The sequence below is a fragment of the Passer domesticus genome, chromosome 3 (assembly GCF_036417665.1).
Source record: "Passer domesticus isolate bPasDom1 chromosome 3, bPasDom1.hap1, whole genome shotgun sequence".
In the NCBI taxonomy this organism is placed as follows: Eukaryota; Metazoa; Chordata; class Aves; order Passeriformes; family Passeridae; genus Passer; species Passer domesticus.
The window spans coordinates 120,600,832-120,745,010 of NC_087476.1; the positions used below are offsets into that span (position 1 = coordinate 120,600,832).

The window sequence follows — 144,179 nt, forward strand, 5'->3', positions numbered from 1 at the left end:
AGGGATTGGTTTGAGTTTGAAGTTTAAAAGAGGTGAGAGGAGAAGGAGGAGGTGAAGGAAAAGGAGAAGGCCAGAATAGACCTGTGAAACCAAGAATCCATACCAGAGATTTCTGCGGTATCCTGCCATAAACTGTTTTCAGCCCTGGTGCAAATCCATCAATTTTCAGGTTTTTAGTTTCAATTGATTTTAGGCAGAGATGTTCCTCTTTCAGAAGATTTCTTTCAATCTTGTGCTTTCTACAAGTCTGAAAAGAAAAAGAAAAACAAGAATCAAGAAGGCGAGGTCATATGGGGGGCTGAAAAATCCAGATCAAACAGCAAAGAACACCCGATTAGAAGCCAACACATTTCTCTTTTCAGTATCTCTGAAATTGTTTGGCAGACTTAATTAGAAACAGGTGCAAGCTATAATATTTATTGCAACAATGCATCATTTTTGTCTGTTTCCAAGGTCATTGTTCCAGCCAATGGGAAGCCAGCAACCCACAGGGAGTATAACTTAGTCTATATGGGTAAAATGTGAATTCCTTAACCCTTTATCTAATGGAATGAAATACAACATTGCACAAAGAGCAACAGAAAATCCTGTGAGGAATCTGCCATGATAACAGGTTCCAGTGGAGTAAGTGACATCACCAGCTGAGCTAATAGGGAGCCTTAGGTAAAATGGAGTGGGTACAGATAAGGAAGGAGAAAAACACTTTTTTGTTTTCTATTCCTTTTTCCAAGGCTGGATTTATGTGGAATTGCTGCAGCAGGAGCCCATGATCGCGTTACCGAGCTCTGGGTCTCACGGGCAGGGCTCAGCTCAGCTTAGCAATGGATTCCTTTGGCTATGTCTGAATCCAGAGGGATGGGATGGGCTGGGCTGTGGATGCTCCTGCACTGAGGCAGCCACAGTGCTGCCAGGTGAGTGTTCTGGGGCTTTCCAGTGAGGGAAGCCTGGGAAAGCCTCCTGCCTGTCCTGCAGCAGGTTTAGAGAGGCAAGGTCCATGTGCTTCTCTCCATCTGAGGGAGTGGCCCAAGCAGGATTTTTCCTGGTTCCACGGTGATTCCAATGGTTAACAGCGCCCTTGGTTGTGAAAAAAGCCCCATTTTCAAAGCTTCCACTTAATTCCCTCTTGTGAGTTTTTCTCAATAATCTTTGCATGACTTCTTTGTGCTTTTGTGCTCGTTTGGGAGTCAGGATCTTCTTTTAAACTCCATTTTATTCCTTTTAAATGTGACAAATATAAACACAGAAGCAAAGCAGCACACGTTAATAGCAGAGATGTGTGAAATCGTGGTATTTTAGCCTTTTTGCAAGAGCTGCAGGAAGTTGCCAATATTTTTTGCAGACAGAAACTATTCTTTTCACCTTCACATCATCACACAGCACAAAATCTGTGAGTATTTGTGTGTCTTTGAATAGATGCTAAAGGTAGTGGGGAAATACAGAGTCTCTCTTGAGAATTTCCACACCCTGGGTCCTCATTTGTTCTTTTGACACCCACAGCTCCCTCAGAGACACCTCAAGTCACCACCAGTGCCCAAATCACCTGTCCTGTGTCTGTAATTAATTACCAGTGTTCTGTGTGATCCCGGGAACCACTCTTGAGAGAGTATCATCTGCCCATTAAATGCAGAAGTAACATAATCCAAACACATCCCATTGATGGATTTGGGATTGAATTCTGAGTGAATGTTTAGGGAGAGACCCTGCAGTCATTTTTAGAGAGCTCAGTAGAAGAAATTATCATGTTTTTGAGAGGACTCCTCCTCCCCAGCACACCCAGCAATTTCCCAGCACTAAATTCTTGGGAAGTTCAGACCTAGCTGGAAACTTTTCAGCTCAGCTTCCTTTGCTGATTTGTATCCTTTGGTGATTCTATTCTCTCACACTTTTTAGCTGAGCCTGGCTCCTGGCTTGCAAATCCTTTTAGTGGTGGGCTGGTGCTCTTGTGCATCACCCTGTGCACCACAGCTTTGCTTAGGTAATCTGATTCCTGAAGAATTTGTGAAATCCCCTCCTCTGTCTTTCCTCCTTGCCAGGAGCAGAGGGCTCCTGCAGGGCTGCTCTGAACCTGGGAATCTGTCACGTTCTACAAGCCCGGGCTCTTGGCAGTGTGTCCCAGGTGTGTGCAATGAAGAGCAGAAGGGACACAAGGACATTGTCCTTGTCCACGGCCTGCTGGGATGGCAGCTGGCATCCTGGGAGCATCCCCGGGCCAGGGAGGCTCTGCAGTGAGGGGAGGGCATTGGACAGGCGTTTCAAACAGCCTGTGTGAGCACAGCCTTGCAGGAGAGTCCAACATGGGTAAATGTGTGGGATGTGGAGGAGCAGGAAGGGCTTCTGCAACTTGTGAAAGAACCAGCACTCTTGGGACTTGTAGGAGCACACTGGGAAGATGGAATAGTGATCCTGAGAGGCTCTGGTCAGTTGGGCTGTTCTGCTTTGTATCCTGTGTGCTAAGCATGCCAGGGTTGTGTTTTACTGGGAATCAGGCAGCTCAAGTTACAGGTGAATGGCTTCAGTCTTGGGACATTTCTGCATTGTACTTAACTGAATAATTCCTTTCTTTTTTTTTTTCTTTTTTTTTTGGCTCATTGATCAAGCTGCTTTTGAGAAAAGTGATACTTTGCATATCTGGCTAAGTGCTGTTAACAGCCTCTGCCTGCGGTTTGTTAAAATTAAAAAAAAAAAAAAGAAAAAGAAAAAAAAAAAAGAAGTGTGATCTTGCTGGAGAAGTAATTTGCTTCTCTCCAACCAATGATGGCTTGCACTTTATGCAAATTGGTATCTAGGGACAACAAATCCCATTTAATACATATGCATAGTTCATAAAAAAAACGACGTGAGAGAAAGAGAAAAAAGATAAAGCAACGAGTCAGCAAAAGAACAGGTTCCGAAGAAATTTATTGTCCCAAATTGGACATTTGTAACAGATGATGTGAACAAGTGTTAACTTTGTTTTCAGCAGCTCTTCACGTACATTCACTAGACATCACACAGATTATGTTTTAAGGATCTGAACTGTAATAAAAAAAAGTGTCTGTGGGCTTTGGAGTGTTGTGTTCCATATGGTCGGGGAAGTGCGGAGTTATTGCGACAAGCATCTTGTGCAGCTCATTACGTGCGGCGGTGTGAGCTGCGATGGCTGCGCATCGCTATAGGGTACGTACATGACATCCCACAGTCAGCAGATAGCAACTGGAAATGAAAGATATGAAGGCACAGAGTACAGCTTCAGGGAACATGTTAGACAAAACATCTGCTGGTATCAGAAAGCTGCATTATCAGATCATTGTGGCCATGAATTTTTTATAAAGACTTTTTTTTTTTTTTTTTTTAAAGCTGCAACTTTGAAAGTGACATTTTGCGAGAAAGTTTTTGATTGAAGTGTGATGTCAGGAGAAAGGCCAGTCTAGTTTATTATCTGTGTAAGAGCCAGCGTTGGCAGCGTGAATCAGCTCCTTTCTCTGAGCAGTTGAGCTGGCCATTCATGCACTACAAGTGCTGCTCCCCTTCTGATCTCACGGCTGAGAAACCCTCGGCCCGGGTTACAGGTTGTAGCCTCAGTATGAGGAGTTTGCAAAGTTTTGTTGCTGTGGTGTGACTGGGGGCTGCTGAACAGCAATCACCCAAGAGGCAGAACCTTTCTGTTGATAGGAAGGAGCACAGAATGTTTCTGTGTGCAGAGAGGAGAGCTCAGCATCCTCAGCTCGTTCCCCCGGAGCAGGACAGCCGGTGCTCTGCCACCCTGCAGCGCTGAGGATCTGCCACTCCACCAGGGATGGCCACAGTTCAAAGCCAAAATCTTCCTCCCAGGCTGTTCCTTGGAGGCGTTGTCCTGCTCAGAGGGGCCTCCCACCTCCTTAACATTCCTGGTGGGGCCGAGGGCAGTGGGATGGCACGGAATGTATGTGCATAGTGTAACTATTTACGTTAACCGGACAGGCATTTTCCATCCTTTCACCTCTCCTGACCCAGCTGTGAATTTTCCTGCAGCAACAGGTACCAGTGGAAAACCTGTCTCTGGCTGACCTGCAGATGTTCTCTGTCTCTGTCCAGTCAGCTGTGTCCAAAAGTGAGCAGGCTGTTCTGTGCTGATTCACAAAGTTGTCTCAGAGAAAAAACAAAATTTAGCCTGAATTTTGGGTCTTCCTTAGTCTTTTTCCTGTTTGTGTGTAACAGAGGGTGGGAGACTGGAGGGACATGTCTAAAAGGATTCTGACTTACGAAAGAATTTAGTTGTCACCAATATTTTATTTATGCAGTGCTGTTCATTAATGTAATGGGGCTGCAGAGAAGGCCAGGGGTGGTTTGTCCCCATCACTGGTACTCGGGGAGCCTGGAAGTGAGGGATTTTTCTGGCCTGGCCTGTTGCTGAACAAGGCAATCCTCTGCTGAGGGATTGGGCTGCTGAGAGGATCGGTGTTCCCTGGGATGAAACCCACCCCAGCCATGGCTGGAACAGCATTTTCCCAACTGCTGCCTTGGAGAAGCAGCAAAACCCAGCAGGTGTTTGGGACATGCAGACCTAGGCTTGGCTGTGTCACTTACCCACACAGGAGCTACATCAGGAAGGTAATTCAGTGTTCTCACTGTGGTATAAAAATAACCTTAATGGGGTTTTGTGATTGCTTCCTTGGGAGGAGACTTTTAGAAAATGCTAAAAGAAGTATTTAATGAAAAAGAAACAGATCAAAGCCGAATAGTTTTTCCTCTTTTGTTGTTCGGTTTTTGTTTGTTTGTTTGTTTGTTTTAAAGAACCAGTTTAATTAGAGTTTGGAGGTTTATTATGAGTGGAAATTTTGATTTTAAACTTGCTCATAGATGTGGAAATAAAAATCTGAATGTGGATCTGCATGTCCCAGGGGTCAGTCTCTGCCAGACTGGCTCATATCCTCGAGTCCAGGTGAGAAGCTTCCAAAGCATGGGATGCTCTGTTTGGGGGGGGGAAGAGGAGTAGAGCTGGCTTTACCTGAATCCCAGTCATTGAGGACATTGTTATAGCAATTAAAATGTGCATCAGAGCCTTTCACGTTTTTAATGTTCTTTAGGAGTGCAGAGCTCTTTTATCTGGAACTGCTCCTGTCCTGGCTGCAGGAAGCCCAAGGAAGAGCCTCCACTAGACTTGGGCACTGCTCAGCTGGGAACTTTGCTGGGCAAGCTATCTGCCCAGACTGGAGAGGTTTCCCTCTTCCCAGCATCCTGGTATGTCACAGGACACATCCCTGTGTGTCTGGAGTGTGGCAGTGCCACACAAAATGAGACATCAACCAAATTTCTTCATAACTGTTGTCGTGTGCAGTGACCCCACACTGAGCCAGGCTGGCCCTGCAGTGGGTCCTGGCCATGCCACTGTGAGTGCAAAGCCTCAGAATTGTGGAACTGCCTGTCTGGGCAGGTACTGATTCACCTGCAAGCCAACAATTCCACACAGACTAATGAGTCTGTGCTGGGCAGAACAGTCTGTGTGGGTTTCACTGCAGGGCCTGACACGTGCACATGGAGCCCACCCCTCCCCTTTTTACACCTTCACTTTGAGTTTGGGCTCACACCACGTTTGCAAGATTTCCTTGGATACTTTTCAGCTTTTCCTTGTCTCTATGAGCTCTGCCTGGTAGCAAAAATATTTCTGAGCAGGTAAGTGATGGAATAGACATGACTCCTTACAGAGCACGTCTGTGTATGTGTGTATATATATATATATATTTACAGATGTGCATTTATGTATGTAAATTTGGCAATGCATACAATAATTCTGGCCCACTTATAGATGGCTTTAATGTGGGAGCAGGCAGAGGGGGCACTGCCATGCAGCAGGAGTGTGGAAGGATACATGGACACACAGCTAACGAGAAGGGAAGGGAAGTGGCTGGAGGCTGAAGGGATGTAATGGGTCCCCAACGTGGCAAGCACATATGCTGCCACACAGCAAACACAAAGTGCCACCACCAGTGACAAGTGGATTGCACCTAAGGAAAACAGCTGCGCCCAGTGCCCAAACCCAGTCAGCCTCCCGACCCCGCGTGTCCCTGCTCTGATGGGGATTAAAGTGGTCAGGTCTGGGAGCTGCTCCGAGCTCGCCTTGCACAGCAATAATGGCTCAGGAAATCTCTGGAATACCGCTTGCACTGCTGCCTCTTTCGCATTTGCAATCTTGCATTTGTGGGATTGTTTTATTTTGTTTTATCCTAATTTATTCTGCTGCACTCAGCATGGCAGGAGCACTTTGATTATCTGTGTAGATCAGTGCAGTTCTGTGTTACAAACCGTCCCACATAACCCTGTTATTTGTTCATAATTTTTCTATTTTGAAGAAACATCCTTTGACACCTGAGCCAGATCTGCTTTTCTTAGGCATAAATATAATTGTCCCTGGTGAAGAGCATCTCCCTGGCTGGTCCCATCCCCTCTGTATATATTTGAATATATAAAATATTAATAAATGATGCCAAATGTTTAATCATATCAGTTTGACTCTACGAGGCTCAGTATATGTAGGCTTTCCTGTTAACTGCCTCTGTGATATCTACATACTGCTGATTTGTTGTTGAGCTGGAGTTTTTAAAGCAAAATAAAACTGAGGTTTGCAGTTTGATTTGAATTAATCAGGTCTGATTAGACAGGAACACATCAGGCTGTTCTGGAAATCCCTGAATCTCTCTAATTCAATTTCATGTGTTATTCAAAAAGAAATAGTTCATAGCTTAAGCAAAAGTGCTATTTATTTAACACTGTTTTTTTCAGAGTGCTAAATCTTATGGAGGGGGGCATTGTGACGATGTTCAGGGTGTAGGAAAGAAAGCATTTTGTTTTATGAAAATACAGATATTTTAGAATGGAGTCACCTGCTGGTAGATCTCATAAATGTACATAAAAGGATGCTCCCTAATATTATTAGTTTGGGTTTTTTTCTTCTCATCACCCTGGCTGTCCATCTAGGAAGCTTTGATAGCTGGAGCCACAAAACCAGAAGACTGTATTTAGTTTAATAAGCCAATTTAAAGAGAAAGGTTGGAATTATGTATGGCAGAGGACAATTATGCAAACTAAATGATTCTTCAATTAATAATGAGACCCATGAAAGGCAAAGGAGACAGGATGCTCCTGAGAGCAGGAGAAGGCTCCTGGTCCCCACCGCGGCGTGGAGGGCCGGGAGCGGGGCAGGGCAGCTCCCAGGCAGAGCCTGGAGGGGCTGTGCTGGTGGCATCTCTCGGGGAACCTGCAGTGGCAGTTCGGACAGGTTTCCCTGGGATGCTCCATCTCCCAGAGCTGTGTCAGCAGGCGGCCAGCGGGGCTGGGTCGCGGCCCCATGAGGACGGTGCCGGGGAGGTGCAGCCCCAGCTCTCCCTTCCCTTCCTCCCGCTCCGGAGCCGCCGGCTCGGGCTCCTCCAGGAGCTCTGCTCCCTCTTTTCCGAGCCTGGCTGAGGCAGAGCCAGCCCTGAGTCAGGGATGGTGAAGAGCCAAGTTTGCAGCCTGCAGGAGCCGGGAGAAGGGCAAGGAGCGATTATCGGGAGTGATTGTTCGGGAGGGCAATAGTGGGAGGTGCTGTAAGTGACAGGGATTCACTACGGGACGCAAATCACTTAAGGCAAAGCCATTAGGATCAATTTAAAATACCAAAGAGGGAGGCTAAAGTGACAATAGCATATTTAATTGAAATCACAAATATCATTCTGGCTTAAAAGACCAGGCAGAGTTACTCTATCTGAACACAGGAAAAACTTTTCCTTTTTTAATAAAAAAAATGAGGCAAAGATCAAAATGGAACTATGGTTTTTTCCAAAAGTTCTTAAATCCCATCTATAGATATATATATATTTCAAACGTTCTCTTTTCTCTTGACTTGATGGTCATATTATAAATGTAATTAACTACATTACTAATGCTTTTAATTTGCTTTTTAATAGAGCCTAGGGCTGAAGAATGGAATCAGCACATGTCCCATAAAAAGAACAATACAGTTACAGGGACAATAAATAGCATGTCCAGATAAACACTTTTATCTGTGTGTTAGTTTTCTTTGTTGAGCTGAGTAGCCCATGTGCAGAGATTGGAGTTTTTTAAGACTTTTTTCCAAAGCTGAAGTCCACATGATGAGATTGTTACTGGTTTTGGCAGCAGCAATGTGAACTTGGTAAAAGAGCCTGGCATGGGAATCCACCGAGCCCTGACATATCCCGTTTGCCCCGAACTCTTTGATTTCTGCTCACAGAATCTGACATGTGTTGGGCATTGACCTTGCTCTTTTAAATAAGCTTATTTTAGAAGACCTCTGCAGAACGCTGTGTGTTTGGCCTCGATGTAAGCTGTTAGGGAAATGTAGTACAAACACAGAAGTTGTATGTTTTGAATGCCAGAGATGTTAAGCAGCAGAGCAGTTGGTAAAAGCTGTACTTCTGACTGCTTTCTGGGCTCTCAACACGTGTCCTGAAAGAAAAGAAAAATTATTTATCCTGCTTTCCTGTGAAGGTTGTTATTCATTTATTTTTAGCAGGAAGTTCAGGACCAGACTGCTTTTTCAGTCCTACCTATTCCAACTTGGGCTCTCACACAGTGGAGCAAAAGCAGGCTTTTTGAAAAGTGACTGCTGGGGAAGTCCTGGGTCAGGGTCCCACTGTCCTGCAGAATCACCCCTAGAAATGTCTCTGCAGAGAGGCGCAGAAGTGATTTTTCCTTCTGGAGCAGCACCCTCACCCTGCATTTCAGGAAGGGCTGGAACCTTCAGCGTCGAGATCTGGTTTCCATTCATTACAGGGGAACAGCTTGGGATCCAGCCCAAGGGCTGCAATCTTGCCAATGCCAGCAAGGAAACAAATCACTGGGCCCCAACATGGCAACACACGGGGAGAGGGATTGGAAGTGCCTTTAAGAAACAGGTACAAAAAATGTCCCTCGTTCTCTCCTCTTGAGCCACTGGAAAGCTACCAACCCCAGAAAGAGCAAAAGCAGAAGAAAACTTGGAAACATCTGGGATATTGATGTGGTGCCCACACTCCTGCAGCCTTGCCTTGGGTTTTGAGCTCTGGAGCCTGGAAATTCCATTAGCTGGACAACATGTTCCCTGAAAGGGTTGCTGAGTGCCTGAGGAAAAGGCAGTGATATTCTACAAAAAGGAAAGCAGGTATCCACTCACCAAAATAAATGTAAATTTCAATTTGTGGCCATGTTCAGCTCTTCAGGACAAAACCTGGCTCAGTGTAGAGCAAGGAAAGGCAGCTGAGCTGCGCCAGGACGTTGATAACCCTGTTCCACAGCTCTGAGCACTCAGCTCAGTTGGCTTCCCAAGCCCCCAGGATGGACATGGAGACCCACCTCTGACCTGGGGTGGAAGGCTGTGAGTGTTTCAGGGAGCATTTCCTTGGCTAAAGGACTCCGGAGTGCATTTCCCCCTCTCTCCACAAAGCCTCCTCCCCGATTCAGCAGCAGCACAGGGAAGCCCTCCTGGTCCATGAATAATTCATCTCCAGCGTGTGCAGGGGTTCAGAGCCTGACCCAGGCAGTTTTTTAGGGAAATAAGTGAGCATCCTGCCATCGGTGCCAGTGCTGTGGCTGCTCCATGGAGGATGGGCTGGAGCTGTGCCATCAGCCAGCGGGAGGGATGGCAGAGCTGCTGCCCCTCCTGCAAGGGGGCTGCCCGAGCCTCCCTGAACCATCACTCACGGGCTCATTTTGCCAGGGAAGTGGCTTTTATTTGTTGTGAGTTCTTCACACAGAACAAAACCTAAATAATGTAACATATTCTGGGCTCTGGGCAGATAAAAATTGAAAGGGCCGGGGTGTTTGTGCAAGTGGAATGATAGTGACAAGCACCACATGGGGTCCCCAAGGAGGGTGTCGGGGGACTCGATCCCCATAAAATGATGAAAGACTCTGATGCAATGGTGTTCTGTGAAACAATTTGAACATAAATGCTACTTTCTGTCCCATTAGCAAACGACTGCCATTGTACCAGAATTTTTTTATTGTTTTGATATGTGTTTTGAGCACACTGAGACCAAAAACTTGCATTGTGATAGTGCTGCAGGAAGATTTAAAGGTTGTGGTGGACTAAAAATTGAAATGCAAATCACACTTTCCCACAACCTCCTGCTGAGGCCCAAATTTTTATAGATCAGGTCATGCAGTCCTGATGAAGAATCAGTGATCTGCCTTTCCTGGGATTCACAAATTAGTTGCAGTCCAAGGTATCATTACCTACAAAAGAACTGTAACTTAGAAGTGAAAGTTTGTCACTGAAGACAGTCTCCTGATCCTACATTAATTTTTCCAGCTGCAGTGCCACTAAGGATCCTTTCCCAGACAATGCAAACACACACATCACAGCTCCCCACACTGCAACATGCTCTCACTGAATATAAACACACTGTATGTATTGATCCTCTCCCTCTTGCTTTTTTTCTTCCCCAGCGTGCAGGTGGTAAAACACTGACTGCCATGAACTTCATCAGGGAAAAAAAAATAAATAAAGAGGAAAAAGCTGTGGTTTGGAAGCAGCTGGATGGCAAACTGCAGGCTGGGAATGTGGCTGCCAAAACCACCACAAGGAGAGTGGGGCACAGAGGCATTTGTGGAGCATTCCGTTTGCTAATTGCTCATGGAATTTCAGGTAAGGAACATCCAATGTGATTTGTTATAATAAGGAGTGGCCTGGGTTTTCCTTTCCAGGGCGGCTTTTTCCAATCATTATTGTTTTTATTGCTATCATTACAAATGCCCAGCTCTCTCTGGCTGGCAGCACAGTTCACAGAGGGGCTGTGGGGCAGCACAGGGCATTTTTAGCCATACACATGGCAGGCAGTACCAGCACATATCCCCAGGCCCTGCTGTATCCCAGGGCAGGATCTGCTCCTGGCTATGAGAGGATAGATCCCTGCCAATGCCTCACCTCTCCAAACACAGGAATCTGCTGGGGGTTCCAAAGTGCAGCTTGTGGCCTCAGTTTGTAACAGTTTGGAGCTGGATCTCTGTGCCCTGAACCGCTGAGGATTCCCAGGAACCATTCTGGCCACTCCTTTCCCTTCCAGCTATTTAGAGGCTCCTTCTACACAAAAATGTGCTGGAAATTACCACCAGCAGCGCATCTCTGGTTTGCATCTGGTTGCCATCCTGCAACTTTAACCAGTCCTACAACTTTCTGCTAATTAGCTCCCAGCTAATGGTGATCCCAGCCAGTGCTGCAGCGTTCAGTGGGCATTAACGAGAATTAGCATTTGTTGAGGGCCATGGTGGGAGCTGCCTGTCTGAAGCATTTCAGGGGTCCCTGTTGCTGGAATGTTTGATTGCCTCCTCCAGTAATTAGCACTGACACTGAGCAAGTTTTTCAGAGGTCTCACTTGGCTGTGCAGAGACCAAAGACACACAGGGCTCTGTCTGTGGTGAGCAGAGGCCAATAATAACGTATTCCCTAATAATGATGTATTCCCCAATAATAATGTATTCCCCAAAAATGATGTATTCCCCAATAATAATTTATTTCCCTGCTTTTCTCCACTCCCCTGGCACAGGTAACAGAGTGCCAAGGATGGAGTCAGTGGCTGTCCTGCTGCACTTTTCCCTGCTTTGTTGTCCTGCATGAAATGCTTTTTCACTACTTTTTTAATGCATAGAGAACAATTTAAACATTTTAATTTAAAGTCAATTGCCTCCTTGGTTTGGGAATATGATGGTAGTTAAAATGCTTCAGGAATTTGACACACCAGCAGTGAGTAACTCTGGTGAGTCCTTCCATGCCTGTTCAAAAGAGGGTGCATAATCAGAATTAAAGCCCAGGGAACACAGAGAAACACAGGCCCCTTGTAGCCCTTGAGGGGTACATGAGCACATGGCTGGTGCTTCTTTAGGAACACCACCAGCCTGTTTGGAAAAAGAGGCGCTGGGAATGTCGCGGTGTCCCTGGTCGGTTTCCCAAACGCGCTCGGCGGGGAGAGGCGCGCGCTGCACATCCCGCCCGCGGCTCCATCCCGGCCCGGCGCTGCTAAAGGAGCTTTTTCCATGTGCTACTGTGCAGAGGAAGCTGCTCTCACCCTCACCCTGAGGAAGATGAGCTATAGGAATATACAAGGGGCTTTTTTTATAGCTCGGGGCCCAGGAGGGGAAGCAGTGGTCATGAGCAGAGGCTGGAACTTGGCTTGTTAAGTAAATCTCAGACTGTAGCTGGTTTTAATTTATTTTTTGTTTTATGTGCAGGAGACTGGGCCTTGCAGGCCTGGCTAATATCAAAGCCTGGGGTTTTGTAGATTTTTAATCAAGGTCCACTTTGGGGGGTTCTGCTTTCGGGGCTTGCGGACGTGTAGGATTTTTTTTGTCATGTTTTTCATTTTTTCTTGCTGCAGTGTCTGGATTTCTTTAGTTCAACTTTTCCATTCTTCGGACTTGAGCCAAGTGAGCGATTTCAAATTACCCAGCACTTTCCAGAGATGGGGTTTTTTTGGTTGTTTTTTGGGGTTTTTTTGGTTTGGGATATTTCTTTTCTTTTTCTGAAGCAGACTTGCAGTCCAGTTTCTCTGAAAATCACAGATGGCATTGCAATCCTACCCCATTGCCTCTCAATAATTTGGCATTCTTTGCACTGTCTGAATAGTTTATTGTTCATCAAATCTGTATGAAAGGAATTTTATATAATTTTTTTGTTTGTTTCGTCCCTCTGCTGGCAGGAAAAGTAAATCCCAAAGTATTTCAGCAGGTGCTATTAATATGCAAATAATGGAGAGTACACTGGGTCTAATAGACCTCCCAACTACATGGGAGGTGTCGCTGTTGGAGCAAATTAGCTTTCTGTAATTTGCATGCTTTTCACAGCCTCCTGGGATTATATTTTAGATCAGAGACAATAAAAGCATATGCTGTTAGTTTTAAATGTAACTAATTTTAGACTTTGAAACCATTTTAACCTAACTTCTTAGTGTTAAACTGTTATTTGCACAGAAACTTTCCACAGAGCTTCTAATTTGCACAGCCTTTCTGTTCACCCATCAACCTCTCCATCTCTCTTTCCAGGTTGAAAGAGAAGAAGGGAATCTATCAGGTGGCTGCATCTTGAAAAACAGGTATTTCTCACCAAATCCAGATTGTCCTACCCTGGTTCTGAGCCTGCATTCAGGTCCTGATGGGGTCTAATTGAGCTTTTTATGTCAAACTTCTTCCCTCCCATTTGGCATCTCTGTATGGTGTAAATCCATCCCAGAAGGATGCTGTGGCTCCTGCTGGCTGCTCACGGAGGGAAGAGGCTGCTCCTACCATCAGAAAATCTTCTTTGCTCACCCAGCAAAGCAGAGTCCCTGAGCTGCTGTGGCACTAACGCCCAGTGTGGCTGTGCCTGGTGAGAGTCTGTTGGGAAGCTCTGTTTGGAACAAATGGGAAGAAAAGCAGGGATTTCACAGCAGGCTCAGGGAGTCACACATTACTGACGTGTACTGGCACATTATCCATGGCACATCCCAATTGGTATTGAGAGCAGAAATTCCACTGTTGATGCCTGTGCTTTGGGACAGTGGGAATGATGGGGCCTATGGAGATGTGTTCCAGGTGCTGCCATGGCTGCTTTGTGTTGGAATGGCCAGGGGTGACACAGGGCAGCCACTGCAGCCCTGCCCCTTGTCCCCACCCTGCCCATGTGGAGCTGGTAGAACCCAATTTCTGCTGCATGGAAGGAGGAGCTGCAGACAGAGCTGTCTCTGGGGAAGGAGCAGAGGCAGCCCCTGTGTTTTGCCCCAGTGCCCAAGGGTGAGATTTAGAGTTCCCTGTGGCACAGCTGCTCCATTGCTCATAGACCTCTGTGCAGGGTGTCCAGATCACTGGGGCTTGTGGGGTGGTGGCCATGCTTTACTTCAGAGTTCAGGGGTGGGATCAGATGTGTGGAGGAGATGGCAGCCAGCTGGAGATCAAATTAATGTTATCAAATTTATTTCTGCCACGGGAAAGGTGAGTGTGGCATGCGAGAGTGATTCTTAGAAGGGTCCTTTGAGACAAGAAACTCTTGGGATGCAGCTTTGGCCCTGCAGCAATGTGTGGTGAGACTCATCTGAATTTTTGGGACCACAGCTTTGCCATGGATGTTTTATAGGTGTGTTTCACACAAACAATGTATAGAAGCGGTCTGTTTCCTAGGGAGTGCTCTTAAAGCTGGAAAATGCTGGGTGCTAATTTTTTTCTCTCATCTCACCCTAAATGTTTTCTAGCATTAGTACCAGTGACCTCCCACTTCTGCTGCTTTTTATTAATGGGATATTTTTATTAATGGCTTGCCTGTTATAAGCCTGGGCACTGGAGTTGGAAGCACTTGCTTTATTTAAAAAATGAAAACAAAAAGAAAGAAAAAAGGGCTCTGATTACTCAGGTGTCGACAGAAAAAAACTGCGATGTTGTGCCAGATGGCTGCATTTGTGAAGCAGAGTGTAGTCAGAAGGAAAGTGGAAGGAGACAAGGCAAGTGTACATCAGGAGTGTGAAAACATGACCAAAATACCTTCAGCCTTGTTTCACCAACACTGGATTAGGAGGCAACTGTGGTGAGATGCAAGCAAAGAAAAGCAGAAGGGGACACTGTTTGGAAAACAAAAATATCTTTCACAAAAGCTTTGAATGAACAGAAATCAGGAGGTTTTGCATTAAATGGGCCGGTGCCTCAGAGCGCTGTGCCAAGTGCCACACGTGACAGTGATGGCAGCAGGTTGTGTCAGGCCCAGGGTGCTCCAGGGTGCACGGGAGCAGGAGGTGCTGCTGGCAGGCACTGCCGAGTGCCCGCTGTGCCCGGGGCTCCAAGGCTGCCCAGCGCCTGCCAGGGCTCCATGGAAGGGTTTCCCGGGATGTGGGAGCTGTGCTGGCTCCTCCCTCTGCCCGTGCCCAGGTGGCACCCGGGAGCCCTCGTGGTGGGGGTCTGGGTTATGTGCACCCCAAAGTGACACCAGCACTGGCTGGTTTGTGCCTCAGGCTCTTTGGACTCGTTCCCCACCTCCTGCAGAAGCTTCACTCAACTTCTGCTGCCAGGCCAAAGTCCGTGCCAAGCTTGTAAAAGCCGAGCCCTTGGCAGGCCCGTGGGCAGGGGCCTTGTTACCCTTTTATATCCTCAAACAGAGCCTGGGCACTTTCAACTTTGCTTCCATCCTGACACTTCTGGCTGTCACACAGGGAAAAGTTTAGAATAGTTTGATCTCAGCTCACAAATCCAAATTTTATTTTTTTTCCGTGCTTAAGCATGGCTGGCTCTGCCCAGACTGCTTTGGGGTTCTACCCTCTCTCCTCCTCTGTGGTGTCTCAGGGGAAGAGAAACCTTTGACATGGGCACAGAGGGGCCACTCTGAAGGTGTGACCTCTTGTCTCTTAGCCTCAGTTGTCTCTTGGTTTGGTGGTGCTTGGGTTTTGTCACCAGAGTCTGAAATCCTGGTGTCCTTAGGCTGCATTTGATTAGAACACAGCCAGGAAAATCTGTGGTAATTTTCACCCAAACCATTTCCACACATCTGTCTCACCTCCCCAACCCCAAAACTACTTCCCCCTGTTCACAGGTACTTTCTAGCAATGAACTTCATCCAAAGATACTGAAGGTAGGTTATGTTTCCAGCAGCAGGTACAAAGAAAGTGGCAGGAACATGGATCTTCCTCTGATCCCTGCTCTGGTACAGCTAAAGCTTGAATGTGAGTTTCATTCTTTTATTTTTATAAAATCTGAATTTCTACACTAACTTTGGATCAAAAGTTTATTCTTCACACCAGGAAGATGTTTTGGGTTGTTTTTTATTTGCTACAAACTCCATTGTCTTATTTGGGAAGTATGTTCACAATTGAGAAAGAATTGCCTTTATTAACAAATCAAAAGCCTGTGCTGTCAAAACTGAAATCCTTCTACCTTTTTATGTGCAAATTAGAGCTTCTGTCAAACCTTCAGCCATGGTGCATTTAATTTGTGGAAATATAAAAATATCTGGCTTAATATTCAAATATTCTGCATGAGGAAGGAAATATTTGAAGTGATGCATTGCAGTCAAGATTCTAGAAAAATCAGATTTGAAAGAAATAAAGTAGTGCATTAACAAAATTTATTTTCCCTACTTTTGCCAGAGTTCAGAGCAGTCCTTGGAAAAGTGTTGAAGTTATACAGGTGTCTGAATATCTGGCTGGATCATGGCCTTTGGGAGTGAACCAAGCTAAATCTAAGTGTGTCCAGGGCAGGGGAGCTACATCCGCTAGGTTTTTCCTTAGGAGAGGGTCACAAGATTTTTATTGTTTTAATTAATGGCAAAGGCACCGAGAAACTTTTCAGTCAATTCATTGAAGTTGGGATTAAACAAAAAAAACCCAACTATTGGTTCCAGCATGGTAACTTGTGTTTTGGAAGGTGTTTGTAGAGAGGGTAAAATTCTGATTATCTGAAGCTGGGCCCTGGTTCTATATTTAGGTTTCCAAACGAAGAGCAAGGTGAGGCACTGATGGATTGAACCTGAGCTCCTTCCAGCACAAACAGTTTGGGTTTGAGCCTGAGGCAGCCCACACTCACCCTGAGCCTGGAGCTGCTGCTTTCCTTCTGCTCTTTGAAGCAGCTTCTCCTGCTGGGCCTGGTTCTGTTGGGAGGACAAGGAAAACCCTGCAGAAACCCTTTTCAGTGTGCTCAGTGTCTTTAGCTGCATTTTGGCTGATTGGGGTTTTTCCTAGCATCCCAGCAGGCTGCTTCCTGTGGAATTCCCAGCTCTCCTGTGACCCAGGAGCCTTTCCCATGGCTCTTCCACAGGAGGGGTCTGTCCAGGCAGGCTGTGTTTGCCCATCATATTTTCCAATCACATATGAGAATACCTCGTCCTGTTTTGGGGAGCTTTTAATGGGATGGGAAATAATTTAATCATTATTTCCAAGGCCTGAACCAGGAACTTTTGCTCTTCTGCAGAGCTGAGAGGAGAGGAAAGGAAGTGGCTGTTCCTTGAGGAACAGCTTCAGTTCCTGAAGTGCCAGAACAGGCCCCTGGAGCAGTGCTTTAGTGATTCCTGTGGCCAGGCTGGGATGTGCCCATGGAAGCCCAGTGCAGGTTTTGTTTCCAGCCACCTGGCTCCAGCAGAAGAGCCCTTCCCACCACACCAGTTGGGTCACAACCACCCACTTGTGTGCAGAAGGTGCAGAAAATAGCCCATCAATTGCTGTCAACTCTCAGAAGCTCCTTTTGGAGATGAATTATTGTCTGCAGGCATCCAGAACGCTTGGTCCCCTACAACTTTATTGCTAATGTTGTCAGCAATGCAGAATTCCAGCATCCAGGGTTTTACATGCAGTTCTTCTGCCTCACCTCTCCAAGGGGGCTCCTACAGGCTGAACGTGCAGTGCATTGCATGTGAAGGTGTTTATTAGCCCATTACCCATAATTAATGGCAAGGCAGCTACTGAGGCTGTGGGCTGTCCCAGGCAAAGCCTGCACGTTCTCTTTTCATACCCATGCCCCAGCATGAATTATATCATGTTCATATTCAGCCTCTCACCATCAGAGACCAACAAAGCGGTTTGGGTTGGGATCTCCTCTTTCAGGCCATAAACATATGATCCAGCCACCCCATAAAGTACATTCCTCCAGCTTTCCATGCACTCTCAGGCATAGCTGTGGCACACAGTGGGGTTTGAGTCTGGTCCCTGCAGCTGGAGAAATCCTGCCCAGCACAGCTCTAAGGCACAGTGTGAAACAGGCACTGGAGCTTCACTGGTGAGTTTTGCCTCTGCTGCAGTCACAACTTCTGTGATTTTGCTAAAATAGTGGATACTGTGCTGTTCCCCTGCTTCCATGCAGGGATTCAGGGACAAAGCTCTCTGAATGGCACAGTTTGCTGTGGTGGGAGTGCAGGATGGAGGTGAGGGCACTGCTGGGCCAGGCACCTCCCTGGCAACTCCTCCCCTGCCAGGAGTGCTGCAGCCCCGTGCACTTGATCCTTTAATTGGCCCATGTGCAGGCTGGACAGCTCTCTCTTTATTATTGTTATTATTATGCAATCAGACACTACTTACCTTCAGAATGTGCTGGAGATGCACTATTTATACAGAAACCATGTACACTGAGGCCTATTTTCTCCATGGTGATTGCAGATAATGTGGAAAGCTCTGCTTAGATTCATTAGTAGAGCAAAAGACATAGTCAGGTTTATTTGGTATAATTCACAGCACTTCAAAATGCATATATTTTCATAATACTCTAACTCTACCACTTGGGCTGGGAACTCAAGCTTTGCTGTGGTGCTGTCATCTTAAAATTAGGGTGGTGCCATTTTTTCACTGGAACAGGCCAACCTGGAGGCTCATTAAGTGTGGGATTTGTGGTGAGTGACCATTGTGCAGTGTTTGTAGAACGGCTCAGAGCTCAGGAGGATCCCTGGCACCTCCAGAGCCCTCAGAGTGAAGGGCTTGGAGAACAAACAAACTGAAACTTGTTTTCATACAATCAGACAATTTTGACACTTGTCCAGTTCCAGCCCCAAAAAAATGCACAACTCAGGGAAAAAAAAATATATAAGGAATTTTGTTTCTTGGGTCGAGAAATAGAACTACTGAGTTAATTTTAATGAGTTCATTTTGTTTAGGAGAAAAGTATCCTTTAGTATTTCTTTTGGATAGAAGTTTGTGCTGCATATACTCAGTGTTGTTTTCTGACAAGGTCAGTAAGCAAAACTCCTCAGATTAGCATTTCTTATTTCACATCCTTTCCTTTCTTGCCTTATCAGGACCATCCCTGGGCTGCACTGACCAGGGCATGACTTTACCAAGCCAGTGCTGGATGAGCCTCCAGATTCTTGCCAACTACATTCACACAAACATCCAGCTCTATCCTGTGAACATCTCTGAGTTTAAGCCCAGCTTGAAAGACAGAGTTTCAAAAACTCTTTCTAACCAATGGTAACCTTTGGCAAATCCTCACCATTTCCAAATGTGGGTACAGATTTTTTTCCTGAAAATGCAGATGGTAATTTCTGACAGCCATTTACAATTTTTTCACCCAACCATCATGTGCACATAGACCTCACCACTCTCACTGCAAGGCTTGTCCACTGGAGACAGGATTTAAAATATCACTGCTTAAGTGATTAAACACACCTGAGACCACCATGTGGACATTTATCCTTTTCTCCTTTCACCACTCATCTCTCTGGGACTTTGCTGGGCACTGTGGGGCATTTGCCCACCTCTAGAAATCAACTGTATAATTTACATGTCTGAATTCAGTTGCTTGGTGACCAGGGCTTTTCTTTTAGTACCATGGATTAAAATGTTCCAACTGTCACCTGAAAATCTTCCTCAGCCCATTCTGGGAAAAGGGAATGTGGTCAGACAAGCTTTTTCCTCAGTTCCTAGCTTTTTCCACCTTGAAACCTGAGGTCACCCATGTACCTCATTTCCCAACTCAATCCCTCTAATCAGTTACATATTTTTTAAATAACTGTCTGAAAAAATGGACAGAAATTGTGAGGATCATTACCAGTGAGAACCTGCCTTCACTGCTGCCATTCCCCCATCTATGTATTTGCTTCTCTGTCTTAACACCTGAAATGTTTGGGAAAAAATTTAAACATGGCCAATGACCGCATTTAATGCAGGAGCCTTCACACCTCTGGGCTCTGTATTTATAGCTTGTCATGTTTCTTTCTCGTACTGACCTGGAGAACAGGATTTTTTTCCTTATCTGATGAAAAGGTTGTCTGTCATGATGTGGTTATTGCAGCACAAAATATTGCCTAAAACTTGACCCTGAACAAATTTTGTACAAGGACAGTTTACCCCAGAATTCCAAAGGAGGTGAAATCCTCCTCGTGCTCTCCAAAGAGGGAAGCTGCTTGGGGTAAATAAAACTGGGGTGAGTCTCAAAATCTGTCATGGAGCCTCAGTTTTAAATGCAGTGTCTGATCCTGGCTGAAGCCAGTCTGCTCCTGGTGTTAGTCCACTGTACTTGGAGTTTAATGTGAATTTTCATTGATGGGTGAGTCAGACATTTAAAAATTACATGTAATAATCATTGTGTGTAGCTTGAAAAACATTCAGGGTACTTTTAGCCTTATCAAATGAGTGTTGCCAACCAAAAAGTGTTTGAAAAAAGTGGAATAATTTCTAACAAATTAGGACTTTAACAGATTTCCCATCCCTTTCCATTCACCTTGTCCATTTTTTGGACATCTTGTGATTTTTTTTTTTCTTCTTTTTTTCTTTTTTTTTTTTTTTCTTTTTTTTTTTTTTTTCCATTAGACATAATTATTCCCAAAGTCTTTTGTGGAGGGAGGATAACTTTTCCTGCCTCTGAGACATGGTACTTGTGAAGCAGACAAGAGGGGTTCTGCTTACAGGCTGCTTACAGGGGCTGGTTCTTTTCCCTGGTTGAATGGATGTGACTTAGGGAAGTTTCTCCATTTAAGTTGTGTTATTTGTTCAGAATTTCTCTCTGCAAACATTTTAAGTGTTCTGGTTAATTCACTGTTAGAATGGCTGGAGGTAGCAAATGCAACCCCTGAAATGCACAGGAAATATTTCATATAGCAGTGCAGGACTTTATTCTTCCAAAATGCAGAATCCTTAGTTAAGGGCTCAACTATAAAATATTTACTCAGTCTGCCGAGTCCTTCATCTGCCACTGCTCGTGGGCTCTTTATAAGCAGTTACGTGAGCTCCTTGCCACAACTGTAAACAGGAACCTTCACTCTGGTAACTTTTTAAGAGCGGTAGTAAAAAAAAAATGAACGTAATGAACTGCTGTCCACGTCCTTTTAAAGTCGAGTGCGTGAGGCAGCCCCAGTCCCCTGGCCAAAGGGAGGGCTGGGTGGTTGGTTTTCCAGTGAGACACAAAGCCAAGAGGGCTCTGTTTTCACATGGTAATGAAGCCCAAGGTGACAGGAATTTGGCAGAGCCTGATCCCAGCAGCTGCGGGCCAGGATGGGACTGGCCAGGGCATTACACTGAACACAAACCTACAGCCTGCTCCTAGAACTTCATCAGAAATGAGTCCAGTGCCAAATGCCCTCGCCATAGCCCAGGTTTTTGGCAAAGTGTTTTCCAGATTAAGTGATAAATATTTTGGTAATTTAAGAGCCCAGTGTCCAGACCCTGGATCATTTGCTTTCTTTCCAGAAATACTCTGGAGGTGCTCAGTGCCCAGCGAGCTTCCCGGGTGAATTGTCAGTAAAGGGTACACTCACCCACAGGAGATGCATTTCAGGGCACTCGTGCTGTGCATCATTGGGGAGCATCGTCAAACCTTACCAGTGCTTCAGAAAAGAAAAATAAGAAAAATGGTCAGAGCAAATTATAAACTTTTAAAGCAAATTTTTGAAGTACAGCTCTTGTGTGACAGCTTCATCCCCCTGAGGCACAAACACAATTGCCCCACATCCAAGTCAGTGGGGCTGCTCTGAATCCCAGTTTGGGGATGCTCTGACCATTCAGGTGCCACAGGAGCAATGGCTCTGTCCCAGGAGTGCCACTCGCTGCACTGGGCACAGGAAGATGTGCCCACAAGCAGCTCCTGCAAAGTAAAACCAGACAGAAAGACCAACCTCTGCCAGACCAGGTGATTTATTTACCTTCAGGTGATGCACTGCTGTTCTTTGCCACTTCTTTCTGGACAGGAATTCAGCTCTGCATTTTAACAGAAAACATTGGAAATAAAACATTTTCAGGTGAGAGGAGAAATTTCAAGTTCTTTAAAATTACAGTGAAATCGATAAGTAAACAAACAGAGGGCGTGCTATGCAGTCACCTCCCTTTCCTTTTTTCCCCCCAGAAAGCCATTTCCAGCTGGATTTTCCCCAAGATGTTAATATTGTGCTGGGTTTAATGCTGACTGAAGCAAGGTAGCAAGTGGTTATTGCAGGCCTGACATGCCTGTTCTGCCAGGGAACAGCGTGAGCTTTCAGCTCAGAAAACAAGGTGAACTTTGTTGGGTCATCAATCTGCTTTTGCCTGCCTTGGCCAGGTATGTGCTCACAACGAGGATGACTTTAATTCAGGATCAGTTTATTTGTACTTTCCTTAGTCAAGGCCTGAGTGGTAAGGGTGGAAAATGTTCAACCCCAAGGTTTTGGTTTTTTTTCCTGGAAAAAATCTTCTTTTGAAGAACTGGTGTGAAGCTGGTAGTGGTAGCTTTGTAGACAGTTTTCTCACAGAGCTGATGTTCCTGATTATGAAACAAGAAGCTGAAACACTTTAAACAGAGCCAGGCAAAGGCAATTTTCCATTTTCTGCTTCCTAGAGTGCGCTTGCGAAGGAGAATCACTCTTTAGTTGTTCCTCTTCAGCATGAGTTCCTGTTCCATCTCCTTCATTCCTCAGATCTAGTCCATCAGATCAGAGGCAGGAATACAGCTCCATGTCTCTGTAATTGACACAGAACCAGAACTGAAAATGGGCTTTAAATGGTGCTACTATGTTGATTTATGAGAAATAATATGCAAATTAAAGCATTAGTCACAAAGGTGTGCACCATACTTTAATGCTCAGGGTCCAAACATTCCTGTTTTCTGTTTCAAATACTTAATCAGCCCCATCTCCCCTTGGTTTTCTTTCTTTAAGCCTGATGCTGCTCCTAGGATGTGTGTGCTTGTATTTGTGTGCGTGTGTAGGCCTGTGATTGTTTCCACTGCTAAAGCTGGCAACGTAGCTACTGTTTTCCAAGCTCAGTTACTATTTTGGCAAAGCATGGGTATTTGGGGATATGAAAACTGCTCAGCCGCCTTAAGGAAAAAAATTCCATAGGTTTTTGTTTCCATACTTTCCAGTTTTCCACTCAGCATTTGCAGGCTTGTGTTGAAAAATGTCTTTCAGTGTCAGAACTTGTGAAGAGCAAAGCCCAGCAGTGGGGAGCAAGTTCACCCTCTCTGAGCAGGACTGGCTGCTCTAAGGGAATAAATAACAAATAACACAAGCAGATGAATATTAATTAATACCAAAGCACACCTACCCCTCTGAATTGCTTTCTCTGTTCACATTCTTGCCATTTGAGCAGCAGGGCAGCACCAGCTCTCCTCACATATTGCAACCTGAGAAAACAGCTCCAAAGGGCCAAAAGAAGCAAATAAAATGTATTTGTTATTACGGCTGACCTTAGGCAGGCAGTATGTGGAGCTGCGGGAATCATTCACGGAATCTCTGATTATAAGTATGGTGATAACTGGTAAGACTGTGCTGAACTACTGTGAAACAATTCAGGTAGTCAGCAAACAGGGCTAATTGCTAGTTTGGGGGAGATTATGGGTAATTTACTGCCCACTGAGGGCTTCTACCTAAAAATAAGCTTTTTTTTTTCCTCTCCCTTTGGACAGCACTTGCATGTTAATGTAGAATTCCTGATGCAATTACATGTGAAGAGGACATTCAGACGCACTTCCATAAATGCCCTTCTGCTTCTCAATTACATTAACTGTCTTTGTAGATCCTTTGATAGAAACCATATTCTTCACTTTTTTTAAATAGCGAACAGGCGCTGAGCTAGACTTTGCTGTTATCCAAGATGTCCCGATCAAAGGGCTGAGGGTAACACAATAAACACACGGAAAGAAACTCCTGGTGGTTTCCAACACAAACCAACGGGGAAGTGTCAAGCGAGCAGCTACTGACAATTCCAGTCCCAAAACCAAATGTTCGTGTGTGAAACTCCACCTTTGAGAAGGAAGAACAAACACCCACAGAGTGTTTTGGCTATAATTACTTCATTTAGGGGAAAAAGAAAAAAGTGCTGGATTTGGTTTGTTAAAGTCAAGACATTAATATTTTTGGCATGTAAAGATGTAAACCAAATGTTTAAATGAAATGTCATCCCCTGGGTTCACATTTGCCCACTGAACTATGGTGCACACCCTCCACAGACCTTTATACAATACACATTTTTCACTTCATTGAAGAAGGCCCCTGCTGCTTCTCAAGGAAAACTAACTTGCAGAAGCAAAATAAATACTGGCGTGGCACTGCAGCAGCGGAGCCTCGGAGCACAGATGTGCAGCACTGCCGGCTTTTCCATCAGATAAGGAGCATCCAGACATAATCACTCCAGTGTCTGGGACGCGGCGCGCGCTGCGGCGCTGCCCAAGTATGGCCTGACAGACACATGCAGGGCTGGGAGGCAAGGAGCTGACAGCGCTGCAGAACAGGCCTGTTATGTCTATAGCCAAATGTTTGTGTAATTTAGCCCGGGCTTTGAAATAGCCTCAGAAATCGGGGCACAAATGGAGCTTTGTGAGGGATGTACCTGCTGCATGGGGACCCTGGCAGGAGGAGGGGCAGCCTGGGGCTGTCACACTGGGAAGCTTCCATCGTCCCCATCCAAGCAGTGAGGCTACTACAGGGCTGCTCCTGGGGGAAAACTTAATACATACACACGTGAAGGCCAGCAAGATGGTTAGAGCACCCCTGTGAAGAAAGGCTGAGAGAATTGGGGTTGTACAGCCTGGAAAAGAGAAGGCTCTGGAGTCACCTAATTGCGGCCTTCCAGTACCTGCAACAGAACATGGAGAGAGACCATTTCCAAGGGCCTGGAGTGACAGGACAAGGGGGAATGGCTTCAAATGGAGAGGAGGTTTAAATTGGCTATTAGGAAAAAAATCTTCTCTGTGAGGGTGGTGAGGCCTGGCAGAGGTTGCCCAGAGGAGCTGTGGCTGCCCCATCCCTGGAAGTGTCCAAGGCCAGGCTGGGCAGGGCTTGGAGCAACCTGGGACAGTGGAAGCTTGAGATGAGCTTTAAAGTCCCTTCTGACCCAAACCATTCTGTGATTCTGTGATATAAATGTGTATTTATATCTACATATACACACACACAGAGAAATTCATACAGATACACACACACACACACACACACACACATATATTTGGCCTCATGTTTAATTGTGGGCCCTGGCCCTAACTGCACTGTGGCATGCAAAGGGTTACTGCTGGCTGCTTTTAGACACTACACCTCTAAAAAAGAAAAGAAAGAAAAAAAAAGTAAATGTAACCCTACAGAAATACAGCTCCCTGGGCCTGTGGTAGTTCCTATTAAGATATACAAAGTATCTCAGCAAGGGAAAATTTAACTTACATACAACACATGATTTTAAGTAAAGAAATATTGATGGAGCGGGGTGGGGGGGGGGGGACGGACAAGTATTTTTTTAGCTCTAATTTATGGCTGAGCAGCTTCATTTTAGGTACTTCATGGGAATATTTTAAACCAAGCCTGCATAATATTAAAATAAGTTAAAATGTATGTAAAATTTATGAGAGCATGTCAGGTGCAATGCTTGATAAAGTAAGTTTAATGCTTCAGAATTTTTTTCTTCAGGCAGAGAAAGCTGAATCCTGCAATTCTAGGTTACAGTATAATTTTAGAAACTCTTTTCCATTATACCATTCTTTTATTAATGAGATCCAACCCAATTTAACAAAAAGAGGTAAATTCCTAAAGAGTTTGTGGAAAGTCCTCAGCAGGTTGGAAGCTGGGAGTGTGTGATAAAAGGGGGTATTCTCCTGTTCATAGGATCTATTCCATTTTACAAAAACACAGAGGAAATCAATTCCCAGCAAACTTTCCAAGGGTGCCTCTCCAGTGTGGTTTTCCTCCTGGAAATGCCGCCTGGCTCCGTGAGCAAACAAAAGCTTTGGCAGCTGACAGGGGCCGTACATCACTTTGAAAACTCTTCATTTACTGGGGGTGTGTCATATTGCTTCATTGTGTGACACTCCCAATTATCGTGACAGAGCTAAGTGACAAAGTCCTGTCACCCACTGCAGATCCAGAGCAGCTTCTTCCCATTTCCCTGCCTGGTCATGGGAACGTCGCTGAGCCGGTACAAAGGAGTGGTGGGAGCTGCAAGCAGGGGCTGCAATGGCTGCAAACTGCTCTGCTCTATTAAAAATTCAGCTCCTCGGCAATATTAAATCTGAATTTACTTCCATCAAACAGAAACTTAGCATATCTCATTCTTCCATTATAAAATATTGACATCAGGAAGAGTGAATCCTGAAATGAAGATTATAGATGAAAACTATGTGCTTGGTAATTATCATTTTTTTTTCTTTGTTATTATTCCTTTCCTCTGAGGATTGCACAGGCTGTTGCAAACAGTAATGAAGTTAGCATGCAATGCCAATGCAAAGTGTGCTGCAAAGTTATTCCTTCCCTCATTATGGATGAGGGAGGCGAGACAGTGGGAGGAGGGAGATTTCCCCAGCCAAACCCGCGCACGGCGGGACAGCCCCCACCTCACGTCTTAATCAGCATCCCTGGTGAGGAGCCCCTCAGTGCCATCTTGTTTCTGTCTCCTTTTGTTCTGCCATTTCCCTGGGTTTTTTTAGGTCTGTGCTGGAGCTCAGAGCTATTAATATCAATGACACTTTTTTTTGTCACAAACCAAGCAGCCGGTTCACAAATCCTTTCACTGCCCTCTGTCTTGTAACGCTCTCAAATAACCAGAGCACTGGAAAACACAGTTCCACGTGTGGAAATGCCCAGCCCCTCATCCCAACAGCCCTTCTTGAGGCCTGACACCACAGTGTGAAGAGATCAACATGTTGGCCAAACTGCATTGGCATAACCCTTTGGTTCCTGCCTGTGGAGACAGCCCATGGGATGGCTTGGGATGGCTTCCACCACAAGAGCCACGGCAGCACCCCCTGAAATTCCCACCTGGCTGATGAACTTCGTCCTGGCTGGTGCCTCTCTCCGAGGTGACCACGCAGAGAGGTCCCCCTTGGTGGGATGGGGTTCTTTGAGGGCCTCCTCACATCCTCTGCTGGAGGAGCCCTGCTGGTGGCCTGCAGATGTTCTTGAGGAGTGTGATGTATCCCAGGTGCGACATCGCATACCGAGTCTGTCTCATGTGCTTCCTACCCAAATCAATCCCAGTCAATAGAGTGCCCACCCTCCTCCCACTGTGCTTGCAGAGGTTCAAAGCAGGACCAATTGCTCTTAAGGTGGACTTGTCAGGTGTCACATGAGAACAGAGAAGTTGAAGCATTATGTATAGAAACAGATTTATTTAGAGGACTTGAAGAATTTGTTTTGCTATCAACAGGTCTATAAGAAGTGCTTTTATAGTACAGTCCAGTACAAACTGATACCTTGCAAAATGATAGGGGGATGTTGTTTGGGGTTTTTTTTTTCCCTTTTCTTTCTATACCAATCAAACACAGAGCTGCCCTCCAAAGCACATAAACTCTCACCCAAACTCAAGGCAGCCATGGCAGCAAAGCTCCATGGCATCTTGAAGGGCATTTGGTCACATCCCTTCTTGCCAAACACATCCCCTTTCTGGTTCCCTTTCTCCAGGTTTCATTTATATATAATATATAAATATCTTTGCCATGCACTCAGTTTTTTGTGTTTGGTTCCAAAACTGAGAACTCTGCCAGTCTCCAAGTCTAAAGCTTCATGTGAACCTCTCTGTCCCTGCCAAGCCCACAGCATACAAATATCACAGCACATTATAATCACACAAGATGTTCCCAAGTTTAACAGTTCTCATCCCAGAACACCAAACCCCTCTCCTAGCATTCCCAACAAATCAATATGCATTATTATTACATGCTCAGATACTACATCAGATTTCTGCTCATGCCAAAATTTCAGCTAGCTGTTCCCTGGAGTATTTATGCTTGTGTACTGTATTTAACAACAGCCCATTCAAAATGCTCACAGCTCCTAGGAATGAAATGCACATAATTTAGGAATAGCTGTCTGGCTATTCAGGCATCATGCTGTGTCAAGGGAAAATTAAATCTCTGACTCTCCCCCTCTTCTAAAACAAACCTGTACTTTGCATCATATTTTGGGGAGCTGCACAGAAGTTTCATAAAGACCAAGTGGCCTTGACTCTTTTTTTCCTGTTTAATGGCAGTGCCTCCCCATTAATGCTCCAAAATGATACAGTAGTTTGAAAAAAAAAAGCTCTCAGCATGCAGGCATTGTATCACATTAAGAAATCAGGATTTTCTAGGCACTGCACAGCATTAATTACACTGAGCATGCTGCAAATTTAAATTAAATGATATGCCATGTTCTGTTGTAAATATCAAAATGGATTGCAAGATAGAACCCCATATTGGCATTTGTGCACTGAACAGGATCAGAAAACCTCTATGATATGTAATTTCTTTTTATTTTTAGCATATGTGATGCAAATGTGTTTTTTATTTTCAGGAGTACCTAAGAGCACACACATGTACAGGTTAGAACTTGTCTGTACTGAAAAAAACCCCTAAACAAGCCCTCTCTTAATAATAACAACAACTATAAAAGAACAAAAAAAAAGCCCTCTTTGCCTTCATTTCCTTTCCAACATAAAAAACCAAATTATGCTTCTCTTCCCCTCCAACAAGTATTTACAATGTAGGGAGTGGAGGGCACTGAGAGGAAAATGGGGAATACGAGGGGCTGGAGCAGGTCAGCAGGAGGATCTGATTTGTCATGTGGGTTGGAGTACCAGGATCCCATGGAAGCAAATGCTGAGGGGTTCAACTCACTCAAGCAGGGAAGGGCTGCTCTTCCAGCTGGAATTTCAGACAGGAGCAGAGTGAGAGGTGAGCTGGAGCTGTCTCAACTCTGTGGTGATGAGGGAATCCTGATTTGGTGATGCCATGGGAAGAAGTGTCTGAAGAGAATACAAACAATGAACGAAAGCTCTGTCAGTATTTGTACTTTTCTTGGCATTGGTATTTTACAGTTTTATCCTATCAGGGTGAATGGTCACAATCTCAGCAGCCTCTGCCCTTAACAACTGGATGAGAAGTATTTCTAGTGTAATTTCACATATGTCTATGTGACTAAATACTAGACAGATATTTTATAACTTTGCACATCAGGGAAAGGATGGCATTTAGTTAACTCTATAGAAAAGGCCTTAAAAATTCTGTATTTTTGGGGGCTTATTTAAGGCCTTGATGAAGTGATGAGCACTGACCTGAGACCCACAGGTGAGTGCCAGTCTAAACTGGCATGCAGGAGACACAGCAAAAGTGTGGGCAGGGACATGCAGAGTCACTCCTTTTCTTCAAACCCAGCATCACCACTTTCTTTCTAAATTATCTTCTCTGTGTCTTTTGCTCCTAGGCCCTGTCTTCCTGTCCCATTTTGCAGCAGTCCTGTGTGTGGGAGAATTACAACTGTGGGACGCCTGACAAAAAGAGGTGGTTGAACAACTGCCCTTCAGCTCTGTCACCTTTTTTCAGTGCTTGCAAAAAACAACAACAACAACAAAACCACAAAAAACCAACCACACACACAAAAAAGGACCAAAAAATCCGAGCCAAAGATAGTTTATGTACAGCTCAGGAAGCTCTCAGCAACGAGTGTGTCTGTGATTTAATAACACATCTCCCCAGAATGATACTTCTTCTACTACTCACTGAGAAAAAGAAGGCAGAGCAGCACACAAGGCACTGCTATTGCAGCAACAAGCAGCCAAACTACCAGGTATTTATTTTTCAATGTACACAATTACTGGGGAGAATAAAAATTATTCTTTGACGCTCTGACAGAACCGTAAAAAACCTGTTCTTCCCCTACTCCCACAGTCCTGACAAGAAACACCTCACAAATTCTAATAAATAGAGAATAGAAATAAATACTTTAACTACACAGCATCAGGTTTCAAATGGCTTCCTGAATCAGAAAGTGCTGCTAGTCCATCTTCCTTATTTCCACACTCTGTAATGGTGGCTCTCCAAAAGTCAAAGTGAGATGGATACTGCAAGAATCACAGACACTACACTGGGAAACCAAGTATCAGTGGGTACATCCAGATTTATGGTAGGTGATGGCAGTAAAGTGAAAGTAAAACTGTTTGCACAGTCTGTATTGTTGGCCATTACTGTGTATTTGCCCTTTTTTCTTGCTTAGCTGCAGCTGGAAGAACGGAAAATTGTACCTTCTATCCAGTATTAGAAGACACTTTCTGATCGTAAGGTCAATCAGACTGGTTTAGCTGCTTGAGGTATTTATGGCACCATCACTCAGTGTCTTTAAGGAAAGGTTAGATACATTTATGGGAAAGGTATTTTGCAGAAGCTTTCCTGCTTCATAGAGGTCTTGGACAAAATGACCCAGGAGGCCCCTTCCAAGTCTATCAAATGTGGTTCCCTGATTGATGCTGTTTCCCCCCAAAGTCTTTTCAAAACACAAAGCACCGTTATAAAATTTAATATGATACACTATATAACTTTAACACAATGCCATTTTCTTATAGGAAATGGTTAGCTGGTAGCACAGGAGCCTCGTGCAAGAGGAAAAAAGGTAGAAAAAAAGAAATTGCAGTGCAGTTTCTCTGCTGAGGGATATTGACTATAACATTTACTCCGTGTCTGAGCACGGACTCTCAGCTGTGCAGGGGGACACCAAGCCAGGGAAAGTATAAGGAACCCAGGCTTATTTATTTCTCCAGAAAAGCCTGACGAGGCCTGAGGTAATTTTCTACGCCATGCAATAATCATTCCCTCAATGCTGGGAAGCAAATGGACACCCAGCTCTCCTTGTAAATCACTGCCTGGTGCTGGATCAGCTGGGCCCGAGGCAGAGCTGCCTGGGCAGTCCCAGCCCCCTGCACAGGCACAGGGCTGGAGCTCAGGTGTGTCCTGCACCACTGAGGACAGCCCAAAGGCGAAGAGCCTGTTCTGTAACCATCACTCTGTGGCCTGGCCTGCTGCCATCCCAGCTGCACCGTGGAGCAGGAGTGAATCCCTGAAAACCGCGAGCGCCAAAAACCACACGTCTAAAAAAGGGCAGCAGCACCCTGGTAACGTGTTTGTCTGCTGACTAAAGACTCAGCAAGAGATCCTGGGCACACTTCCCCTGCCTGAATACGAGATTGTTTGTCAGGCAGAATGCTCTCCAGGTCTTCTCTGTTTCCACCAAACCATTCAGTAAAATTACAACATCCTTCTCCCTACTATACTTTTTTTTTTCTTTTTGTTTTAATTTGATGAATGTTTCTTAAATTTACTCTTTTTTTCCCTTTGAAACCAATAACTTATTATAAAATTAAAGTCATGTAATGATTAAAAAAAAAAAAACACCAAACAAGAAAAACCCAAGCAGATCCTCTGGGCCATCTGGTTGAAATGCTCTGGTCGGCCTCCACTGCTGTGTAGTAAGTTTTAATTTTAGATTTTCACAGGGGAAAAAAAAAGAAAAAAAATACACAGAATTTTATTGAATTGGAGTTTACTCTCAAAATAATTTTATACTAACCTTTTTATTTCCACTCCAACTGATTTAGTTAAAGGCCAAACTCTTCTTCCAAAAAATCAGCTCCCAGCCCCCACCTTCTTGGGATAGCCCTGACAGGAAATAACAACATCCATACACAGACACTCTGAAGCCTTTTGAAGTCTCACAAATGTGAGCTGTTCCCTTTTGCAGAGCAGGCTGGGATTAACTCTTTTATTAACCTCGTAACCTCATCCATGAGAAGGAAAAATAGCCAATCCCTTTTATTTTATTTCTTTTAAAATCTGGATGCGTGCTGCCTTCTCTACCCAAACATTTGTGGGCTCACCCTACAGACACGAGCAAAAAAGCCCATGGAAAAACCCCCTCTCCCTGAGGAGCTCCCCAAAGCCCCTCTTGGGCCCTCCCGTTATGTTGCACTCAGTGTCAAAGTTTGTGTTTTCACTGGAAAATATTTTTGCTTTACAGGAGGGTTGTGTCTCTCTGTATTGGTGGGAGCAAATAACAACCTTTTGGTCCTTTTCAACACATTGCATCAATGTATTTTCCTGATTCCCATGTCAAAAAAGCATCTTTTAGCAGAATGAAAAATCTGACCTGGGTGTAATCCTGACAGCGCTCCAATTGCTCATCCTTAGCTTCATCCTGCACTGCAGTGCAGAGAGAAAGAGGCTCACACTGGAATAGCTCTTCTCACCAGTGTCAAAATAGTAAAAATTTGCTCAGAGAGTGACATGAGCAGGAATTTCAAAGGCAGGAAAATTTATCTCCTGCTCTTTGTCTTACACTATGGTGCACTGTGGTGGCTGGAAGATTTAACTTCCAAGCATCCCATCTATATAAATCCTAGTGGAAAACAACTCCCCAGCTTCTTTTTTTTTCAGGGTGTTGAGCTCAGCAGCTGGAATCTGCCAGGGAATGACAGTCAAGATAAGGATGGAGAAAAGCTTCCCTGTAGCCTTCAGGTGTTGGTCAAGGGTCAGGATTAGGGAACAGCCAAAGCCAAACAGAGCTCTGAGTGTTACACAAGGTCACGGCTCTTTGGTGTAAGGACAGGATTTTGGGCCAGTCCTGCCTCTGCCCTGCTCAGCTCAGCCCATTCACTGCTCTGGTGATACAGCCCCTATTGGGCTTTCTGCTTTTCAAAGATTTACACTCGGTTTAAATCTCAATCAAAAGCTCCACTTTAGCTTTTAGGAGGCCAAGACACTTAAAAATCTCCAATGGGAAGGACGAGTGAGGAAGGCAGAATATCTCTCCCCTGCAAAAGCATTCAGATACCACTTGGATGAGGAGTTCCCAGCTGCTTTGCTGGATAAACAGACACATCACAGTTCTAATGTGCACGGGTGCCCTTCACACCAACAGGCAGAGAAAAGAGGCAATGGGAAGAGTAAGAGGCACCAGAATAAAAAAAGGCAGGATCCAACTGAAATTCTACCTTCTTTGATTTTTGAAAATGGGAAAACCCATTCGGGATCAGAGATCTCCAGACTGGGCTGTATGCACCATTAATTGTTCCATGAAGCAGAGCTGGTCTGCTATTGTTGCATCCTCCAAAAACAGCTGTTACTATGAGCTCTGTGGGACTCAGGAACTCCATTTCCCAGTTTTCCCTTAGTACTTCAGTGATCATATATAAATAGTAGTAATGATAATCATAACAATACCTGGCTTGCCATTATGTTGTACTCAGTCTTTGTGATGCTCTCTCACGATAAAATCTGTGTATTGAACACTTTAACTGAAACTCTTAATAAAACAGAGATATTTTTACTTGTGCTGTTACATTCACAGAATGATCATAAAGCACTTTACAGAATCAAATGGAAGTAGCCAGTCTGATCCTTCTACAGAGGATTTTGTGCATCTCAGCAGTGTGTAACAAAGCTGCTGTATAGACAAGTAACTGTCGAACATACCATGCTTTGGGGTTTGTCCTGGCCGAGCAGCATCCAAAGGCTTGGGGTTTGTCTTTTAGATTGGCTTCAAAGTCCGTAAAGCCACCACAAATTACACGACAAGAGGGACTGGACGGTCTCATTGACCAGACAAGAACAGGCTGTGATGTCTCATTATCAAGGTCCCTGGGTCAGGGAAAAAAAAAAAAAGAAAAAAGGTTATAATTTTCTTGGTTTAGGAAAAAAAGCCATGGAAGTCTTGGAGCTGAGCACTGAGCAGCCTCCATGGGGTCACTGCAAGGGGACAAGGCAAGTCCTGGCCCTGCAAACACTCATGGTAAATGGTGCCTTCTGAGGTCTGAGAGGGTCTCCAGCTTTGGGCCCTGTACCAGGTACTTCTGGAGCTGTGAGACAGTGAAGGCCTTTGTTCCCTCCTGTATAATTGATAAATTACCATTGTTAGTCCTAAACAATACAACTGAGCACAGAATGGAAACACGCTAATGCTTTATCCAGCTCCAGCAATTCTGCTCCTGTGCTCACACTGTTCTTAAATGTGCTAGGTATTTGTTTGATGAAACAATAAGTTTTAGAAAAGAGAAAAATAAGAACTTCAAAGATAATAAAAACCTTGACTACGTACTTTACCACAGGCAGCTGTGAATAAGCTTCAGTACTCTTTATTTTTAACATTCCAGATATGTAATTTAATGCAGGTCTAATGACAGTCTCGAACATACTGCTTTAATCGAAATTGTTCAAGCTCTGTTCTGTGACAAGGGCTCACAAGATACCAGCAGGGTTGTCCATTTTCCCCACTTCTGTAGGGAAAAGAAAAGGGAGGGGAGGGGGACACTCTTGAACTTATGTTGCTATTGATGTGTAATATACAATAAAAAAACAGTTAAATTTCAATTACCCACAGGTAATTATAATTTTATTGTTTGACTGTACTATGGGGAATTTTGTAATTCCCAAGACTAATAATTTTCTATAATTTTACAGGTTGTCAAATAAACTATTAAAGATTATCTTTGAAAAGGATTCTGCAATTGTAAGGACATATCATACTGTTCCTGTACATTATTAGTAATTAGAGATCCCTGGATAGTGAAATATCCACACTATATGCTAGCTGCTGGATACCATATTTTCTCACAGCCTCCTGTAATCTTGAACCAGAGCTTTCAAACTTCTCAGCCATTGTAGCCTGAGTCACGTCCAAACTTTTATTAATATTCACTGAGCACTCATTAAGCAATTCTGGTGCGTTCGATCCGTTAAACCTGTGCTTCCTGACAGGGAAAAGCAAAGGCTCCCAGCTCCATCCTAGAGCTGTGGAAACAAACACAAAAGGGCTCATCCTGAACTCTGTCCCCTGAAGAGGAGACAGGGAAGAAGCAACGTTTATACCAGCACAGAAGAGGTGAATCTGCCCCGACAATGCCTTTTGACAATGACGTGGCTGGCACAACAAGATGGAGTTGTGCTTCCTAAAAATATGTTATCCTAAAAATATGCATAGATGCAGATATGCTGAGGATCAGCATTGCATGTCCACAAGGAGGGGAATGGCAGGGGCAAGGTCTCCAGCCCACAAGAAGCAAATTAATTGGGACTATTTCTTCATGCTCATCAGCAAGTCCCCCAGATTTACTGGGGTATTGGTGAGGAACTCCCCAGCCCAGCAGATACCAACGTCTGCACAGCTGAGCAGGCAGCAGCAACTTCTCCCAGGTAATCTGGGTGAAGCCAGGGGCCACTAAAGCAGCATGTGCTGGGTGATAGCATCCCTTACAGGGCGTGGTGAGATCCTCCCAGCCTTGCAGTGCTGAGGAGGAGCAAGGAGGGATGAGCTGAGAGGAAGAGCAGCCCCTGAAGCGTTGCAGGAGCAGCTGGCACAGCCTGTGAGGGCAGCGAGCTGGGGTTCAGCAGCTGAGAGATGGCTGAGCTCTCACTTGCAGAGCCATCAGAGGCACCATTCTTAGCTGGCAGCATTGCTTATTGCAGCTGCCCCAGGAGATCATCATTATTTGTTTTATCAGCCTCTTGGATGGCTGTGTGGTGAGGGCTCTCAGGACATGGGGACTTACAGGCCTCCAGCCCTGGGGTTTGCACAGCCCCAGCCTGCGGGGACACCCAGCAGGAGCAGCATCTCAGGGCTCCAGACCCATCTGCAGGAGGGGTGTGCCCTGCTCCCTGTGCCAGGAAGGCTCTGTGGCAGCTGCAGCTCTCAGCAAGGGGCCTGGAGAGGGATTTCCCTCGCACCAGGGAGCCGAGGGTGGGATGTGTTGGTTTTACGGCGGTGTGGAGCTGGTGGAGCAGTATAAAGATACGGGAGCACAGGGAAGGATTAAGGCCAATGGACTGCAGCTCCCTGCCTTCCTCCAGAGACAACTTGGAGCCCATCAAAGGTATTAAATCTGAGGAGTCAGTGTAGACATACACATGCTGAGCTCTCTTTTCCGAGGCCTGCTTGCCTCGCTGTCCAGAGCTCATCCGGCACCTACGGGAAGGTGTGGGAAGAGGGAAGAGTTGATAATTTGGAAAGCTCGTCAATCAGTGGCATTCCCTGCTCCTGACCGGCCTCTCTGCCTGCTAACCCAGCTCAGTGAGACTGAACCCATTACTCCAGATGATGGGCATTTACAACAAATAGAGGGAAAATCCAAAGCCCACAGAGAAGGCTCAATGTGCTTCTGGATAACAGACAGCACCATATACAAACACAGAGCCCTCCTTCCCCTCAATTCTGGTCTGTGCTTTTCCTGCTTAACACATTCCTTGTTGAAAGGAGAACACGTTCTGACAACTGAAGAGTGAAAGCAATTAGAAACAGAATTAATTGATAAAATTAAAGCCCTGCTTTCCTTATGTTTGTCATATGACTACAAATATTGTCACTCCCATTAATATTAATTAATATAATTATCAATGTTTCTAATCCCTACACATTTTGTTGAAAAGTTACTCTTAGCTCAAGAATATAATTGTTAAGTCGTGGAAATGTTAAGTAGCAGCTAAGCAAGTCCAAAGAATTAATAGCAAACTGTAGTTTATCCAGGGATTAGACTTTTAGCAATACATAATCACCTCTTCATGTGTTCATCCACATAAAATACCTTCCATCCCTCACTACACTTCTGCCTACTTGTCCTTGCAGTGCACAGTTTTCAAGAATTAAAAAAAGACACTAAGTAAATATTCTGTGCAGTTGCATGCTGTTCTTCAAGGTAAGTCAGTGCACCAAGAGTTCTGTGCCCACAGCTGAGAGCAGTGTCAAGGTCAATTATCTCAGGCTGAAAGCCCTAATGCAGGATGCTTCTGTGACCAGAATCATCTGTGTAACTCTGCACAGCCTTTGTTTTGGAGTCGAGCAAAGCAATCCCTCTCTCACCCAGCTTCCCCACGCGTTGTGTCTCAGCTGGAATGTCACAGATTACTGGAATAATCCAAAGGGCTGCCCTGCCATGCTGCTGCCAGCTGGGCAGCCTCTCCTGGTGGTACCAGCAGCCAGGGCACGGGCGCTGGAGCAGAGCCTGCCCGCTCCCTCCACGGACACTCAGCAGCTCCTGCCTGGCACAGCAGGCAGCAGGGCTAGGTGCAGGATTAATCAGCTCTTTTGGAAAACAGCCAAAGTGCTTTAAAGGCCTTTGTTGTAGGGTAGAGGGGTGTTTCTGCTAGAAGAGAATAATGTAATCATTTTGCTATTAATTTTTAATTGTATGTTGCTCTGCATTATTGCCAGTCTATACTGATTTTCCTGAGAGAAATGGGGATGCTGTGCAAGTGGTTTCTGTTAGGAATGCTGTTGGGCCACGCTGGAAAAGAAGTGACAGAAAAAAGCTGTTCTTCAAAGTTGCTGCAGTCACCTGCTGCTGTCTGTTCCTACAAGGTATCACATTAAATACTTATAAAATGTATGAGCTTAAGAAGACTCATGGAGAACTGCCACAGTTTTCCCTGTCGTCAGGTGTTTTTCTTTGCTTGTTTTTGTGGGGGTCTGTTTCTTTTCTTTCCTTTTAATGACCACCCTTTGAAAGGAAAAGTTACTTCTGAGAAATATTTTGCAGGCAAATTAAACTCACTGACGTGGATGAAATCAGTAGCAAGAGTAAGAAATACATTAATTCTTCTCAGAAGACAATCTTTATCAAAAATGCTAAGATGCAGCCCACTGATACAGTTAAACTTTCTGGTAGAAACATGATTGTATCACTCACTTGTGCCCACTCACAAATCCTTCATTTCATCTAAGAGAAAACTGGCCATGAGGGGACAGGAAATCTTTAATCTGTTTTTCTCCATTTGTTCAAATATCTGGTTCTTATCAACCCGCATCAAACACGAGCGACACAAAACCCTCATGTCCTCCACTTCATAAAACAAATGCAAACAAAGCACAGACACGTCTCCAGCGTGAGATGGATTGAGCACAACAAAGTATTGCACGGCAGCAAGGCTGCAGAGCACTCCTGGAAAGGCAGCACTGGCTGCACTTTCAGGAAGAAATCAATTAGACCAAGAAACAACTTATGTAGAAAAATCTACATTTTGGCACTGACCTAAGTATCAGGAGGAGAGTAAAATCATCTGTCCCCCCAATACTTGAATATTATCATTTGTAAAGAAAAATTGTAGCTTTTTTTCCCCTTGAATCCCTAATAGCAATTATGTTTTTCAATATAATAATTCTTGTATTATACCATATCCTATAATATATAATCCCTATCATAAACCACATTATGGTAAATATTTGTATAACTATATATTATTGTATTAATAAAATAAACATATAAATATATAGTTATTTCGTTTAAATAGCCAATACTACTATGTGTTTAAAATAATTTTATTTTTGGTTCATTGGTTTATTTTTATTCAAGGTTAACCATAATTTTTTTGACAGCTGGGAAATTATGGTATGAATTTGCAAAGTTTGCACCTTATTCAGTTGAATTAGCTTCAAAATAGAAAAATAGATTTTTTTGATAAAGAGGAATTAGACACATTAAATTTTCAGTTAAAAATAAAATATCCAGAAATTTTCTATCTGGCCAGTTCTAGACTGCAGTTTTAGTCCTGGCATAAGCCCATGATCATCAGTGAAAAATGTGCTTTTGTCTTCTCCATATCCAGGGGTGATTCAGGAAAGCTCTGAAACATTCACAGTAAGTCCAGTAAGCACTTTCCCAAATAGTGATTTTTTCCTGAGCTGGGGCCAAAATAGGTCAAGTAAAGGAAAAACCAAAAACGCAGACTAAGAAGCAACCTGCCCATAATTCCCCATCAAATCAGAGATTAAACCTCTTGTACAGTAGCCTCTTCTAGGGGGACTGCATTCATCATTCCAGGAATTAGTTTAATCAAGGCTTATTACTGCAAAACTTAATATACTATATTATTAATTTGGATTATGCTGTTGCTTCACAGCTTTGAAAAAACAAAACAAAAACTACTGAATTTGCAGTCACCTTTGGCAGCGAGGCTCTGTTCCTCTGCCTCTTTGAGATATTTCTTTCCATCTCCTGCACCATCATGTTTCAGTTCCTGAGAGCTGCAGATATTTATTCAGTGCCCTTCTATCTCGGCCATCACAAATAGCTCTCTGATAACAAATCACACTCTCTGAGCATCATTTGCTACCAGAAAGGATCCTCAAGAAGCACACGCTCCGTGACACAGGATATTCCTTCCCTGCTTTGCTGTGAATGCCATAAAGAGTTTCACAAAATCAGCTTCCTTGCATTGAGAGGGTAAGAATGCATCATCTTAGTAGTTTTCCCACTTCTTATTGCCTGTTTAGGCTTCATGCTTAGTCCCTGCTCCCTGGCTCTTCAAATGAATGCTGCTACTTAAACACAGAGAACGATATGTGCTTAGTGAGAGATTCAAGGATTTCAGCCATCAATAGAGGTTTAATTATGTGCTGGTGGATGCTCAGGTACTACAAGGATGGCTGTTGTAGAAATTGCACAAAGCCAGCACAGAAGAGACCACTCACAGCTCATCGTACACTCTGCTCCTGCAATTTAGACAAAATAAAATGTAATGCACGGTATTAACTTGCATCTTCTTCTTGCCTGTGTCATAACCCATCATGTAATGTGATGTTATTCCATGTCGTGTCGTGGGTAACATGATGCAACACAATGTCACACTTCAGGAAATATTACTAAGCAAGGGCTGATTCTTGTTAGCAGTTCAGAATGCAAGCCCCTGATCCAAACATATTGTGGCTGTGGCTGATGGGAAGGCATCAAACTGAGAGCTACGTTGGGCAAATGTTTTTCTTCTCTGGCTTGGCCAGCAGATGTCCATTTGTCAGGTTTGGGTTCAATTGAGATTTCTTTGTCACGAGCACTTTCTCTTGTAAAAGAAATAGCAATTTTATGGCAAGCCAAATACTGAAAAGAAAAGCCCTTAGAAATACATAATAAATGTATATTAGCGAGACAGAAAATTGGAAAATGGCCACCTGCCAGCAGCCACATAAATTTTGGAGGCAATGCATTTTTCTGCCATTATGCATTATCACAGGAATTGCAAATATTTATTAAAAGTATTAAAATGGTGAGAATGTTAAATGTTTCCTTCAGTAGTGGAAATTCGCAGTGCCACATAGAAGATAGGGTATTCTGATACAATGTTTATTAAAATGACTTCATTTTATTAGGCTGTCGTACACAATAAATGTGCAGGTACAGTTAACAAAAGATCTATTGTGGATACGGGAGATTTGTGAGTAACACTTCAAAAAAATAATCTCTTCTGAACTCTATTCATATAAAAAGCATGCTACAAACTTTCATTAACTTCCTTAGAACCAATTATTTTCTGAGCTTATTTTCTTTTTCTGCCAACCCCCTGTATTTTGTTAGTCAATTTGTTTACTCACATTTTAACAGGATTAAATGCAGTTTATCTTTAATTTATATACAAGAAAGCTGAGTGTATATGTGGAGCAGGCAACAAAATATGACGATTATTTTGGGGTTCATTTACAGGTCTAAACATGAATGACTGTAATATATTGGGACCTCAGTATCTTTTCATCCATAAGCAAAACAATATTAAAAGATCAGTGGGAGCTCCATAATATTGATTGAGAAGAAAATCACATCCTGGTTTTGCCCACATTTTCTGCTGGGATTAATCACAGTGATTTTGTTTCTAAGGTTTCGTTGCAGCAAGGCACAGACTCAGGCACACCCTGATGGGTTCACTTTGCTGGGTGGCTTTGCTGGGCTTTGAGCCCCTTCCAGCAGCCCCTGAGCACGGATGGGGACAGTGACATAATCCCTGCATAAACAGGAATCTGCAGGGAAAGGAAGGAGGGTGGCTCTTGCCTTCACAACTGAAAGTGCCTCAGAATAGCTTCTAAAAGTATTTTTTTTTTAATTTAAGAAATGAGCAGAGAAATAAAGAACCAGTACTGAGGTTTTTTTTCTTACACAAGTGTTCCTCAATTCCTTACAGTCCATTAAGGAAGAGGTGGGATTGGAGTCTATGTTGTAGGCAGGGGGTGAACAGATCAAAGTTACAAGACCTCAGATTTATGGAGAGTCTTATGCAAGGAAAAACCTGTCTCTGGAAGATAAAATTTCAGAAATAAAGGATTTTTCTCTCTGCTCTTCTATGGTGAAGTTTTATTCCTTTCTGACAAGCACGGAGTGGTGGTGGGGGGAGTAACTTGCATGAAAAAACAATTTTTTTGACTTGATCCAGACAGTTTGTATGGATTTGTGGAATACCAGAAGAGGTGCATGGGATTTCGCACAAAAGGTGTATGTTGGAGAGAGACCTTAGCCAGCCCACAGGCAGAGGCAGAGCCTGTGCTGCCTTTAGAGGGGCAGGTGTGACATCCTGTCACTGCTGCAGCCAGAAAGCAGGGCTGGGACTGGCTCTGTCCAAAGAATTTGTGGGATTCAGTCAGTGTAAAACGAGGAGTCAGCACTTCAAGCAATGCAAACCCATTTGCTTGGCCAACCTTATTTAATATGAAGCATGTTTTATCTTGATTTAGGTGGTTGTTGTTCTTTAATTAAAGAAATTATGGGAGGTCATTCTCATTAGTTTAGAAGAGTCCTCACAGAAGGGGTTTGCACTGATTTAACCTCAGGGTAAACTGGCACAACTTTTGCATGTAAATAGGATTTAACACTGGACACTTTGTGTGTAATCCAGCTCTTCACTCATGACATTCAAGGAATACTTGGAATACTGACTGAAATAAAAAGATAATGAAGATAAGCTGGGGTCTTACCGTGAAATTTGTCAAATGATCTGCAGTGGCAGCCCGGAGCCTCTGCAGCGGTGGGGAGGGGACACCACAGGCTCTCTGCCTGTCCCTGCACGGTGACACCGAGAGAGACTGGACTCAAATCCCACTGCTCACGTCTGGCCAGATGGAGCACGAGCTGAGGGGCAGAGAAACCGGGCAGCAAGAGGGGAGGGCAAGGTGCTTCCCTTCCCCTCTGGCCGAGGAAGCCGTGCCCTGGGGCTGGAGCATGGCACAGGTGCGTGGCGGCAGCGGGGCCACCACTGCCATGGAAAAGATTTGCCATGAAAGGAAAAAAGGAAAAAAGGGAAAAAAGCAGCGGCATGAGAAGTGCCAACTGAATGGCGCTGTCTTTAATTGGTACCACCAAGGGCTTTGTGCGGTCAGCACGCCTTTCATGTTTATAATAGAATCCCCAAATTCGACTGATCTGAAGGGCATCTGACTGTTTTACATTAATCACAAGCTATACAGCAGAGGCTGAGAGCAAGTGGGCAGATACCCTGGTGGAGTAGCACTAAGGAGCTCTCATTATAATCATCCTGCCAAATCAAAAGAAAAACCCTAAGGCTCCTAATAAAGGAGACCACTGGACTAAACAAATTGAACAAGTAACTAGACATGCATGAGCTTAAAACTACTGGTGTCAATCAGATTTTCCTGAGCCGCTCGTTCTGCTCGCTTCTGCAGAGCACACGCGGAGGGGACGCGGGGACAAGGTGACACGTGGCTGCCAGCACAGCCCCAGGGCTGGGCACGCAGGAACAGGGGCACTCTGTAAAGCCACCTGCAAGGAGTCACTACGGAACACTCCTCCAACTGAGCCAGCACTAAGGAAGGGGGTGGTGGGAATGGGGACCTCATCCACACGGGATATCTGAGCAGGCTTCCAGTCTCGCTACTTCCATCGGTTCCAGGTCAGGGGAGATCAAAGAAAGGTCTTGGAACTCACAGTTTTGTGTGTCTCTAGGACAGGAAGAAGGTTCAGCACCCTGGAAGCTCTGCCCATTTCTCACCTTCCTGCACCTGCTGAATTGAAGTCATTATATTAGTTATATTGCCTACTGGAAAGCAAAAAAAAAAATAGTGAAAAGGTGAGTCACTGCTTTCTGAAAAAATGCAGTTGGTACTAGTGAAAAATCCACAGAAATGGGAGAATAAGAAAATTCTAAATTTAGAAGAATTGGGTTTTGTTTGGTGTTTTTTAAGACAAAAGATGGGTAAGTTCCATTAGCTACCACCCCTTCTCAAAAGCCATCAGGCAGGAGAACAAGATTTTGAGGTACTCCCTCAAAACTCAAAGAAAAAATAAATCTATGCACGAGAGTGAATACCCAGGGAAGAAGAAGAAACAAAAAATAAGAAGAAACAAAAAATATTAGGGTCAGTATTTAATACAGCAACCCCAGGGAGATGGAAAAACGGGAAGTTTCAATAGGAACAGATGGACGAGGGATGATGTACCTGAGGAATCAAGTGAAGGTATCAAAGGAGAGGTTTTATGGAGAGAAAGTCACTTTGAAGAACTGATGGCTAAAACACTGTCAGCTTTTGAAGTATTTGGAAATTTTCCCTATCTGCACCATGACTATTGTCACTGGCTCTGTCCCGTCACCATCTGAGTGGTGGCAGCTTTGCATGGACCCTGCAGTCATCAGGGAGCAGGCAGAACTGGGGCTCCTCTTGCTGGTAGTGTTTTAAGAAATTATTATTATTTATAAATGTATTTTTTTTAGTTCATTTCTCCTTTTCCTGTTTTTTTTTTTTCCTATTTCTTCTCCCTTTTTTTTTTTTTTCCCAACTCCACACTGTAATAAATCAACATATAAATGTACTGGTTTATTTCCACCTGGAATGTTGGAAGACAAATAGTACAAAAGATCAGTTTGGTCATTTACCATATTGGTTTAGCATGGTAATACTGTTGGGTTTTTTTCATTTCTCATTTTAAGACTGTAAACAAATGCTGCAGGAACAGATCAAATACTCCCTACCTAAGACAGTGCCTCGTGCAATGGAAACATCAAACCAGGTTTTTGAAGGCCAAACTGTGCCTCCTTTACTTTTTCATGGGGAAAACTCAGAATTTTGGATTAGCCTGAAATTTGAAACTACGTTTTTGCCAAGCAGCAAAAGCAGATGCACCCTTAGCCACGCTAAATCACAAACACATACACACATGGAGATGAGAAAAATGCACATTAAATATGAAAAAGTATTCCTTTCAGGCAGAAGATAAACAACCCTACTACAAATTAGCTCTCGGCCCCGTCAGGTGTGAATCTCTCTTGTCAATACGTACCAAATTCCCTGAGATAGAACCACATGGTCATGAATTTTATTTCTCTCCTGCTTAATTCCTAGTACCACTCTCCCTTGTGGATTTACTCAGGGATGATTTACAGTGGGAAAGGTGACATTAAACACGTCATTGAGCATGCAAAGATGCTGCACTCAAAGCAGCATATGCTTGACTTTGTTAAAAGATGAATGCTGTCAACTCCACAGTGCCCACCAAGATCTGGCCTCCTTTTTCTTCCCAACAAACTTTGAGGAAGATGCAGACATGAGTCTTGACACTGAGAGAAATAAAAGTTAATGTATTCATGACATGATTTCACTTGCAGCCTGATTTAGCAATGTCTTGTCTAGTTTGGATCTGCTGTTGCTTTTCCTAATTTACTCATTGCACAAAGAAAATAAATAAATAAGTGCACTATAGTCTTATTTATCCTTCTTTGGACATTTCTTTACCAGGCAGATGGTCAATTAAGAGCACTAAACAATGACACTGTTTTCTCTGTAAACATTTTTTTTCTAATAGCCTAACAAATGAGAATCTGTGCTGCCATACTGCTGAATACCATCTTGACTTTCTAATTACAAAGAACTGTGTCTTGATAGTAACAATTACAGCTGTAACAATGATGCTGGTACTTGAACAATATAGTTGGAGGCAAAGTGCTTATCGGAATATTCACAAATAAAGGCTTACATTTATGCCAGAGCTGGAGATGGGAGGTTAAACAGTTGGGGGTGGGGAGGTGCAGAAGAAAGGTTGAAAACATTGGTTTAGTAGCTACAGATGTGAATTTGAATCCAATTACATGAAAAGCAAGGGGGGGCTGAAGCATGAAAAGATGCTGTTTCCTTCTGTTTGGCTAATCAATAGGTTAAAGGGTTAGTAAAATTAACATGTTAATAACATTCATTTTGCTATTTATGTACCGGTCATAGTATCTGCAGAGAACTATGTCTTGTGAGTAATCCACGTGTTTTTACGCCTGCTTTTTTTCCCTTTTTCATCTGAAATGCTGAAATGGTCAGTGTATTTTTTGCCCCCGGTGTGATAGAAATCAGCTTCTCAAGTCTCTAATTTTCCCTACCTTTCTTATTTAACTTCTTAAATCCAACCCATCCAAGGTTTGGGTGGTTTTTTTTTTCCTTTTTTGAACGCAAAGCTCCCCTACCCCAAAGAAAAGGGGCAATGCAGCCCCTGAGCTCACCACAGATCCACAGCACCGACATCCCAGGGGAGCACGTTGGCACCAGGGTGTCACAGCAGCATCTCAGAGGGAATGGGCTCCTTGGAATGAGCTCATCCTCCTGCTGCTTCCTCATCCCCCTGGTGCCCCAGGACCCCCTGGCACTGCTCTGTGCCCACGGGCAGGGTGGCTTTGCCTCCTGCGCTCCCTCCCTCGCCCGCGTTCCCACTGCGCTCCGCCCGCTCTCCGAGCCGTAATTTAGCCCACACTTATTAATCAGTGCACATAATTTGTCTCTAATGCTGTCAATTTAAGATGGCAACCTGACTTTTTTTTGGAGGGGGCAGGGTCAACAATTTAATGAATCTCGTCTGCATTTTAATTCAGACCTAATAATCTGCCTCTGGCAGTTTTCTTAGAAAAGCACAAGGTTTTCCAGGATTTTCTTTCATCAAATCCAGCACAATGGGATGTTTACCTTCCTGCCTTGGATATTCTCAGCCCAGGGTAAGTCACACACAGACCTACCTTAATCAAACTGGGACATGGCCTAAATCTCCTGATTTGGCCTTTGAAGGGTTTTCCTGGGGAGGAAGGAGAAATCTGGGGCTTTGCAGTCCCCTTTCTGCACAAATTGGTGCACAGTTGTAGGCACAAAACCTCAGACTTCCATGATTCACTGCCCCTCATGGAATAACTTCACAAATGGTCAGAGCATCCAAGGCACAGCTCCAGAAGAGCTTTCTTTAGCTATCCCCATGCTTTTCTTTTTGTCCTTCCTACAGTAAAGTCCCAAAGGAGGGGGAAAAAAAGATGCAGAAAGGAAAGAGGGTGCAGAAAATTCCATCCTCCTGATGAACCAGCATGGATGGGTCTGTCTAATTGCAATGCCAGGAGGCTTGCACCCAACAGAGCAGCTCGGCAGCCTTCCCTGGGTCAAAATAAATAAAATTCCCCAAAGCAGAGGCTCTGGATGCCCATGTCAGATGTAACCAGAATAGACTTGGTTATTAGGAGCGCCGTGACTCTGCCCAGTGCTGACAGGAGCTCCTGCCTGGCTTTCAGTCACCGCTGTCACTCGCCCTGACAACGCGGGCACTTAATGTATGCACGGCACTGCTGCACACGCAGCTGCAACTCCCAGCACGCTGTGCTGTTTACCCCGGCTCTTTTGTAACAGGGCCCGCAGTAATTTGCCTCCCAGTACCACAAAATTCCTCAACTTAAAAAATTTTGCCCTCGTTTTGTTTGCCCTTAATAAACAACCCTTTTGCAGTCCTGTCACCAGCACAGCCACTGCACTCTGCAGCGTCACAGGCACAAAAATGTCACATTTCACATTTCCATCAGAAGGGTCTCCTATATATTTTTATGCATATCCTTCATCTCCCTCTGCCACACGTTATTTCTTCTCCTTTAACAGTTGCTTAGCATATTTTATGCCTTCTGAGCAGTGCTGGAAGGGGCATTCCTGCAATGTACCTAAGTACAGACAGTAACAGCAGAGGTTTTTATGTCCCAAATTACCTCCTAGTGCTGGTACCTCAGACTGCCAGCACAAGGTGCTCCTGAGCACCTACTGCTTCACAGACCTCCAGCAGCTCCACTCCAGTGGCTCTTTGTGTCTCCCATGAGGAATTATCTGTCATTTGACTGATTTACCACTCATATTCATTATTGTCCCCTACTGCAAAACTCTGCCAGACTCAGGTGCCTGCCCTCACCACCCATTACAAAGCAGCCCCATCTGCCACTAAGTCTACTCCATTTTCAAACCTAAACTCCAAGCTGGTAATCAAATGAGACAGAAACCCAAATTCCCATATCCTGAGCTACCCCAGGTAAAACATATAATTTTCTGATACATAAGCATCTTTCTCTAGGAACTTAAAAAACCCCAAAGATAAAATATTTCTCTTAGTTCAGGCATCTCCCAAACACAGGGGTAAGGTCAGTAGAAAGATGCAATGGGAAATTCAGTGAAATTCTCTCATCTCAGTTGCAGGTCTACATTCAATAGGCTCGTGTTAATGCCCTTTGCTTTAGCTGCTGCAGTGTCAGAGTGATATAATCCAAGCAGAGTCACCTGAAGTAGTCCATAACACGCTACTTAGTTTAAATTCCTTTGTCTGGCCACAAATGTCCAGTTCTAGCTAAAAGCTTGAAAGTGAGACAAATGGTAAAATAGACACTTCAAGAGAATAAAATTGTGAAGTGCTCAGGTAGCACTGTGGAGAAGGGAGTTTCAATTCAGAGAGCTTTCCAGATGAAACAGACAATTAAACCCTTATTGAAAAGAGATTCTGCCATCCCCCCTTCTTTTCTTTTTTTTTTTTTTCCCTTTAAAGCAAGGGGAAAATAATACTGGGAATTTAGAAACATGAATTTTTAAAACCTAATAAGCTACACTAACAATCTACACAATTCCCTTTTATTAAAATATTTATTTGGAAATACAGGATTTGTGATGAGAGCAGGCTGGGTAAGGGGTGAATGCTGCTTGTGCAGGGGGCTCAGTGGGGCCCCCAAGGCCAGGGCTGTCCTCTGCCATCCTTGGCTCAGCCCTGGAAAGGTTCCCCTCCTTGTCCCTGCACACGTTGGAAAGGAACAGACCATGAATGGCACCTTTATGGCATTTATGAGGCAGAGGCTGTAAAGCACCTTTTATATCCATGGGGACAGAGACAGAGAAGGAGCAGCGTGAGCAGTCTGCAGGAATGGAGACCTGGGAGGCTCCAAGCCTGAAGCACTTTTCCTGGCCTTGCCAAACCCCCCAGAAGTGCTCCTGAGACCAGCTTGCATCTGACAAAACATTTAGGTGCTGATAAAGGGATATATTCCATGGGTTTGTTTTCCTGGGCACCTCCAGCCACACCTATGTTGCTCACTGTAGGACCACGATGTCTGCTTTACTGTTAGTACAAAAAGACACTTAGAAACTCCTGAGGGAAAGAAGCCCAGCATTCACACAATCTCAAAGGGAAGAAAAAACACATTTCAGTAATGGTTACGCTTTTCAGTAGTAGATACAGAAGTAGTTGTAGGCTCAATTTCCTTTCCCTTCCCTTCTCACCTTGCTCTTGTCCCAGTAACAAATACCTTCAAACTGAACAAACACTTTCCTACCAGCCTGCTTCATGCCTCATGCTTTTGGCTCATCTTTTATTGGAATTTTCTGCAATCTTTTTGACCTAGCCCAGTTTTCTTCTCCCTCTGTCTCCCTTCCCTTATATTTTCGTTCTGTGTGACTAAACTCCAGCCTTCTCCCTCTTGCTCTCACACACAATGCTATTAAAATTAAATCCTTTTGTGCAACTCCCTACTTTATTATAGGTCTTCAAGCCATTCCTGAAATCCCAAGCCAGGCTTTGTAAAGTCTTAGTTCACCTGAAGGAAAACTTCAGCTCATGGTTTGCTTCAGATAAGGCTCCTTCTCCCCACCAGTATGGAGTTCACCTCAAAAGATTGCCACGTTTTGCTGCACACAAAATGACCACACAGAAGAAATGTGCGTGTTCCTTTCTTGCAACACAAAAACATGCACAATATAAAATATAAAATAACATAAAGGAACTGCTCTGATTGAGGAGAATCAGCCCTGAAGGAACCCAGTGAAGAAATCAGTGCTGCACTGCCTCCCTGCACCAGAAATCCCGCCTTGCATTTTCAGGGATGAAAAATGCCTGAAAACATCAGTAGGCTCCCAGGTAACAACTTGATGATGCCTTCCACTTTTGAGGGAGAGGGAATTTAAACCACCAGATCCTCCACCACGTGCTCCCCTACCTGGGAAATGTGTCCCAGCTCCCTGCATGCAGCAGAGAGGATGGACTTCACCTCATACTGAGCAAACCTTCTAACCATGAGCAGGAGTGCAAGCAGGCATTTCTCACCAGTCTCCCAAACCATCTCCAAGCCCCATCTATTTTCAGCACCCAGACAATACTGTGATCTGTAAGTCCTCAGCAGGCTGAAAAGTGGTGACAGAAGTCTCAGTTGATATGTACATGACTAACACACTCAAGGATGTTCCTTAGGGACAACAAAGATAACAGCGCCCAGAGCAAAACTGTCAAGAGAAAGAGAGAAAGAGCTTAAAGGGAAAAAAAAGACCTTAATATTGAACTCACCAGTCATCAAGTACTCATGCAAGAATTGCTTTTCTTTCTTTTTTTCTGAAAAATAAACTTGTCTTGGAACAACTGAAGGTGACATCATCACCACTGGACTCACCACTGTCAATTACCAGCACATACAGAATGGGAGGAGGTTGTCTGGGGAGAAGACAAAGATGAGGCCATTGAGTCAGGAGAGGAAAAGCAGACCAGAACCTTGGGACTTGGACACTTCCCCCTTCCTCCTTGCAGTGCCCAGGCATCAGATGAGCAGTAGGATGTGAGGATAACAGCTGTGATTAAACAGCTTAGCTGCTATGAGCTCCAGCAGTGCTGCCCTTTGCCTGTCTCTCCACAAAGACCCTCCCAGGAAAAGGACCAGAAAAAGGGGTTTGAAGGTAATGACTCCAATTCAGAAATAACCAGCACGGAGCTACAGACCCTGGTGCAGAAAGGACCACTGACACAGCTCCTGGGGTGGAGCTGAATTTAGGGAGCTGCCTCCAAAAAGCCTGCCATGGGAATGCAGCCAATGTCCTGGTGAAACAGCAGCACAGCTGCAGGCACAGCAGGAGGGAAACCCAGGAGCAAGCAGAGAGAAGGAGGCTCCTCAGAAAAGTGACGGCCAAATGCCAACCCCAGAGCTGGGTGTGAGCAGCCCCTTCTCAATCAAGCTCTGTTTGATGATGTGGGGAAGGGGGAAGACTCAAAAGACTCATGTTGCAACAGAAAGTTGTGACTGGAAATACCAATTTTGATACTGAAGCCCAGAAGAAGGAGTGACCAAACGCAAGGGTGTCTTTCCTACACTGTGGATTTGCCAGGTTGCCTCGTCTTCCCTCTCCTTGGGCGCTGCAATGCAGAGAAAGCCAGGTGCTTTGTAAAATGAAAATGCTGCAGAAGCTCTAGGTGCAAATGCAGCATGTGCAAAAGCCCTTTTATTCAAACTGTGCTACTTAACGAAGTGGTTTGTGAAACCACTTTCGAGCCTTCAGCAATTTTCCCTGCTTGAAGAAATCATTTTAGCATCTTCTTCATGGGTTGTTCACAGACTTCAAGCCTCCAAGTTCACCCCATGGTGTCACCTGCAAGGGCACTGCAGGCTGGGGACCACAAGTACAGCAGAACTGGAAAGTTCATTTCACATATTGTTTCAGCCCCAGCACTTAATTCTGGGAGGAGGTGATTTTGCATCAGAATGAGACATGCTGGGCACAAACCACAGATTACTTTTCAGAGGAGTTAATCTTCCTATCCATTATCTGGAGTAATTCAAAAAGCACAAAAAAATGGAACTGTTCTTGAAGAAAGAATTCATGTTCAGGTAATTACAAATAACAGACACATCTGGTTATCTTAATTGTTTGGGAATGTCTCAATTATCTAAGAATGTTTTCATAAGGACTCAGAGACAGTAAAACTTTCTCACGGCAGATTGCATTCACTGATGAGAGGAAATTCAGTGGAGCTAAAACACTGGAGCGTGCTTAGACCCAGAGAGCACTTTCAGTCCCGTTGCCAATGGGTTTTATTTGCCTCTGAAGTACCACAGACTATGAAGTGAGAAATGGGGAAGTCCCACACAGGCAGCAGCAGCCCCTTTCCCTGCTAGCTGCAGCTTTTTCAGCACTCCTGTGAAAATGAAGGTGTTTTTGTGTACTGATGGTTCAGCCAGGAAAATGACAGCAGTGATTTTTCAGACATCTGCCCCGAAGAGAGGAGAGTCAAGTAAAGGCACTTGTCCTGCCTGAGGGCAGTGCAGGCATTGGAGGCTGGTGAGTGGCACCCCTTCCCTCACAGATATTTGGGGTGTCTCCTGCCCAAGGGGAGATCATTGCAGAGAAGCTCCTGCAAAGATGAATTCACCTGAAGAGAGCAGAGGCTGCTCATTGGAGCCCAGAGCCAAACCCCAGAGAGGGGGACTTTTCCAACACCTCAGGCAGAGCCTGGTCCCAGTGGAGCACAAGGTTTCATCATGCAGCCTGCAAGAATCAGCAGTCAGCCATTGGGAATTACCTCCCACAGCTCTGAGCTCCCTGTGTGCAGAGGGGTGCAGGCAAGGCAGAGAGGGGAGCTCTGTGCTTTCACCGGGGTGGCTGTGCCCCACTGATGGAGCTGGGAGGGTTTCTTACACATCTGTCCCTGGTTCATTCCACTCTTCCACCTGGGCCACGGCCACCTGGCTCTGATCTTCCCTGACAAGGGCTGGAGAAGCTCTCAGCTCCCGCCTGCCCGTGCCTAACCAGCACCTTTGTGAGGCAGACATGACTGGGGTGAAATCCTGTAACTGGAGTGACTGTCCCCCCGTGGCTCGTCGCACCAGCCAGGAGGGTGTGCGAGGCTCCCACAAACCCCAATCAATATTATTTATCTGGCTGATCGTGCGAGCCGGCCGCTTCCCCTCCACCTAATGCCCACTCCCATCCCCTCCACCCTGTGGGTATCAGCAGGAGGGAACCTGATGTATGCTGGTAATTATCTGCTGCTGAAAAGAAGTGCTATTTCTCTTATTTTTGTAATGCAGATCAATGCACATGTCACTACTGAAAAGCTGTGTCATTTAGGATGGAGCATTAACTGCTAGGAATGGATTTTGAAGCTCCCCACTTGTGGGTGGAATATTTTCTGGAGGAGTTGAGCCTTTCGAATGCTGAATTTCATTTATCCCACTGCCTCTTTAAGAGTAGTCGGTGGAGGAGAGGGTGTTTGAGAAAGTGACAGTTTGTCATCTCCTTCCCCAGCGAGCAGGAGCTGGGGACAGAGTGGTGGCAGGGAAAGAAGCAAACTGGCTCGGGAAGGTGAGTGGGGACATGGCCGGCTTTGCAGCAGCCCTGCAGTGGGATGCAAGAATGGAGAATCCAGAGGATAAAGGGCAACTCGTGGGGGAGAGAAGGAAGGTGCTCCTGTGAGCAAAAGCATGGTAAGGCACCCAGGGAAAGAGCAGAAGGAAGGCTTGGAAAAGGGCAAAAGCTGGATGCTATACTTGAGAGAGGTGCAAATCTGGAAATCAGAACACACACACACGGGCACCCACACACCCTCCTCCTGCCAAAATTGCTACCCAAGAGCTGTGCTAGCACGGACTATCCAAAAAGGGTCCATTTGATTTGCAGTGAGAGGGAAGAGTTTTCCAAGTTTCCTTCTATTTTTCACAGGAATGAAACAGAAACTTCTCTGGAATCTTGCTCAGAAAGAGAAAACAAACTCTCCTTGTGTCCATCAAGGAGAAATAAAGAGAAGCACATAATGGTCACAAGCTGGGGTTCACTGTGTTCCTCACAGTGAAAACCTCAAAATCTGTCATATGGGAGCTATCAGTTGACAGCCATCTAAATTATGAACTCCAGTTCTAATTGGGAATTTTTACTAACCCTCCTTTATACCTTAAGGATAACCTGGTCACCATCAAACTGCAAAGCCATGCACCTAAAATGCGAATTTTGGCAAAGCAATTACTCAAGTGTTGCTATTCTGCAGCCAAAATCACAAATTAATGTGCACCTCCCCACTCACACTGCACCCTTCCTCAGCCCCACAGGTGAGGGTGTTGACAAACCTGAGACACACTGAGCATTAATAAAATGTGACCCATCCCTTTCCCCACTTGCTATTTGCCATTGTTAAAACAGGCATTTGCCTTACTTTACAGCTATGATTTTTAGAGCATATGTTCACTATGTACGGCTCCTTTTTGAAAGTTCTGTTACTCTTTGGAATTGCTCAAAAATGTCAATATTCTTTTGAGTACTTGATATTTACAGTTTGATATTTAAAGTGTGCAATTTGTTATCTAAATTGCATAGCACACATTCAGCTTCCCGACTGAATGACCTAGCTTTTATAAACCTTCCCAGCTTTCACAGGAAAAGGTTTTGTTTAGACACGAAACACCTTTCCATGATTAGACAAATATCAGCTACCTCGGAAAAGCATTGCAAAAAAGGGTTATGAACAAAGAGAAATAGAAATTATATTTAGAACTCCACAGAGATGCAAATAGTTATTCCCTCCTTCACCTACAGCCCATACGTAGTGCCCAGATTGTTTTTCTTTTTTACTGATGTTGATTTTCTTTTCATACTCAGAAAAGAAGACACATGGCTAGTTTGAAAGCTGATCAGATCCCTCGTTCATTTGAAAAGCTTATTTCTAAATAGTACTTGCAAATATGTGATGAGCATAAATTTGGAAACTGCTGAAAAACTAGTTCTGTGTGTCATAACACAGGGTGTTGGGTTTTTTGCTGCGGGACTGGAGGATGAGGAAAAGCCAAAGTCCTGCCCAAAACCCACCCCGTGGTGACCAACCAACGGAGGATCGGGAAGCGGCATTTTCCTGGACACATTCCATGTCCCTTTTCACTCGAGCAGACAAGTACATATGACCTCTTTGCAATGATTCAGGGTTTCAAAGCTGTCTCCTTAAGCCTCTTGATCACCACTTGTCCCTCCCCATTGACAAGCTAAGCACTTACAAGTTTTGAAGCCTCCTTGGCTCACTTTTAAATTTTCCTTTCCACATCTTATGCCAGCAGTTACCCAGAGGGAGAAAAAAAACCTCACCATATCCATCCTTCAAAAAGTCTAACTTTCACTCTGCTAGTCCTAATCCATTATCTAGGCCCACTAATGTGTACTACATCATCAGAGAAGCAATGCTCTGATGATGTAGTACAGCCCATGTACATGTACATCATCAGAGTTATATCCTTCTGATCTGCCTGTGGGTTTAATAAGCATTCCAGATGGCTTGCTATGCCTGAAGCAAGAATGGATAATCACACAGCTCTACCCTCAAAACAATAATAAAATAAGGACACAGTAGCACAGGGGCTCGTGCCTGCCAAAAACATTCAATAGACTGTATAATACAATAGTCCAATGTGATTGGTGAGGCACATTTATACCTTCGCTGCTCACAGGTGAAAGGGAGCAGGTTTTAAATAAAACAGAGGTTACAGATCTGTGGTGTTGTTGTGGGTATTTACTGGGGAACAGGCATGGGGCCCACAGCTGTACCCCCACATCACACTGCACCCCGACAGGAGCGCGGCCAGAGCCTCTCCAGAGCCGTGCAGGACGTGCACAGCTAACCTGTTATCTCCTGGATTTGCAGGGTATCCATCAGCCCAGCTTCCAGCCATCAAGCACAGCAGCAATAAGTGTCACCAAGCCTTTCCTACCCAGGTAAAATTGTTCCTTGGTGGGGGTTGCTTGCAGCGAGTGGCGCGAGCGGCGCACGGCTGCCTGCTGGCGCTGCGACAGCGCTGCTGCCACGGCAGAACTGCTCCAGAAATGGCATTTTCCAGCCAGGCACTACTGCCCCTCTCCTGCCACGCTGCTGTGCCACAGCCAGGCAGAGCATGGAGCGCTGCCCGTTAGTCCCAACGTTATTTAAATGCCTGTAACTCAAAGTGTTTGGGGAGGAAGGAGGGTGTTTGTGTTTTGGGTTTTTTGAAAGGAAAAAAAAGGGTGCACGGTACAAAAAGAAAGAAGTTAAGAGATGGCGGCTCTGTCCTCTCCCTCTCTTGAAGGAGTGAGGACAGGAGGAACAAGGAGAAGCAAAGCAGCCCTTTGATTCAGTCCCCAGGAGTGCCCTCTCCAGGAATCAGACCTGTGGGACGAGACACAGGCACGGTGGCACTCATCCCATCCCCAGGACTGGAGCAAACCCTCAGAGCTGCTGGAAGACGAGTTCAGGGATGCCTTGCAATCAAGAGAATTTTTGACATGAACCCCGGCAGGGATGGGATTTCCATCTAGGGCTGCAGAGAAAGACCAGACACCCAGACAGGCACAAGCACATCCGTCCTTGTAGGAGGAAAAGGTACCTCATCCCAACTCCCAGCAGATTTAACTCGGAGGAGAGCAGCTCGTTGACGTCAGCCATTTAGCGCTGATGGGTATTTTTTTCCCTGGCCAAACAAGTGGGTTCTACTTTAGCTTTAGCATTAAACGCTATTAAATGAAATGAATACAGCATGTTTCCATCGTACGTGTTGCTGGAGCTGCTGTGACAGCTGAGAAGCTGCTAGGCATGATGTGTCAAGAAAATGTACCAGGAGAAAAGTACATGGAGCTACTGTCAAAAATACAAGCGGGTTTGAGAATGGCATCTCGGCTTCAGATGCTGCTGAAATTATTTTTTAATTGCATCTGTAAACCCGGGCAGATCTTTTAAGGGTTAACTGCACACAATGTAATGAATTCAATAATGATGAGTTAAAAAAGGTCTAATTAGCAACTAACCACTTTATTATGAAAGGAAATGGTAATGAATTTAATAGCTCAAAATCATTAACAATATTTAGTTTGCTGGTACTTGTTCTCTATTATCCTCATTAATATGAACATTTAATATGTTTTAAAATGGATTTGTAATACTTTCTGTACCATGAGGTTACACTGACAAAAAGAGTGTAATTATTCTGTTAATTGTAATCTCTGTCTGTTTGTGCCCCAAATAGTAGCATATTTAGGTGTTAATAAAAAATTTAAAAAAGGAGTAATTAAAGGAGGGAAGTTTAAAAATGTAATTAAACAAACTCTAAAATTGCAGGCTAAATCACTCTGAGGAAAAAGTTTTGGAGGTGAGATCTCTGAAAAACAAGTTTTGTCTGCTAAGATCTTTTCTCATTAAAAAAAGAACAGAGAAAGGAAATAGAAGCATTACCGCTCTTTATCCAAAATGAATATTGAAGTGGTCCCTTCCCAAGCTGGAAAGGGCTCAAGACTGGATATTCTGGGACATGTGCTTGTGAGCAGAGTGTCTGGCAAGTGAAGGTGCTCTCTGACACTGCCCCATGAGTGTGAAATCACGAGTGTGATCTCCCCGTGTGAGATCCTGTGGGCATCCAGTCACCTGGCTGCTCCTAAGACACTCCAACCCCATAATTCATCTCACAGAATATCACATCAACCATCCAACCCTCCCCAGATCTCCTGAACCTCTGCTTCCAAATGGAAATATCTTCATTTATTGCCCCAAGCTTGCTCTTGCTGATGGTATTTTGCTCCTACTCCTCTTTTTTTTTCCTCCACCTCTTCCTACTGCATCAGATTTTAGTGGCTGATTGTTCCCAGTCAGGCCCCTCTTCAAGACCTCTCCCACTAAAACAAATTCAGTGCTCAACCTTCCTTAACGCCAGAAGGAATCGGAGCAGTTTGCTGTGCTTCCAGCCCCATCTCCTTACTGGAAACAGCTGGAACTGGGAAGGATGGGCGGGCAGCATCCCTCCCTCATGCCTAGGGACACTCCATAGGCATGGCTGCTGCACAGGTAGGGATGCTCCATGGCTGGGAGATCCAGCACCTCCCAGGGCACAGGGGGGCTCCTCACACAGCACTTCCCATCCCTGGAAAGCCGCGTACAAGGCTCACCCAAGGATAATGCCCACAATCACAGGAGGTATCAGCGTGCTTCCTCAGAAACATTCCTTGTCAAATCTCTTTTTAGTCTTTGTGGTGGAGGGTGGAGGTGGACACAAGGGCCACAGACCCCCAGGAACATTTACAATGGATCAGCCAGCTAAGGACACGGCTGTCCCCGTGTCCATGTCACTGCTCATGCTCCAGGACAGGTGTCCTGGCCAAGAACCCCCATCCCATCCACATGAGCAGTCAGCTCAAAACACACCATTCTGTGTCTAATTTTTATCATCTGAGAAAAGGCACTAAAATAAAAATGGTGAAATTAAAGTGAAGTATCTCATTTGCCCACAAATGACATATTTCAACTTTCCATTTTATAGAAAAAAAAGTTGTGAAGGATTCTTTTTTTTAAAACTTATTACAATTTCCAATTTTTTTTTTTTGAATTGCCAGTGAAGAGAAAAATATGTGATTTGCAGAGCTCTAAAAATAACAAGTTAAAATAGTTTCTGCCTCTCAAAGGAGGCCTCTTAGTCCTATAATTTCTCCAGATTTTGCCTTTCAGGATGGGTATTTTAAAGAATGATATAATGTCATTTCTATAAGTATCGTCTCATAATCTGCTGCCACTGTTGGAAATATAAGTTTAGAGACAGCTTGAGCAAAAGAAATACCAGCTTACCCAGCTATACTAAAAAAAATAAAATAAAATATTTTAAGAAGAGGAACAGGACGTATATTCCAAAGGTGAGCAAACAGTGACAAACATTTTTGAGAATCTTTCTTTTGATTTTGATCTCTGTCTGCATTTACAGCCCTTTTGTGTTTGTCTACTGCAAACAGTTCAGCAATGACTGTTATGGGGGCGTTCATTCCTAGAAAGAAAATTTTAAAAAGAACACTCCTATTTCGGCTGGAAGGGCGTGTACAGTATTTCATTCCAAAAATAAAGAGTACCAAGTGTCCAATCAGAATAAAGCAATATTGCTAAAATTGCAGATATTTACCTTTAACCAGTTAAGATGAAACAAAACAAAAAAAAAAAACCCACCAACTAAAATTCTTACAATTATTAAAAATTCAAGTTGCTATTAAAAATTCAAGTTACTCAAGAAAAAAGAAAAATCAATCCATCTTCTGTCTAATCCATCTGATCCATCCCATTTTTCATTTGTAACTGGACCTGACGATCTTTGCTCAGCAGGGACCCCTGTGGCTGCCAGGACTCCCCCTGGGGATGCACCCAGAAAGGAGAAGGTGGGGACTGGGGCCTCGCTGCCAGAGGGGACCTCGCCACAGAGCTCTGAGGAAAACCACTGCTTCCCTCATCTCCAAGATTAGCCCCTGCTTATCCAACAGAAGCATTTGTGGGCTGCAGGGAAAGAGGAAGGAGGCAAGTGCCAGATGGAGGGGAAAAGGAGGTAAAAAGTGCTGTTGTGCTGGGAAATGGAAGCAAACGGGGTGAAAAGGAACACTGTATTTCAGGAACCATTTGCAGCGTGTCAGACAGAGCTGGGCTGTGCACCCTGACTGTTCCCATGAGCCAAGGCTGAATCCGTGCAAGACAGCAGTGGGATTGCAAACTCTGGTTTGCAAGCTCTTAGCAGAGAGACTTTCAGGGTTCAGAAGAAGGCAGCACAGAACAGAGCGGGCATCTAGAGCCATGCGTGTTTGTAATTCAACCTGCCAATAAACCTTGACCCAAATTTGTGAGAATTTCAAAAAAGAGCCTCAAGATTTTGCTTTGGAGAGCTGGACTGCCCTTCCTAGTTTCCTTCTCATGCTCATCATGACAAGACATGGTCATGTGAGAAAGATTCAGAAATTATTGGAGGAAACTGAGCTGGTCCTTGGACCTTAAGTTCAGTTTGAAATAATAAGTTTGGTAATAGTGAAAACAGATGCACCTAGAGCCACAATGTCTCCCTCTTTCCACAGAGGCAAAAGGATGAAAGTGAAAGCCAAAAAATAATAATAATAATAAAAAAAAAGAAAATAAAAAGGTGTCTCTTGGTGCCAGGAAGCCTCTGTTCTCTTCTGTAAAACAAACAAGAAAGGACATAATATTTCTTGTCTGCATTGAGGTTTTATTGACTGAAATGTAGGTTTGTGTCATGTCCACCTGTGCCTTGCAAGTGCACAGTGAAATATGTGGTTTGCAGGAGAACAGAACTTCTCCCTGGTGGGCAGGGCTGGTTCCCAGAGAGGGCTGCCAGCTCCAGCAGAGCTGCTACTCCTTCATCCTGGCAATCGCTTTTCTGCTCCTGCCCAAAAGGAGGACTGCATGGAGGGATGAACTTTCCCCACAGAGACATCAGACTATCTCCTCATGAAATGGTAAGAGAAGTTCTGTTGCAGAATGAGTGACCCTAACAGAATAAATCTCTCTGCTCTGGGAACAGCAGTGGAGAATTTGTCATTTACAGTTATTTTCCTAATGGAGGGCTTGTTCTTGTAGTTCTATTTCTTAGACAAGAGCTAATTGGAAAACAAACATCTCCCTAGCTTGGGATGCCACCTCTCAAGCATGCAGACCCTGAGAGCTCTCCAGAAGATGTGGTGCCCCAAATGGCTGCTCGTCAGGGATACCTGAACATGTTCACATCTTAAAAAGGGACTCCCACAATTCCCAGCCTGGACGGTCTCAGCATTCCAATGGCACAAGGCAGGGGTTTTTAACAGCAGAGTGTCTCTGTGCACATTTCCAAGGAAACAGCTGTTGTTGTAGATAGGGACAGGAGAGCCTTCATCTCCACATCATCAGGAGATTTATTGTCACCACCTACCTAAGGTCTAAACAGCCTGCTCATTTTATGGCTCACAAACTTGGGTTAGCCATTGATCTCTTGTCGTGTGTAGAAAATCCTAAAATTTTCTGGCTCCCGCTCCAGCCTTCACTAACACAGATTTCCCACTATAAATTCAAGTGATCCATCATCTGAGCTCTTACATAAACCCTTTTACTTCCTCCTCACCCTCTGAGTCCTAACTACCTAAGCTACAAGTAAATGACAAAGGTTTTGGTAGATCCTGAAAGATTCCTCTCCCCATCTATAATTTCTTGTAAACAAAAAACACTCAATCAAGACTTGCTTAAGGCTCAGAGGTACATTTAACACCCAACAGCACGAAGCAAAGGAACAATACAACTGTGCATTTGGCAGTGCACCACTGCAATAATTTCCAGGGTAAATGATCTGGCAATTTTAGCCACATGGATAATATCCAGACCAAGGTGGCTAAATTCAGCCTGGCCTGCATCTGACTGAAGAAATCTGTCACACGTCCACAGACACAAAGATGCACAATACCCCTGACTCCACCCATGGCATATGCCAGCCTCCATCTTTTGGGTTATCAAGGCTAATTGCGAGCCACCAAAAATACTCTGACATATTTGCATAGTGCTATCTCATGAGCTGTGATTTATTTTACTAAAAAAAAAAAAAAAAAAAAAAAAACCACACCAAAAGACTTTAGGAAAGAAAACAAAGCCATAAAGTTGTCTAAGGCAATCAATCCAGTTCTATTCATGTCTAGTCCTTCTTTGCACCCCGGCCATTTTTAACCTTGTCCCTTTCTGGGCACCCAGCAGGGTTTTGTCAGCCTTGCTGCCATTTATGTATGAGCCAGGAGAAGGTGGGAACACACAAAGAACATTATCCTCTTGGAAAGGTTGTGAGTTGAGTGATGTTCTCACTGTTACAGCTCCACCCATGGCAGAGCAGACCTTGCCTTCCAGATGTATCCCTGGACAACCCCACTGCCAAAGGAATCTCCATATCCCTGCCCTTTTTTGGGCTGACCCAAGAACTCTTGCCTCAAGCAGTTTTTTTGGTCCTTGCACATGGAATTAATGTGAGCAAGGGGTGTCCTCCCTGAGATAACACGAGGATGGTGGGACCCCAGACTCACTGGAAATGAGGTTTAAGTTTGTCTCATGTATTAAAAACATGGAAAATGCCCCCCAAAGGAACACAATGTGCACATCCTGCTGCTCACTAGTGCCATGGTCCCACCACCCAGCACCAAAGCACGTCCTATTGAATTTAATAGGCCATTACCAGCTTCCTGCTGCCTCCTTCAGTTCCCAGGGAAACCCACCAGTGACTCACAGGGCATTTCCAGAAAGTCTGTGGAAATCCTTTCTCACTGTATTTCTAATACCACAGGCTTTTAAAAGAATTTCTTCAAAGCCCTAAGGCATTCCTTTACCTCCCAGAGCTTTGATAGTGTAGGTCTTCTCCACAAAGCCCAGCAGGCAAGGGTTGTGCTCCTGGCTCCTGAACCAGCAACCTTGGCTGCATTCCTCAATCCAAGTTTAAAACTTTTTTAATACACTTGTTATTTGCAGGATATGACATGGGAATGGACCTGGCTGGTGGCAAAAGCTTGCATTTTTTCTTTGAAAAGGTCTATATTAACAGATCAAAATACTATTTTTTTAAATAGCTTAAAATATATATTTTTATAGTAAATACAGGGCAGTGGTCCAAGACTTCCATAGTCAATGAAATGAGACACTTTTGAAAGATGAATTTGGTGCCATGACCTTGACTCACTCTCTGTAGCCAGAGGAAAAATTGTGAATGTGTCACATAATGCCTTTTAACAACTTTTATGCCTCATATTAGCCCTGCATGGTATTGCCATATACATCTCTACAAACATAATGCTATACTATACATGAAATTCACAAAGGCATCCCAAACACTCTTGGGTCATTTCCACATTCCTATAAGCAGGACAGGAATTTCAGCACTCTCTTGGTGCAATCCACAACAGCCTATCCCATAACCTGTTTTGTGTTGGTGGCCTCCTAAAAATATCAGTCTGCATTTATGAAATCAGCTGCAGCCTTGCTGCTTATGCCTTGGAGGGGAAGGAAAAGCTCGACTTGCCCCAAGCACTACTTCACCTGGAGTTTGGGTGGTCTCAAGCCAAGACCATACAGAAAAGGCTACAGAAAAACACTCTGTTTAATGACATAAGCAGTGTTTTTCTTGAATCACAGGCAGTGGAAATTTCATCTCTGACTACCAGCAGTCTAGGCTGAACACACATCAAAAAAGACTGAAAAAATGTTTTTTGGGGGGAGACTGCAACTTGTCCACTCACATTCTGACTTTTTAGGACACTCCTGACGATGTCTGGCTGTTTGCTTTTCCACCAGGAAGCATGGGAAAGCAGAGAGCTCACACGATTTGAACACCTCCTGTGCTTCAGTTTTCTCCTTTTTCTTTGCTCTCCTCATCGCTTGAGGTTTTGATCCACAGAGATCTTTAGGAAGGTTTATTTTTTCTACCTACAGAAGCTTTACCCATTAAAATGAAAGACTCATCTAGTGAGTTGACATCATCATGTTTTCATAACCTACTATTCCCTGAATCACCCTGGTCCTCAGCAGGGAATTTTTTTTTGGTTTGATAAAGCTAGTACTGAGATGAACATGCTACCTGTGACAGTAAATTAGTTCCTATTTAAGGGTTCTGATTAAGTTTGAATAAGCAACAGAAGAGGGTTTTTAACTGTTTCAAATGCAGGGTGAGAATCACTTCCAAAGAGGTGGAAGCACAAAAAGGCACTGTGTTCCTCACCTGTGCATCCACAGCATCCCTCTAGGGGAAATGTCTACAGACACCTCCACTTGGATGGCTGCAGACAGTCCCTACCAGGGCATATTTTAGGAACCTTGCAGGGCATATCTGTTCTAATGAAGAGCAGCCAGACTTTTTGACTTCCTTGAAAGATGCACTGTTTTATATGGTTTCAACACATTGGGTCTTCTCTGTGCAGACACACACAGTGCTGGCAAACCCGGCCAAGAAACACTCTTGTTTCCAAGAAATGGGAGTTTACAGCTACCAGCGCAGAGCCATGCAAGAAAAAAGAAAAAAAACCTGAAGACAAACCCAAAAAACAACAAGAGCACACCTCCTCAGTGCTCTGCTACTTTCAGGCTCCAGCAATTCTGTTAAAAAGCAAAGTGCAAACACACCCATCTCAATCCTCTCATTTTAAAAGTAGTCAGATTAGCACACTGCCACTATCCAAAGGTGCAGACCTTGCTGCTCTAAACCTCCTAGAGCTGTATGGCTCTGGGAAAGGACAGGAACCATAAAAAGCCTTAGCTGGGAGGCAGCTTTAATGCTCATGTTCAGGCCTCTAGTAAGTTGTCCCACAAAATGTAATGAGACCTCCTGCTTAGCCAGGGCTCTGATTTCCACAGTTTGTGCCTGCAGCACTCTTATATTTTATAAGCCATATTAACTCACCTCTTGCACTGGGAGGTTGGGGCAGTGGCACACTGTCTAATAATGGAACATATTTGTTAATACTAATAGACATTTGTAAAACTACCACATGCCCTCACAGCCTTCAAGTCAGAGCACAGGATGCTTGCTAGGCTTGTGAAATGTATGATGTAAAACTTGGGATGTTTTGGTTACAACATATCTCATTTATTTTTACTGTCATCACCCTCCCTGGTATATAATACCTGCTGCATGCAGAGTGAAATATTGCAGATGTTTTCAAAATAATTCTGGGCTGGTGGAGAAACCAAAGGTCTCTTGTGCGTAAGGTCTGGTTATTTTCAATTCCAAACAAGTAGGTAACAAAGTTTCTGTGTGCTGGTATTTTAAAAGGCCTGGATTCCTCTGTGCTGACTCATACTTGCACTGCCCACCCAAAAACTCACCTCTGAGAACTTTGAGAGAGACTTCAGCCATTTTGATACCCTCAGGATTCAGGAATGAAGAGTAAAAAGATAAAACTAGTTTTAACTATTCATTAGTTTTTGGTACTTCAGATAATTTGTGCAATGGCTTCAGGGGTTTAATTGAATCACTTTTCCCACCTTGTCTTAATTTTAATTATGCAGCAATCATTTTTACCAACCTGTGCAAAGGAGCCATATGAAAATGTGACATATGACAATACACATTTACCTAAGCTCTAGGACTACTGTGACCTACAGGCAATTAGCTACTGCCTCCAGCACTCAAACGACCAATTAAAGAGTTAACAAAATGCCCTCCAAATCACCTACATGTTCAGGTTTTTGGACTGCCATGAACATTATACTTCAACTGATATAATTTTTGACTGACTGATTTACTAAGTCTGCATTGGCTAAAATTCTTACAGCCATGCCTGTAAAACCGAAGAATCAGGTTTTATGAGGTGCTTTCATTGTCATTAAAGACTATCCCACCTTAGCCCTTTCCCTAACAAGACAATCTTGCAGCAGTCATTACAAAATGTGATCCCAGCTTGTCATCAGGGAAAAAATGGCTTGCTAGGTCAATGAGGACTGCACTAAGTTCATCTCAAGGATGTAAGACATCCGTCCGCATGGCTAGCAGCCAAGAACAAAAAAATTGAAGAGCCACAAAGGATTGGGGGTTTTTTGAGACTTGGCTCCCAAAGTTTTACAGGTAGCCCATTCCATAAATCCACAGAGATTGAATCAGTAGTAACAAATGGATGCCTTTGCATCTCTTCATGATTTACAGTGTACCAGTGAGCATTTCACTGCAGACAACAGATCATCAACACAACACAAATGACCCCAAGACAGACAATTTCAAAGAAAAATGCATTCTGATGTGTGCTTGCATGGGAATAAGAGAGATCCAGGACACTGCTAATTATACCAGCTGAGGGAGAAGTGAAGGGTGGTAATCTGCCCAGGAAATGCCGAGTTCCAGTCCCGTCTCCAGCAATAACTCAAGCTGTGGTTTTGTTTCTCCTTTCCTCCCTCCCTCAGCTGGCAGTGGGGTTTAACAACAGTCCCTGACACACATCACATGTGGTGCCACAAGGACTGAAATTCTGGGAGTGCTCTGAAAACAACAAATGGTCTGGGTGCCCACCAGTATCTCACATGTTGGGCAGCTTGGCATAACACAGAAAGGTTCTGCCTTCTATAAGCAATGTGGTCTCATGATGGTATGTCACAGGCAGAGGCTGAGCTGCAAATCATGGTTCCATGCAAGGAAAAAGTGACTCTGCAGAGAAAATACTGATCTAAGACACTGGTACAGACCTGACACTTGCTTGCAGGTCCTCAGCTCAGCTGGTGCTGTTTCTCTGAAGCTGACTGACATCAGACTTCACACCTGGAGGAATATTTTCTGAACTGGAACAGAAAGAGAAGAGTGTTACTGATTTCCTTCTCTGGCCACAAAGACCCCAATTCTGCCCAGATTTACAGGTGAGGCCCCACTGGCTTTGCAGAGCCTAGCAGGTGCCACTCTCCTGAACCTGAAGGCATGCTGAAAAGTCAGCCCAAGAGCCACCCCAACCCTTGAGATGCCACCAGAAATTGAAGGTAGAGCTAAACGATCCAGAATGGAATTTCTTTTCCACCCCCTGCACTTTGATTACTCAGACAAGGCACATGGGGCATGTTGGCCACACAGCTTCAGGACACAGACAGGCAGGGAGGTGAGGGGAACAGCACTGTGGAGAGAGATGAACCAGCCCAGTGACTTGGGGCTACTTGTCTCCTTTCCACCACGTGGGAAACCAGTGTCTGGCAGCAGCAACCTGAGTGCTCCTGTTTTCCAAGCCAGTGGCTTCAGGGAGCATCGTGGAGGTGACATTCTGGGCCTTCCAGGGGTTGGGGAAATCAATACTGGCAATGTGAAAGACACTTGATGACAGTCATAAAAATGGTGTTTTATCAGTGGAGGAGACAAGAGGGAAAAGAGGCAGTTATAAATGGCCAGGTATAAAATCCAAAATAAAAATATAAAAAAATACCAAAAAATTCAACCAACCACCACCAAAATCAAAAACAGAGACAAAAACACCCAAAAAACCCAATAATGGCAAAACAAACCAAAAAAAATGAAAACAAACCAAAAAACCCAGCCAACCCTCAAAACTCGCAGTGCATTATTTGTTTGGCTGCATCTTCCACAAAGCCCAGTGAACAAGAGTGAAGAAAGCAACTGTTTGACACCCAGAGCTGCTTTGCTTTGAAAAATATGGAGACAAACTTGACAATGAAGAGTCGGGATTCCATAGGGTTGTTTATGTATGGAATACAGGCAAATGCATACCATTATGTAGAAGTGTGTCTGTGTGTAATGCAGCATTAACACCAATTCTTACAGCCTTATGAAATGATATATTAAAAAGAAAGAGAGGAAGAAAGGAAAAGCAAGCTAGATTTTTCCCCCCTCTTTTTACAAATATGATGCAGTTTACAGAAGCATGGTCCTTTTTTAGGAAGAATTCTAAATGCATCATTCAAATATTGTTTGAGCTGAATACATGATATACATATCATGAATACATATAATCACAGCACGGTCTTTTGTGGAAGCTCTGAAAATAGCAGTGGAAAAAGCTGACCATGAGTTTCCATCTAAGGATTTGCATTTGGTTAACATGTGTGAACCGACTCCATTCATCCCATCCTCAATGGGAACTCTCCTGCTGCTCCAAATGGCCAAGCTGAAGAGTTTGGCCTGGACAGCAGGAATCATTTTGTGGGGCTCATGTCAAGGACAGCACCTACCAGGTGAAATTATGGGAAGAAATTGGGCAACTCCATTCTGCTGAAAAATGCTTATGAGTTATATACCATAGCAGCTACTGCATTGCAAAGTGCTGGCAGAGAATGTGGCAAGTTAAGTTGTAAGTTACCTCATGATTTTCCTAACCCTTTTCCACCAGTTCCCCCGTGGCAGAAAAGCTTAAGTTCACTGAGAAGGCTCAAACTTCCTCCTCTCCATCTCCAGTCTTGCAGGATGTAGCTTAGTTTCTCTCACTTCTCCCACTGCAGAGTGCTGGGGAAAAACAAAAAAAGAGATAAAGCAGAGCAACAAGGGCAATTAGGTGGGTGAGCTTCAGGATCTCCAGGATCTCTCTGCTCAGCTGGGAAGAGGGAAGGTGTGTGCTGAGGGTGTCCAGAGGTCAGAGGGGACGTCCCTGCCCCCTGCAAAACCTGTGGGAGCAAGGGAAGCTGGAGGATGTGGGAAGGGTGGCAGGGAGGGCTGAGTGCTCTAAGTAGCATGTTTCCTAGGAAACCTTCGACAGCAAATATCACATTAGTCCTGCCTTGTGGCCCAGCTCATGTGATGTCAAGAACAATTTCTCACAACTCAGCTCAGAAGGTTAGCAAGACTTGGTGAAATGTTCAGTGACTCTGGCCTGGCTTCCCAGCTGGGAACAAAACAAGAGACTGAGAGTGTTTGCCTTGTTTTGGAGCTTTGTGACAAATTCCTAACCAAACATTTTATTATTTTTATTCAAACCTTATGGTGTGTTTCCCTCACAGGTTTGCAGTCTCACCCAGTTGCTGTGTTTATTCCCAAGGAACTTCATTTAGCAAAAGAAAGAAAAGAAAATGGAAAAACCAGCAATCTGATGGAAAGCCTTGGAACACTTAGACCAACGTTCAGCTTGTGCGCTGATTATAAAAGCTCCGTCATAGACTTCTGGCATTACAAAACTTCATTTACAACTATCCTTTCTAATTTCTGTCAGCTGCAGCCCGAAAATATCCAAAGTCTAGCAGATTTAACAAAAAAAGATGTAAGATCTGGCAGCTAAACTCAGATATGAGATGTATTCCAGCCTCCAAGGGGGCTCCCAGCAGCGCCTTGGGCTGGGACCCAACACCTTGGGCTGGGTCTGAGGGCAGAGACGCAGAGTTTTGGCTCTCAAGGCTGCACAACACTCTGGGGCTGAGTATCTGGGGGCTGTGTGGTGCCACAGACATCCCCACAACATACCTGTTATGCACAGTCCACATCTCTCTTCCCTGATTTCCCACAAACCAGCCCAACTGGAAGGCGACTGCGGTGTACTGTAGAGGGAAAGTCCCACATTGCTGCCATTCCCGCTCTATCCACATTTGTGGCTTCAGTGTTATCAGACTTCTACGTTTTGAAGAGAAAAGGTGCTAAAACTGAAAAAAAATCTTCCTCTGGTGACACACTTCATCTCATACTTAGTGAAATATAAAGACCTCTTTAATAGAAAGTAATATATTTAAACAAATTAAAAATAGCCCCACTAATTTCTTTTTAATCATAAGCTAACTTAGGTGTTTGACCTCTTTATTTCCTTTTGCTGCTTCTCATCTTCAGTGATTTGAGCCCTCACATCTAGAGGGTTTTTTTCCTTTTTTTTTTTTTTTCCTTTCCAGGGAAATAAGCGATGAATACAAAAAGAACAAGGCTGCTTGAGGTACCTGAGAAACACCAGCACTGAAATAGGCCCATCACTCCCTTTCATCCCATTTTAGGTACAGGAGGCTTGATGGATCAGCTATTCCTCCAGGAAAGCCAGGATTAAGGGGGTCAGGTCAGCAGTGTGAGAACGCCTTTAACAGTAGTGTGGGAACACAGGGCTCCCTTATTAACACGTTAATGTACTGAACCTGAAGCTCATTTTAACGAGATGGAGACAGTGGAGTCCTCCCCCGTCAGCCCAGACCTGTGCCCTCAGAGCTGCCTGATCCACCAAGTGACAAATCTCCTGGAAATCTCATAAACCAGGGCGAGCACAACATCAGGATTTACTGACCACAGCAAAGGTTTCTCTGAAGACCCAAAAGAAGAGCTTTAAGCAAGACAGCAAAGGCTGACGTTACAGCAGGTGAAAACTGGAGGCCCCTCGTCCCACAAGCTGCCCTGCCCACAGACAGCCCTCACGCTGGGATATGGCACCTGCCTGTCCCAAAACCCCTCATCCCACAGCTCCAAACGCCATCTGGCCCCAGTTTATTTGTGCTTTCCTCGTGTTTTGGCCATTCTCCCCTGGCCTGAGGGCTGCCACCCTCGCCTCAAGATGGCGGCACCTCCGTGAGGGCAGGCGTCGCCCCGGGGAAAGGGGGCCGAGAAACAGCCATTTACTAACTTATACAAAATATCTACTCAATAATAACCCTGTGAACAGCATAATTGAACTTTTAAAAGCTGTTTCCCCTCACTATCAAACCTGGTGCTCTGATCTTTCCCAGCTGACAAAACCACACTGCATTTTTTTCTCCCCACACGGTCTCCTGCCCTTGCACACACCTGTCATGTCACCTGAACGTGTAAATGTTTGCGGGTTTTTTTAAGTTAATTCTATCCCAGAGCAGTAACAGATCTTTTAACACTCTCAGCAATGCTTCTTGTACATTAAGGACCTGAACAAAGCAAGATTTAAACCCTGGTCATGCATAAATAACCATATCGCCATCACCTGAGACACCTGGAAAAACATTCCCGCTTTCTTCCCAGCTCCCAGCCATGAAAAGCAACACCTCACCCATGGGAGATGCAGACAGAACCTTTGGGGTCCCTACCATGCTGTCACCTGCTAAAAACCAGGGTGGGAATGCAAAGAGCCAAATTAATACCAAAGCAGACCAAAATAATATCTCAGTATCTTATAGATAAATGATTCAGAAAGAAATATGTTCTTATCTCGAGGAAAGATCTATAACTCACTCTTAGCCCTTCATCACCAGGAGGAAATATACTGCGACTTGCACCAATCCATTATGTGTTCTTATTTTCCTCCGTACAGGTATTTATCTCTCTGGCTCACTCTTTATCAACCCAGCCACCCGTGATCGCCCAAGACGCCCTCCCACTCGGGTGGGAGACTCTGCTCTTCCCTGACCAGCCAGAATAAGGGGACACCTTGTTTTCACATCCTCCACGACATCTTGCCCTGCCTGCAGCTGAAATCCTGTCCTCACATGATGTCATTTGGATGTGATGGGACACAGGGAGATTAAAATCCACACGGCATCAGTCTTGGCACTGTAAATCTCAACACGAGGGGCTGGAGCTGAGCTTTCCCCCAAGCCTGTGCATGTCCCAGCCCAAGGTTTTAGGTCAGGCATATTTTGAATTCCAGCTTGTTAGAGTTACTGGCTCGTGCACCCGTCTCCCCTTCACCTCCCAGGGAGGATCTAGGGCTGTTTCCAGCCCTTGCCTCAATTTGGCAGTCTAATATTGGGATTAAGATTTGCAGGTACGTTTCTCCACAAGGGCAGTAACCCATTCACTCTGCATTTGTTTCCCAGAAGTGCTGAGATCCCTCCATGTATACATACATGTGCCTGGTGAAATGCAAATCTCTAGGATTTTGAGGTAAGATCAAATGTCAGCATTGATAGTCACTCATTCATTCATGGAAAAGGGACTTTATCCTCCACGAGTTTGAAAGCTAATTTTTTTTCCAAGGCACATTACATGCTGCAGCCAGCAACTGGCTGCCCAGCTTGGGACATTTGTGTCCTTTGCAGAAGATTCCCCTATTACATCAGCCTAAAAGAAAGCTTCCAAGTAGGAAGATGTCTGATTTTTAGTTTGGCACTGGGATAGTACTACTACTAATAAAAAGAAAACGCCTTTTCTGCTATAGTCTGGAAAGAGTTTGCCAAAATTCAGGGGTTTGAATAAAAATAGCTGCATTGTCCACATTGTTTAGTTTCTCTTGGAAACTTTTTAAAAAGTAAAATATTTTTTGATAGCTTTACCCTGCACTGCCCAGCCACATTAAGCCACAGTAAACTACATTCTTATGCTTGTCATAACACTTTGCCCTGTGTTGCTTGTGACACGAATAATCTATTAAGATACACAAGGTGCGAAGTGCTGCCTTCCTCTCTCCCAGTTCCTGCAACCTCCTGTAACAACCCCGTGCAATTCCTGCTGGAGTGGTGCAGGAAGAACTCCCTGCCAGTGCCAGAGCCCACCAGAGGGTCCAGGATAGCAGCTCTGGATGGGCTTGGCCCCAACTGTGGGGGCTGTGGGGATCAGCCTTCCTCCCGCTGCGCTCCCCCTCCTCCTCCCATCCCAGCCTGTCATCAATCTCACTAAAATGACAGCAGACAAATGTTAGCCTTTGCAAAGATCAGATGAAATCTATGGCTTTAGGGCTGCTCACCAAGGAGCGGGGCAGGCTGCACCAGACACGGGCACCAGCAGTCACCTCCTCTGCATCAACCCGCTCAAATCACTTTGGCAGCCATCACAGGCATCTTCCACGGGCAATCCGAGTGCTGAGATAGATTTTGACAAACTTTAATGCTTCAGCCTTTCCATAGAGTTGGGGTTTTGGTATTTTTTTATAGCAAGAATGCTCATTCAAAACTTTTTTTGGGGGGGAGGCTTTTGAGGTGTGTTTGGGGTAATGCTGGAAGCCACTCCACCAGCGGCTCAGGAGTGCACAGAATTGGGGTTTATTTTGGGTTAGTACACTTGTCCCTCACATGCTCTGTAACCTGAATTCTGCTAGCCAAGGGGAAGGGAGGGGAAAAAAAAAAAAAAAAAGATTACTCCATGGCATAAATATGCTGTATGTGCCCTTGTCTCCTGCAATTTCTTTACATCGATGTGCAGGAATATTTATCCCCAGTAGAAATGTTTAACTAATCTGGTAAATGTCAAGCCATATGGTGTACATTGTAAGGATTTCATCAGGCCTTTTTAACTCTTTGTGAAAGTCTCTCCCTCTCTTTCCCTCTGCTTACGTCCTCCCTCCTTTTTTTCCTTTTTTTTTTCCCATCTTTTTTTTTTTTTTTTCTTTGTTGCTGCCCTGCCTAGGAGGAAGGAGATAGATCAGGGAGTGTTATTACCCACAGTTAGATCAGGGATGTGATGTTCATGGTCTACAATAACAAGCAGTATTAACCAGAAGTGCAGCTCATGAGGCACCTTTTCACTGGGCACAGAATGTAATTTTTATCAGCAGTGACCTGCAGAAGAAGATCACTAATACTTTTTTTTAAAACAAACTGTCCACCCCAACAATGCACAAAATTCCCAGGGGCTACCTCATCTCTTATCGCTTCCGTTGAATAATCAAGTCTTTACAACAAATAAACTGCAGTTTTGCAGCACTTTCAAGTAAGGAAGCGTTTCTGCACTGTAACTATCTGGTGTATCTCCCACAAAGATAGAGTGCAATTTACAATAAGCAATATCAAAAAAGAATAAACCGTTATGTTCGTGCCAATCCTTATTCATGGTTTTATAACAAGACATATCTGTTTTCTTCCTATAAATCTTGACTCTATTTTTAGAGTTTGCAAATAATGACTCCAGTCTTTGGCTGCCTGCCACTTCTGTGAAAAACTAGAATAGCCACAGTGCAAGACTATAATATTAAAGAAAGAAAAAAAAAGGAAAAAAAAAAAGGAAAAAGGAAAAGGAAAAATAGAGGGATTCTTGCTGAACTCTGTGTATTTCCTACCAGGACGGACCTGTTCAAGATGCAATGTAAGTGATGCAAATATGCAGAATGTGTCAGGAAAAAGCAGGAGCAGCATGGAAATTTGGTTGAACTTCAACACCTATTTCTGAATTCTTTTGCCTCAATCACGTTGCTTGTACCTGCAGGGGCCCTTTGCTGCATCACAGGCAGATGCTCACACCCAGCAAGGCACGAGCCAGCCGGGCTGCTCTGCTGGGCACCACTGCTGCCTTCCCCTCGTAGCAGCCACCAAACCTGCTTTTAGCATCTCTGATGGACACAGCCTCTGAGGGCAGGGGATTACAGAGCACTTCTCGCTATGGTTCAGCTCAGGAATGAAAAAAAAAAACCCAAAAAGCCCACCAGGAGAAGCTGCCACCTTCAGCCGAGGCCTCCGGACATTTTAGAGCTGTGGCAGGCTAGGGAGGGGGAGCTGCAGGTCAAGGAAAGGATAAGATCTGGGTGGCTGGGAATGGGGAAGGAGAAAGAGGAATGTAATGAAGGAGGTAGAGAGGGAAAAGCAGGGAAATGACAGCATTCAGATAAATTTAGCTCTGAATCCAAACTTCAGGGGGAGGGGAGGCGTTTCCTGCCCCAAACCTCTGAACTCTCTGAGATTCTCCCATACCACGAGTGATTTACCTGTAAAAAGAGCTGCAAAGAGGGGGGGAAAAAAGAGGAGAAAATTGAAATAAACAGTTCTCTGCTCTTTAAACAATCTTTCCATCCTACGCCTCCAGGGTCAAATGTTCAGGCACAAGGACGCAAACAAAAAAAAAAAAAAGGAAAGAAATAAAGGAAAATCACTTTTATAAAGAGGATCTTTACACAAGTGCATTAGCCCCAGTTTTCAGCAGTGTAACAACAGTATATCAGCTGTTAACACAAAGTGCCCTCCCCACATACCTGCCAGTTCCCTAACTCCAAAATATTTATTGGTACATTATTGGAAACATAACATTTCATCATTATTAAGGACATTATTAAGGCGAGTAATAGTACAACAGATACCAGCATAGTTATCTGACCTCTGCTGTGTGTGTTTTTTTGGGGGAAAAAACCAATAAAAATAAAAGAGAGGCAAGGCTAAGTTGTAAACACACCAAAAAAAAAGAAGCAAAACAACAAATAATTAATTATTAATTAATCAGAAGCACCAGCCCAAGACTTTTGCTGTGAAAGCCATCAGATGAATGTAGCTATTAGCCAAGTATGTATTTTTTTTTTTTAATTTCTCACACTAACGTGTTTCTAATAGCAGCACTATCTGGCTGGGCAGACAGCTCATGCCTGAGCAGCCTCTCAGCATTCAGGAAGTTGTTGACAAAGACTCCTGCAATAGCCTGTCTGATTTTGTGTTATTTCCTTTAATTGAACCAATAAGACCTGCACTCCTGACCTTTGCCCAGAAGGCTAATTTGAGATTAGGGTAATCTGCAACAAAGAAATGGAGACTGAATTTTTAAAGCACAGAAACATTCCTGTAAGTAATAGAAGATAAGGATCAATTTTAGCCCCAAACCACTCTGCTCTTAAAGAGATCTGTGGAAGGACTTTGGTGAGACAATACAGGCTCTTAATTTCAGAAAAGTTAGAATCACTCAGCTTTGTCTTTGTACTGAGCGTTTTAGGGCGTGTAATAAAGATGATGCCCATGACTTTGAGTCCTTGGTGTCTTTACAGTCACCCAGTAGGACATTCAGAAGTCCCCTAGGAAAACTTACACAAGAGCATAAAATATGTCATGCCAGATAAATGATTCTTTGTGGTTCTTATATTATTCTGGTCTGGTACTGAAGGCTGTGATACTTAAGCCCTGTGCAGTGCCAGGGAATGAATGAGACAGGCTCCTCAGCTTTAAGTCACCAAAAAAAAGAAAAAAAAAAGGAAAAAAAAAAAGAACAAGATGACAAACATTAATAATCAATCCAAAGAACCAGCCCAAGACTTTTACTGTGAAATCCATCAGCTGTCCTGAATCCATACTCCTTAACAGGGGAAAAGAAGAAGCTGAAGACCAGTTAAGTTAACTGCACTGGCCTTCTGCAGTGCCGAATGCAGAAAATTCCTGTTCCAAGCCACACTAACATATTTCCCTCAGCTGCAATGCTGGAATGGGGCTGCTCGTGCTGTCCTACACAAGGACACCCACCAAGCCAGGGGGAACACTTCAAGCAGGAGGTAAAAGACCCAACAGTTGCTGCTGCAACCTAGATTTAAAGGCTGTTCCCTCTATTTACACATGTAGATATTGTAGTGCTGCTATGCAAACAGTCCTCTGTGGACTTTTGCTAGTGGATTTTATAATAACACATTCCTGACTATGAATGGCACCTTTCCTCTGCAATATCTGCTGCCGTGCCCTTTGTGTTTTACCTTCTGACTTCTCTTCTGGTTTTGTTACTTTTCTTGCTGGCAGCGTTTAAAAAGTAGGAAATGAACTTTCCCTTCCCCTCTCTGTGCGATGCTCGCGGCACGAGAGCCGCGGTCGCATTGTGTTCCCTGAACTTTGCAGCCACTGGGAACGCGAGCTCTGTGTCAACTTGTTCCTGCCTTTGCGAGAGAATTCAAGGTCAAGCTGACCAGTGAACTCTCATATTCAAGCAGGGGAGTGAGGGCTGGTGTGCAGCGCTGGCAGCGGCTCCAGCAGGGATGGTAACCCCGCGCTGGGCCTCCAGGCAGCCGCGCCGGGCTCTCGGAGCGCTCAGCCGCTGCCCATGGCAGCCGGACACGCTGCACATGGCTCAGGGCTGCACAAGTGTCCCTCACCGCACTCGGGAGGCCCCCAAGGGGTTAATACATGCCATTCCCGAGTTCAGTGAAGGGACAGGCAGAGCCGAACAGCGGGAATTTCAGGATGTTAATAGCCTCTTCTCTTCCGATTGGCCCAGAACGAATGCAGGGTACAGTAAATTGTCCTTGTCAGCTTAGCTCACATGATGATATGCTTTATTTCTAGACATGCCTTGAATCTGTCCCTTGAATTTATGTTCAGAAAATAAACACTTCCAGACGGCAATAAAGCATTCAGTTGTGGCTGGCTGTTGCTCAGTCTCAAGCCAACCAAAGCCATTTACTTTGGAGTTTCTAGAGCTTGCAAAGCTTTGGGTCCCTCAGTTCCTGCTCATGTTAGCAAGTGTCCCAAGCCCCCACTTCAACCTTTGGATTTCAGAGGATAACCAAGTGAAGCTCCAGAGAGTTTCACTTGGTTTTCATGAACCATCCTGAAAGATGACATCAGGCCACCTCATTCACACACAGAGACCCTCCTATCTTTCTCCTATCCATCTTTTATGGCAGGCAACACTGGGAGGAAAGAAAATAAAATAGTCAATGGCAGCAAGTTGCAAAATAAAGATATCGATGATTCAGGATATGAATTTCCTACCATGAGAAAAAAAAAAAAAGTAAATTAAACAGCTGTTTCATTTGTGCCTGATGTGTCTAAGGAAACAATTGGTGGCTGGCTGATTTACTGATTAGGAAGGTTGCATGCAGTAATCTCCAGGTGTTTCTGAGAAATGCCCAAACAGAGCCGCAGTGTTTGTTTGCAACCAGTAATTTCATGGCTATCCCTTCCCTCCTCAGTTCCCCTCAATAACACCAGTTTATAACTGCATAGTTACAGTATAGGGGAGTTTGGCAAAAATCAATGGTAAATGCACATAGGAGACAACAAAAGAGCAATACAAATAGAGAAAGCCTCGTTACAGCTTTAGTTTATTAGAGGTGTGTGGATATTAAAATGCTTTCTTCAACCCAAAGGCAATAGAAGAAAAAATACTGGGTTATATCCACCACTTTTAGGGTTGGGCAGACAGCACTCAAATATTATACCTGGAAGAAGCTGGGAGAGCCCCATGCATAGGTGGGATTCATTTTTCTCCCGTTTGACATGACACAGAATTTCTGCTCGAGTCTGTTCCTTCTGAAAAAAGCCCCCACAGAGGAGCCCGTGTGGGGCCAGAAGCAGCTCCTCGGTCATCTGAATGTGCCTGATAGCAAAATCATTTGATAAGAAGCCTGGAGACCTGCAGGGGCACTGCTCTGTTCTAGATTATAAACTCATTAGGAGATAAGGATGCAAAAATAGGAATACTCCAGGTATCAGGTGGAGCTGGAGTAAATTCCCACGGATGGCTGGCTGGCAGAAACAGCTGCCTGCTACAGGGCCAGGCTGGCCAAGAAAGAGGGTGAGCACGGGGGGTGGGTGGCTCTCTCTGCCACCCTCAGGTGGGGCAGGGGAGGATGGCCAAGGGACCTAACACGGAGACCAGCACAGAGGCTGGTGGGAGGGTGTTCATTGGGCCATTTTCCAGCAAGACACACACTGGAAATTATCTGAGCAGAGGAGGAAAACTCCCGCTGCACCACTTCTTCCCTTTTTACCCCCACCCAGCACCAGGCCAGATGCCTCCCATGCAGCAGGGGTGCAGAAAAATCCCTGGGGCTGGTTCATCCCTGGGTGTTCAAAAAGTTTTGCAGTTTCCTTTGGCAGGGAAGCCAAAGGGCAGTTACACATAACACCCACCCCCTTTCCTTTTCTCTGGCTATCTTGCTTTCTGCCCCTTATTGGCTCTTATTCCCATCCTTCCTTTCCTCTTCTCTTCCCCTGATCCCATTCAGGGACTCCAGAGGACTAATTCAGCACAGCATGGGCAGAGATAAGTTAAAACAATGAGGAGATTTGCAATTAGGGAGAGTTTGAAGGATTGGGAAGTTTGCATGTTTTACAGTCATCTCTTGGTGATGGGGACTTTATCTTCAGGAGATAGAGCTCCTTCCTTGGCTGCCACAGCCCCACCAAGTGAAATTCCACATTTTAACTAAGGTGCTGCTGTATTTCAAATATTATCCCATTTGGGGGGAAAAAAAAAGTTAAAACTGTACGGTGTACTTTGACTGATTATCAATGGCATACATGCCTTTAAAATCCTTTGTTAATGAGGTATCCTTATTACCATAATCAAACACACTTAGAAACTTGTCACAGATAAGCAAAATTCCTTACATTCTTTGCTCTGCACTTTCCTTTGGCATCTCTTCCCCACCCCCCTCTGAAGCTTCTGAAGGTTAAGGACCGGCAGTGCTGGAAATTGAAGTCCTGTGTTTACCCCCACAAGCAAAGGAACAGTCAAAGCCTCCTTGCTCTGCTGCAGCAATGACCCCGACGGTGACCTGAGGAGACCACCCTCCTGAGAGAGGAGAGGTCACCCAGCCTCCACACAGGACCTGCTCGGGGCATCCTCTGCAGACACAGCCAGGGACAGGCTGCAAATCATCCCAACTCTGCCAAATTATGTGTGAAGGTTTTGTAATGCAGACTACTGTCCACCAGGGATTAAATTAAGAACATCAAACCCAACACAGAAAGAATTTCATTTTATCCTTAAATTCGACTTGCAGTGTTTTATTTAATGCTTCTTATCAGGCCTCACGTCCCAAAACATCTCGCCACCAGAAAATACTTAAATAAATTGGGCAATTTGTGCAGAGGGCCATACAAATTTAGCATGAAAGACTCCTGCTTTTAATTTGTTCATACAGAACATGGACTCCGACAGCCACTCAGGCAGCCTTTCCTATTCATTCCAGAAACCATCTCTTCTGCCTGTGTTTACAGAGTACCTGTCTAAATAGCACAAAAACTTGATTTAAATGTGAGTGGTCTGACATGAATCAAGTGATTGATAATTAGAGCAAAGTTAGAAATATACTCAGCTCAGACAGGAGAGTGTGCACATCACTACATGTCAGCATCCAACGATTCCTATTCCGAGACTGGACCATTTCATGTGGAATTGCAATTCACAGCAGCATTTTTCATAAATCTGACTTCTTGTTACATAAATATACATCTTATTACTTGGGCTTATTGGGGTTTTTTTTTAACCTACAAAAAAAGTTTCTGCTTTACTGTAACCTTCAACATACAGATGTGCTTATTTTTGGATTTGAGAAAGTTGTTGAGCACTAAAAACCTGAAATAAGTCAAGTTATGAATCCTGAGGAGCGCTCCAGCTCCTTTACTGAAAAACCACACTGATTTCCTTGCAGTTGCTTCCTCTGAGTAAAAAAACAAATCTCCAAAAGCCCACAAGAAAAGAAAAAAAATTAAAAAAAAAAACCCGAAAGCAAAATTTAGGGCTGGTAGATAGGAAAATTCAAGCTTTTGAATATGAAAATTTGATTCCTAGACTTAACAGAATATTTGCAATCAGAGCCTAAATATGTCAAGTAAGTAGAACAGATTAAGAAAAGAGAATATTGATCCTGTATATATAAATAAATGTAGATATAGATACTTTATATTAAGCAGTAACATTCCAGTTTTCCAACTAGTAGGACTCTGTTAAACTCATTCACCAGGATGAGCACTTTCACTTTGGAGGCCAAATATCTGTGTGCAGAAAATCCACTGAAAACACACGTGTGTTCCTTTGCAAAGTGAAACAACAAATCCTACCACATGCTATTATGCCATTAAAACTCTTGATACTCGCATCATCTTCTGTATTGATCAATTATGGCCACTCATGACCTAGCAAGGCAGTAAAAATCCTATAATTTTGGATGGCATGGGGGGCCCAATCCTGCTGTGGAGCTCTCATCCCGAGCGTGGCTTGAGACAGAGCAGCCAAAACTCTCATGAAAGGCTGCATGGATTGGGGCTTACAATCCAACAAAGGACTTGGCTGCAACGCTGCCTGTTAAAAAGTCAGTGCATGCCAAGAGTTACCACACAATTATGGGATGGCTGCAGCATCTCCAGAATTACAGGGATGACTGTAGCATCTCTGACAAGGCAGTGTGGGAACTGCAGGTTAATGGTATCTCTTAATGGCGATGGCTGTAATGTAGGTTAATGGGATCATAATTTCTTTTCCCTGGGAGAATTTGCGAATTCTTCCATTCATTGCCATTATTTTTAGCAGCAAATGAAGGATGTGATTCTGACCTGGAGATGTTTGCACCAGGAGGTTTGTTTTTAGTGAAGAGCCTGTTCAACTAACTGAAACCAAACCCAGGACGATAGTTTCAGGGATGGTGAGGAAGGCTCAGGCTGGAACTGTTTTGCCTTGGTGTGTTTGGTGCTGCCCACTTTTCAGAGAGCCCCTCTTTTGGGCTCATCCCACAGCATGCCCTGACTGTGGTCATGGTGGAGGACTCTAACACTCCCCAAACCCTTTATGCTCTGAAACCCTCCATGTGGGGCATCGTGAGGGTTACAAAACTCTTTTTGGCTTATGGATGAAGTTTATCAGTGATCTGGAGGCAGATCTTCCCAGCCACATCCCTGTCCCTGCTTGTCCCTGTGCTGCCCACTCCAGCCTGCCCTTCAAGCCTTGCTGCTGAGGATGCTGCAGGGCACGGGCTGTTTGTCCCTAGGAAAACCAAACTTTGCTGACTTATCAGAACAAGGCACGCCTGGCTGTCAGCTTATCAGAGAAGGGGGAGGAAAGAGAGGAAAAGCCTTTCTTATGCAGCACCCAGGCCCCAGCTGGGCAGCTGGAAAGGGCTGGAAAGGGCAGGGGGCTGTAAAGAAGCATTGCCCCCTCACAGTGCAGCTTCCCAGGCAGGTTTGATGGGCCCTGGCGAGCAGGGCAGCACCACAAACACTCCTCAGAGGGACTCCTGCCCACCCTTTCATCCTTTCCCTTGCTCTTTCCTCGTGTCCCCGTGGTCTGTGCCCCTGGCAGGCAGTGGGGCTCTGCTGGGGTGTCCATGTTCTGTCTCTGATGCTGCCGTGACCCCCGTGAGCGGGCGGGCGAGCGCCGGGTCGGGGCTCGCCGGGGCCAAGTTCAAGGGCACAGGCTGGTACAGACATATAAACAAGGGAATGGTATGTAAGCAATAAAGACATAAAGGTTAGGATCAGGGCTAGCAGTACAATAAACAGCTGTGATAACCCGGTTTGTTTATAGATAAAGAATTTACTGTAAAATCTGCAACGTGCAGGATACGTTTGTTAACGCTTTAAGGGACGTGTGCTTTTAGATCCTCTTTCATTTCTTGTTCTGTGCACTGAGTAAATGTCACCAAACATCCCTTTTTACTTCTGCTTTCTTTTAAATCAAGCCCAGGAAACACACACGTATCACATTAGGTGGAAATCTTTCCCTTCAAAAACCCCTCCAAAGCAGCCAACACGTTCCACAGGAGTTTAAAACTGCTGCCACAAAAAAATGCAGATAGCCCAGCCCTTAAGATTTCCCTAATAAAACATCCGTATTTCAGGCAAGGAATATCCCTTTACACACCATTTTTCCTAATTTACTATTAACACACATAAATACAGTAAGCACAATTCCACCAGGGTTCTTGTAATTTTGCACAGTGTCTGTTTTGCCAACTTTTACTTTTAAGATATATTTCAGAGTGTAGCCAAGCGTTTTGCAAAATTACCACGGTGCTTCTCAGGTGTCCTGTGAGGCTCCCATCAGAAGTACCATATATTGTACTGCAGCTATTGATCCAAATGGCTACATTTCTAAAGCAGAAAATGATTGTGTGGTGAAAGCAGTGCAGAGGTGCAGTAAAATGCCCTCAAGTATATAAAGACATAAAGATTAAAGTCACCCTGCAGGTTCCCTTTAACTCCTCCAAATCCACTGTGTAATGTGTTCTTTTAGGATAAATCAAAAACTTTGTACAAATTAACATGACAGGTGCCAGTGTTCATAAATAAGATGGCTCCTCACCATCAGGAGGCTCCAGGAAAGTTTACTTTGCTTTAAATATATGCAAAAGCTGTTAATTAAATTCCCAGATGTCCAAAGAACATCTGAATAACTAGAAGGCAAAATAACACCCCAAAATTTGTCAACCAGAACACGTATTCAGGATAAGAAATTGAGTCTTCAGTACACAGGATGCCCTAGAGTGTTAATACCAACAATTTTCAGTTCTGTGGTTAGTCTTCAATAAAGTTTAGATGATCTTAAAAAGAAAACACATAGGTGGAGTGTGTCATGGATGCTTTCTCCTCCACAGTACCAAAGTGCCTTTTCTAAACTGTGGAATACACTTTTCACCAGCTTTTAACAACACATTTGTTACGTAGGACTTGTAAAAGCATTTGACTGCGGGACAAATGCATTTGCCCTTGCATTGCTTTCCCATTCATCCTTGTGATACTTTTTGGTGCCAGCCAGCTTCAGGACCTTTAACCTTCCCCTAGTGACATCCAGAAGTGTGTTGCAGGTGACAGAGAGGGCTCCCAACACCCCTGAACTCCACAATCAAGCTCAGACCACGAGCAGGGCTCTTCAGCTCCTCTTTAGCCTAATTAATAAATAACAGCAGCTTACCAATAAGCTGTATAATTTAATGCCTGCCCTGAGCCAGGTTCTTCTTTGTCCTGCTTCTGCTTCCACCATGCTCAGCAGATAAACACTCCAGGTGAAATATTTCTCCCAGTCAAGCTGATGGTTGAATTGTCCAGGATCATAAGGGAACTGGTAGATCCTAAACAGATTAATCTTCGAAGAAAGAAACCTTTCAGTCCCTGGCTCCTAGCTGCTCCTGTACACAAATAAGGTATTTTCAGGAGCTTGTACTTCAGGAGCTCTGTCACTGAAATAATCAGTTGATCAAAACATCCTTATAAGTAAAATTCTGGCCCTCTCTAGCTCTGGTCAAAAGACAGATGGATGAAAAGGCATTGCTAATGCAAACCCCTATCACGTCTGGGGCCTTTCCCCTGCACAATTATCCCGCCTGGATTATTCCTCCAGGACTGTGACTGATTTACACACTACAGGAGTGCATCTCATCTGGGAAACGAGTGCAGCTTTTTAATTATTCTCCGCACCACGGTATCACCCGCTGGGTTTTGGTCAGGGCTGCTGTGCTTGGGGCTGCACGTTGCAGGGGGACAGGATGGGGCCCACCCAAATTGCTTCCCCCCACCTTGGAAGTTGGGCAGAGAGGCTGCAGTGAGATGGCTGCAGTTCAAACAATGAGCAGTTGTAGCACCCCGCCTTGCCTGCTCTCTTCAAGGGCTCAGAGGAGCCCCAAGGGAGTTTGAAGGAGGAAGATTGGTGTGAGTGTTGTGCACAGTCAAAGCCTGATGGTGCTGGCCAAAATTATTGCTTGAAAGCATAAATAAAAGGATGGCGTTTCAGGAAAGGCTCTGACAAGGACAGCAAGGGTTTAATGTGGGGTGTGACAGCACAGAGGCAGCGGGTTCAGGTGACAGGAGATGGCACAGAGGCTGTGGCAGATTCAGTTGCTCTGGATCCAGATCCAGGCTGGGGAGGCAGGGATTCCACTGCCTGCCGGGGTGGAAGGGAACAGGGCAGTGTGGAAGCACAATGTGGGCCATCCACCTCCCAACACCCTTCCACAGCAAAACCACCCATCACAGGAACAGCAAGCAGTGGTGACGAGGAATTAGGATCTGCAACAGGGTCAGTTCCTACAACTGCACAGAATCACAGGATGGTTTGCATTGGAAGGGACCTTAAGGCTCATCCAATTCCACCCTCTGCTGTGGGCAGGGACACCTTCTACTAGACCAGGTTGCTCAGAGCCCCATCTGACCTGACCTTGAACACTTCCAGGGATGGGGCATCCACAGCTTTTCTGGGCAACCTGTGCCAGGGCCTCACCACCCTCCCGATAAAGAAGTTTCTCCTAATATTCAGTCTAAGCCTACTCTCTTCCAGTTTAAAAACATTCCCCCTTGTCCTGTCACTACATGCTCTTGTAGAAATTCTTTCTCCTTGTCTTTTCCCTTCAGGTACTGGAAGGCAGCAATTAGGTCACCTCTAAGCCTAAGCCTCTTCAGTAACATCAAGGAACAAACAACAACAACAACAAAGCCCTGCGAGGTTAACCCTAATTCATTTCCCAAGGCCCCCGTCACTACTGATGCAGCTGCCTTGTGGAGGAAGCTGTTTGAAGCGGGGCAGCATATCCGTGTCCTTCCCACCTGGCCACCCACACCCCAGCATCCCTGGACTGTGTGAGAACAAGCACAGAGGACTCAGGCTGGACAAGATGCCTCCAGGTCCAAGCTCCGGCAGCTGCTTTCATCCTGTGCATCTCTCTGAGAAAGACACTGCTGGAGGGGACCCTCCTGGCCACAGGAGGCATCATTAGAGCCGTGAGCTGGCCTTCAAACCACCGGGCTTGTGCTCAGAAGAAATGAAGAAGTGTAAGAAGGAAGAACAATAAAAGAAACACCCAGCTCTGCCCTGCTCAGACAGGTAATGTGGGGAGGGGTCACACACGTGCTGGGGGCTGCTCTGCTTTTCCCTTTTGAAACTGGTGGGCCCAGCTACTACATGACAATTATCCATGTATCCAGATTTACGAGATTCCTCAGCCAGCCAATAAAACCGGGAGGGAAATATAGAGATGTCCATAAATGACATATTTTCATGCTTTGTGCATCCCGTCCCTGCGAAGCGCTTTTGAGCAGCTAAGCAATTTACATCTAATAGCAAAGTGTTTTTTAATCAGTCAGATCAATTTGTGAAGAATTGGTACATTAGGTATAGCCATATAGCAGAGATCCTTATAGCAAAGGTTTGGAAGTAATTGCTCCCTGACCCACTGAACACTGTATTACTATAGAAGTTTGTATTCTATTAAGAGTTAATAAGTGACCAAAATCTAGACTAATACACTGTCAGGGTTCATTATCATTACAGGTTCTTGCTATTTTTCCAGTGCCTTTTGCTCTGCCGTTCTTGCTACGTATGGAAAACCTATATCAAGATGGTTGTCATGGCAATGGAAAGATTTGCATGTGTCTTATCTATCTATTTAAATACCTTCTTATGGTTTATAACTGCCATAATACATCCCTCCAGCCCTGCTCATTGCTAATTTAGAGCCAGCCCAGTGTGTCTGAGGTCAGCGATACCATCGGAAGCATGTTGTCTAGACAACTCCAGAGCCACTGTCCACGGGATAATTGTTTTATGCAAATAAAATACAATGGTGACACTGTCATCCATGACTTGCACAATCTGCCTGTGTGGGGGCTGGACCAAGTCCACCATCACCTGCCCAGAAAGGGCATTTTCTGCCACATCATCACTGGTTTGTTGGTTTTTTTTGGATACCAGTTTCCTTTGGTCAGGCCTGGAGCTGCTTTGAGATGAGGCCGGTGCTGTGAGATGAGGCACTGCAAAAATCTGCTCTGAGTGCCTGTGTGCCACTTAAGAGAATTGAAGAAAACCTGACAAATCCAACCCCCTCATCAAAATTATTCATTTGTAGGAGGGTGGATGAAAGCTCCCTTTGCACCCAATAAGCATTTTGAGTTGGTACCAAGGGTTTTTTGGGAGGGTATTACATTTTAAAAACAACTCAACAAAGATTCCAGTGGGTTGGACTGAAATGATCTAAAACTTTCTACCTGCCACAAATCTAAGTTCTTCCTTTCTCTGTGTCTTTGTACCTCAATTATTTCCATCAAAACACACTGGGCTGAGAGTGCTCCTTAGGAAGATCATGTGGGAGATGTGGGAATGTTTTGCAGACAGAGCAGAAACTGCTGGCCATCAACAGAGAGAGCAGTACCTGCATCACTCTGCTCCCCTCTTTTATCTTTTTCTCCTTCAGGAGTTCATACTTCGCTGCTACATCCAAGTGGCTGCACAGGTAAGTGTGGCTATTACTGCATAAATCCCTAATGCACACAAGGCAGTATGAAAACACTGAGCGTGGCAACAACAACCACCACCATGAAAGGCTATCTCTGAAATCCAAAACCCCAGACTCCCCATTCCTCTTTGATCTCCCTGACTCAGGGGTTGTGGTTTCTCAGGATGTCCACAGATTAAAACCTCTTTTTCAAGTACTCCAAGATCTACTAACGATTTATTTCCTGGCAAATTGTACACTGCTGCTACCAGAGATAATTAATAATAATATTGAAAATGTTTAATAATTTGATAATTGACTGATTTGTTGCCACTATTTGCATCGCTTGACCACGCTTACGGATTAGCAATGTATTTCTCCTCGAGATAATTGATATTTGTATTCACAGTGTGAGGAAATGCCACCTATTCCTGCAGCAGCAAATCAGGAACCATTTACCCTGCCAATACAGTTAGACAATGTTTACGTGCAGGGCTACATTCATTGTTTGACTAATCCGCGAGGGGTAGATTTTCTATTGCATTTCAATAGCTCATCTACTTCAGGCTGTTGTGAACTTTCTAAAGATGTGTTTTCACTGATAATAGCAGATCTTGGAGTGCAGTAATCTGGAATTGAAGTTTCAGTGACAGATTTACTCAACGAGCGTTTTGCATGAGGCATTACTGCAAACATTATTTTATACCTGCGCGTGTATAAATATTTTACACGTATGCGCGGAGCCGACAAAAGCTTCGGGAGATGATTTCTGCAATTCAGCCAACGAAGGATTTCAAGTCAAGCACCGGTGTCCGAGCGTTTTTCATAATGGATTTCACAGCAGATGACCTGACAGCTAATCTCATGATCTGAGCTGCACATATCCAAACAAACGCCCGCCAGGCCCCCAAAGGGTCCCCTGCTTTCACATGCCACGGCGGCGATGTCCAGAGGTCCAGACTGACCTCCTCACCCCCCGTCTGGGAAACATTCCTGCTCCCGGCGGCTCATTCTTGCCGACAAACAGAGCAGGACCAGTGGGCACTTGCTGAAAAGGGACAAGAGAGGGGCCGTGAATGGAGCGTGTCTGGTACAACAATGCCAGACAATGTCTGTGAATGGGGTTGCAAACCGTGCTCCTGTTAGAGGGGCTGCCAGCAGCTTCCCTGCCCCCTCTCCTCCTCCTCTGCTCTCCTTTCAGACACACATCAGACCCAAAGACACACCAAAGGGGTGGACAAAGTCACTGGGTGCTGTGTTGCAGAGGGGGAGTCTGATGGCTACATAATTCTCCATGTGCCACCTGCCCCTGGTGCCACTAAAACTGGTGGCAAGGACAAAACCAAAACTTTTGAGTGCAAGCCCACTCTGGGATGGGCCACTGGCCTCCAGTTCTGGATTTTTTAGAAGCACCACAAGGCACCACTAATGAGGGGTGGGGTTCAGACCTGGTTTGATTTTTCTTTAAGTTGGGGGTTTTGGAGAAAAACAAAGCAAACAAGAAACTGTTTACCCATATTGTGACATTTGTCTCCCATCTAGTTTGTAGCAAAAATGGCTTCACAGAGAACATGAGATAAAAGAAGAACACGTTAAAGGTTTTATAGGATACACTGAAACTTGTCTCACTTCTGTTTATCCAAATCCTGAGTAACTTTTCCAAAACCAAGAGAGAGTCCAAATTTTACTGGTGAAGGCCAGTATGCAGCCCAAAGCACAGAAGGAGTTTGGAAAGTACTTGGGCCTAAATATTGACACTTTTACCCTGAGAAGATATAAAGTTCCATTGAAAAATACTTAAAATTACTCCAATTACATCGGAAATTTTGAATTAAAATTAAATATATTTTCTACTTCCAGTACTTATTACCAGTGCTGATCACAAGTTACCATTATATCTACAGGATCTACAAGTTACCGTAATGTCTACAGACATTATGTCTCTGGTACTGCCTTACTCTACAGTCCACAGCCTTGCAAAAAGGAAATAAAAGGAAATTATGAAACAGCAAGTGCCATATGAAAACCTCTTCCCAAGAGGCTCTGTGAGCCTCAGAAAGGCTATTCTGGGTGTTGAATCAAAAGCTGGGGAGCTCCAGTTGGGAAACCCACAGTGTACTCCCAGAGAAATTTGGGATTTCTCCTCTTGGGAGCCCACCAGTAACTCTAGCTCTACATCTGCAAATGCCCTTTGGGACAGGAGCAGTTGGGTCAAGGCTGAGACTGCAAATCTTAGTAACACACAAAAAAAAATCCTTCAAAGACTGGGAGCTTTCAGGATCAAAGACGCCCCATCTGACTGATGTGTCCATCTATGTTTCTCTGTCTGCAGAGCTCTGCATGGGTCTATCTGCAAAATAAAACTTCCTGCCCGTATTTTAGATCATTTCCCAAAAGCATATTTGGGATGTGAATGTCCAGGCTGACCTGCCCAGACCTGTATCAGCAACTAATTTAAGCCAGCTAAAAAAACCGTGGGTGGTCACAGCAGGGTGAGGGGCACCAGCACCGTCTGCAAGAGCAGCCTCAAGAGCAAGTCTGTTCTACTTGGGCCGAGCTGTAAGAAGGGACTAAATTCTGTCCCTACTAAATTCTGTCCTAGTGTAAGCAGGGCTCCCAGAGCCATCGCAAAAGCCACAGTTTGCTGCGAAGGCAGCCTGACAGCTTAGGGGAAAAAAACAATTCAGCAGCAGCCCCAGCTGCTTCACGCAAAGCAAACAGACAGGAAAACCCCACAGAACTGGCCATGGGGCGAGCCCTGGCCACAGGGTCCCCGTGGGGCTGGTGCCACCGCGGCCGGCTGAGCCCCTGTGCCACAGCGTCCCCCGGGAGGGTGGGCAGCTGGGGGTGAGATAAAACAGATCCAGGCTGTTTTATCTTATGCAGGGGGCCGGCCCCAGGAGCAGGAAAGCGTAAAGGTGGTTTAAAAAAACACAGCTTTTTTTGTTGTTGTTGGGTTGTGGAGGTTGTCCCCCCCGGCCCTTTTGGAACATCTGGGCCTCTCCTGGAGCGTGTGCTGTGGGCAGAGCAGAGCCTCTGCCCAGAGCCTGCAATGCCCAGAGGAGAGCCAGGGCTTATGTGACAGATAAAAGCAACGGAGCAGGGGGAAGCGGGAGGTTAAAACAATAAGGAGAAAATTTTATTTAAAAATGCACGCTCCTATCTGTTCGGTATAAATATTTTAGTTGTATGGAGGGATTTTAAACACCCACGGGAGCTTGGTTTGCAGTTAAATTCAGAGAGATTTAGGTGCATCAGTCTGGGTCTGTGGCGGTCTGGACAGAACTAACCCTTCCTATGGGTTTGGAGCCACAAAATCAGTGGTGACCTCCAAAGCTTAGCGTCCCAGGGACAAAGTGACCTCCCTTCTACCCAGCAAACTCGGCCCTGGCCGGCTGCTCCCCCCTGCCCTGGAGGCAAGGCAGGGCAGGAGGGAGGGGAAGAGACTTCCCCTTCTCCCCGGGCTCATAACTAGCTAAGTTTTTGTCTCGTTATGCTTTTTAACGCAAGTAAATCCAAATAACTGGGCAGTAATGAATTATAAATGGAACAAAAATGAATATACTATTAATACTACTCCCAGAAGGGGATAAAAGGGATCAGCAGCTTTATCCCATGGTGCAGCTGAGAACTGACAGGCAGGCTGGGCTGACATTCAGAGGCCACTCTCTTTTCATGAGGGAAAATAAAATCCCTGGTGAAGGCGAGGCGATATTTCCCCACTCCTGCGGCCCTGTGCTCCAGAGCCCCGGCTGCATTCCTGCCCAATCCCAAACACTGGGGCTCCTTCCCCTAAAGCAACAGCTCCTGAGAGGCACAACACTGACATGGATGCACAGGGAATGCTCACGTGGTGACCAACCAGGCCCTGCTTCTCCTCCTCCAGTGAAACACAATTGTATAAAAGAGGGAAGGAATAAAATCCAGAGTTTAACAATCTCCAGGGCTCTGGGTGCTCCAGCAGCCAGACCCTGAGGAGGAGGGAAAGCCAAGGCCTGTCCTGGCCAGGTGCCACGGGGCACCCACGCCTCTGGTGAGGCCCTGGCATGGCCAGCACTGCTGCTCCACGGGAATGATGGGAGATAAGGGCAGTGATGGTTTCTGAATTATTTTCTGCAAGCAGTTTTGAGAGAAGGGGAAGGGGTGCAGCTGCACGGCAAGGCCGTCCCTGGACGGGGACGGGGACGGCAAGGCGTCCTCGCTCTCCCTGGAGTGGTTTGGGGTATTGGTAAGGATCACCCCTGGTTTCTATTTTTAACTCCACCCAGAAAGTTGCTAAGCGCCTCTCTAATCCTCAAGCAAGGCAATGGAACACATACTTAAACTCTTTTATATGTTCTAAAGTGCAGATAAACTTCAGCAAGTGCTGAAATCTGGGTGGCTTTGATCCGAGGGAACGTGGGCATTTCCAGTTTTTCACACGCTCAGCTCCAGGCCCTCTGTGGCCACAGTGCCCATGAGGGGCAGCAGCTCCAGGGCTCATTCCTGCAGCCTGTGCAGCCCAGAGGTCACAGGGGCTCTGCATCCAACACAAGGGTTCATCTCAACTGCACCAACAGGAAAAAGAAACTTTGGAGATGGTCTACAGTGGAGTTTCTTTGGTCATCAATCTCTTTGCTAATTTTGGCAAATTTCTACTTTTTTTACTATACAATTCTCCCCCTCTTGCTCTAGAAAAAGCCTGCAGAGACTGCCAGGTGAAAACTGCACAAAGCAAGGGATTTGGGCAAACCAGGAGAAATGTTTTCCTTTTCTCTCCCCTTCTGCAGTGCCAGTACCACCTGGTGCCACTCACAGGGCAGCAGGTACATGGGGACCCAGCAAAGGGCTTGTGCCCAGAGGCTGTGGCAGGGCTTAGTCCTGCTGTGCTCACCAGGGCAAAGCTTTACCTTGACAGGGTGGGACCAGGATGCACCAGCATGTGCAGAAGAAGTTTGGCAAGCAGTTTTGAAAGTTGTTTTCAACAGTGACTTGGCTAATTTGGGCAGAAAAGGAGGAGCTTCGTTTTTACACGTGTTTAACTGGAAGTGCTTTAAAGTGGATGTATTTCCTTCACAACAGGAACATTTGGGCCTAACTCAGCTCCTCCAATCCATTTCCCTCATCTTCTTTGTCTTTCAATTGGCACAATCATTTTTACACAAATGAATCACTCCCAGGTTAATCCTCCCCATTGCCTTCCCCCTGCTCCATGGCAGAGCAGGCATGCCCTGCTCTGTGTCTCCCAGGAGACAGAGATAAATAATTGGATCATTGATAGTGTTTCTAGAAGAGTTAAAAAGAAGAACAAGCCTCCAGCCACATCACATGAAGAGGATGCAACCCTTCCCAGAGCCCTTGGTGATACTAACACTGTTTGCTATTGTGCTTTTGAAATAATAAATTGCCATTCCTTCACCAATACTTTGGAAACAACACCAGTGTGTGCCTTCACTCACAGCCCACAGTATCTCTGAGAACTGGTAGATTATTTAACAGCTACCATCAGGTCTGGGGATGCAGGCAGCACTCAACCAAACTAATGGAGGGATAAAAGCAGCCAGCATAGCTCCTTTCACTGCCCACTGATCAAGAAATACAAAGTTCACCTTCAGCGTCTAATGTACAGATTTTTTTAAAAAACCCTTCAGCAGGTGCATAGATTATTTTCATGTCTGACCTTACCCACTTGAGCCTTCCTTGACACAGAAAGCCATCCCTGCCCACCAGGATTTGCTCACTTAAGCATGTTCTGCTCAGCCTCAGAGCACCTGAGGCGGGTGGCGGCGAGCAGCCGCTCTCCTCGCAGGGCTGTGCAGCGGGGCTCGTGGGTCTGCTGCAGGTGCACATCGTGTGAGCCCAGCCAAAATAAAGCACCTGGCTGTGACCCTTGTGGGGGGCCCTGCTCCTGAGCTTCCCTGCTCTCCCGGGGACAGGGACACCTGCACGGAGGTGGGACGCTGCTCCCGCCGCCGCACACAGGGGACACAGCAGGAGATCTTTGGAGCCTGGTGATTAATGGGGCTGGGGTCTGGTCCCTGTTCCCACAGGGAAGTGCAGGCCTCAGAGAGTGCCAGGAGGAGAGCTCTGTGCCCTGAGGCTGGCAGCAGTGACAAACTGTCCTCCAGATGCTGACTGTGACCTGATGTCCCCAGCCTGCCAGTCCTGCTGCTCCCCAGGCCACTTTATCCTGGGACGGACAGGTACCCCAGGCGCCAGCATCAGCTCCCCATCCCACAGCCAGGGTACCACTGTATCCATGGAGACTGGCCCTGCTGTGGTCACCATGGAAACACCCAACCACGTTCAGGTGATGCTCAAGCACTGGGGAAGTGACAAGGGGACTGTCCCATGCTGACCCCACAGAGGTGAGAGCACAACCCTGACTGTGGGAAAACCAACAAACCCCAAAGAAGCATGGCAGCAGAGATGCAGAAACACCACACTTCTCTTCACCCCTCCTCCTGGGCAACTGGGTCTTCCAGCAAGACTGGTAACATTTCCCAAAGAAAGCCCAAGAAGAGAAAAGAAAAAGAATATGGCTTTTCATGACACAGGGATGGTGCCATGAAAGTTTGTCCCAGCTGCCCTGGCTGGCTCCAGCTCACAACCAGCACAGGCCTTGCAAGACGAACACAGCCCTGAGGTCTGAGTAATTAAAAAGCTTAAAAACTGACTTTCTCCAAAGGAGATGGGATTTTCATTTTTGTCACTGCTGCTCTCACCCACAATGTTTTGCACAGAAAAAGAATGACCATGCCAGAATGACCCAGAATTCAGGTTAGGATATGGACATGCCTGTGGACTGATGGATTTATTTACTGTTTTATGGGATGTGCACCCAGCCTCAGTCATCAGCTCGGTGTCCACTTGGGTCATGGAAGAGCAAGTCAAAAATCACCAGAAAGAAAATAATTTCTGAATTCTAGTTCCACTGCAGCCCCAGGAAGCCGTCTGTACACCGGGCTGTGTCAGCAGCACAGTACAGCATTGCTTCTCCACTGCCCTGACCATGGGGAGCAGGGGAATATTCCAGCAATTACAGCAAATCCCCAGGTGAACCATCTAGAATAACCAATTTTAATAGCGTGTCACTGCTGTGTCTCATAAAGTAGCAGTGAATGGGCTGTAAGAGGTGCAGTGGGGGCACCTGCCCGTACCAGGGCCTGCCCCGTGAGGGGTTTAATCATCAGCATCCACACTCCCACCCCTTGGTGTCCACCACCACTGTCCCAATCCTTCCCTTGCTGCCTGAGTTTGCTGCTTCAGCTCAGCTGCCTCCCCTTCCCCAACCTGCCGTGCTTTCAAGGAAAGCAGCGTTTCCCCACAACAGAGGATAAAATGCTGAATTTGAGGCACTAAAACTTTGCTTTCTATTTTAACGGTTCAAAGGTCGCCTCTGCCTGAAAAATAACATCTCACGCTTCCTGCCCTGAGCCCCCCAGGCCTACAAAAGGCTTGGAAGAGAGAAGGAAGTTCAGTTTTCTTCCCTTTCTCCACCCAAATGTCTTCTACTGACTGTAAAACCTGTAGGGACATCCTTGTGAAATCCAAATTCCCAGAACGAACTTCAAAGCGTTGGGAGCTAATATTAGCATTTTTCATAATGTTGCAATGCTTGTGTTGTGTTATAAAAAAACTTACGAATTATTTTAAAGGGCTTTTTTGGCCTTAATATTAGAGACTAGGCAGATAATTTGTGTGATTTCAAGGCTGCAGCTACAAGTGCTGACTGGCTGAGCCATGATGCTAGGATGCCATTGGGATCATTGCTGTGACAAGCAGTCCACAGCCATGCACATTCCTGAAAAAACATCACCTTGCAGGGATCCAGATGCGGGTGAAACAAAAAAAAAAAAATCAAAACCAAAACAAACAAACAAAAAACAACAAACACAAAAAAACCCAAAATAAAACAAAAAACAAAACAAAAACAAAGAAAAATAAAACCCAAAAAAACCCTCAAAGAACCCCACCAAAACAAAACAAACCAAAATAAACTACATTGTGTTTACAGTGATGTAAAAAAATCACCTTCCACAGATTTACTAAACAACTGCTCTAAAAGTCAGCCTAGAAGCAAATTAGACCCAGAATCCAGGAATTCATGGTACAGACAACAGTTCCTAAATTGGGTTAGAGTTCAATCTTGATGAGAGCACACATTGGATTTCTGCAGACAAAAATAATACATACTCCCAAAAAAAACCCCTTAAACCCCAATATTAATGTTTTTAAAGTGTGGAAATACTGGGTTTTTTAATGTCTTTATGGTGCAGTGCAATATTTCCTCAATTATGTGACTAATGAAAAATAGTTTAGCTTAAAAAAAGGATCTGGTACAGGCTCTGCACTCAGAACTTTTACTACCTACAGAGAGGGTTTAATTACAAAGGTCTTGTCCACAAGGTCAGGAAGAAGAAAACTAAAGGGAGTCTGATCCTGATTTACTGTGACTCCCTATCCCCACTCCCATACTGTTAGAGGTGCTTTTCCATTGTACCATAATTTATATTCACTTTGAAGATACTTCATGGGGCACGGGGAGACGTGGGCTCTGCTGAGGATGACACGAGCCCATTCTAACTGCGAGGATTTAGCTGGGATAAAGGAGCTGTGTTATCGGCTGAGATCAGATCTGGAATGCTGCCCTGTACCTTGCTGGCTTTTTCAGGGACAGGTTGAAACACCAGAGCACAGCTTTGGTCAAGGGAGAGGCTCCAACACCTCCTGGGTGGCCCTTGGCCAAAGCAATGCTCCTACAGACACGCTTTCACACGCCTTGTTTTGGAAAAGCGACTACAAGGCAGGTGTTGCATTTTTCTGTAGGACTGGGGAGCCAGGAAGGAGAAATTCTCTGAAGCAATATAGAGAGAAAAAAGAGAGAGAGAGAAAAAAAAAGCCTTAAGAGGAAGCAGGCTGTAGCTACAGGAAAGCATATTTCTTTAAAAACACCTCAGGAAGTTATGTTACTTTAAATTTTTCAGCTGCCGCCCTCTGAAGAAGCACACGTTCCACTTTATCATGCAAAGGAAAGAGAAAACGGAGCACCATAAATCGGAGTTGTGCTTACAGAGAAGGTGCTGTTTATCTGTCTGATATTTAGACTGACCTTTGCTGGGTTGTGGAGTTTGTCTGTCTGCAAATCCTCAAATCTCAAACAGAGAACACTGCCGAGAACCAACTGACCCGCGGGGGGATGAAATATTATCTCCTCCTCTGTATACAACTTCTTCCCCAGGAGCCTCACCAGCGCCAGGGCTTTATCTCCAGCCTCTCCTGGGGCTGGGGGGCTGCAGGGCACCCCTTGTGCCAGCACCACGCTCTGGTTTGTGCCTGGGCTCCTCACTCTCGTCTGTCTGATCAGCAGACACAAAACCTGGCAGAGCCTCACTCCAGCCCCGGTTTGTCCCCGGTCCCATCCGCTCCTGCCACTCACACACAGGGGCAAAACCTGGGCAAAGCCCCACGGGGGAAATCTTAGAAGCAAAACGCACCCATGTCACATCCCAGCTGCACTCTGTTTTCCCAGGGTTGCTTCATTCCCTCCTTAGAACGCTGGAGTGGTTTCTTTTAAATCATCCCTTGGAAGATGATCACGCAACAGAGATGGCACCGGCGCTACTTTTGTTATCCCGAGGAAAATGTATTGCTGTGTTTTTGCCAGCCATCTCCGTTGCCAGTGCTTAAGATTCAGCGCTGGAGCTCGTGCCTTCCCCTTGCTTAGCCTTCCAAAGCCTTTTGCAAACATTTAAATAAACAGCCCTAGGAAGTAAGTATTAATAAATACATTTTACAGAGGCTGATTTAGTCCAGCCAGTAGGAGTTATGCACACACGAATTAGCAGCAGACTCAGAAGTCCCTGTGCCTCGAGTCCAAATGCTGCCAGACAAAAGCTGGCTGCAGTCACTTCCTGAGCATCCCAGAAAAAGAGACTCTCGCTCCACCAGCCAGTCCCCTTGCAAACTTCTTTCAAGAGCCTGAGATCCCATAAGTAGTGAGGTTCACCAAAGTGGGCTGAAACCAGTTCTACCCTAATTTCCATCCACCCCTCCAGGAAGCCCTTTCCAGTGCAGCACCTCCAGTCCTTCCCTCCAGCCACAGGAGGGATCCCTTATGAGTTAAACTAGCAACAGGCAAGATTTGTGAATGAACAGGCCAGAGGATGTCAGGCCAATCTTCTCACAATGATGGCTTATTCACAAAAACTGGGCTTTGAACAACCTAATTAGGACTAGGAATACATCATCTGGACAGTATTGAGAAAAGTGAAATTGCCAACACTCTATTGTTTCCAGTATCAGCTGAGCAGCCAAGGAAACCTCCTTCCTTGAGCAGGAAAAGGGCACAGCAGGCTCCAGATGCCTCTGCTTGTGCAATCTGAGGACACTCCAGTGAAAACCCCAGGCTGAGGAGCAGCAGCTGGGCCCTTTTCCCTTCTCCTTGGTGTTCCAAACCAGCCCAGGGGTGATATCCCCATGCACCAAGACCCGAGCCAGCTCTGGTGATGGCCACAGTGGCCACTCCACTGCCCAGAGTTAAAGCCCAGGACTGAAACTCAGCCTTAAACTCCCTCTAAAGGTGCATTTGGGGGCACAGCACCTGCAGGCAGCAGTGATCCAACCATCCTTCCTCCTTGCTGGCATCCCTCTGGCTGATGCTCTGTACTGAGGGGGCCTCTTGTGGGGTTGGAGGGAGTGATTTCATCCATCTCCACACAAATGAGGAAGATGAGTGCCTGTCCTTTCCCACAGGGGCTTTCCCTATCCACATCTCCACTGGTGGCCTCCCTGCCACCAGCCAAAAGGTGACATGGCCAAGCCCAGGCATGAGCTGGAAGAGTTAATCCTCCAGTATTTAAGCAAGGATGGAGCCAGGGAAGGCTTTCCTTCTTTAAAAGTGCAACTGTTGTTCTGTTTTTCTCAGGTACAGATTCATTAGCTCTTGACTGGCTCTCCTGGCTTGCTGACTACTTGTGCAAAAAGCCATTTACCCCGGTGAATGTCAAGGTTAGTTCAAACCGTCCTTGTCATCAGTCTCTCTGGCAGAAGGTCAGGGAGAAGCTTTCCTCAAATGGGCAGCATCAAACAAAGCAGAGGCTGACTTAACTCATGGAAGGAAAGGAGACCTTCCCTGCTAGGCAATAAGGACAGGAGATTAACCCCTCTCTTTCCCCCAGCCACCTCCATGCCCATGGGGCCGATCACAGCTCATCTCCCCTTGCTGGCAAGAACCACCCAAGCACACCAAACCTTCCAGGGACGACTCATCCTCCAAAGATGTTATCCCAGCAACAGCTCATGTCCCTTTTCTTTAATTATTACTATTTGTTTAGGCTTCCAGTTTAATTCTTACAAGCCCAGCACCAAGCCTCCTCACTAGGTCAAATGGAAGCATCACAGCACATCACTAAACAATAATGACCCATTTAGTAATACCTGTTAGCTGGGGCTCCTACTGAACATCACGGGATGGCTTCAAGGTGGTGGGAAGCCCCTCTGTATTTGCAGAGAGAGGCACATGTGGTACTTAATGAAAAAGAAAAAAAAAAGGAAAAAAAACCAATCCTGCCAAGCCTCTGTACCCTTTTGTGTGCTGCAAGTGAGCCAGCTCAAAGGATAATTAACATTAAAAGGAAATATTTTTGGAGGTAACGCTTTTGATAATACCATGGGTAAATTACAGGAAAAGCTCTCTGGCACCTGGAATGGGTTTCATCCACAGGGCTTTAGCATAAGAAAATGAATGGAAGAACAAGAGAGGAAACTTTCGGTGCTCCTTTCAGGCTCTCCATTCACATGGCAAGATTTAGAGGAATTTTTCAGCGGGAGAGAATGGTGGTGAATTATAAATGGCCTCATCACAGAAAAATACTGAGGATTTGAACACTCAATCTTGCAGCATTACCAGCTTGCTCCTAGGTCTTCACTCTCTACCCTCTCCTAGGCCAGAAGGCGTGGGCCAGCTCTGAGGGTCCCATCCAGAGAGCCACCTCTGCCACCCTGAGGGTCCCATCCAGAGAGCCACCTCTGCCACCCTGATGCCCATCTGAGGGTGATGGAACCAAAGGGAAGCAGAAAGGATGGACATGTCCTCATTGCAAAAGGCAGAGCACACCCGTGGCAAACAGACGCTGTGAGGAAGAATAAAGATTAAGGAAATAAAGTGTTTGCTGTCCTACAGCATTTCTCAGCTGGGAGACCCAGGGCCTTCCGCAAAAAGCTCATTAGGAATCTTAACACAACACAGAAGGAAAAAGTGCTGCATTTATGAAGATTCAATTCAAAATCTTCTTGGAGATCGTAGTAGCTTTTCAATTCTCTCATTCACCTATAAGGCACAAGAGAAGCTAGGTCTGAGAGTTCTGGTGCAGAAGAGCTCTCCTGTAAAGCAATACTCACCTACAGTCAATTAGACATTAGCCGGTGCTTTGAAGTTTAGAGACTCTGAGATTCTTCAAAGAAGGTCTATTTTGAACCAGTATTTCAGCCGAGGTCAAACACGGCACCCAGACCTCGCTTCAGACTTCTCTGCCCTCAACAACAAACATGGTTTGTGGTATTTCTAATTTGTGGAGGTTTCTGAGAGATGAGCAGATCAAAAATGTAAATGGCTTCAGCCCTCGGGTCAAGCAGGCAATCTGTGCCAGCGTGTGAAGGAAATGAGTATGACAGTTCACAAAACGTTGCTTCCAGGAATAAGAGCTCTCAGTTTCCTAATAAGCTAATGGTGGGCTTAAAGAGGACGCTCTGAATCCCAGTCTCCCTCTGAATCTCCTCTGGGTTGCAGCTGGAGAGCAGACCTGGGCCTGTCAGAAGACGGATCTGTCTACTTGGAGGGCCCAGGCTTGCACCTAACTTTTGGTTCCCTCATGTTTCAGCATCTGCCTGACTGGCTGGGTTGGGATTCAAAGGCGCCTGTGCTTTTTACCCCTGTGCAAATGAGTCCTGCAAAAAACCCTTTTCTGCTTTTATTGTCTGCAAGACTGCTTTCCACACTAATTCTGCACTTGTAAAACACTCCTGCAAAATGAAGCCAGAGATGTACAAGGCCTGTCCTGTCTGCTTCCATTAGGGATGGGGAGCATTCCTATCAGTTTGAAAGTAGGTCGAGGCCTTTTCATGTTCATTCAGTTTTCAGGTTTCATTTTTACACACACGCACATATTATAGGTGGGGCTGATGGCACTGTCTATTACTAAGGTTGTATGACACTTCCCATTATAAGGGACTGTTTCATTTGCTTATAACTTTGCCAAACTCAAACCAGACTTTTTCTGTAATTGCAGCTTCCAGCTGCTGGAAGAGAGGCCTTGGAGGGAACAACGGGAATCATTTTTCCCTGGGTATCTCCAGGTCTTGGAGACACAGAAAAGGAAACAACTTCATTTAATGGGGGGAGAAAAGCACACGTGAGGAAGACTGGGAGGGTGGAAAGAAATCCATGGGATAACAGGTCAAGCAAAACTGAAATATGGGATGGGAAAGATGGGTTACAGCTGGCCTTGCTTGGGTGGACACAAACTCTGCAGAGAGGAGTCAGTGCTAAATGATGAAGGGAAAAGTAAGGCTGTTTGGGCTCAATAATGAGATAAAAACACTTGTAGGAATAAAAATAATAATAAGTTTTTAAAATAGAACCCTGGGCAAGCAATGAGACTGGGAGTCAGCTGATGGCAGCAAAACAGTGGAGCTGGACAAGGACAGGATGGTGGGGCAGGCTGGGTGAGGAAGCAGGAACAGAATCCAACTGAAGGGTCGGTGCAGAAGGTCACTGAATCACACCAGTTGGTCTGTGTCAATGGGAAAATGTCAGGGATGTCCCACAGTAAAGGAAGAACTTTGAATGAACTTCCCAACCTATCCTGGAAAAATGAAAGCAGCACAAAGCTGAGTTCAACAGACACGGAGTCTCCTTTGCTTAGAAACAGGCACTACTTGTGCTCAGCAGCAAAGGGAAGGAGAGGTCTCTCAAGCCCCTTATCCCAAAACAGCATCAACTTCTGCCACTGCTTCCAGCATAAACACTGGGTATGAGGGAAAAAAATCACAAAATTATCACTAAGATTAAAAAAACCCCACACTGACAAAGATTACCTGAGTGGTGAGAGGAAAGAGCTACAGAGGGAAGCCAGCCAAGCATTCATGGGCAAGTGCTCCCCTTGAGTCTCCCTGTGACCCTGAAAAGATGAGAACTGAGGTGCCCCAAACCCCTAGTGAGTTCTGTAAATACAAGTTATATCTTCCCTATTGCTATATTTCCTGACATAATTCTTAGGAACTATTTGCATATCCAGGGATTCACAAAAAAAAAAAAAAAAAAAATAGGTGAGATCATGAGGTAAAATTAGACTGGGTGCAGATGGGAGAAGGTTAAAACTCCTCTTTTGCCTCCGTGCTTGGAGCTGGGAGGCGCGAGAGCATCTCGCAGTAGGAACGCGGCACTGCGGAGATAATTTGTGTCAAATTGAAGCTCTGCATTGACAGATAGCTAAGTACAATAACAATTATAATAATAAAAGCCAGGCCCCAGCACATGCTGCGTGCACGGACATCTCTTGCCCTTGAAAATAGCAAGGGAATGGCGGAGCTCTGTGTAACTATCACTTAAGTAAGGTAAAAAACGTGTGAGCTAAAAGCGCGTGTGTTTCCAGATTAATTGAAGAGTTTGCTTATACAAAGTCTTAAATACAGGTGTGAAATGGCAAATTCACTGCTGTAATGCCTTGGAAGGTGCCACAGTGGTTTTGTAAAGGGAACAAAATGGAAGGTGTTATTTGGAAGGATCTCTGCATTGTCGAGAACTGGACATCACCCTGAAGTTTCCCTTAACCAAGTGTACTAATAATGTTGCAGGTCTGAGGCTCTGCTTCTCCTGCTGCTGCTGACAATTGCTCTGGACCACACTTGTCCCCAGAGCTTGAGGGAGACCTCAGGAGCACTGAGTCACCACATTCCTCTGTCACACTGGGTCGTGGAAATGGTGAAAGGCTGGAATCTAAATCCAAAACCACCACCAGAAAAAAAAAAAAAAAAAAAAAAAGCAGGGTTTGGAAAGGAAATAAAAGTTATTCCTGAGGGTTTAAAACCACCTCTAACTACAAATGGCTTGGGTGAATTCTTCCTGTGGACAGACTGTTCTACATCTCCACACTTATTCTTGCACCCTTCTTTGGTGCATCTGGTGTAGACTAAATTCAGTGCCCATCTGACGCAGCGTGGCAAACCGTACACAATAACAAACCCAAAAGTCACATTGCTCCTTCAGCTGTCGCTCCCCAAAGGGCAGCAGATGAAAGTTGCACCCTCTGTCCCAGTGGTAGGCGTTTGGGAATCTGGGAGTCTACAGTTCCTGTGCTGAAACTTGGATTGTGGCTAGAGGTGAGCATGGCTACAACATACCAATACGCCATAAATTTCCTAGGAGAAAAAAAACTAAGACTGCATGCAAAAGGAGAAATAATTAAAGAAAGTCAATTTAAATCAAGTTTTTAAAACTTAGGAAATGCCAAACTGAAAGTTGCCTGGTCAACTTTAATTTAGGCTCCTTCCTGGTACAATGGAATTTTGATTCAGTCTTTAATTACACGATCACTTAATGTTTGTTTCACAAGATCATTTCCTCATTCAGTGCAAAGCAGTTGCCCAGGCAACCTTCATCTTTGCATTTTCAAATTTTGAGTGCTCAATTCAACAGTCTTTAGGAGGAAAAAAATAAAAAAAGGGAACATTTGTACAGAGTAACTGTGGACCTGGTCTAGGTGGTTTCCTTGGGGACGTGTGGTGCTTCTCCAAGAGGAATGAAGTTCTCTGAGAGAGTGAACACTTTTCCACAATAATTGCTCTGGCAGCAATCACACCTTCCCTTCCCCAGCCAAAACAAGGCTGTGGGTGACAAGTGCTGCTCTCTGCCGAGGTCCAGCACGACAGGGAGCAATGCTGAGCTCCCAAAAGATGCTCAAGCCCTCTCCAAAGGCACGGAGCCAGCCTCAGCCACCAGGTGAAGTTGTGGTTTAGGCTCTGGGGTGATTCCCAGCTGCCAGCACTCACATCCAGCACGGGCAGGATGGCAGAAAGTGAGATATGCTTTTGGCTATCACGGCACTCTGTTAGTTACTGTTCCACCCTGGCCCCCAATTAACTCCCTGCTCCAGCCTCAAATCAATTAGGTTTATGCCCCTGCCCAGTTCTCAGTGTGCTCCAGTCTCACATCAATTCTGCCTGCAGTGATTTAACAGTGATTTAGCCCCTGTCTCAAACGTACCACTTACCCCCCATGACATTGCAATCGTTCTACATTTATTTTCTCCTCTTTTCTATGCTTCTCCCCGCCCCTCCTCAATATGGGAAATTTGTCAAAGCACACCCTTTGCCTGGAGTTGTTTTGCTTTCACAAATTAGCACTTTCTAGTAGCAAAATGGTTTGCCTAAAAAAAAAAAAAGAAAAAAAAAGGAAAAAAAAGTATCTCCACACAGCCTCTGGTGAGAGCTCTGTGGCCTCAGCTGATGGCTTCCTTCTCTGACAACCTTTTGCTTCTACACTTCTCTTTAGCTCTCCTGGCTTTCTTCTGGGAATTTCAATACCAGAGAAGCCAGCAGCCACTGTGTTTTCTTATGATACCCATTCCATATTTTTAATTTGGGGAATGCCTTTGGAAGGCTTCATTCTTCCAGGTTTGCTCCTCTTGTGCGCACCAAGTGGACTTTCTCTGGACAGGAATTAAAATCTGAATGACTACAGCCATAAAAGTCTCATTTTCATTCCACTAGGACAAGGTGAAATGAGGATCCAGCCTTGTTGGAAGGAACAGCACCAGGACTCTGCCCCGAGGAGCACTCTGGTGTGTTGGGAAGGTGGAGTCATTAGTGATGGCATTTGGGATGGGTCTTACAGTTTAAAATGGGAGCTCATCCCCATTCCTCGCACACACACAAACAAAATCCAGCAAACAAAACAAACCCCCAAAAAAGGCAAAACCAAACTTTTCTATTCTAAGCCTTGTTTCAGCACAAATTAGTATCTCCACCTCCCCCTGCCAGGTAGAGAAGGCAGACAGGGATTATTCCTTTTCCCCATTACTCAGCCAAACCATCCCAGCTCCTCTCAGCCCTCGGGGAGTTCCAGCTTTGGCCTGCAGAGAGCTGCCCCTCAGCAATGTGGGACACCCAGAAATGAGGGCTGGGGGCGAGGTGGCAGCTCGAGGTGCTGCCTGGCTGGAGGTGACACAGGCAGTGTCACCTGCTGCCTGGCGAGGGACAGGTGCCAGCCTGGCACTGCCGGCTCCGCTCCTTCGCAGTTGCACAGATTTAGCCTCAGCTCAGCTCCTCTGGTCCTCCCAGCCCGCCTGCTTCCGGAAACTGGAGATATTACATTTCAGGGTGCTAAAGCGTTTGTATATCCCTGCCTTATAAAACATGCAAAAATGCCATCTGCAGTTAGCATGACTAACTCCAAGCACGCAGTCCTACTACAGATCCCCTCGCAGCTTTCTTCCTTTCATTGCTAAACACTTTTCAAGAAAGAAAGAAAAATCCATTTTTAGTGCTAATGCCACCTGCAGGTTGAAGAAAAACAGTTGCAAGATCCCTGAAAACTGAACAAACATGCCTTTTTGTCCCCCCCCCTTCCCTATCTAACCACAAGGAATGTTCCTGTGCAACTGCACCTTTTTTTCTGAACGGAAATGGCTTTGTCCGTTGGAAAAGTGACCTTTTCTCACTCTCAGATAACACAGCTTGTCTTATCTGCTGGTGGAAACTTCCACCTGGCTGGTCGCTAGTGGTTTGTGGGGAGCCTAAAATTAAATCAGCAATTTTCTCTCATGTTGCTTCTGTAACTGCTTCTGGCTCCCCTGCCCCAATGGGATGTGGGGATCTCAGTTGCCAATGACCCATCCCCAAGAAGTCTAATTCACATGGGCACTCAAATGTGTATTTATCCACCTGCCAAAAACTGTCTGGAGATGCTTCGTGCTGTATTTGAGCACTAAATGCAAACAGTGCTGTTGGATGCACAGCCCCCATCCCTGGCTGACATGGCTGGATGCTCCAACACTAACCTGGGAGCTGCAAACTCCTTATTTTGGCACAGAATCCCTTCAACCATGGTGCTTTTGAGCCTCATCTCAGTTCTTTAAAGTGGGATTAGTGACCCCAGACGGATTTCCATGAGGAAGAACCACTTTGTTGTGAAGAAGAAACTTACCCTAACCACACCTGGCCAGGCTCTGTCATTTAGCTCCGCCTTAGTGCCACCAGCAGGAGTGCCCATGACTGCTACCTGCCAAGACCAGTCATGCCACACATTTTTCCCTCCACAGGGACCCATCTACGTGTTCTTCGCCCAGGCAGCACAGCTCTCACACCAGCTTTTCCCCTCCAAATGCTGCTGCTGGGAACGTCACCACCACCACTGGTTCATCATTCTCCTTGGTGGTACCCTTTCAGTCACGTCACAGACCCTGCTCTCAGTCTCACACTGATTTTTCCTGCTGTGTGAATTCTGTCTGGGAAGCACTGAGCAGAGCTGGAACAGTCAAGTGTGTTTGACTCTGCCCTCGCCCCGAAAAGGGCATCTTGGACCTACATTTTGTAACCATTGGACTTAAGTACAGGAGACTGTGCAACCTCTGACACGAAGTAACGCGGAATACGATGACATAATGTTATAAGAACAGACAGAAATAATGTGGAAAAGCCCTTTCTGGCTCTAATAGGCAGCTGGTGACACAGGTGAAACACCTACTGTACCACTTAATAAAATTATTTTAATTTAGAATGGGAATGAAGAAATGGAGCCAATTACCTTAGTGGATCTGACAGGCAACCCTAAATGGATCCTTGGTTTGGGCCATTTTTATCCCTATGAATAATGATAAAATGACTCAGAAGAGATGCCTGAGGAAACACTGCACGCTCCCAGCCCAGATAATATTAATAAGGCAGGCTCCCAGCTGCAGAGAAAGAAACCCGAACAAATCATCGTGTTTTCACTTGTGCCCCCTTTTCTTTGACCGAATTAGAGGAGAGGAGGGTGGGGAGAGAAGGGGAAGGGGAGAGGCTGGGGGGAGTGCCTGCCCTCCCACACCTGAGTGGATGACAACGTCCCTGTCACCTCCAGGCACGCTCCAGAAGGAGTTTGCAGCGTTTCCGTGGGCAGAAATAATATTCGTGGCTGCACTTAGCTGGGTTAAAAAAAAAAAAAGTTTCAGGGCAAAGAAATGCTGTTGCCGTAGGGTGTGGAGGGACTGACAGTCAGGAGCAAGGAGGAACACTGTCCCCCCCCCGCTGAGAAATAATGAGTATTTGTGGAGGGTGCAAGTACAGGAGGGATTTGCTACCCCCATGGATGGGTCCAGACACTGGCCTGGGTGGACAAATGGTCTGTTCCAGTATGGCAACTCCTATTTTCCTGTGAAAATACAGATTTCATGGTGCAAGATCAGTTCTGTCAGATTAAATCAAAATGCAATAATCACTGAGCAATTGCCATCTGATATCTAAATACCCCCACCAGCCTTATCCTACTATTAATTTTAAAACAGACACCTCAGAGAAGGAGGATTTTTTTTTTTTCCCAGGGAGAGGAATAAAAATCCTCTGAAGTGATAAAAATTAATCTCAATTCATGTTAGTTTCAGTGACAGCGATTGTACCAGGCACACAGGCTGTCCAGTGGTATTTCTGGGATGAATTCTGCATCTTAAAATAAGACAGAGGAGCCTGAGAGATGTTGTTTTGTAGGAAGAATTCCACCCCCCTTCTCCAAAAAAATCATCTTCCACCGCAACTTCTGGGCAGAGAGGCCACGGGAACCGCTGTGCCTTTAAGACCAGATGTAACCTGCAAATCAAAAGGCCACAGCATTCACCCATGTCATTGTCCCCTGAAAGATCAAAACCTCATTATATACTTGGTGGAATATCTGTTCTTTTAAAGGAGTTTACGTATTTCTCCTCTTTTTTTAAAATTTATTTTTCTGAGAGCCCCCACCACTTCTTCTTTTCTCCATCTATTCTTATCACTTTCGAAATACAGAGATCTATTTTCAGATGAACGCACTGAACAAAACCTTCATCTGGGTATTTTTTTTTCCCTCTCCTCTTTTTTTTTCCCCCTCTTTTTTCTTTTTTTTTTTTTTTTTTTTATTTCCCAACATGGCGGTACGTGCTTATGCCCGCTATCTGCATAAGTCTTTTGTGTATTGCTAATGGAGTGCTGGAATTGTGGCAGCTCTGAGCAGGGAATACATGTGAGCAACAATATGCTGACAGACCCCTCAGTGGAATCTAATCTGTTCCAGCTCATGCACTCCTCAGAAACTATTTAACTTTCATTAAACTGTGTTTGATATCAGCTAAATAGAATGCATACGGCACCAATATAGCTCATATGGTCTCATTCATTCGATCACAGCAGTGCTTTTTTCTTATATTTTCCCCCCACTTGTGTCAGTACCCGGTATAGCTGGGTAAATAGGAGACCTTTGAAGATATAGTTAGTACTCAGATTTCTTTATTCTTTTGTGCTGGTTTCTTAGTGTTGAAACAGTGATTCATGTATGTCTCAGACAGCCTCCATTAATTTCATGTAATGTAGCTTTTATCTCGTAGCTGGGACAACTATCTCCAGCGCTGTCTCCCTATAGCATCTCTCGCGCAGCAGCCCCTCCGCCTGCCCACCTCCCCCCCAGCGCCCCTTTTTCTCTCACCAGCAGCTCATTTCTGGAGAATTTACTTTTGTTTTCTTACGTTGGGTGGGTGGGGGGGGAATAAATAAAAGAGGGCTAAGATTGCAGAGGAGAAGTAAGGTAAAGATCTCCCCGTCCGCGTGGATGTCTTTATGTCTCGCGGAGGGAGGAAAAAAAGGCAGGGGGAGCGGGGAGGGGAGGGCTTTGGGGGGAGTGGGCTAAAATATCTTTCGTGGCAGCGGCTGGATAACAGTTTTTTTAACCTATTCACAGCGCACTAATTTGATTATGAATGCGGCACAGTAGGAGCATGCAGTTTCTGGGGAGCGGGAGGAGGGGGCGACGGGCACTGGATTTACAAGCCGGGGCTGTTCAAAAGTTTGAACGGTCAAATGCGCCTTAAAAATATTTTTTTTTTTAAATTATCAAGACTCAAATCTCCCTCCAACAGTCATGAACCCCCCAAAAATATTTTTAAAAATCCCCAATGCCAAAGCAGCCAGCCCTTCAAACCACAGAGAGCTGCAGTGAGTGTGTTACCACCACAAATAAACATTGCGAGTCCATTTGTAAATAAAAAGAGAAAAAAGCTGGTTTGCTTCTTTCCCCCCCCTCCTTTTTTCTTTTTTGCCTCTTGACTGATACAAATGCATTAAAGACTTCTTCACCTTACAAGGAGGATGGAAGAGGGAAAGCAGCATCAACTTGATTGGGAAAAGTGAAAGCGATTACCTTACACTTTCTTTCAAGATTTTTTCCAATTACGTTTTATTAAGTCCAAAGGAATAATCACAATTTTTTTTATATATTGCTTAAGAGAAACAACATGGGGTCCTTTGGTAGAGGGAACCCAATTATTTGGGATATTATTTCGCGAAACCTTTTCATTTTATTAGTATACCAGAGGGTTTTCACATTCGCCAGGCTAAGTCCTAACTATTATTACTTTTTGGGAAGAAGTGTCTCACCGGGGCAATTAATTCTGTGCATTAACACCGGCCGCTGCTGTGTCGCACGTTTTAAACCGGAGGAGGAACGCGAGCTCCCCGCGCGATTTATCATCCAGTTCAGAACGGGGTCACCGACGCCAGCCCAGGTAATACAAAATGAGCTTTTTTTTTAGAGGAGATTGTGCTGTGCAGCAACTTTGCAAAGTCCCGAGCTGCACCGAGTTTGTTGGCACTCCGAGCACAAGCCCTGGGTCTCCAGGCAGCGGCTGCCAAAGGGAGAACACAAACGTGCCCTATCTGCTCCCTGGAAATCAAATCCTACTGCAGCAACTTCGCTCCCGAGCCCGCAGAGGCTGCGCAGGCAGGGAAGGGCTTGCTGCTAGCCAGCCAAAAGGCTGATCCAAAAATTATGGAGATAAGATTATTGACACTTTTACTGTACGTTATTAATCTTATTAATAGCGTTAACAAAGGCTAATTGAAAATGCATCATCTGTAATCACGTCAGTCTTCGGTTTAGGGCATTTTTGTCAAAGTAAACTGTAAAGGAGTCATTCACACTCTGCTGCTGTTTTGGGGAGGCAGGAAGGAGGACAGGCTGACTTCACTCAGCTCCACACAGCCCCGAGTCAGAGGCAGTGAAATTAACGGCTGTGGTTTCCGGCACTGTGAGCCCAGAGATAAAACCAGCTTTAGGTTTAGCCCTGCAGGATGAGCGTGCACGGGGCCAGGGGTGGCAGAGGCAATGCTTGACCCCCTTCTGTTGCAGCCAACACAAGATCCTGGTCCTGGCACCTCTGCTACAGGTACCAGCAACAGGCGTTGCCTGTCCTGATGCTTTTCCATTCCAGAAACAGGCCATGACAAAAAATACTCTTGTAGGACATGGGATGAGCAGGCACATGGGAAAGGCACTTGGGGAGCAAAGATGTTTTCCTCCAGCAAGTGAAAGGAAAACCCAAATGCAGCTTTTGCACCTCCTGACATGGTACAACAAGCACTGTGAAGCCTCTCCCAAAGGGACGGTGCCAGCACAATCCCACAGCCACACACAGCCCAAATGGCCACTGAAAGGCTCCACTGCAGTGATCCAGCTCACCAGGAGGAAAAGAGCCACCACTGTCACTGCAGCATCTCCCCACTTGCCCTGTTGCAAGCCACCTCAAAATTATGTTGCCCCATTTCCTTGCAAATTAGAGGCAGCACAGCCCTAACCTGTGCTATGGCCACCCGGGGCATCCCCACAGCACAGGGAAGGGTGCTGGGTATGGATTGTCCCCTGGCACAGGGGAGGGTGCTGGGTATGGATTGTCCCCTGGCACAGGGAAGGGTGCTGGGTATGGAATGTCCCCAGCTCTGCTTGCCCAGGAGCTTGCACTGTTACTCCTCCTCTGGATGTTCCACATTATTTTATCTCTGCTTTGGGACAGTTGGGGAATCACCACTGATCCCCCTGGCACAAAGTGACAGTTTTCACAACATGGAAATCCGAGATCTTTGCAAAACCCGCAAGCTGCTCACACATCCCCCCCAGACCCCTCCCTGGGACGGGGGCAATGACAGCGCTGGCCACAACCACGCTTCACAGCCCAGAAGAGCTCACCTCTCAAAGCCAAAACAGGGCATGCAGCAATGCACAAGCCCCCTCACACCCATTTTTTACAAAATTATTTCAAGTTTTCTGCAACATCCACGCTCCTGTGCACCGCTGCCAACAGCAAACAGAAGGATGGGGGAAGAGCTGAGGCTGGATCAGCGGGGAATCGCTGGAACACCGGCGAGCAGCCGCCCGAGCGCTGTGCAGCCAGGTAGAGCTGGGAGAGGCGTCTCTGATTCATAATTTCTGCTCAGCACTTCTCCTGTGCTCTAATGAAAACCGTGGCATATTGGTCGCTCTCGCTGCCAAGTGATGTGGCCATGCCCTCTCCACAGTATCCAGCTACAAACACGCTTGATGGGCACTCTCCGGGGGGACTGCCTGCGCTGGTTTTACATTGCTAACATATGTAGGTACACCTGAAAGCTGCAGCCTGCCACTTCTCGTGGACCTCGCTGGGGTACCTTTGCTCTTTTGCCACCAAGGGTTAATTTTCTAATGGCTGCTTTGCTGCTGAAGCTGGCCAAGTTTTTCATCGCCTGCAGAGCACCACAAGCTGTGATTTGGAGCCAGAAAACACCATTAATTTTCTAAATAGGAAGGATCACATATGTAAACTGTCTGGGTCTATAACCAGTTGGGCAGGTAGAAGGCAAAGAGAAGGAAAGAGGATTTTTTTTTTTTTTAAACACCAAAGCAAAATAAACCCAAGGCTCCTGGCTGCACTGAAGTTTCTTGGCAAAGCTGGGCTCCCCCTTGCCTTCCCCCATGCCCCCACCACACACACACACACCCTCGGTATCACCCATGGCAGTGCTCATTTTTAGTGGAAAAGGTCAGCTGGATGATTTATTGAACAGTTATTGAAGCTTTTTTACATGAGGCTGTATGGAAGATTTACTGGAAAACTGAAGGAACTGGCTCGTGGTTTGTATCAGAACCAGGCCCACAACCTTCCCGGGGCAGTGTGGCCTAATCCTGCCCCAGGAGAGTCACTGCGAGCTCCCCTTTGTGCCCTTGGAGCTGGCAGGTGGCCTTGGAATTCTGCTGGAGCAGAGGGCTGACATGGTGGGGTCTGGTGTTCGCTCCCCACACCATCCTCCTCCCAAACACCCACGGCAGCCGATGCCACAGGGATGCCTGGTTTCTTTCAGCCAGGCTCACACACAAGAGCAACTTTCTGGTGGTGCAGAAGGAACATATGATGCTCCAGGGGCTCTCCTGCCCTGGGTGCAGCTGCCCACATCCCCTCCTGCCACTGGCCGTGCCTCAATTTCTCTTAAGTACAAGCTGGTGTGCAGATACTGACCACAGAGGGGTGCTCTGGGTCTTAATTAATTAATTAACACCTTCTGCAAGGCACTTGAAAGGTCTTTGGTGGAGGGGACTACCAAAGTTCATATTATCAAGTGACTTAGGAGGCCAAAAATTTTTTTTAATCTGCTTTTTTTGCAAGTCTTTAATGCAACATTTGGCACAATTCAGCTTTCCAGCTTTTTGTGCCCCTCCACAAATACTTTGGAACTGCCTTCTCCTCCCTTTATGAGCTGAGAAGGGCAGGACCAAGGGCTCCCTCGACTGGCAGCCACCACGCCGAGACCCAGCGCCACCCAAACCACAGGGGACACCCCAGCTCCCCAGGGCAGAACAAACCCTCTAGCTGCAGACCAGGGCAGAAAAATTACATTTTTTCCAAGTTACCCAATACAGCAAACACAAGGAAACACAAGGCTTTTTCTCTTTCAGGGGCTGTGTAAATACCAAGGCAATCATGGGCTGCTTGCAGCTGTGATTGCACCGTGACCTCCCAAGGCCTGATCCTGCACTTATTCCCCACTGCAGCAGCCATCCCAAGCAGATGCAAGAACCACGGCAGGATCAGGTCCTTAATTAGTTCAATATTCTCCCCCCACCCTCTGCCTTCCACCACTTTCCCTCTCAAGGAAGAGTATTATTCATTAAGGGCTGAGCAGAGCCCACTGGAGCTCGTTTTAGCTGAGCTCTCCCTATGATCTTCCCAAGCCTTTAGCAGGGAGCGAGCCTTGGACTCTTTCATGGGCTGCATTGTGACCTGGCTTCAAAGTGTGCAAAGAGGTTCCACGGCTCCCTTTGTGCAGCACAGTCTCTTAATTGCACTTTTAAACACAGTGTAATTTTTGTAATTAACATTATGGTTTCAGAGGGCAGAGAAGCCTGCACTATGCTAATTACAAACTGGAGTAGTCAGAGCAGAAATCCAAGGCTCTGGTTGCTGGGGCCGAATGCAGTTTTTATGAAGGATTTCAAAGCTCCTCCGTGGGCTCTGTGTTCTGAGTTATCATTAGCATTTGATAACATAAAGAATTTTTATAACATGTGACAGATTTCGATGTGAAGATCTCACCTGATAGCTGGAAAATTTACATAAAGATCTTCATTAGCTCTCCGCTCACATTACCGCGAGCGGAAGAACTACAGCGCACTGTCTCCCTGCAAGATGGGGCTGGGGAGCCCAAGAATTCGTGCTTTATAATAAAATTTATGGTACCTTGTGAGGGGAGGTTATAATAATCCTTGGTGATGTTGGGAATCAGAGCAATTCAGAGTAGAAGGGAGCGTGAGAGGTGACGGGAAGGGATATTTCAGGATTGCCACACAGCAGAGACCGCCAGCTGCGGCAAAAACCATAAAACATCCCCAAGCAGCAGCTCAAACCCCCTCCAGATGCCCCAGCACAGGCCAGGACCCATCCAGGATCCATCCCACACCCATCACAACAGTCTGAGGTGGCCTTTTGGATGGGGCAAATGTGAGTTTACATCATTCCTGGTGCCTCTCCTCTTGCTGCCGGGCAGAGGGCGGCTGCATCTCTGTGGGATGCATTGCCCTCCACAAGGAATACTTCCTTTGCTGTTATGGATACAGAGCCTCACATCACCACAAAATTCACATCATCCAGAAACCATTAGTAAAAGTTGATCAGTGTCCCTCTCTTTTACAATTCTTGGGCTCCCCATGGCTTCTCCTAGGACAAAACACAGTATTTCCCAGGCACCTGCACTGCCCCAAAACCTTTCTACTGCCTGGTGGAAGCAGCCTGGCTGCAACCTGGGGACAGTTAATTTTCTAAATGCTTCATATTTAATAGAACCTTCAGTAAATAACTGAAATTGCTCACCAGCACAGTGTCACAACTTAAGAGCTGATGCCCACAGAGCTGCTCCATGGCACACTCCTGCCACACTGAACCAGCCAGGGATACCTCAGACAGGGATCTGAGCAATGGCCAGACCTTAAACTCTTCACACCAACCTCAGCCTACCAGGCTTCCTCAGAGTCTTTTGACACCATCAGTACCCATTTCCTGAATTTCAAGCTAAAAAGGCTCCCCAGCACATTCAACTTCAGGTAGAATAAACTCTCTTGCTCTTCCCACAGGAGAACCAAGCACCCTCACCAGCTGGTGCACCAGCTTCACTGCAAGTCTCTAGTGGGACTGTTAAAACCACTGGGTGTCTCAGACAAGCCTCCTTACTCCTGTTGCATGTGCAAGATCCACACTGGGACTTCCAGAGCTGCCTCTGCAATGGAATCTCCCTTTCCTCCCCTTTTGCAAGCCCAGTGGTTGGAGAAACCAAAAAGCAACCTTAGATCAATGATCAAACTTTCATAGTAGATGGCTTTTATTTTTACAAAATATTTGCTTCCAGCAGAGTATATCTTAATTTACGAAAGCAGAAATCTGTCATTAAGCTTTGACCCAGCTTCATGGCATTGTCAAATGCAATAACGTATCTTTTAATAGTTTTATATCAAGTAAGGACATAACATATCATTAGTTTAAATGTATTTGCAAGCAATTACCCCCACCAGGATATTTGTGAATGCTCATGCAAAATTGATGAAATTCTGACATGCTTAAACATTGTTCATTTAGCTCTATTCCTTATGTATAGAAAAAATAGAATAAATAATTCTGCTGCCACTTGCAAACTACTGCTCGGCATTTTCATTCTGTTCGTGGCTTCTGTCCTGCCTTTAAACTATAGCCCTTGGTGATCATTTGGAAAAACAGTTTCATATATGTTTAATTTTAAATAGATGTACTAGATTATTCATTCCTCTTATTATTGTTCAATGCAGTAATTTAAACATGGACTAGATTTAGTGCGTGTCAGCTGCCTTTCTTTTACAAAATGGGATAAATTATTAAATGAGTAGAGGTTGTTTGACAACGGGTTTTCCACTACTTCACAAAAGAAAGACCTTTGACATTCAGCTGTCTTTTGCAAAGAATAAAGAGCAAATCAATTAAGCCTCTATCCTGTGGTTCAAAACGCACTGTTATGGCACATTCTTGCTTACCTCTAGGTTGATTTGGGAAGACTCAACCCATCTCAGTCATACCACGAGGTAAATTATTGATGCCATCGTCAGGTTGCCTTGCAAGCTGCACTCTCTGGCTCAAGCACCTTCAATACAATTCCTACAACTCCTCTACTCACTCCCAGACCTACAGAAAATTCCTATCAACCTCTGACAACATTTGCCACCCACTTGGAAGATGTGTTTATTTTTGGCTGCTTCTTTCGTGGGCTCTGGCTTGCTAAGAAATGTCTTCATTGACAATGGTCAGGAACTTTTGTGTTTACAACTCCTATGAGAGAAGATGTCCAAGGAGGTGGAGGGGACATCAGGTGTGAGGTGATCAAAGCTAATTTTATAAAGTTTTTTGGCTCTGTAGAAACCAAAAGTGAAGGGTTTTTTTCTTCTGCCAGAATTAAGATTTTTGTAGTTTCACTAAGTGCAGTTGATCACCCCTCACATTTTTTCCATCGTGTTTTTCCACTTCCAAACGACACAAACATTTTACAAGCTAAAGGCTGATCCAGAATAGAAATGTAAATCACTGAAAGTACACTTGGAAAAAAAACTACCCAACCTGGGAGTCTCCCAAGCCCCTTCCTCACCTGTGAAGGATGCTTCCCTGCTATCTTTAGGCTGGAACCTCATTCACTCCAGTTTCTACCATCCCAAGTGGCCGGATTTGCATCTGCTCCCCTGGGGCACTGCTCCTGCCAGGCAGCTCTCTGTAGTGCTCAGCTCCAGCTTTCTATTTCTCCCTTTTCCCTGCAGGACTGGAGCTTTTGAGCAGTGTGACAGCTCACAGGAGGTCTTTGGGCCTGAGGACTGCCCCAAGGCCACCTGCACAGAGAGATACTGGGGCTGCAAGTGCCACCATTCAAGAGGGAGAGACGCATATTTCTAAGCCAATCATTCATTTGGAAATTAAAAAAATAAAAAAAAATCCCAAGTTATGTCTTCCCATAAATCTTTTCTAGGCTGCAATATTTTTTCTCACAGCAGAACGATGAAGACAACAGATGTGGGGTTTGTACCTGCATTTTCTCTTGGGGTGAGCCTGTACACACCCTGCCCGGGAAGCCCCCGCAGAATTTTGCAAACTCCTGCAATCCCACTTTAGAGCATTGCTTCCTGAGAAAAGGTTAAACGAGGTTTAAGTGCAACGTAATAAACCTTCACTGTTCATAAAGTCGTGTGATAAATGCACGTGTGGTTACTCTGGATAAAAGCACCGAGGTCAGCAGGCAGAGCTGGGAAGCAGCAGCCCCACGGAGCCAGATCCCAGCACAGGGCTGCCCATCCATCAGCGGGGTGGGATGTCCCAGCACATTCCCAAGCAGCTCACCCCAAGCTGGGATAACTCCTCACCCACCACAGACACACCACCTGCACAAAATAAGGAACTTTTGGCACTTCCAAAAGGAGTACAGCACTGATTGTGGTGCAGGTGAGCAGAATAAAATAATAATAATTGAAATGCCAAAGTAAAATTCTGATTGCTAGGGGCATCCCAATTTTATCGAGCTCATTTTATTTTCCCTACATATATTTGAATAATATGTCCTTTGCTAGCAATAAAAAATTGTCATATATCCCCTCACCACGAGTAGCAGTTTATATAAACATAGCATTGTCCTGATGAGCTCAGATATGCACCTCTTTCTTTATAGAATTCCTCCACAATCTTCAATATTTATGATTTAGAAAAGGAACCAAGGGGGAAATGGCCTGCAAGGAGCTATTGTGCCTGCAGACTTGATTCACCAGGTAGGGATGTGGTCACAGAATAATGATCTTGTTGAAAATAATAATAATAAAAAAGTAGTAGTAAAACAGTATGAACTTTCAGCATATTCCTCTCACTCTGGGAGACTCAGTAGCGTGGCAATTTTAGCCCTGAGGGGCTAAAACTCAACACCAAGGTGGCCAGAACCCCTCTTTGCCAGAATTACCAGAGTGTTGAGCTGCTCCTGTGTGTGAGTGCAGCCACCAAGGGCCTGGAGAGAGCAGGACAAGGACAGGCACCCTTGGTGACACGTGGGACAAGAGTCTGATGAGCAGCACAGCAGGCCAGGCTCCTCCTGTGCAGCACAGGGACACTGGAGAGATGGCGTTGGTCTGAAGAAGCAGTAAAGTCTCACAAAAAATGGGAGAAAGATTTCCATCCTCAATTATGCCAAGCCCAGACAATCCAGCTGGAGAGAGGGAAGAGGGATGTTCCCCATGGGACACCTAACAATAAGGACTTTACGTCGGCGGCGCATCACGAGACAAAATCACACCAAGGAAAAAGAAAAACAGAACGAGAGCTGCTTTCGAGAGGCTTCTTCAGGGGTCATATCCTCCAACCACCACGTGGCCACAGTGCACCAAAGTGAAATGCCACAGAGTGGAAGATCAGCCACGTTTAAGAGGGCACTTCCTTCCCCCCACCACGCTGGTTTTGGGCAGAAAATCCCCAAAGCCAACCCTTTACACAACAACACTCAGTTGGAATCAGAGGTGCTCCACCAGCCAGGCACTTCTTATCATGAGGGCCCAGCCATAAATTGTGTTTTTTACAACAATTTCCTCCAAATTGGATTTTCATCATGATCAGAGAGCCATTTACTGGAAGCAATTGCTAATTACACACGTGTCTCCTGTAGGGAAGATGTACAGCAAAATGAGCATTTTGGTGGGAATTTCTCACACGTCGTACCTCCCACAATTTCACCCATGGACATTTTCCAACAGCACAGGCTCAAAAGTTCTTCATCTGACTTCAGCAAGAGTTTTGGCTCAGCACAGTCCTGTGAGAGTCTGTTGTATATGTTTTGGCCAATTAGGAAACAAAACATGAAAACAAGTACTCTTGAATCACTCTGAAAATCCCACAGGGCACCTTGTCCATCCTGCTGACAACTACAATATTTTTCTTTCGTCTATTCCCACTGTGGTTTTCACTGGCCAGCATGGCATGGCTTTCCTAGATCTCTCAGGAGACCAGTCCACAGACCACTAGCCTGTATTATTTTTTCCATGGCTTGAAGTTTTCCTTAGCTCAGTTTCATGCCATTACTCTTTCCACTTAAAACATCCCAGATAATTCCCCCTATGCATAGACCAGCAGCTTTCCTGTCTACCCAAACTCCTTACAGGAGACATCTTGAATTTTTTTGCTCCTAAAGAAGCCAGGCAGCCACATCTGCTGAGGATGGATTTTACCACTTTGGCAAGGAGCTGTCTGAAGATATTTACTTCCAATGTCAGATCCTACATTTATGGCTGTGTGAGCCTCTCACATTGCAGAGGAGCTTTAGTGTAAGCCCAGCTTCGGGTGGAAACTCATCCTGAACCCAGGAGGTTCTGGTTCCTCTCCCCAACACCTTTGTGTCTGCATCCAGCACCAACATTTCTGGGTTAGAAACCAATAAAATTATAACTATTTATTTCCTCCTTCACATATGACAAACTAAAACAAATCAGCCCGATAATTCCAGCATCTCACCTCAGGACCTGCAGGAGCTGCCTGCAAGAACCATAAATCCTTTTATGGATTTATGGCCACACAGTTACCTTGTGATATCCAAATAAACCCACCTGGATGAAAACTGGGGAGTCAGATTTATTCCTGGAGCAACTCTGCTGAAGGCCCTGGAGTTCTGGACTTCAGAGCACGGGATTTTCCCTTTTCAGCTGCACGGGGTTCTTTCAATAAAGGTATAATAGGGAGAGTAATGAATAACCTTGTTTAGAGTTTTGGGGACCTAGGCAAGAGCTGGTCAAAGCAGCTGGGATAAAACATTCTCCATCAGGAAACACCATTTTGTTGGATAGGAACTTTTTGCACAAGCCAGCATGTTCTGATAGAATTTCCTTTAGAACAGAAATTGAACCATAGTGTTTTGGTGAGAATAAACCCTAAAATTAAATTTCATTGGAACAGAGCAAGTCAATTATTCATTGCCAAAGAAAAAGCTGTTCTGAACTGTTACTTTGCATTATATCCCTAATTATAAAAGAAATACTGAATTGGAATGAAACCTTTTGATTTATTGAACCAGAACATTTTGACTAATTCAAAAGAGCATGTCCCAGAAATGTGTTTTTTACAGGCAATTTCAAACTTTGTGCCAGTTGCTCTGATTCAGAACAGATCTGTGTTTTGAAACCACAGATTTCCCAGTTAAATGGAAAGAGGATGCATGAGAAAACCCAGCAGTTTGCACAAAACTGGTGGCAATATAACATGTAATACTGCTCCTCACACTCCCAGAGCTCACTGCCCACCCCTGCAATCACCTGCAGTGGGGAGGAAAAGCAGTCACCAGGCTATTGAGTGGTTAGCTACACAACTGGTACCTAATGGTCCTCATTTGCATGATTTTAATAATAATGAGCAAACCAAACAGTTAACTTGCACTTTCTACCTCAGCAAAACCGAGCTGTAATTGTGTAGAGAATAATTTTATGGGTGAAGTGTGCCCTATATTATAAGAGATTAGAATAAAGTGCTCTAATATTCAATGTCTTAGCAGGTGCAGGCACTTACCTGGGCAATTAAAATCTTTTTAATATACAAATCACAGCCAATGAGACTACCAGCATGACAAACTGGATCTTTGAGGACATACTGTGTTTGTCTAAAATAGATTTTTGTTTGCTAGCAATAATTTCTCTAACTTTTGTTTAAAAGAGCAAATGATGAACGCAGACAAATTGGCAGGAGATTCTTTTAAAAAAAAATTATTTATGTGAAAGCATTCATTGTGTCTCTACCTTTGTGTAATACAGACATTGATACCTTTTACCCAATACCTCTTTTACAAAAAATCCGTATGCAACAATTGATATTATATTTTAAAATTGTATCTGCTAGGGGATTCTGGGCTGAATAGAGTTTGGCCTTGAAATAAGAATCTGATCATGGAAAGCGCATGAATTTTCTTTAATTGATGGATTCATTAAGTTCATTAAATGCCCTCCTTTGTGCTCAGAGCATCCTGTGAATGTGAACAGGTAAGATAGGTGTAATGTTTCCTGTCAGAAAAAGCATTTCCCAGTTACTCCTGAGCAATTTCACAACTAAGAAAAAAAAAAAAATAACTTGGCCACCACTGAGCTCTGCACATAAAACCACACTGGGTTAGTGTTAACTTGTGAATCTCTGGTACCTTCTAAAAAGCAGGATTTTGCACACAAATATCAACCAAAACAGTGAAGGACTATCAGTAATTTTAAGGAGTGAAGGCAGAGAGGTGAGGTTTGCCACCCAGGCACTTCTCCCACCTTCAGTCCAGCCCAGGGATGCAGTCCCATCCTGCAGGAGCAGGAAGGTGCTGGGTCACCCAAACCCACTTCCCAGAAAAACAATTTGGGCAAGAACAGCAAACTGGTGTTGGCAAAAATGAATGTCCCTTTCTCCTTGTTGCCCGGTGGAAAACAATCCTGGTGGTTTCCCAAGCAGGAAGCAAAGCCTGGCAGAGCTGCCTCACTCAATTCACACCTCTGCCTGCGCAGGGAGGTGCAAATTGCCCCTCCCAGAGCTGCCTCTCCAGGAGGGGTTATCCCAAGGGAGGGCAAGCTTTGCTGCACAGCCACCCCTTGAGCAAATCCTCTCCTGGAAGGCAGCTTCCATCCAGGGACACTCCTCAGCCTCCGCTCCACAGCAGGGACCCCTGGGTCTGAAGGAATTGCCACAGCTCCAGTATTTGCAGTTCTGGGGATGTGCCAAGCCTGTTCTGGCTGCACCAAGAGGGATCACAGCCTTTCCCATCTGGGACAGGGAGGTGCTGAGTGCCTGGAAGATGCTGGAATAATTCAATACTGAAGGCAGACTGAGAAATTAGTTGTGTGAAGACCAGCAGGGAGATACTAAACCAACCACAGACGGAGCCAAACCATGGACATGGTGTGGGATCACCCCGTTGGGAAGTGGCCTAAAGTCCCACAGGGCACAGAATGACATCAGTTTACACACAAAGTGTGCTCAGCAACTGAATGAGTATTTGGCTGGAAATTGGGGCCACTTCAAACACTATGCAGATAACCACAGGAGTCCCAAGAGAGAGCTGCTCCTCCTTGGAAGAAGCTGTCGGTTTCCAGAGTTTTAGTTTTGTGAATAAATGGAAAATACTCCTAGCATGGCCAGTTAAGATCACTTCACAATATATGAGTAAATACAGGCTTTTCCACCTCGAGAGAGGTTTCAAGACTTGCTAAACCACACATCTTGAAAAAAGTTATGTTTCCAAAGTAGGTTTCCCATTCTGGCCTCGCAGAGAGAGACAGGCAGATACTTGGCATGACCACCCCTGCCACAAACACCTTCTCCATGCCCTTGGTCTGTGACAGATCTTCCTCTGCAACTGGAAACAAGCAGCTTGGGCCCTTCCTCTCCTTCTGGGTGACTAAGTTTTTATCCCAGCAATGCCCAGATGGGGCATTGGTCTCTTGGAGACCCTTCCTGTGCTGAGCAGCTTGCCAGAAGCTCATGGAGAGCAAGCTAGAGAAGGCAGCAGCCCACCCTCTTTGCTGAGGAGGTCATTTGGCTGGCCCAAAATCCCCAAAGAGGTTTGCAAGTCCGGATCTCCATCATCCTTCTATTTTAATGCTTATGTCATTAACCACAGCACACTTGGCTCCCTTCTTGTTAAACCATAAACATGGGAAAATCCCTGAAGTTACCAGCGCCTTAAAAAAAAAAATAAATAATGCAAGCTCTGAGCCTCTCTGCTTCTGCTGCGGAAACAATTTAAACCCGAGCTTTGGTTTGCACCCAAGCTACTTCTTAAATGAGCTTAAAGCACTTTAATGTTCAGACATTCTTGCACGCCCAGTATCAACATTTTGCCTCGCGGTCTCTTCCAAGTTCGCTGGGAAATGCACATCTGCAACTGCTTTACATACTTTTTGCATTCTCATTTCCTAGGCCAAAAGTCTTCCACTATCAAGCCACAAATTAATCTAATTATTTGGATATTTAGGCCTTTTAGGCTCGAGTCAGCAGAGAGTTAGGCATGTGTCTAATATTGCCTCCGCAACGTGACTGCTGGGGGACTATTTAAAGATAAGCACATGGCTAAACACTGCTCTGAATTAAGCCTCAGCATCTTCAGAAGCTGGCTTGAAACAAACTGGGGTTTAGGCACGTAAAGAATTGCCTTGGAATAGAAAACCAGAGGATGGGAAGTTATTTAGCAGGTGTGCACAAACACCCTATGAAAGGATGTTTCCCCTAGATCGTTTTGGACAAAAATACTCAACACGTGGCTGAGATATCTGCAATGGAGATAGAGGAGAAGGAAACAATTTTTTAAAAAATAATTATTTTTGTAACTCATTGTATGGCAGCTTTGAGGAGACTTATTTCACCTTTAGCACTGTCGTTTAAGACTGGTCAATGATAAATTTGAAGCTTTCTTCCACAGCACAAACATGAAGGTGTCAGGTTCTGCAAGGGGCCAGCCTTGCTTTGACCCTCTGGTCTGTGTGGCCTAAAGAAAAACAATTCCCAAGAAGGACTTGCCACCAAAAATCAAATGTGCAATATTGTAAGTAGTTAAATGAAAGGAAGTAAGAGTGAAAGCAAACTGCAGGAATCTCTGTCATGTTTCCAACCACAATTTGGGCATTTATATGCAATACTTACAAACATTTAAAGAAGCTAAATTATCCAAGGCCCATTATCCTGATGTTCAAATTCCACACATGACTCTGCTCTGGGGGAATGGCAGAAATGTGACATCCCTTCGGGGACCACCCCGGGACACCCAGATTTGGAATGCCAGGGAAGGAGTTTTTGTTTGTCCTGGGGAAGAACCATCCCTCAAAGGCAAACTGCGAGGCCCTTGGGCAACAAACCTCCCAAAACACCAGCAGGGTGCCCGAAAGCACCCTAGCAACACCTGGGGAGGTGGGCTGCTGCCTTCCCATGGGCGAAGTCCTGCTCCCTGCAGGGCTCGTGCAGCACCTCCAGCCGCTGCCACCACTGGCGGCGTGACCTCGGCGGCGCTCATGATCCATGGTCCCATCAGCCTCACCGTTTACAGCAGAAAAGCCATTTAGCCAGAGCCTGCAACCCTTCAGCCCGCGATGCCTTGACAGCAGAGGTTATAGGAGGGGGGGAAAAAAAAGGGGGGGGGGGGGGGAAGAGAGGGAGAGAAAGAAAGAACAATGTGCAATCGGCACTGCATTAGAGATGGAAAAAGTACTTAAAGCCTGCAACATTCATCAAGGCTGAATACATAAATGCCACATTTTGAATAAGCCAAGCAAAAGACAATGACAAAGGAAAGGCGCGTTGCTTCAGGAATCTCTATCATTTTCATTTGCTGCTGTCAGGAACCTGTTTTTTGCCTCTCACTCTATCAGCCATTATAGCATTAATGAAGTAACCTCACATAGTTATTGACTGGCTTGTCAGAGTCCCTGCCTGATCCCTTAATAGAAACCATTGGTCTTCAGTTAAAAATGGGGTGAGCTGGGAGGTGCTGTGGGCATGTGCTGAATTTCAAGTGCACTCCTGAGGTTATCAAAAGCCATGAAATGCAAATTATTATATTTTTTAAACACACAGATTTCATGCAACTGAGCATATAAAATTGACTAATACTGTACTTTATGCATTCCTAATAATGTTTCCAAATATGCTCTGCATATGATCTTTCCCCAGAAAGTTGTGGGTGGTATTTGAATAAGCAGAAATGGGCCTAGTTTTATTTTGTGAATAAAGTAGTTTCCTGGACGTTGTGAGTCTCTGTTCCTTATATTAGAAGGTAATGTTTATGCACTGTCTGTTCAAACAACACGAGTAATCCTTTGTCTGAATTTCTGTCTCAGATCAAAATCATTTTCCTCTCTTCATTTTTCCCCCCCCTCCTTTCATAAAACATCCTAAGTCCCAGAACTAGTATATTCTCATTTACTAGAAATTGAGGGTTGGCAGAGGGTCTAGAAATAACTTCTTTTCCCAGAAGGTAATAAATCCAGGGAGTAATCTAAAACACTGAGTTGTTAATTCCAGTACCACCACGCCACTGCCTGCGCTGCAGGTACCTCACTGAATCAGCCCTGGTGACAAACAACCAGGGCCTGCACATCCTCCTGCAGCAGCTTCTGGAGGATGAGGCATCCAAAAAAGCCTTTCCCAGCTGGGAAAGCTGGAAAACTGGGGACTGCTCACCAGTGGGAAAAGCTACAGGGTGACATTTCTCAGGTGCCACCAGGGAAGAGCACACCATCAGGCCTGGGGTCTCAGGATGTTCACCAAGGCTCTGAATTTAGTGCCAGATGTGCACTTTGCACATCTGTAATCAGCTACAGCATGGCCCAGGCAGCACCAAGTCCTCTCAGCACACACCACCCCCAAAGCACACAGCCCTGTCCCCGTGAGACCCAGTTCAGCAAACCCAGCCAAATTCCTGGGCTCAGGCTCTGCCTGCAGGGAAGATTTGGACAGGTAGCCTGATAAATAAACTTCTCCACTCTGAGCTCGGGAGAGCCTCAGAGGTTAAACATGACACTGGTTTTGAAAACAGAAACGAGCAGCCTCACGTCACAGACAGTGGCGAGAGGAAGAGCTCTACAGCCAGACCTGATTTGAGATTGTTCAGACCTCTTGGGTCTGCAAAACTGGGTTGGCATTCTCAGAAGAACAGACTCCCATAATAATTGTGGTCCTCTCTCATTTCTGATTGGGCTAAAAATTCCCTCAGAACAACTCTCACGGCACTTCCACATCCCTGGTCTGAAATTAAGCAAATTTCTCCTAATGAATACTCTGTTTGTTGATTTGGTGACACGTTTTCTGAGTCTGAAATATTATGAAATTCTTTAATTCTGCCCCCTTCCCCCCCTCCCACCCCGTTTTCTTCAATTAATTATTTGCAGGCTGTTTCCCTCCATAAAAGACATTCCTTCTCATTGGGACATTTCATGGGTAGCACGTTAGGAATGCCTTTCATTTAACCTATTTCCAAAATACTCCCTTAGCCCTGTGTGTGCAGTGCTAGCAGCACGTTTACCTATCATGGGAGGGACACAGGGCACCACAAAGACTCAGCTGCTCCAAAATCAGAGCAAGGGGGATTCCAAGGGTCTTTGAGGGGGCCACAGCATCACCGAGTGCACAAACACCCTCCAGCCCAGGACATCCCAGTGTTGGTTCCCTACGTTTGCCTGAACTCCCTGCAGCTGGTACACAGCACATGTTTCCAGGGCTCTCCCTGCAAGGGAGCAGGACTTGGATGCAACATTTCAGATTAGCGTGAGCCATGCAGCTCTCACAGCCCAGGGTCTGGGAGACCATCTTCTGTTAAAATGATTTATCATGGACTGAAACTCACAGTTCCTCCCCAAATCTTAGTGTCACCAGGGCTCCTGGGTGACAGCTCAATCATTGTGCAGGACAAACTTATCCTTGGCTGAAAATAAACAAGTTTTCTCTTTGCATATGAGTTTTTAAAAAAAAAAAAATCCACAACATGACACCACTTTCTAATCCAGGAGAGAATAAATGGGGCAACAAGCCCTTTGCTCTCCCCCACATCTCAGGAAAGTTCCAGAGTTTTGGTCCAGTGCAAAGCCCAAATAGCCAACAAGCAGCTTTTTGTGTGAGCTTGCACAGCTCTGAAATGGGCACAGAAGAGGGTCTAAATTTTGTTTAGATTCTCACTTTCCAGTGTGATTTGTCCATCCCTACTTATAAGTTCCATTACCTTTATTTTTTTCTCTTTTTGGGATGGTTTTTCTTTCCTTTCAGAGTACCCTGATGCCACATCTGTAGCCTGCACCCCACAAACAGCCACTCTTGCCCACAGCTCCCTGCTCTGCAGCAGTGACACAAGGAGTGGCCCTCACAAACAACATCACTGCCAGGAGCTCATCAGGGCTGATCTTCTTATTGTGCTTAACAATTGCTAAAAGGAACCAAAAACTCATCAGTGAACTTCGGCTTCCCTGGTAATTAATATTGTTATTACAGAATTGTTAATAATTATTAGACTCTGGCAAATGCCTCAAAGATTTTGAGCATCTCCAGGAAGACGGAGCCTGCTGGACTCTGCTTCCATGGGTTACAGCTTTGCCCTTATTTTGGCTGTTCCCTTCTTGCCTGCAAGAAACCCTACATGATTCAGACATAAATAAACTCAGTCTCAAGCCCATCTTTGTTTTGGGGACACACTCCAAGGTCCTCAGAGAAACCTGCCTGGATTTTGTGCATCCCAGCTGCCATCAGGGCAGGCACTGCTCAGCCTTGAGGATTTTCACACAAGCAGTGAAAAACTGAAATTATTCTTCAAGGCTACTAAACCCAGCAAATTCACAATGGCATTGGCTGTATGCAAACAGGCCCACTGTTCCCTGTGTTTTGTTGAGTGAAATATATTTGGCATGCAAAAGCTGTGTCTTCAGGGATTTTTTTTTTTACTTTTTTTTTTTTTAAATAAGTAGTCTGGACGTATTGTAAGAGACAAAGTAATTAGCATTCACTCAGCCCAGCAGGGCAGCAATTTAAACTTTTACAAGGAGTCAAAGTTCAGGATGCTGCCCTGCCATCAACTTTCTACATACAGATGGGATACAGACTGGAATATCCAAATGTTTCAAGCTACTCTGGGTTATTTGAAACTCCACTAGACACGTTGCTGTGGGGAAATTGCTTAATCTGCTGCAGGATTTATTGCTATTGTACGTTCAGTTTGGAGGTCCTGGAGGGTCAGAAAGAGCTCCTCTCAGTGCAACTATTTCATACCACAGTAAAAAAGTTTCTGACCATACCTTTACTCCTCAACATCATTACATCCTATTTTTATGCAGACAGGCACATAAAAACACTCCACAAAATGAATGGGTGTTCACACCCTACTCCCAAGAATCCCACAGCATGGGGAAAGGAGAGAGGCACAGCACTCTGCTGCTCGCTTCGGTCCAGGAAAAGGCAACTTTGTTGTCATATAAAGCAAATAAATAGAAAAGTCAGGAGAAAAAAAAACAAAAAAAACAAAAAAAAACAAGTGCCCTACTGCGCTGGATTGATTTAAGAGTAAGTGTGTGCTGCTGGAGAAATAGATTTTTTTCACCTCTTAGGCAGTCATTTTTACAAATGTATGAGGTGAGCACCGATTAAAGCTGGCCAAGACAGAAGCATTTTGTTCCTGCCCCTCTTTCTTCTGTTCCTCCCACCGTTCTCTCCCCATCCCCACTCTGCCAGGCAGACCCTGCTGTGTTTGGTGGGGAGGACAGGAATCCCTGCCCACCTTGGGGACCAAAATCCTGTGCCCCAGGGCTCACAGGGGTTCAGGAGGGGAGGGAGAGCTGCAGCCAGTCACAGGAGAGAAAAATACTCTGCCCCACTCCACATAATTATTTGGGGCTTTCAGAGGGAAAACAGAATTATTTTTTTCCTTGTTTCCCACCCCCAGGCTTTCACTTGTAAGAGCAGGTAAAACTGACTAGAAAGAGGAGACAAATGTATAAAAGCATTCCTTTTGTACACAATTCACACTGAGCAAAAGCAAAACAACTCCAGCAGGAAGGAAACCCGGGTACACTAAACGTAAATATAACAACGTGGGTGAAAAACAGTCTTGTCTAATTGCCCTGAAAAGTATTGCCATTATTCATTATTCTGATGGCTTCACCAGTTTAAAAAAAAAAAAAAAAAAAAAAGTTGGGAAACTTCACTCTGAGTTTTGGCAGCATCTTTGCACCTCAGAAAAATAAATTCAAAGGCAAAAAGCAAGAGCAGAAGGAATCAGCACATCAAGATTTTAGGCCTCATGCAGGGATGAGCATTGATTCTGTACATGCCCCACTTGATGCAAGTTTCAGATTGAGAATGAAGCACTTGCCTTGTTTGCAGATAAAAGTATAATCTCCCAGGTACTCACTACTTCTGTTTTGCTTGGCAAAGAGAACTTGGAATATGAATTCAGCTCTTTCCCTTTACCAGAAAACCTAATAAAGATTATCACTTTGTATATGGTGTGTAAAAAAACAGGGGGAAACAACCCTACACCTCCCTTCAAGGACAGAGGGAATATTTGCCTTTTTAAAAAGGCAGCACAGGACATGAAGGAACTTTTGAGTCAGTAATTCAGGCTGTCCTGTGAGTGCTGGAGGAGATGGGGATGGTTGATCTGTGCTTTGATTCAGAAATAAACCCCACATCACTTCCCCTCAAATGAGACTGACTCCTTCCCCCCCAGCCCCAATGCAAATTTGCACTAGCTCAAGTAATTAAAAGGTCTAAAAAGTTTCTTTCCTTTTCTTTGTTTTAAGCCTGCCAGATTTCTTCTCACACGTGAAATACCACAGGAAAAGCAAGATAAGGTTTCCTAAATATTTAGAGATTTGCCCAAACTCAGCAGAGAGGAAAATAAATAATAAAAATTACTACTCACATAAGGTTTCCAGACTTCTTGCCCCCAAGAGAGCTGAAGAGTTTGGGTACCTGTCTGACTGCTGGTCTCCATTACTTCTGGAAACCATACAAGACCAACAGGATCTTGTCCAGGGAGGTCAACACCACACCTGACAGGACCCATCACAGCACCCTTAATCCCAGAGCCAAGCTTAGCTAAAACTCAAATAAAGCTTTTTTTTCTTGCCTTCATTAAGGCCCATTCCTATCATGCATTTAGACAAACTTACTGCTAAATTTTCTTATGCCAAAAATACCTCTCTTTTCAATTAGAAAATGCAACTTGTTTTAGTGTCAGAGGCTTTAATTAAGCATAGTTTGTCTAGAACAGCTCCAGGGTTTATTTATTATTTATTAAAGAAAGGTTAGTTATTTATTGGGGAGGGGGAAGACACATCTGTTAGTTGCAACTGCACGGAATGAACCAGACAGCCCATCACTCAAACTGCTGTAGGACATGAGTGGATCACTATCAGGGTCAGGAAAAAAATACTTCTTTTCCTGATGTGTTACATAATGAGGACATTTTTGATACTTTCAAGTCTTCCTTGAAGCTGTGGCTGTTTCTGGTCACTATTCAAGGACAAGACATTGGGTTTGAGGGGAGGGGGGAAACAAAGCAGGGGGCAAACAAAGCATGGGGCTTAGTTTGGACTTTGCTGCACATCACTGAGACAGGCACTGCAGAAGGGGCTGGGGGCACAGCAGGGACAGGCTGCTCAGGGGCCCCTCACTGGCACTTTTCCTTCCCTCTGGCAGATCCAGCAGCAAAGTGAGGATCAGTCCTGGTGCAAACAGATCAGTGTGCATCCTCTGGGAAGTGGCAGGACACGCTGCAGACCAGCTCCTGCTGCAGGGACAAGCTCCTCTCTTTTACAGCTCTTCGAGGGCAGGAGCCTATAAACCCAGTGAGGGGCCTAAAAAGCCATGCTAAGTTATATTTTTGCCTTTTTTTTTTAATTAAGAAAGCTTTAACTTTCCCCTCACCACTTCTAGGCTGAATTGGTTTGATCCAGAGAGGTAGTTATGCATAAGAGCAACCACTTTATATTGAATTAGGGGATTTCTCATGCAACACATCTCACCAATTACAAGGCAGGGATGCAATTCTATGATTTATAATACATTATACTGTTAAATAATATAACATTATAGATACAATTTGTACCTATCTCTCCGTGGATTAGAGAGGTGGCACATGAAGAGTGGATCATTAAACAGCAGTGCAAGGCCAGGGGCCAAGCACTTCTGTTTAACAAGCTGCTCCAAGTACCACCCCTCTAATCCACGGAGGGAGAGAGAATAAATTGTTCCTGTGTCTTGTTCTAAATCAGGTTCTTTGGGTGTGTTTTGGGGGGGTTTATGTAATAATAATTTTTGTTTAGGGGTATTGCTTTCCAGGGCTGAACTAGTTTAAGTTGAAGGAGCTTCTGTTCCAGAAAGGATCTGGAATTTAGGATCTGGGCAGATTTGAGAGGAGAGGGGAATGACTCTCAGGCCATTCCAGCAGAAGCTCAAAGGCACACCTGGAGAGCACAGCCAGCTCCCAGCTGCCCTGAATGAACAGGCTGCAAACGGCAGGGATGGCCCAGGGCAGGAGCCCGGCTACATCCCTGCTCCATCAGGCAGGAATGCCCCGGGAGCACCCAGCTTGCAAGGCTCTGGGTGACACCTGAGCCTTCCTGGGTGGGGACAGCCCGTTTCCAGCACAGCACTGCCCATCCCTGGACAACTCCCAGGTGAACACCAGGAAGCAGCCGTGGTGCAGCACGCCGAGGTCCTTGGGAGGACAGAGGTGACACGCTGCTATTTCATGGCACAGGTGGGCACGTGCAGCAGCTGAAGGTGAGCTCTTTGACCTCCATCTCTTGTGTTTGTATTACCTCTCCAGGGTCAATAAATGCAGACAAGAGCACCAGGCTCGACAGACAACGTGCTGCTTTATAACACTGGCACTGGGATTAGGCTCCATGCCTTGGCTGCCAGGTTTATTAAACTCCATTACTGTCCCCTTAACGATGACAACACCTTTCCATAACAGCACAGTTGCTTGGCTCCCGAGGAGGGCAGCACAATGAGGGAGCCTGAAGATATAGGGACACTGTTAGGCTGCCTTATGGCCCCTAACTCATCATCTGACAAGGCATTGATTTCTATTGACAATTTCATTGTAATGTCAGAACGTAACCTGAATTCATCTTTCATCCACTTCAGAAGTAAACAATGGCTCTTGGAACAGGGAATGAAAAAAATATACAACAAAAATAATAAAAAGAATTTTTATTCCAGCTCTTCCTCAAAAAAACCAAGACTGCTCAGCAGCTACATGGAGCAGGGCAAACTATTAATAGAAAACACATTATTTGACAAATTTTATCACTGCTTCAATTTGCAAATGATTCACAAATCTACTGTCACTCATTCAATTCTGTTCAATTTATGAAGCTGTATTAAATTAGCATTATTCCACAGAAACTACTTCCAGCCTCCAAAAAAATTTCCAGGTGATATTTACGGCATTAGCTGACAATCCACCGTCACCCCAGCCATGGTAAGGTGCCATTACTGTCCCTCAGCTTAACAAGCTGTGAAACAAACGGGAATTGGGGGATCCTCCGATCAGTCTTTCCACGCTGTCTATGTTTCAAAGAGGAGATAAAAAGGAAAGGCTGGCAGGGCTTGGCGTTGGCACCACATCACATTTCTATTAATAAAGAACGGCAATCAGCTCTGAAATTAATGTGGATCTGTTATCTCCTCACACACACAAAGAATCCATGTCTGATGTGTTCACACGGACCACGGTGCAAACCATGGGGACAAGCCACTCGTTTTTCTGTTTCACTACCCCTGTGCCTTGGCTCTGGTCTGGTTTTGTGGGTTTTTTTCCTCAGAAAAGCATGTGCAGACATGTAGGATAAAGATCTGTCAGCATGGTCCCTCTCTGTGTTTCTAGAGACTACACAGATGTATTTCATACGCCTCCAAAATGCAAATTGAAATTTGCTAATTTCTAGGGTTTGGCCACCTGTTGCACTTTACCACTCCTCTTTAATAGACACATGGTGCAGATTAAAAGTTTTACTGGACTGGAGGCTAAGACACTTCCAAAGTCCTCCACAAATATCAGACACACTTGGCAGACAGGAACACTGAGGTACAAATTTCCACACTGTGGTGAAAGAGACCCTGGAGCCTTAAGAAAAGTGAAATAAAATAATGAAAACACACCACTTCATTTCAGTTTCACGGGATTCAAATGATGTACAGAAATTCCCTAAGCAATTTTCCTGCAGCACAGCTCCCTAATGAGGCTGGAGAAGCAGCTTTTCTCCACACTCCCACAAATAGCTAGTCAGGATGAGCAGAAAAGGTAAATTCAGTCTTTCAGGGTGGAAACCATGCTAGGGATGGCAAGCTGCTGGCCATGGCTCAACTAAACCATCCCATGGCAAAATCCTAATTTTGAGACATTTGTTTGGGGTATTTGCTTTTTTACCAATGGTTACTTGGGGTATTGTTTCAAGTTATGTCTGAGTAGTCCCACACTGAATAAAGAGTAAGGAAAACATCTAAAATTACCGCTTGTCCTATAAAGTTTTGGCATAAATAGCATCTCAAAGTATTTCATTATATTGTCTTGGGCAACAAGAAAGCACAAGATAGAAATACTCTAAGTCTGGAGAAAAATAAAGTTAAAAGAATAATCTGACAAAAGGAGGCAATAAACCCAGCACCTGAGGAGGTGGGCACTGATGGAGAATTTGCATTCCTTTAAAAACGTTATCCCATGCATTGTCTCTGTTGTGTGTTCCAGGGACACTGTCTCTCCAGCTGTGACCCACCAAGCTACTCCCAAGGAAAAGATAGAGTCATCCTGGGATACTGTCACATCCATCTCCCACAGGAGAAGAGACCTGACAGTGCCTGGGACATCTTGGCACAAAGAAGCGACAAAGAGCAGCCAGGAAGGAAAGCGGGGAAGAGCTGCACCTCCCAGGAGGGAAAAGACAAATCTGAGAGACTCCCCCTCACACTCTGCTCCAGCCTCCGGTTCCAGCTGGACTCAGCCTCCCAAGTGCTGTCCCCAGGAGGACAGGGGACGTGGGAAGTGCGGCTGGCAGCACACCCACCAGGCTCCCAGGGATCCCAGAACACCCTGGGGTCCGCAGCACCCGGAGCTTGCCAAAGCATCTCAGCTCATCTCTAATTGTCAGCCATCTCTATTAGCTCCGTAGTGGGGCTTTGACATAAGGATGAACAGAAGGGTTGTTACTGGCTAGTGAGAGGAGAGGAGCTTCTGGTCCAAGGAAGAAAAGCATCTTCCATGGCAGAAGGAAAAAAAAAAAAATCTTTTTTTCCTTCCCACGTAGGCTAAACTATACAAAGGACAAAGGGACTACACAATGGATGTCCATCAGCCTAAACTTCCCCTAACAGCACACTAAAAAAAAAAAAAAAAAAAAGGAAAAAAGTAAAAAAAGTCTTTGTGGTTTGCCTCTCAGTATTAAACCAGTAAGAGATCTGTTTTATAATTGTCTCCGAGAGGGGAAAAAAAAGAAAACAGCATTACATGCACCAATTCCAGTGCAGCATGACTCCATTTGAGTCCTCAGCTCCCGGAGGTGGCTGGTTTGGCAGTGGCAGATCCTTGTCCAGGGCACTTCCCTCTAAAATGACTGCTCCTTGACACCCATAGCCACTGTGCAACTCTCCCCATGTTAGCTGAAGCTAAAAATTTATCTAGATGGAAAGTAAAGGGAGAAGGGAAAGAAGAGTCTTGACTACACCGGGACCACGTTTTCTCAGATTACGCCAAAATTCTGATCTTTCCATATTATTTCCCCGAACAACAGCCCAAGTTGATAGGCCCTAAAAATACCCCAAACACATTTTTGGTTTTGCAAGCAGTGTTTCATTCATGCATGTCTGCCTGGTGATGCATCGTCACAAATGTAATGAGAGAGCTGCCAGCCCTGGAAGGGTGTGCTGCTCCCTGCACTGGGAATGCTAAAGAGGGACTGAAGCCACAGAGGAGGCTAAAATGAGTTTCACTACATAGGAATGAGAAGGGAATTAAGTCAGGCCTGGAGCTAGAAGTTACCTGAGCTTGCCTGAGTCCAGGGCCACAACCACCTCTGCTTTAGACTTAAGCTTTTTGCCCAACACAACCGAGATCCCAGGAGCAGGCTCAGCTAGGTGTTGGATGCTGGGATGGAGTCAGGCACTCAGGTGGCACCTGCACCCCCTCACAGGGCCTGGGGATGAGATGAGCCACAAACAGGGAACATAAAGCAGCCCTAAATTAAAGCACTTCCAACACAAGGCAATTACACTACATAATGTTTACTTATCTTATATACACTCAGAGGGAAGATAAATGTCTAGTAAAAACCACAATCCACTATTAAACAGCTATAAAATACTTCGCTGTCTTCCCATTTCAAAAGCTCCCATAGTATAAATAGTGGTCAAAAGTTCAGTGAACTGTCTTGTAGTCTGGTGCTCCATTCCAACCATGCTATTTCCAGAGAGTCTCCTGACACCGTATCTAATTTCCAAAATGAATATGCTTTAATTTTCCTTCTTCATGCATTGTGCTTTTTCCTCATTTAAAACAGCAACAGCCTCTGGCAGTAAAGGACATCACATTTCCGTGTGAGATGAAGCTTTTTTCCCCCGATATGCAGGAGAATGGCATGGGTCAAGGGAGAAAAAATGTATGCAAAAAACATCACACCCCACTGACCCCAGTATATTTTACATTACAATTTTGCCATTTCCAATATAGGTTCATTTTGCAGTGGACCATATCAACCATATTTCAGGATTTACACACAAAAAAAAAAAAAAAAAGAAAGAAAAATCAGTACCTGGAGCATTGTCTGCATAGGGTCTGTCCTGATGCAATATATGGATTGTCTTATTAATGTGTAGTGTAGCTTGCAGGGAACACACAGGCATGCAGGGAATACTTATGCGTGCCAGGGAAGCAGCACAGGTGTTCTGCTGGGGATGTGCATATACATTCAATTATCTCTGCAGGTAACACACAAGTGCATTTTGATGGTTTAAAACCCAGCCTGCCACACGCTGCAGGTGAACCCCCTGGAATCAGGGGGGGTTTCCTTGTAGGACCTCCTCCCCCAAGCCATTAAAGTCCCTAAAATGGGGTGTGTGACACAGGTTCACCCATTTCAGCATGGCAGCAAAAGAAGCCTTATCCCCTGGCAGGCACTAAAAGGCTTCCTTCCACTTCTAGCAGAAGGCAGAGATAATTAATTAATCCACAGCCTGATTGGAAAAGCCCAGAAGGTTCTGGAAGCTCCTCGTGGCTTCACCCTTTAGCCTGAAGTGTTTAAACGAGGCCCAGCTGTGCCTCATTAACACAGTCCAAGCTCTCTGAAACTCCAGCACCTCAGGAGAAAGATGCACCTTTTGTTCCCCCAACCCTCCTCCAAGACCAGGAAAGGGATGAAGTGGAAGCTTGGGGCAATCCCAATTTTAGCCAGGGGTAAAACCCCCACACTCAACAGGAGCATTGCCTAAAGGCCAGAACAATTCTGACTCCACATACTGCCAAGACCATAATGCTTACAGAGCTGGCACAGCTGACCATTACCAACAAAATAATCATCTGTAATTTGACAGAAAATCAAAGGAGTATGACTTAAGAAGGACCAATTCCCATAAAATCCTGCTGAATTCACATAAAATCCTCATCCTCTCCACAGATGACCAGCTAGGTGAAGGCCCACGAGAGAAGCAATGCACATATACAGGTATCTAAATATGCCACCAAAGCAGAACCATAGGATTGGGGGTAAATATAGATGGGGAGAGGGCTTAAAAGAGAAAAAAACTTAATTTCACCACAGAAAATCATCACCTTTCACATCTCAAGCAGCTACTCCACCTTACAACAGCCATAACAAGGAATAACTTCAGGTTCTACAACCATCAAGCTTTCTCTGCTCATCACCTCAAAGAAACCTGGAACATTGTTGTGCTACAAAGCTGTAAAACTTTAGGAATAACAGAAAAACTTACCCAAACTCAGGGTAGCCCAAGGAGCTGGAGGGAGCTGCTCTGAGGGAATGTGGAGTAGCACTCACCAAAAGTGGCTGTAGCTAGAGAAAGCTGAGGGTAATAGCATGCTCCACAGGTAATTGGGATAACACACTAATTAACTCCCTGGAGCTCATTGGCTGGAAGTGCTCTGCATGCACACCCTGCCAGGAGCCCTGCCTCAGCCCACCCTAATTCCACCCTAAACGTGGAGCTGCTTTCGGGGTAGATAAAGCTGCTTTGGGGTATTTCAAAGTCCTGTCCAGGGCACTAATGGAGAAGGTTTCCTTTAATCAAAGGCAGCTAGGAGCCCTTAGATCCTGGGGACAGAGGTGAGGACAGCCTGCTGAAAATGCCCCTTAATGCAATTGCAAGAGCAGCACTTTTTCATGTTATTTTAAGCAGAAAGGGTAAAACATGCAATATTTTCTTCAGGTGTTAGCACTCTTAAATGTCACAGAGAAGCATCCTGTTGCCTGGCGAGTTGTGGACTCGAGGCTCAACAGGTTTGCTTGCTTATTGTCAGCATTTACCTGCACTGGTTTTTAATAAAAGCCTTTGAAGCAAGAAAATCTCCTGCCTGAGACAAGGAGCTGGGAGCGGAGTCGAGACCCCTGAGAGTTGCTGAGCTACTTAGTGGCAGTCACTTGCATCCCTGATATATCCCATTCCTTCATAATTGCAAATCCCCTCGGTGCTGCTCTGCACAGGACCAGCTTTCCTGTCAGCAGTTATTGGATGGGAACTGATGCTGGTGTTCACACATCCACGGTCACAACAATTTCAGTACCTGCCTGGCAAACATTGCTGTGTTTCAAGTGGCCAGTTTGAGCCAGCAAGATGTGCTGGAGGGCAGAACTTGGGCCTTTCTATATTCACCCAGGGCTTTGAACTTATTGAAATGAACCTTGATTCCAAATAATAATAATAATAATAATAATAATAATAATAATAATAATAATAATTGTAATAATGTTCCCTTTGGCTTCAGAGCACCAGTTCCATCAAAGTACTGACTATTGAAAGTTCAACTGCTAATGGCAAGCTATTTTGAAAAGGGAAAAGTCTGGAGGCAAATTATGAGGGAAAGAATAGATATTAATCATTTTTAAAGTCATTCTGTCTCAGGCATTATTTTCCTTTCTTTCATTATTCATGATGAGTTTTTCTGCTTCAAGGCCAAGCGAATTCATAGGGTCTGACCCATCCAAACACAACCACGACTCTGAACAATGCAGCCCAGCTGAGTCTGTAGATAAAAGAAGAGCCCAAATGGAAAGAAAGAATGAAAACGAAGATAATTTTAAACAGTGGATTTAAACACACATATGAAAGTATAACCTTCCTGCTGATGAGTTCTTTTCTCAGTACCCTGTTCACTCTGTTGCCATCCCATCCACCCTCGTGAGGGATCTGTGGAATGGCAGTGCCAACAAGGAACTCATCCAATTTCTCTGCCCCTACCTCCCTGGCCTTTAAAGCCAAGGGAAGACTTCTCACCTTTTCTTTTTCAGCTTAATTCCAGAGCTAGTGGAAACTCAGTAGTTTCAACTTGGATAACCTGCACAGCATTTTGTTGCTGTGGGGCATGAGCACACCCTGGGAAGAATTGAGCCTAGAGCCTTTTACATTCTCTCCGTAGAGAAATTGAAGAGCTTGGAGGGAAAATCTCAATCCAGAGGAGGTTTTTTTCCCCCCCAAAGCTCCTTTGGGGAAGGTTTTCCCACATTGGATGTGCAGAGCCCTGGGGCTGCTGCAGGGAGACCCACACATTTGGACACAGAGGGACACCACGTTTGTGGCAGCTTCCTCTTGCCAGGAATGAGGGGGCCAGAAGGAAGCTTTCAGGGCAGAAGCAAGGACAATTTCTAGACCTGTGTTCTCCCCCTCCAGTAATTCTCAGCATCCCCAAGTAGCCTCATGAAAAACAGCGATTCAGAATTCCCTTTGCTTCAGGGCAAAATAACCCAACAGCATTACTTTGGTTTATCTGTATTTGTAACCATGTTCCTTGGAAGACAGGAGTTTGCTGTGGAATATCTCTGGAAACCTTGAAGGCAACTGATGTACTTTTCCCACTCTGGAATAAACTCAGCAACATGAATCCTGCCTCAGACTCAACAGATGTGTGCATCTGCAGAAGAGGCTGTTAATAATTAATATAATTGTACAACCCCCTAGATATAAAAATACACAGACGGAGCCTCACATTTTGCCTGCTTCTCTGTAACAAATACCCAAACTGAAACAAATTTAACAAGATACATTACACAAGTCTGCAGACAGAAGTTGTATGAAAATTTTAACTCTCTTCAGCAAGAAAGCACTTCTATTTCCAGTAACGCTGGCAGCATATACTGTAGCTAGGCAGCCACATTTATTTTCAATTATCATTTTTGCCTTTTTATACAGCATAATGAAATGCCTGGTAAATTATACATTTTTGTAAAACACAAACTTGTCTCTTTATTTGCAGCTCAAGTCTTGCAATATCGTTTTGTCTGCATTAGTTCTAGCTCTTTACGAGAGGCCAATTACTTTTCTTAGCTGTAACATGCAGTGTGATATGTGACTCGCCAGTCCTGGCTGAGACACAGCCTGCTGTAAAATGACCATGTCTGAGGCTCAGACCTTTGGAGAAAAGGGGGAGAATTCCTAGCGTTCTGCTTGGTAAAACATCTTCCACACTCACTCACTCCAGCTTCGATACCTAAGATTTTCAATCCACACCTCCTGCTAAACAAAAGCATGTTTTTTAGGAGGAAAAAAAGCATAGAGTTTCTTCCCCCAGTCTCCCTTTAGAAAGATGCTCTCCTAGCAGATGGATTTCAATATGCCGTCTCCCAAATCTTAAGCAACTCTGAAAATATAAAGTTCACTTATACCAATGGGCCATATATATATCTACACCTCTTGATTCCCTGTCTCTTTAACTGGCACTTTGAACTAGTGAGCACCTCTTTAATCTTGCCCCATTATCATCCTAATAGCACCTCCCGATATTCATAAATGTCTAGCAAGACTTTCAGCTATTTGGTATGAAGAAGAAATATCCAGCTAAATTGAGAAGATTACCACATCACCACATAAATCAGTGACAGGCCGCGTGTTATTACAGTTGATTTTTGTTGACAGTTGGCTGTAGGCAGTTGTGTTTCAAATGCCTTTTTTCTCTGGGAAATTAAACAAAATTCCATGCAAAATGCAGCCCTCCAGTTCAAAAACTGTAAATCCAAAATTAGCATTTCATACTTTAAAAGGTAGCACAGCACAATTTTCCATTGAAAGGTCTGTACAGTTGTCACAAATGGGTGCTTCACACATGACACTAATGCTACCGATGCCTTTTAAGAAAGCCACCTTTCTCTGATATTATTTTCTTCTCCTAATAATCTGCATACACTATAGTTCATCCCTACGGAAAAGAAAGAGAGCTCACTTACTTATCTCTCATATGGGAGCATTATGCTTTCAGCAATTCAGACAGATAGGCTGGCTGGGAGGGGGGCGCGCTGCCGAAGCCTCCGCGATAAGAGGGAAAGGAATCGTGGCCAGCGAAAGGTTAATCTTCCCTCTCCAAGTCCCTCCTTCTGTCTTGGCATAACCTGGAGAGCAAAGAAAATGCCAGACTTACAAAGTGAAAAGACACACACCGGCGCTAAAGCGTTCCCGCTGCGTCGTGCGGCGCTTCGCGCGCAGGGCCACGCGTGACCTAATTAACAAAAAGCCGTCGCTGGAAGTCAGGGAAGCAGCTTGGGTGACACCAGAGAGGACCAGAACTTGCGAAGGAGTGTCTGCTTCCAGCAGCTGCTGCTCTGCCAGTTCTGGCTCAGAGAACGCCCGCTGCTAAGCCAATTTTTAGGGACTGTGGTGTCAGCAAGTTGATTGAGCAGCAGTAGTCGAGACGGAGCGCCTTCCCCTTCTCCAGACAGATCCTGGGGGCATTGGCTTTGTCTTGGGCAGGAGCTTGGAGAAGTCACCACCACAAGAAGTTCACATTTTTGGCTGTGGATATACATATATATAAATATACAAAACACAGGGAATTGAAGCAGAGAACTGCTCTGCCTACTCCTGGGCATGGGGACAGACGTGTAATGCGGTTTGTCAGCCAAAAGATGTTATATGTGTCTTCACACAAACACTCTGCTGGCAGCTCACTGGCTTCTGGCCACACAGTCCAACGGCCCCTGGTCAGAAGTGCTGGGCTGAAAACCAGATCACCAGCCAATTGCAACTGCTTCATTCTCCCCCGTGTTCAAGGGCAGGGGTGTGGTGGCCTGTGTTAGGGATCATCCCTTCTCCCAGCCCTGTCCTCAGAGGGGAGCCAAGGATGGAGAGCCCACCTGCTGACCTCTGAGCTGGGTAATCCTGCTGCTTGTCACTGAGAGGGAAGTGTGTTCACAGTAGCCAGTGCCAATAAAATTAAGCATTTCAGTCAATATTGAAGTGGTTTAATCTGAATTCACCATCAGGCATTTTAAACAGCTGCCTCGCTCTCATTTGCTCGTGGCTGGGTCAAGGTTTAGTTTTTACAGCCTGTGCCAGACCTTTCCCTGGTGTAACTCTGCTGACAGAACAGGACAAGATGTCCATGGGAGCCTGGCCCCAGTCACACGTGATGTGTCATAGGAAAAAGCTCTTGACCCACTGCTAGAGGTTGGATTTGCACCTGATTACAGGTGCAAATTACAGGCAAAGATGAAATAAATGGAATCAAAAAATCACAGTGAGAAACTGGTTTCTTACCAGTTGCCCAGCTGGGGAAAAAGTACTCAGCCAAGAAAGGATGGAAAGTGGCAGCAGAAGAGAACACAGTGAATATGATGGAATAATCCTGTGTTCCCTGTTGAGGAGAGGTTGGAAACAGGACAAAACTTTGCTGTTGAGTGAGCTGCAGCCTAGAGAGAGTGATTGAATGATTTAAGGCAGCACTTGTTCAACACTGGAAATATTTATACTTGAGATCTGTAGGGAATATCATAAAAAGGGTTATGCCACTAATACTTTCTATTCTAACTCTATGTGCACATTTAATATCTTAGTATCTGATTCCCAATGAATACTTAGAAATTTTTGAAACATACAGGAGATGACCTCCCATTTCTGCTTGGGACCATCTCCTCAGGAAAACCAGGCCGCTAGGAGACACAGACCAAACTGGCAATGTGAAAGAGCACGGTCCACAGGGAAAACAAGATCCCCACCCAAAAGTGCCCAACATGAACACAAAGCAGCAAAAACCAAAGCAGGTTTTAAGTACAAAGCTGCCCATTCTGATAAAGATGAGGAACCAGTACATGATCACTGGGGAGAGGATGGTGAGCTGAACCAGACAGTGTTGCCAAGAATGGTGCTTGTGTGAGAGGGCTCTGATTGCAGGCAGAAGGTGACTCTGTGTGCACAGGCAGGTGTTTTGTGCCACATGAAAAGCCTGAGAAGTGTGGCAGCTCCCTGTACCCTCAGACATGAGACAGGCTGTTCACTCCATGGTACAGGAGACCCTCCCCAGGGCTGTGCTCATGCAAGGACTGGGAAAGGCTGATAAGGGGAGGGAGATTTGGGAGCCCAAGTGTCACCTCACCCCCACCAGAGGAGGCATCAGGGTGCCAGGGGCTAATGGAGGAACAGAAGGGCTTTGCTTGAGGAGGAGCCCAGCAACAAAGCCCAGCTGTGGCAAAGCTGATGTTGTGCCAAGGCCTTGCAAGACAACCAGAAAACTTGCCCAAAGGACATGTATGTCAACAGCAGAAATTGTCCTTCAACAGAGGAGATGAGGCAATCTGGGGTGGTGGCAGTGGGAGCAGTGGAAGCAAAGGAAGTGTGGGCAGCCTGACCCACAGCCACGGCAGAGCAGGTTGCTCCAGAGAGCCTACACAGTGCTGGAAATGGAAAGCCTTCTCGTGCTGTCCCCTGACATGCAGTTCTTTGAGATGTTCGTATCTCCAAGGCTTCTGGGTTTGGCAGCACTACAGACATTGTGTAAAGGGAAGAGCATCTGGGTTTGGTGTTTCAGTGAATGGAAAGAGTGCAAGCCACCCCTCTGCTCCCCTAGCATCCTTTTCTGCACAGCCCAGGTGTTTGCATCTCAACAGCAATTTTTGTACTGAACCCAGCAGGATGTGATGCAATCCCAGTGCTTGTTTTGCAGAGACATCCGACTTCGAGGGAAAGATCACACCCAGCTTTGGATTGAAAGCCCAGGCATGTCATAAGAACAAGTCAATTACTCCACAAATGAGGGGAAATACTCTACAAATTTTAGCTGAACTAAGTAGAGAAGAGAAATGAATCTGTAAATCATCAAATGGTGTGTCTGTTTATAATTATTAGCATGCAAGTAGTATAATGTTAGTTGAGCAAGATAATTTTTGTGTGTTTTGGGATTTCCTAGTTTGCATCTTTCTGCCTACAGATCTAGATCTCCAGGGCAGGTTTGTTTTGTTGGTTTTTTTTCCTGATGTCTCATAAAGGGAAAGAAATGTTGAATATAAAACCTGACAGGAAATTTTTCCTTTCAAAGTATAGTTCATGTGGTTGTTTAGAAAAACGCAGTTCAAATACTGTTCTTCACTTTGTTCTTACAAGTTGTGAGTAATACACACATTTGTTCACACGACAAAGGCTGTGCTCATGACAGTAGCCTTGGAACAATGTCAGGTGGCTGTTGCTTACAGGACAGGAGTCCTGTGGCCTCTCCCAACTCCAAGCTCATCTGTGTTAGGAGCTGAAGCTGGATTTAACTGCTGGCCAAATCACAGAGGTGTGCAGGCTTCATGCACTCCCTTGAGTTGGGGTGCCCAGAAAACTCTTCAGGAACAAATAAATTTATAAAATATCCTAGGGGATGTACGAGAATTGGAGCTGAAATTTAGTATTTTCTAACTCCTCTCACCCTTCCTCCTGGGACTGCTGCTGATCTTTGATCACTTCCCTCATTTACAAATGCTGTCATCTCGCCATTCTCCTTCCACTCCGTATCATTAATACAAATCTGGAAACAATGGCTTTCTCCCTGCTAAAACATTGCAACATCCCACTATTTGTTTCCTCTTCTAAAACGGATCATTCATTATAACCCATATCCCCCAAAGAATTTTATCACTTGAAACCTGTTTGCAGTGAATCTAAAGTAGCTGGGAAATCATCTCCTCAGAAATTCCTGTGTACGCTTCTCCTGGAAGCCCAATAAAGTGTTGAGTCCCTCTGCAGGCAATATCCATTTTTCTTCTTTCTGATACAGTCTCCAGCAGTAACCCCTGCAGCTGTGCACGATCCATTTTTTTATTTTTTTTTCTGCTGAAATTCACTGCTCAGCTCTGTTAGCTCTTGTACCCACTTCATCCCAGAGAGTTGGGATAATTGCCTCCTTGCTTCGGCGTTCCACCACCTCCATGCTTATCGCAGAGGTCAGCTTTTCTTTTATCTCTCCTATAACCAACTCGTTATTTGCTGCTTTCTCTTGCAAGGGACAGGCTGCTGCTCCCTGACTCCTGCCCCATTCCACTTTTCCTGGTGTTTGTGCACCTCGTTTGAATATTTCTCCCTGAAAGGACATCTCTACCTCTCAGCATTTGAATTTTGTGTTTTACTTTGTAGTCCGTGGTCCCCAGCAGCAGCAGAGGCTTGGGTGAACACTGACCTGTGTGATGAGGTATCACCAAAATGCTTACACCTGCAAGTTCAAGAGTCATGTGAGCAGGGAATTTCCCCAAAAATCTGGGCAGCCATTAGGGCCATGGAAAGCTTTGTTTAATAAATTAAAAAGGAGTAACAAGCCCACTGTGTTGTTTTTTTTTACCTCAGAAAGGTTATGCAACCTAGTAATGTTAAAATACATTCAGGGTGAGGCTTGGGACTCAAATTGCACAAATGTTGGTAGAAAATAAAGGAGTGCTGAATATAAAACAAAATAATGCAGAATATGTTCTACACTGTTAAGGGTGAAGGCAGCTATGGCTGTGCAATATTTACCATCAGGGAGGCTTGGACCAAAGCTCTCTTTGAAGTACTCACAGTCAAGAACAAACCCTAATGTCAGTATGTGAAAATTTGAAGTACAAAAGGGCAACCATCCCTTACAAGTCCCTGGACTATCTAAATACTATCAGAGACACTTTGAAACAGATGCAGATGATCAAACCCTGAGCTAACCCACAGAACTTTTTCTCAGGACATACAGTTTTTTAAAATAACAGCAAATTCTGGACAACTGAGGAGTGGGTAATAAGGTCTGGAAAGCACAGGCAGAGCCAGGCTTACTAAAATCAGCCTTGAAGTGTCGCTCACAAATTGTCACCAAAGCACTGTGAGAGGAGTGCAGACAGGGCAACTTTTGCAGAGATACCAATGACACTCATACTTCCAGGGGCTTTCAGAGCATGTTGTGTACCCATTTCCTTGTTTGAAAATGTGCCTCTTCACGCAAAACAAGAGATCTTTGCATTTTTAAATAACACATGTCAAATCTCGCTCGTGTAAAACCTCTCCTGCAGCGCTCCACCGAGCAGCAGTGGTGCTGTCTGAAAACACAGATGTTTTCTGGAAATTTGGGTGTCTCCAGCTTTTCAGTCCATGTCAATGCAATGCAGTTGAACTTCCTAATCAATGATAATTTGCTGTAATATTGATGATGACATTCACCATGCATAAAGACATAAAACCCCAAATTTTTGCTGTTGCTTAATGCCATTGTGAAGTTCAGACAGGCAGGATTGTCCCACACTTGGCACACCAGGATGAAGCCTGGCTTCCTCCTGAAGCCACCAGAACAGCAGAAGAGTAGAGTGCAGTCCCACACCTGCCACCAGCCTGCCCAGCAACCCTGAGTCACTTCATTTGCTTTCTTCCCATTACAACATTTTCTGTTTAAATCTGAAGCTCTGTAAGATGGGAAATGTTTTCCTTCAATGGGGTGTGCACAGTTCGTGCCATGGTGGGACTCCTGTCTCAGCCAGGTAGTGGGGTAAGAAATCAAGCAGAAAGAGCTGGCAGGGGAGAAGCAGCACCCCTTGGCCTCAGCAGAAATCTGATTTCAGAGGGGACTTGTTTTAATCCAAAAGATCAAAATACTCTTGGGTATTGTTCATGTCTGAGCATTCCATGCTACCTCTGTTTCCTCAGGTGAGTGAAAAGGCGGCCTGTGCCTCCACAGAGGGGAATTTGGGTCTTGCTAGTGACTCTGTTTCTTTGTCCAAGAGGCCAGGCTGGGGGCCGTGGCTTCACGAAGGGTCTGTGAGCGTGGCAGCTGCCTCTCACTTCTCAATTTGCTCTCAGGAGCAAACTGTAGGCCACGCAGGGCCACACAGCACTGAGGCACGGAGCCTCCAGACCCTGGGGGCCTCAGCCACAGCCATTTGAGCAGCAGACAGACACCAGGCACCCCTGAAGAGCCACTGGGATGTTTTGGGCTCGCCACACCCCACACCTGCCAGGAGGGGCCTGGTGGAAAGCGCCATGGCCACCTCAAAGGCACGGCCAGCAGGTCTGCTGCCAGGCCACATCCCTGCTCATCCCCAGATGTTCAGGGCCAGCTCTCAGGGACAAAACCCTCCAAGCACAAACAGGTCCCACAGGGCAGCTCGTGCACTGGTGGCAGCAGGGATGTGACATCCTTGGTTCTTGCAGGCAGAGCCACCAGTCCCGTGCCCAGGGCAAGAGCACGACCTGGTGATCTGCTGCCTGGGGACAGCAGAGCCCCAGCCTGGCCGGGGTGTCCCACAGAGTTCATCCTGCACCTCACACCACCCACATTTAAGGGCACCACCCCAATGGTGCATTTGCAGGGCCCCACCATGGCTAAAGTGATCTTTTACACTTCCCATGAGTGGACATGAGGAAGGCACACTTCCCTTCATGTACTTGTCCCTTCAGACCTGCTCCCACCTCCGAAACACGCTGGTGCCGCTCAGCGCGGCCGGCCCTGCGGATGTGAGCAGGGCGTGTGTTCAGCTTCTCATCCAAAATATTTGCATGAGCTGCTGGCTTCCTCTCTCCCCACTGGGGACAGGAGGCTTTCTCTCACTTCTCTATTTCATTGTGATCTATAGAAGCAAGTTCAAAAGGGCAGGAGCCAGGGTCTCACATCCTGATGCTTTGCCTCACCCTGGTGAAGTTATTGGTGTCAGTAGGGCTACAGCTGCTCGCTTCCCCCCAGCCTCTTTAATTTCTGTCCCTTTGCCACGCTTGATGACAAACAATAATGAGCTTTTACATTCCCTCTCTAACTACTTTATTTCTCACACTCCCAGGAAAACTTATATACATTCAAACATACCCATGCATACACCACTACATGCCATCTGTCGGTTAACTCCTGCAAAAAAAATGTATTTATCTGCTCTGAAGATATGGGTGGGTTGTGGCCTTCAGCCTTACTGGCTTTTAAAAGCTACCAGTGATAATTTTTGTAATAGCTTTTACCAGATTAACATAAAAACTTTGGTCTGAACAGCATTTTCTTTTTTCTTTGTGACAAAGACCATGGTTTGCAGTCTGCATTTCTTAGCCCAATAAAAGCTGTGCTATGTGGTACCTCAAATTCCCCATTCTCCATCCCAGAGCAATCTGTCTCTGTGTATCACACTCCTAGTCTCCACGTCTGAGTACCTATAAAGGGACTGCCAAATAAAATGTTGTGAACGCTGCTCTCCGTTCTCACTCACTAAAACTTTGTTGAATTTGCTTGGTTTGACACCTATTACAGCTCAAAGACTGTTTGCTTCTCCCCTGCAGGGTTGTGGAAGCGGCAAAAGTAGTGGGGAAGGAAAAATCTTCAAACCAGCTCACTGCATTCTCCCTTTAAACGGCTGAACAGAAGTGTTGAAGTCTCAAAGTTTTGCTTTTCTCTGAGTTTTGTTTTTCAGGGTTTTTTTTTAATCATTGGCTGCCACAACTCAAAATGCCTCATTCTGTATCAGCAGAATTTAGTCACACTGATAATTCAGATTTCCAGGCAAGATACTTGGAGTGAGCTTTCCTTATGGTTTTCCTCTAATACCAAGAGTTCAGGTAACTTTAATCTAACAATTTACTTCATTCTCTTGCTTGAGTTTTCCTCTTCCCCCAATGGCAGGAGAAAAAGGAAAAAAAAAAAAAGAAAAAAAAAAGAGGAAAAAATAAAAGAAAAGGCAACACGATTTTTATTGCATGGAAAATGCCTGAGGGGAACAAACTAAATTCAGCACTAACTTGCAAAGACAGATTTTAAAGTTGCAAAATCAGAGTGTAATTTGGCCCAATATTCTGTTTCAGTGCTTGGCTCAGTGGAGAAACCAGGACGTGTTTTTTCCTGCCCAGGAATTATTGTTAAAATGAAAAATGAGTTTTCATAGACAGGGAAGTATCATTGCTGCAAGCAAGCATGAACAATGCTGAATCTCAGTCACGCGTAAAACCCAAGAAGTGGCCAAAAAAGTGCTTTTCTGAGCAAGCTGGCAATCCCTGCTTTGGAGAGTTGTGCCACAGCCCACGCCAACTCGCCCCACCAGCGCCGGCTGTGGAAATTGCTCTCCTTGAAACAACATCTACCTAATTTGTAGCAGTTAATAACTAACAGCATATAATTTTAAAACCCAGCCACACTTTGCTGGTTCCTGCTTTTAATTAAACCTTACTCGCAGCAGTGAACGCAGTGGGGATGAGGTAGGTGGGATGCTGGAGCTGCAGCCTGCCATGAGTGGGGCCAGCAGTGGTAGCCCTGGCAGGACCCCTCCCCTTCTCCTAAGTGTGCATCTTAATCCAGAGTCCTGTCAACCAGGGCTGCTTACTGTGGCAATGGTGGGCCTAAACTAAGGAAGAGCCACCCATCCCTCTCTGTGAGCAGGGACGAAGAAGCCCACGGTCAGAACCCAGCCACAGAGCTCCTCTGGATCAAGACATGTGATAGGAAGCTAATGATGTATTAAAAATGCATGTTAATTAACGTGATTTTTTTAATTATAGCTTTTGCTCGTGCCATAACTGGTATGCAAGTGGCAGGAGGGCTGCAGCGAGCAGCTGCCACCTCCTCAGTGCCTGGCATGGCCACTGTCACCCCTACATGTCCTCCG

At 45.1% G+C, this 144,179-nt stretch overlaps 3 long non-coding RNA genes across 3 annotated transcripts; 1 reads left to right on the top strand and 2 right to left on the bottom strand.

Moving 5' to 3' along the window:
• Positions 1-30,963: 30,963 nt before the first annotated feature.
• Positions 30,964-67,477, bottom strand: LOC135297745 (uncharacterized). Its single transcript, XR_010359669.1, has 7 exons — positions 67,030-67,477; positions 65,939-66,081; positions 64,329-64,421; positions 42,261-42,334; positions 41,294-41,447; positions 33,671-33,848; positions 30,964-33,213 (listed from the first exon to the last, which is right to left on the bottom strand). It is a non-coding gene; the product is annotated as an uncharacterized LOC135297745 (long non-coding RNA).
• Positions 67,478-67,512: 35 nt separating this feature from the next.
• LOC135297748 (uncharacterized) lies at positions 67,513-86,561 on the top strand. The gene is made up of 4 exons (XR_010359673.1): positions 67,513-67,897; positions 69,321-69,387; positions 71,325-71,520; positions 82,239-86,561. It is a non-coding gene; the product is annotated as an uncharacterized LOC135297748 (long non-coding RNA).
• A 23,091-nt stretch (positions 86,562-109,652) lies between these two features.
• LOC135297746 (uncharacterized) lies at positions 109,653-132,715 on the bottom strand. The gene is made up of 3 exons (XR_010359670.1): positions 132,112-132,715; positions 115,236-115,343; positions 109,653-115,050 (listed from the first exon to the last, which is right to left on the bottom strand). It is a non-coding gene; the product is annotated as an uncharacterized LOC135297746 (long non-coding RNA).
• Positions 132,716-144,179: the final 11,464 nt, after the last annotated feature.